Source organism: Melanostigma gelatinosum (assembly GCF_949748355.1).
Source record: "Melanostigma gelatinosum genome assembly, chromosome: 4".
NCBI classification, from domain to species: domain Eukaryota; kingdom Metazoa; phylum Chordata; class Actinopteri; order Perciformes; family Zoarcidae; genus Melanostigma; species Melanostigma gelatinosum.
In genome coordinates, this window is record NC_136637.1 from 1,668,821 (window position 1) to 1,812,999 (window position 144,179).

Here is a 144,179-nt window from a genome sequence, read left to right on the forward strand (position 1 = left end):
CAAAGTATCAACAAGGCCAATGGTTGGTAGTGAGAGCCAGCCTGAGACGAGTCCAATTCTATTTGGGCTTGTTTAAATTCTCCTGCTTTCATTGTGCCCGTGTAACAGAGTGAATGATTCCACTTGCCATCCTGGCCATTGGTTGCTAGTTTCTTTTCCAAAAATGACATGTCGTGGAGATTGCCACCCGCCTATCGACTAGTACGTACAGAACTCTTGAATCATTTATTGTTCATGACACAACTTTGCATCCCACAATAAGTGCGTTTGAGTGGACAGCCACCAGCTCTCTGAGGACACCAGTCATCTCTGTAGCTGTGCGCGCTGATCTTTGTCAATTGGACCGTTTTTGCAGAGTAGGAACTGTTGCACTCAATATCTGTACATCACCGAATGAAAACATCTGCTTCTCACCACAGCAGGCCCTTTGTGAGCGCTTAGAATCATTTTTGGTTATTTTGTCTTATTTGATTTAGCGGCCCAAAGTCACGCAAGCTTTTTGTGGATTTGCCCCTCAGTGTGTGTGACTGATCTGCAAAAGATCCGAAAAATAGTGTTTTCCCACAATGAAAAGATAAAAACATGCAAAAACATTTTAATTTGTAATCCAAATGACACATATACAAGGATTCAGATATTAGCATGTCATTTTTCAGCGATCACAGCCAAAAGAACGACGAGAGAGAAAAACACAATCTGTACATATTTCAGTTTACAGTGAGGAGCCAGGTGGAGAGGACCAGAGGACACTAAGGCAGACCATCAGCAGACAGAAGAAACGTTGCCTTCGTTTGTGTTTCATCCACAGCAGAGTATCGAGAAGTTCGTTGCTACAAAACAAGGACCGATGTCTCTTTGTTAGCAATCGGCTGCATAAGTTACATCGTGATAAAAGCGAAAAACAGAAAACAGAAGGTATCTATCTAAAGTCTAGCATTACTGTACATGTCTTCTCACTAGCCTTGGAACACCAAACTGGCAAAAATATGCATCTCCTTCATACAGCTCTGGGTTTGACCGACGTCTGCTTCCCACGAAGAGAAAGCAACACGACAGCGTGTGAGGCTGCAGGTCTGCAGGGAGCAGACCTGCAGCCTCACATGCTGGAGGTCTGCTCCTCTATACGATGCTGCGTTCTTCAGAGAGCATGAAGGAACCCAAGAACCGTTGACCCATGTATTATGAACTCAATATCGTGACTTTGTGATAACAAGTAACGTAGCCGCCCAAATTTGAAGATGGTATTTTTTTTATCCGGATATATAATCTGAAATTATACATATTCAATGCAGCAGATGTTCTCATAGAATGGAAGTAAAGGTGTTCATGGCCTTAATGCTGCTAGGCCAACAGCTTCCTACTGGTTCTTTTAATGTGTAATGAATTCTGTGGATGTCTGAACTGCAGAAACCGCTTCATGAAGTGAAGAATGAACTGCACATGAGCACATGTTCAAACCAGCTCACATTACATCTTGAGCTGATGTTCGTTTGGGTAAACCTTCCCAACAGGGAAGTACTGCTCGTCTTCAGTCTTTCCAAAAAACGGTGTTGAAAGAAGGGCCGGTCTGGTAAGAGGTCGCGTGGAAGTAAAGTCGATATGTTTGATACAGCATCTATCACAAAAACACCATCCGTGTGAAATGAAAGGTGTACAGAGTGAACACTGGAACAGATTTAGCAACAGAAGACGTGTTTGTACAGTACATCACATGTATACGTAGATATTCGGTTCTTCCTGTTCCACATCTTTTATACAAGGGGAACTTTTCATCTTTGATTTTATCCTCCAGGGACCATGAATATCCATGTAAAGTCATGAGAATGTGGTCGCAAATTGACAAAATAACTTCCTCTATCATGTTGTTCACGACTGTCAGTTTATTGATCTGACCGTCGCTCTGCAAACAAAAGTGCTTCAAATGTTTTTAGATTGAGTTTTTCTTGGGGCCTTGATTCCTTGTTGGTGTTTTTTGCTTTACGTTTCCTTTCATCTGCACAAACACATGAATGGAAATTATATTTCATCACCTCTCTCGCCACTTTGCTTCCCCGTGTTTTGTCGTCCTGGAAATGAGCTAAACTACATTCCATTCTAACTCCCCATTCATGAAAGCACAGCAAGGACATAACCACAATATTTAAACTGTGAAAAAACATTCCCTGCTTGTAAAAAAACCTCCATTCAGAGAGAATGTTATTTCAATGCATCATGGCGTCAAATAACCAGCGCAGGCAGCCATTCTTCACTGCAGTTCAATCTCCGTTCTCGGTTACTAATCAAAAGACAAACTGCATATGTAGATTCTGCTAACTGTGATTGGGAGGCTGGTTGTCATTTTCTGCCTGAATCCGATGGAAAGAGAAAAACGTCAACACCCAGAGCCGTACAAGTAAAGCCATGTTTCGACTGGCAGGACCACACGAGGCGTCTCATAATACACGCTGCCCTTTTATAGCATCCATCCAGTGTGTCTCTGTGGAAATGACACGCACACGCACGCACGCACGCACACGCACGCACGCACGCACGCACACGCACGCACGCGCACACACACACACACACAATCGTGGCGAAGTGCTCCTCCAGTCGCCATCGCAAAAACACCGGGAGCTTTTAAAGCAACGAGTAGAATCAAGACTGAACACAATCAAAAGAATGTACAAAAAGGCACATTTGACCCCAGTGCTCCTGTACTGTGAGATTCAAGTGTAAATGAGCGTCTGTAGCATGGCTGTTGTAGCTCTTAGCCGCCGTGGAGACAACCAGTCCCGTGTTAGCACAGGGGCTAACGCTCAGTGATCAGCCTGCATCGCTAGGCCAGGAGTCCGAATGGTCCCTAGTGTCATCGAACCGTCGTCAAGTGGGCAGCAGGTCTCTTTACAAGCTGAACCGTGGTGAAGCAGAAGTGCCGATCCAATACCCCCGTGCGTTTACCCCCCGTAATCCTCGTTTCCTCAACCCCGCCCGCCCCACCTGAGCCCTGGAGCAGCGAACAGTGGGGCGGGGGAGGGTGGTTGTTGGTTGTGGCGCGCTAGTCATCCCCTCCGCCGTACAGGTCGGCCAGCTTGCGGAAGCGCGGCCCCCAGTCGCCGAGGTAGTCATAGTCCTGGTCGCCGCAGCTCGAGGAGGAGTGCAGGGAGCTGAGGGAGCCGGCGTCAGAGCCGCTGCCCTCGTAGTCGAACACCAGCAGGGAGTCGTAGGGGGGGGCGGTGGGGTCGTTGTCCGCTGCCTTCAGGCCCTGCAGAGAGGAATGGAGGAAGGACAGGAAGGTGAGCAAAGACAAGTTTGGAAAATAAAGCGGAAAATTGATGAGAGAATCTTTACTACGAGATGCTGTTTCTCTTTGCCCGAGGAACTCTACTTTCCGGATGTTGATTTGTATTATTACTATCAGCAGCAGTTATCAAATAACAGAAAATACTGAAGTTAACTGTCATGTTTAATCTTTGTTTTAGAAAATGAATATTGAGTTTTGCACACATCCTCTGATGCCCCAGAGCTCCACTCGGCAGACGTCTTTATGCAGCCCGACTGAAAAAGACGCGGCACACAAACAATATGGCCGCGTCGACAACGATGATGAAGCTGCGCCCCGGGTAGCCCCCACTGCCTCCAGATGCAATGACGGTTATCAGCCCTGCTAGAGGAAGAGTTCAGACGTGTGTGTGAGTCACTCAGAGTCGTGTTAATCCGTCTGAGGGAGGTTTAAAGGTACTCAAAGGCATTCAGATACAGTCCTCTCACTGGGGCTGGACCCATGTATGGGGGCATTACTGCACTCTGATACATCACTATGTCACTGTAGTCAGTTTTCTACACCAACTTTCTCAAACAGACACCTCCACTACACATGTATTAGACAGGTGTGTGGAGGTATAGGAGTGAAACACATACACTCCTACATCTGTCACCTTTCATGTGTACAACTGAGTGTAACATGATGAGATTCGGTGGAATTTGAGGAGGGATATTCCTCTGATGTCGTCATTTCTTCAATTCACTGAGTCAAACCCACAACAACAGACGGAGATATGGGTCCAGTGGGAGGTCTCCATGGGGACGGCTTCCACATGGAGTTAAACTAACTAGTGTGAGTGTGCACACTTATATCACTGATACTCATGTATTCTTACATACCAGGGGAGCAGCTGAGCCCAGACCTCAGTGTATTTGAACTCTGCTTAGTTGTTTGGATACAGCCATTGCCTTCTCTTTTAACCAGCAGTAATCTAGTTCAATGCTACAGCGCGTTAGTTCCTATACTTGGCAGCTCCAAATACTAGGAGTGACTGTTTGAAAGAAACTCTTTTAACTCCACTATCCCTAAACCCTGGCAGGTGATGAGGTAAACACACATCCCCGGCCGGTCTTTGATGCTTCATGCCAAAGAAACGGGATGAGAGAAGCAGAAGATCTGCAGCTGGCAGATTCTGCGCTTTTCTGGACACAGTGTTTGCGTACTGCTGCCGAAACAGACAGTTTGTATTCCACTCAAGTCGTGATTCAACACTTCCTGTGCGCTGAGACCTTTGTGTGCCCGACCGCCAGGACGGAATCACGGTGAACAGATTGAATGTCAGTAGGCGAGGATGGCACAGCACTGACATTTCCCACAAAGATGCGTGTTGCCGTACCTCGTGGATGAAGTCTCCGATGTCTCCTGGGTGGGGGGCGGCAGAGCGGAGGGGGTACTGGTGGTCATGATGGAGAGGCCTCTCATCCATACGTCTGATCCCCACCTTCACGCACTCTGGCTCCAGGGCGTCAGGCTGCTGCAGCTGACTCAGGTCGTAGTCCTAAACACACAAACAACGCATTCACATGTTGCCCAAAATCACTCATTAAACTCAAGATTGGTTTGATTTGATTCATTTAATTGCATAAAAAAAAAGAACATTTCACAAAACAATACAAACAACAGACTATGCAAGAGAGGCTAGACGACTGAAAGTCTCATCACAGGTGTCTAAAACAACTTCACCAACTACAGATTTAAATGAAACAAAGTCCATTTTCTGTGCTGCGTCATTGCCCTGTGTAACACAAACACAAATAAGAAACGTAAAAATTAAACTCGACGATCATAACAGAACAAAACTCAAAGAAAATCACTGAGATTAAACCTTATCATCAATAAATCATTAAATAAATGATTTTTGGCTAATAATCAGAATCAGAAGCGTTTATTGCTTCCTTGTTGACTGGTGCATAACAACAAACAATGAACACCCTTCTTGGTGCGATTCGTTTAAGGGTGTTAACACAGTAAGCGCACTCGGGTACAGAAGCAGACCACCGCATCAAGACCCCTGACAGGAGGCGGTCTCGGCCTGGTTCCAAAGGAACTCTGGAGTGGTTCGTTTGTGGCGGGAACGTGATCCGACCTCTGTCCGACCCAACTGACGGATCAAGTGGGGTCGCAAATGCACGAATGTGCCTCTTCTCGACCAGTCCAGATGTTATTAACGTGTTCCCAGCACGCATGGGAGCGTGGTTGAATCCAGGTCCTCTAGTGGAGGAAGCGATGCACACTGACTCATCAGCACACTTCATGAACGATGAAGGAAACAGTTACCACGTCACCTCTACCGGACACGCTCAGTTTGAGCTCCTTGTTCTACTCGGCCGTCCGAGGGCAGCTCGTCTTGCTTACAGTGTGAAGCAGTATATTACTTTAGACGTTCCCTTGAAGTGCATTGGGATGGTATAGTGTTGCCTGGTTTATTGCCCACATAATAATTGCAGATATGAGCAAAGGGCAGCTAGCAGACAGAGGGTTCTCTGCTCTGAGTATTGTAGGTTCTGCTATCCACATCTGTGTGATGTTGATGTTAGAGGCAACTGGTAACTGTTGAAAATAAATAGATGACCAATTATTGTTGACATTTTACAATGCAGTGTCAGAAAGAACAAACTTGCCATATCATAACCTTTTTAATACTTTTGAAAGATTGATTTAAGCATTAAGGCCTTTCAATACTTGTTAGGGATGGAAACCCTCTGCACATGATTATTCATGCAAAGACCTGAAACATGCTCGACTTCAAACACTTCTACTTAAAAAGAATCACAAAGATCAAGAACATTTGGGCTGCTGTAAAATTCACACTTCAAGCTAAATGAGAAAAACAAGTTGTTGGCTTGAACTTCCCTACCAAACCCGAACAAACCCACCGTTAAATGCCCAATAACGTAGACTCCTCATGCCTGACTCACTACTATCACTAGCTTTATGTTCTAGCTGTAGTAATGAGGATCGATGACACCACAAGCTCCTCTGATGCAACGTCTACCACTTCTCCGTCCTAAGGGAGGACTCGCATGCTATCTTATTAGCATCCACAGAGAGACACAGTCCCTCTCGCACCTTCTCACATACAACTCCAGCGCAGTCAGTGGGCGGAGGGGAGCATGTGTCCCGGCCTCTGATCTCTTCACGTTGAATGGTAGCAGTCTGAGTCATCGCAGCAACCACCCAGAGACCAGTCCGTGCTCTCTGGTCTCTGGGGAAATCCACTAAAGCGGCCTTTTCAGCACAATAACAGCATGCTGTGGAAGACGTTTCACTGAAGAGAGGCTGAGAGCCCTTCAATAATGAAGGCAGGGAGGAAAGTGCTGTGTTCTTCTTTCTGTATTTCTACACTAACACAGGCCAGAGAGGACGTCCTCCCAGTGAGGACATTCTGAAGGACTCTTATTTGAAGAACTATCCCAGGATTCATGCATGTTGGGCCTATTTCCTGCAAACTTTGTCTATTTTACATGAGTATTTCTTCCAGGAGGTCATTAGTAGCCATTTATTTCATTCAATTATTTCATGGTTAAATGTTGAAAGTAACACAGTTGTATATGCAGACTAATGATCCCCCTGCACTGCATTACCATATGACTTTGAAGTAACATTCATAACAATAAAGCAGACATAGTGTTTGCTGTGATGGATCACCAAACTCAACCTCTAATTTCTGCAAGCTGGGTTTTATGTTTTATGGCAATGAAGAAAATAAAAAACAAACTGTTTCCCTTTTACAACTGTAGCACACAACAGTCTGTGTCAGACGCGTTCTCCCCGACCGGGAATAAATACAGTGTTTGGTTCAGGTGATGGGTGCAGGACATGAGAAAGCATGCTTTAAGGTGCTTCAGCTTTCAGACTCTTTAACATACAGAATGGCTCATACCTTTGCAGTTAAGGCAATGTTTACTTTGAAATATGTGTTATCTGTGTCTGAGCAGCATTGACTACCTCTCCCATATATCACAGGTTTAACATTTCAACTCCTCCACATCACGCCACTGAGCATCTTTTTAATCTTTAAATCTCTGCAGCTGCAGCAGCGACCGCATATGTAGTGAGGTTCACTTCACTACGACTGTCATCCAGTATCGTATACTGTATTCATATGTGAATGCCGTCGGGGGCACAGACAGATAACATTATTGGAAGCCAGAATTATTGATTTTGAGGCTAGAATCCTAATTAGCTAACCGAGTGAGCGCTGAGTCTTCTGTGGCCACAGAAGGCCACCCTGTACGCTGCAGGGTGTTGAGCTGTCCCACTTGAACTGTGATGCAATGTTTGGTCATCAATCCAATTTAGAGCTTGGATGATTCAAGTCAGCTTATGTCAGAAATATAGGACCAATTTCTTACAATGTGACTGCTGCTACAATCCACCGGTAGAAACTAGTACAACTACATGAGAACACACTGGCATCTGGAGAACAGAATCAGTCTCCCACTCTCTGTCTGTGGACCACAGGACGACCTCAGACTTACTTCACTGGGTTCTGTTTCTTCTTAAAAGCAGAACCCATTCTTAATGTAGGTGGTGTTCCCTTACACGTTAAAGAAGTATTATTTATAGGTTATAGTTACTCAGTGGCGGCCGTGCATTTTATACCTGGGCCTTCACTCAGCTGAAATACCACCTTATAACCACATTGTGGCGCCACAGCTCATTTTTAAGGCTGTAACTATGTACGTCTTCGTGTACGAGTCGTTTGATTAACGCTCGAGCGTGAGGAAGACAGGAGCTGTGCAATGAGAAAATAAGAAAATGGGAACATTTTTTTATAAATTATAATACATAAAGAAACATTTTTAAATTGTAAAATAGATTTTTTTTTTTTTTAATATATATACCGTAGCTTTGTGATTCTGTTTAGGCCAGCAGAGAAGGCCTTGCAGGCCCTGACGCCCGCCACTGTAGGTACTGTATGGATTAGAAGTGAGGGAACAACTGCTATCAATGAAGGTTTGTGTGCGTGTGCGCCTTGTATCTAATGCTTGAATAAGACAAATAAAGACACAAGCTAACATGGTAATCGAATCAAACTAAACTCTTTAACCAACACTATCCAAGGCCAGTGAAACATGTTAGTGCAACATGCTAGTGCAACGTGTTAGTGCAACACCAACATGTTGCACTAACATGTTAGTGCAACATGTTAGTGCAACATGTTAGTGCAACATGTTAGTGCAACATGTTAGTGCAACATGTTAGTGTAACATGCTAGTGTAGTGGTAATAAAGGAAGAAGGAACGCTGGCTGTTTCTTGCAGTAGTTTGTGTTTAACTCAAACAACACAAACACAAAGTCCAGCTTCAATAGGCGGTCTTTGATTTTTGCCATTAACTTATATTTGGTTAACAATGTCAATACAAATTTGATCATGTTTGGTAAAATCGTTATTGCTCAAAACAAATAATAGGATTTAAGGGAGGCGAGTTCATCCAAACATTATTCAGAATGAAAGAAACAGTGCGATAAGTGAAGTCATCACTACAGTGGGAGGAGTCTGTCTCCATGTATCTATGCAGGTTTGTATGTGCAGAAGTCCTTTGAGTTTCGGCCGATCGACGACACACTTGGCGGGTTTATTTGCTGAGGACCAAAGGAAGAGCAGCGTCGAGTGCGTGAAGTTGTTCGGATGAGTGGTTCTTGAGAAAGCTGAAAGCAGCAACACCGGAGGCCGAGCAAGTCAGCTGAACAAGCACTGCAGTAGAGTGTTCAAAATGTGCTTATTCATCTTCAAGACCCTTTGGGGTTCCAATTGGTTTATAAATTGCAGATTGAGTCTGCTCCTGCAGGAACAATGAGAGGGTTCCTACTTTGTTTAAAGCTTTGCTCGTCGTAATGTGTGAACGCAAACACCACACTGAATCACCAAGCTCCATCACTACCAGCACTGTGTGCCACAGACTGTCACGTTGGGCTTTCATATTTTTGACTCCTCTGGTTGTATAGAAGTCTATGAGAAAAGGTCTACTTCTCTCTTGATTCAGTACCTCAGTAAACATTGTAAACATGACTTTATTCGATTCAATGTATTTTGTATAGCCCAAAATCACAAATTTTCCTCAGAGGGCTTTACATTCTGTACACATGGAACATCCTCGGTCCCAGGACCCTCACATCTAACAGGAAAAACTCCCCCAAAAAACCTTTAACAGGGATAAAAACAGGAAGAGGCCTGTGGGAGGGACACAGAGGAGGATCCTCTCCCAGGATGGGCAGTGCAATAGATGTCATGTGTACAGAATGATTGACAATTCAAGTCTTCTTCAATACAGCATGATGCTCATTTAGTAAATGATGGTCCATCTGGAGTCACACAGACCATAAAGAAGGGGATGCTTTCGGGCGGGGCTACACAGTGATTGACAGGTCTCTACCACGGTCACGTCCAATCTGGGAGTCGTCTGTGTTTTCGTCTTAGAACTTGAACCCTTCTTGCCGCGTGTTTGTGAAAGTTAACTGTAATTGGTGGTTGCCAAAGAATGTCTTATCCACGTTCAGTTGTACTTCGCTCCATCCTCTGTCCCTTCTGGTTACAAAACAACAAGATGGCGACGCCTTGAATCCTAAATTAAAAACTTCAAAACCGCAGTTCACAAAGGATTGGGTGACGTCGCGGTGACTATGTCCACTTGGTCTTTACAGTCTATGTGTACGTCTGAGGGAAATTTCGACGTTGTGATAGCTCTGGAAAAAATCTGGAGTATTTTTTTCCAGGTACCATGAATTCTTGAACAAAATGTTTGTGCCAATCGCTCTTGAGATATTTCACTGGGTTAACTAGAATTACCACCTTGCGGTTGTATGCCTCTAACCAGACCAGTTCATCAGTTCATCCCTTAATCCAAGTGGATATTTGTGCAACATTTGGAAAAATGTAAAGGCATTTCTAAGATATTGCATTCACAAGAAAGGGTCGGATGACCCGAAAGCATAAAGCCTCCTGTCACGGTCATAATACAAACTATGAGCGACTGGGGACGCTAGATGTAAAGTCAGGGGATCGACCAATTGGGATCCACCTTCTGTGGGCCATGATCCGTACAACATTTTATTGCAATGGTTGCAACCAAGAGAAGGTGTGTCCTTGTAGGACTCAGAGTGCAAGGCTGTGGCTATTTCCTGGAAGCAGTACGTACCAGAGCAGATCCAGTACAAACAATCTGTTTGCAGTGAAATAGCGCAGTACATTATAGCATCTGATTCCCCTACCTGTACAGTACTGTAAGTGTGTGTATGGTTGCACATATACAGAGCAACTGCCTTTATTTACAGCCACTACAAGATGCTGCAGCAGAAAGTAAAACATGCTGTCAGTCTCGTCGGCTGGGTAAAGAAGGGTTAACCATTTTTTCCTCCAGAAGTGTGGAGCAGCTTATGTGCCTGGCACCAGCAGAGGAGTTGTGTGGAGGGACACAGGAAATTGTTCTCCAACAGAAAGCAATTAATCCTGTTTAGCTCCTCTTTTGTAGGACACTTAATCTCAGCCGGAGGACGGATGATTGAAAACTGTAGGAAGCAGAGTGTGTCTGTGTGGCAACGTCATGTGTACTTTACTGTATGCTTCCTTTATGAGAATGTGTGTGTTTGAGAGGGACTGTGTGGGAGCCATGAACGCAAGAGCAGATTGGAGGTGATTTCTGGCACAAATGTAAACCTAGAATGAAAACCACCAATCAAAGGAAATGTAGCACCAAATTATAGTCAGAAATATCACAAAACGATAGAGAGAGCAACCCAAGCTGGATTGTGTGATTTGTTTTTATGTTGTAGTACTGTGTGTGTGTGTGTGTGTGTGTGTGTGTGAGTACCTGGTCCTCCTCTCCTCCTCCCTCCTCGTCGTATTTCAGGATGTTGTCTCGCACGTCGTCCTCTGGGTCGATGAGGAGCTGCTTGGCCTGGCGCTCCTTGTCCCTCCTCTTCATCCACATCACAAACAGCAGCACCAGCACTGCGGGACAAGTTATGAGGTAAAGACATTATTTAATGAAAGAACAAAAGCTATCTCTGACAGCTCCACGAGCAACACAAAGGTTGTTTGCCTCTGCCAACCAGTCATGTTGCCGTTTACACCCATGTCTGTCTTGAAATGTCATCACTTCATCAAGTTATCCTCTCAGACATTTGTGGGAAAATGTCGTAATTAGCATATGAATTCTGAATGAATTCTGAAGTTAGAAGTGTTTTGACCACCAAAATCAGTTCAAAATGTGAAGACATTGGCTGAAGGCGTTGCTGAGATATCTTGATCACCAGAATGGGATGATGCGAGGTCACTGTGACCTGTACCTTTGCTACCAGAATCTAATCGCTCCACTCTTGCTGCGAAAGGTTGAAACAGAAGCAACTCTTGGTGAAACGTAACCCGGCGTCACGCTGTGGTGGCAAATCATGGAACTGGCGACCCAGCAACAAGGGAACAGGAGCTGTTAATCAATGTGCAGTCACCTGTTCTCACCCCCAGTGCATCGAACACTGTAGAGCAAAGAGAGCAAGACAGTCCACCCCGGCTGGGTGGGAGCAGACAAACACAGGACTTTCATCCAAGAGACCGCTGTTAACCCCAAGTCAATGTTAACCACGCTCCTTTCCGGAAGAAAAGTGGTTTTGTTGCCTCAACCTAACTTCTTATGAACACAAATGCTTATTTAGAAAAGACACGATGCACGAGAAGAACGGAAACGCCGTCTCTGACACAACAACTGAAGTTAAAGGGAACCTTGAGCGTCATAGTTTGAAGCTTGGGAGCACTGATCGAGCTGTGTTATTTGACCCATTGGGGTGAGAATGTGCAGCACGGCGCTACATCGACCCAATGCCTGGTTCGCTCGTGAATGCAGCATAAGGTATGAAGACAATGCTTTGCGTTAACAGGTGACAAGTCAAAAGGGCCAGGAACCCCCTAGACATAGCAGTTGACTGTGTGATGGCGAACATGTCTCTGCTATCATAATAGTCTCAACATCTGGGAACACAGCTCCCTCATTAAGTCATTAATAATGCTCTCTGCAGCTACACGACTGGTTGCATCTCTCTTTCTCTAGACTGGTTCTGCATTATCAACCAGTTCTGCATTGAGGGACACTTCGAGAACAACGACCCCCGGAGCATGTGGAGAGGTATTACAACCCGGACCGACTACAAGAGCAGCACCACACAGATCAGTCAGGACAGAACTCCCCGACACCCTGAACCGCTTCTTTGCCCACTTTGATAGACAGCACAGCGGAGCAACAGCCGAGAAGACCCAGGCCAAGGAGGAGCAGACACTCTTCCTCCAGCACCACCAGGTGAGGTCCGCTCTGAGGAGGATCCACATCACCAAGGCAGCAGGACCAGACAAAGTGTCGGGCCGCACACTGAAGACCTGTGCCGACCAGCTAGCAGAGGTTTTCACTAACATCTTCAACCTCTCCCTGCAACAAGCTGCAGTCCCCACCTGCCTCAAAGCCACCACCATTGTCCCTGTCCCAAAAAGACCGCAGTCACCTGCCTCAACGACTACCGCCCAGTTGCCCTGACCCCTGACCCCTGTCACCATGAAGTGCTTCGAGAGGATGATACTATCACACATCAAGGACGTCCTCCCAGCAGACCTGGATAGCCACCAGTTTGCATACCGAGCAAACAGGTCTACAGAGGACGCGGTCTCCATCACTCTTCATACGGTCCTGTCTCACCTGGAGCACCCTAACACATACGTCAGGATGCTCTTCATTGACTTCAGCTCTGCCTTCAACACCATCATCCCCCATAAACTGGTACATAAACTCAAAAACCTTGGACTTTCTGCATCATTCTGTTCATGGATTCTGGACTTTCTCTCTAACAGACCACAGAATGTCAGGATAGGGAACCTGACATCAACAACCACCATCCTGAACACTGGTGCACCGCAGGGCTGTGTGCTCAGCCCGGCCCGCTTCACCCTCTTCACTCAGGACTGCTCTGTAGTGTGTGAACCTCCTGTCTGTAGTGTGTCTCGTCATTGTTGGAGATGAGTCCCACCACAGTGGTGTCATCAGCAAACTTCACTATTGTGTTGGAGGAATAGGAGGGGTTCCTCCAACACAATAGTGACGTTTGCTGACGACACCACTGTGGTGGGACTCATCTCCAACAACGACGAGACACACTACAGACAGGAGGTCCAACATCTGGGTGAGTGGTGCTCGGACAACAACCTGGTCCTGAACACCACCAAGACCAAAGAAGTCATAGTGGACTTCAGGAGATCCAGGAAGACCACACCCTCTCCTCTCTACATAAATGGGGAGGAGGTGGAGAGGGTGGACAGCATCAAATTCCTGGGGCTCCACATCACTAAAGACCTCACTTGGTCCCTGAACACATCACACCTGGTGAAGAAAGCCCAGCAGAGGCTCTTCTTTCTGAGGAAGCTCAAACAAGCTGGCCTGCCCCCTGCACTTCTGGTTAACTTCTACAGAAGTGTGATCGAAAGCATCCTGTGTCAGTGCTTTACTGTGTGGTACTCCAGCTGCACAGCAGAGAACCGGAGGGACCTGACCCGGGTGGTTAGAACAGCACAGAGGATTGTGGGAGTTACCCTGCCTGACCTGGACGCTGTGTATGCTGGCCGTCTCCAGAAGAAGGCCAGAAACATCTGCACAGACACCACTCACCCGGGTCACTCTCTGTTTGTTCCACTGCCATCAGGAAGGAGATACAGGACCATCAACACCCGGACTAACAGGCTGAGGAACAGCTTCTTCCCCAGAGCGGTTTCCTCCATCACCCCCCCACCGCCACCCACCACCCCACCCAGCGCTGAAACAAACAGTCAATAACACGACACTGTAACCAAGCACATTGTTCACTATGAAGCCATTGATGCCTGTGCTTTATCTTGTTTTATCTTGCATATATTTATTTCATGTCTTGTTTTTAAATCGTCTTGTCTGAATGTTTTCATACACTTTTTAACTGTTGCTGCTGTACTGATGAGTCACCAACTCAATTTCGTTGTATGTTCGTACGATGACAATAAACATCCTTATCCTTATCCCGGGGATCCGTTCACTCTCATTAATGCAAGTTTTGTATCACAGCTGCAAAGCCTCCGTTATCTCCTCAGCCTCCTGCAGACGGTCAAAGTTCAAGAGCAAACAGCTGAACTCCCCTCGTACGGGACTGAGTATGTGAAGGCAGGAGAGGAACACACAGCTCTTATTTTGTAGACAACTGGTTGGTGTATTAACTTGATGTGAATCTTTCTCCTTTTGATCGTATTAATCCGGGTGGATTTACGACACAGAGGAGCTCAGGGTGTGTGCATGTGTTTGTAGTCTGCTGTACCTGCGAGGGCCAAACTACACCAGGATGCTGAGTGAAACTCGAAGTGAGGACAATTTAAACCCCAGAGAGGCCATTTGAAAAATGGCTTGTCACCATTTGTAACATTTCTCAGTGAAACCGACGGGGACGGCTTTCAACGAGACATCAGACGGCACACATCTAGTCTATTTGAAATAATGACAACGTTGCCTGTGCCCGACTCCAGAGTTGGCCTCATTCCAAGATGCAGCCAACGTGCCACATAGTGAGACGAGGCCCGAGGGCCGGTAGCCCGTCACTTCTGTCGTCTCTTTTCCTTCCTCTTCACAAGCTGTCCATCAACTCAAATGCCCAACATTCATACACAGCTGCTAATGGAGGTGCAATAGCAACTGTCAAATATCTGAATTGAAAGCTCCCCGAGATCGCTCATTAAAGAAACATGCAGCTTTGTAACTTTTATGAAAATGTAAGCCCAATGAAGTCTTTCAAACACTGCCGAGTAGTGGATATGAATCTCTCAAACACAGTGAGGCCAACTAAACATTACACGCCTTAATACTTTGTTACAATTTAAGGTTGTACAACATCTTCAAAACCTGAACAAGAATTTTTTATCTGATCATAATTTGTAACGTCAGTACTAAACATGTTTGTGAAATTCATCTGCCAAACCAGAGGACATGTAACAGACAAATTACCGACTGAATCTTTACTCTCTTCAACACTTCAACTCTCTTCAGTAGTACAACTGCAACTCATTTTAACGCCTTCATTTCAACTGATACTTCAACTTCCTTCCACGCTTACAGTATTAGACACACTTCAACGTCATTCAGCGCTTACAGTATTAGACACACTTCAACTTCATTCAGCGCTTACAGTATTAGACACACTTCAACTTCCTTCAGTGCTTACAGTATTAGACACACTTCAACTTCCTTCAGCACTTACATTATTAGACACACTTCAACTTCCTTCAGCACTTACATTATTAGACACACTTCAACTTCATTCAGCGCTGACAGTATTAGACACACTTCAACTTCATTCAGCGCTTACAGTATTAGACACACTTCAACTTCCTTCAGCGCTTACAGTATAAGACACACTTCAACTTCCTTCAGCGCTTACAGTATTAGACACACTTCCTTCAGTGCTTACAGTATTAGACACACTTCAACTTCATTCAGCGCTTACAGTATTAGACACACTTCAACTTCATTCAGCGCTTACAGTATTACACACTTCAACTTCATTCAGTGCTTACAGTATTAGACACACTTCAACTTCATTCAGCGCTTACAGTATTAGACACACTTCAACTTCCTTCAGCGCTTACAGTATTAGACACACTTCAACTTCCTTCAGCGCTTACAGTATTGGACACACTTCAACTTCCTTCAACGCTTACAGTATTAGACACACTTCAACTTCCTTCAGCGCTTACAGTATTAAACACACTTCAACTTCCTTCAGCGCTTACAGTATTAGACACACTTCAACTTCCTCCAGTGCTTGCAGTATTAGACACACTTCAACTTCCTTCAGCGCTTACAGTATTAGACACACTTCAACTTCCTTCAGTGCTTGCAGTATTAGACACACTTCAACTTCATTCAGCGCTTACAGTATTAGACACACTTCAACTTCCTTCAGCGCTTACAGTATAAGACACACTTCAACTTCCTTCAGCGCTTACAGTATTAGACACACTTCCTTCAGTGCTTACAGTATTAGACACACTTCAACTTCATTCAGCGCTTACAGTATTAGACACACTTCAACTTCATTCAGCGCTTACAGTATTACACACTTCAACTTCATTCAGTGCTTACAGTATTAGACACACTTCAACTTCATTCAGCGCTTACAGTATTAGCCACACTTCAACTTCCTTCAGCGCTTACAGTATTAGACACACTTCAACTTCCTTCAGCGCTTACAGTATTGGACACACTTCAACTTCCTTCAGCGCTTACAGTATTAGACACACTTCAACTTCCTTCAGCGCTTACAGTATTAAACACACTTCAACTTCCTTCAGCGCTTACAGTATTAGACACACTTCAACTTCCTCCAGTGCTTGCAGTATTACACACTTCAACTTCCTTCAGCGCTTACAGTATTAGACACACTTCAACTTCCTTCAGTGCTTGCAGTATTAGACACACTTCAACTTCATTCAGCGCTTACAGTATTAGACACACTTCAACTTCCTTCAGCGCTTACAGTATAAGACACACTTCAACTTCCTTCAGCGCTTACAGTATTAGACACACTTCCTTCAGTGCTTACAGTATTAGACACACTTCAACTTCATTCAGCGCTTACAGTATTAGACACACTTCAACTTCATTCAGCGCTTACAGTATTACACACTTCAACTTCCTTCAGTGCTTACAGTATTAGACACACTTCAACTTCATTCAGCGCTTACAGTATTAGACACACTTCAACTTCCTTCAGCGCTTACAGTATTAGACACACTTCAACTTCCTTCAACGCTTACAGTATTAGACACACTTCAACTTCCTTCAGCGCTTACAGTATTAGACACACTTCAACTTCCTGAATTAAACTGAATTTAATCTTTAAAAAAGCATGCATGAAGCATGGTGAACCCCTCTATGAGTCAGAGCACCATCTTGCTTGGTATTGCTTGTTTAATTATGGGATGGAATACGTGCATGTAGCAGACTGGGGCTTCAGCTCTCTTTGTACGAGTACTTGAACGCTCGTCTTCTCTCTTGTCCGATACAGTAACTCCAAGTGCACTCTTCCTTGATCATAATCTTTTTTATAACTCAGCTGAGCACTCAGTAAGAGCTGTTTGTCCACTCAGCTGTCAGCTTGTAGCATTATAGTGCGGAAGCAGCTCTACAGCCATCTATGCACAGTGTCCAAACACATGCAGTGCCACTTGATAACAAGAAGAACTGCAAGCAGCTTGACATCCACACTTGTGATTCGAGCCTGGGATCTCTGCCATGGCAAACCTATGCTCGACCAAACGAGTGCCACTCACAGACTGATGCTAGCTGCTGGCGGAGCTACAAATGGAACAAAAGCGTTGATTTCCTTGCTGTTGAATGCAAACAACAGATGGAGTAAAACGATACCTTTCCTTCCTATGGCACAAGAGGTGGCCATGGCCGGATTACCGCACTCTGGGGACCCTGGGGCCCCGGGGCATGATTTCACTGTCAGGAGCAAACCGACTGGGTTTGGGTTTTTAATAAACTCAGGCTCAACGATTGTTGACTGAGTGTTGACTTAACTGTGTGTTCAGTTTTGAGTCAAAAGTTATACCCTTATTCCACCAAAATTAGTAAATATATGCAGTTTTTTTAAATGCAGGAAAAGATACTAAAGATAGGCGATGGACTCCTTTCCTATTGGCAGTAGACGAGTATTTCTGTTCTTCTTCCTGGTTCTTCACAAACATAGACAGCAGGGTGAGTAAACGACAACAAAGCAGCATGGAGGCCAGTGGAAATGTTACATGGTTGGTTTTTTTAAATATCTGCTATTTAGTCAGTCTCTAATTTGGAACGATGTTTGAGCACTGCTCGGACGGAGACGGACGGACTTTGTGGCTAAGATGACAAATAAAGCGCGAAAAATGTTTTGATTACTGTCGATCAGAGCTGGAGGCAAATAAAACACCGTGACTACCGGAGAGTCATCTGTCCAGAGAATGAATGTCAATTGTGACCTTTTCCACTGGACACAAACGTCAGATGTTAGTGGGTGTTTGTGAGGTTTTGTATCCAGTGGGAAAGAGGCTTTCGTGGTGTTTCTATTGATTTGTCCACCCTCATTTACATTTACAAAAAGGCTTCAGCCCAGTAAGTTCACACTTTACTCGGAAAAGCATGTTCAGAAGACCGCTGTAAATGATTTACATTGTCTTTCACGTCTGTAAGCAGAACATACTGCAATAAAACACATGTCACTTATGCATGTATGTTTACTACTGTTGAAGTCCAAGGGGTATGTGATGTAATGTGTAACATGTCCTCACTGTACATGTTGTTAGGTCAGCCCAGTGCTACAGAAACAAGGAGTGTGTGTGGGAGGCTCACCCAACAGTATGATGATACAGATGAGGATGGCGATGATGGCTCCGGTGCCCAGTCCAGCGGCGATGATTCGCTCCATGTCCACACAGTCGCCATGGTGATCACACTGGCAGACCTTGACCCTCAGGTAGGACGTGTTGGACATGGGCAGGTTGCCGGAGTCTGTGATCTTGATGGGAACCTTGTAGATCCCACTGGCCAGGGAGCCAATCCTCAGTCTCAGCTGGGCGTACTCGCCTGGGGTGTGATGGAAGGGGAGACACATGGAAAGATTGATAGGCAAGCGTGGTAATCCCTCACTTACGGACTTCATCCATCTTCATCTTTCATGCCCCCCCACCACTCCTTTACACTGGGAGTCACAGGAGCAGCTGGCGGTTCTTTGCATTGCAAAAAGCATTTCAACAGCAGTAACTGATGGACAGAAGAGTTCTGCATATTTTCAATGATACCCAATACCCAACTAAAATAAAAACAGATATAGGAATAGAAACTTCACCCGAAGTTTACAGCAAAACAATTATCAATCCAAAGACACTGGAGTGAAAAGAAGAACATGTCTCTTTCTAAATAGCTACTGCCCCATGATGTAACGCAGGCCCACAGTTACCTTGTAACATGGCTCTAATCTAAGAGCAGAAAGTGGATCATTTATCTGTCTTGCATACAAGGCTCAGGTCTTTGAGCGTGGAGATTCATCCCTCGCCTTTGGAATCCTCAAGGTTCACTTGGTGGCTTTTTCCAGAGCTCAGGACCATATCTCAACACCTTAGTACATACCTAAGTATGTAACTGTGGTCAGGAGGATAGGGGAGGTAAAGTGCAGCAATGGGTACAAGGACTGGAGGATGAGAATCTCTTTCAAAAATAAAATCAGGCTGGATACAACTTAATCAACACGGACCCCCAGGAGCATCCCAGTGGGACTCCCTTACATTCATAGGCTGCCCTGGTATTTTAGCGATATTGGCTATTCGATTAATTATTGCCTCCACGTGGCTCTCTACATGCAGACGGTTTGAAATATTTTACCACAGAAGTTGTATGTAAAAAGACAATCCAAGTCACAAGTCAACTCACAAGTCTTTATAAGCAAATTGCAAGTCATCCTGACTTGCTTAAGCTCATCGTTAAACTGATATGTTTTCTAACACTATGAGCATTCAATCAATAAGACATTGCTGCTGCCTTTCTTTTCTATTGCTATCGTCTTTTCTGAAATAAAACGTGACGATTGGATGTTTTTGCTTTCACGTCTCATGTCCAGTCATTGGATGTCAGGTCTTCAGTAACTCTAGTCTCCTTGCAGCCATGTACAAGTCAAATCAATGGATCGTTTTTGTGACTAAGTCTGACTCAGTCTAAGCCTAAAGTCTCCAGTGCCACTCTGGTTAACATGATTGGATGTGGAGTTACAGTACATAATGAGGTAAATCAAGCCTTTTTGGACTCAGGACACTGAGAAACAAAAGCCATTTCAGTAGCTTGTTAGAAGGCGACATTGTCAGCATAATATAGAGTGACTTCATAAATAATCTTTATTTCTATTCTGGGGTGTATTCTTCCCTTTAAGAGGTGACAGAATGTAAGAGAGTTAATGACTGAATGAAGATGAATAACAAAGCGGACACACTATCCCATGCTCACCATTGACGCGACTCAGCGTCCAGTTGCGGCGTACATCTAATGGACGGTTGGCCAGCTCGAAGGCGAAGGGTCCAGCGTTAGGGGTCAGGTCGGGGTCACTGGCTGTGATGTTGATGGCGTTCGGATCTGGCTTCTCACACATTTCCACCTCAGGGGGGGACACGTGAGGCGCATTGTCATTTATGTCCAACAGGTACATCTGAAGGGTGCCCGTCCCACTGGCAGGAGGGATACCTGAACACACAGAGTTAAGATGTTCAATATTTGATGTTGTTTTTTTACTTTATTATTTTTTTGACAGTAAAAATGCACAAAACATCTCTTCAACCACATACAGTATAGCTAAAAGCTCATTTCTTACTTTGGCGAAAGTCTTACCCGCCCTCCCCTGCCTCTGATGTTCTTACCCTAACCAACCCAACAGTATTGAGTATTACCCAATCAGCGGCCGAGTGGGCCGGCTCATGCATTTACCACAGTAGGATTTAAAAATGTAGCTTCCTGTGCACCAGTGATGCCACCCTGTTGGCTTAACTTCATAAAGATATGGACATTAGTTTTCTTTATTCGCCTTAAAATTGAGTGTACAAGTTAAAACCCGAGGTAAAACGAAAGTTACGAACGTAACTACGGTTCTATGAATCCTGGATGACCGCCAGAGGCAGTGCTTAACACTGAATGTATTCCGTCTCGCGCATGCGCAGGTCGAATATTTATATCAACAAAGTCACGTGTGACCTCGGATGACCACCGTCATCTATAAGTTCCGGTGTCATCCTGAGCTCAGTCCTATGGAATCTTCTCGCGAGTTCACGGGATTCCGAGTGACCAAGAACTCTGGCGGTCATCCAGGATTCATAGAACCGTAGTTACGTTCGTAACTTTCGTTCTATTTCATCCTTACTGACCGCCAGAGGCAGTGCTTAACACTGGATGACTTATACCAAAAGAGTCACGAGGAAGCACAGTAACTACCCCTTATAGCTCCGGCAGAGAAAATTGGCCAAGAACCCTCCCCAGTGGGTGAGGGTCGGCAACGTTAACTCTGTAGTGTTTGGTGAATGTGCTCGGTGATGCCCATGAGGCCGCCGCACATGTATCCCCCACAGGTACACCACTCAGGCTTGCCCTCGGTGTGGAGACACTCTTGGTAGTGACCCTTCACCCCGGATGGCCGAGCGCAGCCGCTCGCCTTGTATGTATCGGCAATGGCCTCCACTATCCAGTGGGACAGGTGCCGTTTTTCCTTTTTTTCTTAAAAAGGAGCACAGCCCTTCTTAGGCTCACCATAACTGACTATGCAGGCGGTGGCTTCCATATAAGCTCTGAGGGCCCACACTGGGCACAGCAGCCTTGACCTCTCCTCTCCCGATGGGGGAGGGGGGGGTCAACTTTGCCAGCTGGATAGGCCGGTTTATATGTGAACGTATCCACCCCCTTGGGAGAAACACTGCCTTAGGCCAGAAAGTGACACCCAAGCCATCTGAGTTCCACCTCAGACATGATTCTTCCACTGATAGGGCATGCAGCTCGCCCCCACATTGAGCTGAATTGACAGCAAGGAGAAAACCGTCTTGCTGATAGCCATCTAGGCTCCGCCTGTGCCAGGGGTTCAAAAGGACAAGCATAAGCTGTCCAGTACCAAGGGTAGGTCCCATGCAGGGGAGACCGGCCCTTATCCAGGAGAGACTGTAGAAACTCAGTACAGCAGGCACGGGGCGCTGTACTGGGACCTTGTTCTGAGCCGCACACTAGTCGGAGAACAGCTTCCACCTGTTTCTTGTACTGCAGGCAGGTAGACCGCGCACTGGCATTCAGAATAGTCCGTCAGACTGGTTCTATGCAGCCACTCAGCATCCGGTCTGGCCCTCCCGTGACCCCTAATTGAAGGCGGCAGGGATTGGAATGCCAAATCCGACCCTCTAGTTGCGACAGGAGATCCCGCCTGTCGGGGAAGAACTCTGACAAGCTTATAGCAAAAGCAGAGGGACTGGTGGAAAGGCATAAAGAAGATCCTCTGGCCACGTGTGAGCCAGGGCATCTTGACCCAGAGGGCTGGTCCTCTCCGTCAGGGAGACCCAGTGGGGGCAGTGGGTCGACACGTCTGGATGCAGCCGCCACTCTCCCGGTGGAGGCTTGTAACGGAACAGGAAAACCACAACCTTGTTCCATTCTCCTGGTGGGTACATTGCCCACAGGCTGGTCAGGCGAGGGGCCTCCCAAGTCAGAAGGCCACGGTGATCCCCGTAGCAACTTCTGCAGATCTGGTGCCCCATCAATAGTTCATGGGAAATCACAGCAGAGGTGCTGTCCCTTCAAACATGGAAGGAAGTGCTCGAGCGCTAGCTCTAGAACCTGGACCTGCGGTCTTTCAGCAGACAACTGCCCCCAGGCTGTCCCGTTCTGTCACCCTGCACCCGCCTTGAGAGGCAGGTAACTGTTGTGACAATCTCCTGGTGGAATGGAACCGAGCCCCGGGGGCTCGGTTCCATTCCAGGGACACTGGACACTTTCCTGGGACACTGTTCGCCAGATATGCACTCCCTCCATGGGGATAGTGAATAGATGAATAGACACTGTTTCGATAATATTATTGCCCTGTATCTGTGCCACTTGGCATCCAAGTGAAGGCTGTTCAGCCATCCGCACTGGGGCGACAGACAGGCCCTCATAGGGCCACCCTAATGAAGGTTATGCTCTGAGAAGGGCTCAGGTAGCTCCTCTCCCTGTTCACCTTGAGGCCTACCGGGCCACGTGAGAGAAGGCGAGCAGTGTCCTGTGGCGCCTGAAGCCGGGACGGCGCCTAGGTCAGCCAGTCGTCTAAGTACGGCAGTATGTTCACGCCCTGCGATTGCAGGGGGAAAGGACAGCAGTAACACACTGTGGACACCCATGGGAAGATGGGAGAGTCCGAATGGAAGCACCCAGGACCTTTCTGAAAGTTGTGGTGATGCACCCTGGGAACAGGCGTCGATAGACGTGAACCACTCTCCCTTGGAAATCCGCTGATGGGAGAAAGAACCCTGACAGCCGGCCTGGAGACATCTCCTGGCACCCCTGCCGGGGGGGACGGGGACGTAAGTAGGGTTGTATAGGTAGCGGTCCGGCCTCTCAGCAGGACGCCGAGGCCTGTTGCGCTACTAGGGTAAGCTGGAGGCTGAGAAACGGCCTTGTGGGCCAAAAATGGGACCCCTAGGTCTGGGGGTGCAGGCATGTCCCTGCAAAGACCAGAGAACTGCTGCCAGGTCTGGCTAGCTCTAACAGTCCGCTGAAGCGCCTGTACAGCAGCTGACTCGAACAGCTCACCAGGCTCCACTGGACAGTATGGAGGGTCCTCCTACATGTCTCAGATAGGGGTGACTGCGCCAGCCAAACCTGGCGGCGAGTCTGAACCAGGGTGGACATCATACATCCACGTTCCCTCGATATGAGCGCAAACGCCTGCAATGAAGCATCACTGAGCAGAAGCGTCGAAGTAGCCCGCTGCAGAGAATCTGCGAGGGAAAGCATGAGGTGGGAGAGGGAGTTGTCGATACGGTGCACAGCGCTGCTGTGTCCTAAGCCCTGGATAGCAGGTCATCTTTGCCCCGACATTGGGTCGAGGGCACCTGGCATCGGGCCTCAGAGTCTCCTCAGGGGAAACTGATGGACGCCATAGTCGTCTAACTGGCTGGCATACGTGCAAGGCCAGATTTGCCACCTCCTGCATGGTCTGATGTAAGGCGGGAGAGAGCCCTGGTGTCTCCACCATGCACGCAACTCCCTCAGATATTCCTCGGAGGGAGGAACAGAAAAGGTGGTGAGGGCGGGAAGGTGCCTGAAGAAGGCACTCACAGGTGGATGTTCCAGCTGCTGTGTATGCCCGGCGTGCAAGCGCCATACAAATGACCAGGGTAGGTTGGTCTGGATTCAGCTGCCCTGACAGGGGGAGGTAGCCCTCCCGCATCAGGTGTTCCACTTCGGCCAGCCTAGCAGACCTTACTGCTCAAGGCGTGATGCCGCAGGTCCTGCCTGGGTTCTCCCTGCTAGGGCAAGAGGTCAGGGCCGTCCTCCGGCTGAAGAGGAGCTATACAGGTCCTACAGCCGGGAGAGTTTAACATGGCCGCGATTCTGGTGGAACCCTTGTCCCACTAGTTTATGCGGAATTCCAAATCAGTCCGAGCGGGAGCGCTCTGCTGAATGTTAAGAGAACAGGCAGGGGGCAGTCAGTGGCGAGTGATCCTTCGGACACTCTTCCCTTAGCCAGCCGCTGCGGATATTGGTGACCCACCAGTTAGCCTGAGCGAGAGCACTCTGCAACTGTGGAAACAGGTCAGGCAAAGTCCTTATAGTGAGAGGGGCGAGGACACTCTCTAAGCCCACTCTCTTCACTAAGACAGTTGCTGCAGATATTAGTGTCCCCCCAGTTAGCTTGAGCGAGAGCACTCTGTTACCGTAAAAAACGGACAAAACAGAACACAGTCCGTACAGTGAGAGGGGAGCGAGGCCACTCTTCACTAAGATAGTTGCTGCCGATATTGGTGTCCCACCAGTTAGCTTGAGCGAGAGCACTCTGCCACTGTGGAAACAGGTCAGGCAAAGTCCTTATAGTGAGAGGGGCGAGGACACTCTTCACTAAACTAATTGCTGCAGATATTGGTGTCCCACCAGTTAGCTTGAGCGAGAGCACTCTGCCACTGTGGAAACAGGCCAGGCAAGTCCTTATAGTGAGAGGGGAGCGAGGACACTCTTCACTAAGCTAGTTGCTGCAGATATTGGTGTCCCACCAGTTAGCTTGAGCGAGAGCACTCTGCTACTGTGAAAAACTGACAAAAAGAACACAGTCCTTACAGTGAGAGGGGAGCGAGGACACTCTTCACTAAGACAGCTGCTGCAGATATTGGTGTCCCACCAGTTAGCTTGAGCGAGAGCACTCTGCCACTGCGGAACAGGTCAGGAAAACAGTCCTCATAGTGAGAGGGGAGCGAGGACACTCTTCACTCGGATAGTTGCTGCAGATATTGGTGCCCCCCCAGTTAGCTTGAGCGAGAGCACTCTGCTACTGTGAAAACGGACAAAAAAAACCACAGTCCTTACAGTGCGAGGACACTCTCCACTTGGACAGGTGCTGTAACTCTTGGTGTGCTACCAGTTAGCCTGAGCGAGGGCACTCTGCTAACTGATATCCGCCACCGATATGTCCATAATGTTTACAACAATCAATGGACACACCGAGTATTAGCTTAGTCTAGTTAGCCGGAGCGAACTCGACAGCCGTAATGCGTAAAAACCATCAATGGGCACAACCTCAATGTTGATTTAGTATAACTAGCATTCACCGAGTTAGCCTGAGCGAGCACATTCCGCTAACTGTGATCGTTGTAATGCTACAAAGTTGATGGCCACAGCCCCAGTACCAGCTTTGTTTAGCTAGTTTCCCACTGAGTTAACCTGAGCGAGGACGCTCTGTTAACTGTGACAGCTCTGTTAACTGTGACAGCCGTAAGGATACAAAGTTGATGGACGCAGTCCCAGTATCAGCTTTTGTTTAGCTAGTTTCCCACTGAGTTAACCTGAGCGAGGACGCTCTGTTAACTGTGACAGCTGTAAGGATACAAAGTTGATGGCTACAGCCCCAGTATCAGCTTTGTTTAGCTAGTTTTCCACTGAGTTAACCTGAGCGAGGACGCTCTGTTAACTGTGACAGCCGTAAGGATACAAAGTTGATGGACGCAGTCCCAGTATCAGCTTTGTTTAGCTAGTTTCCCCCTGAGTTAACCTGAGCGAGGACGCTCTGTTAACTGTGACAGCACTGTTAACTGTGACAGCCGTAAGGATACAAAGTTGATGGACGCAGTCCCAGTATCAGCTTTTGTTTAGCTAGTTTCACACTGAGTTAACCTGAGCGAGGACGCTCTGTTAACTGTGACAGCTGTAAGGATACAAAGTTGATGGCTACAGCCCCAGTATCAGCTTTGTTTAGCTAGTTTTCCACTGAGTTAACCTGAGCGAGGACGCTCTGTTAACTGTGACAGCCGTAAGGATACAAAGTTGATGGACGCAGTCCCAGTATCAGCTTTGTTTAGCTAGTTTCCCACTGAGTTAACCTGAGCGAGGACGCTCTGTTAACTGTGACAGCTCTGTTAACTGTGACAGCCGTAAGGATACAAAGTTGATGGACGCAGTCCCAGTATCAGCTTTTGTTTAGCTAGTTTCACACTGAGTTAACCTGAGCGAGGACGCTCTGTTAACTGTGACAGCTGTAAGGATACAAAGTTGATGGCTACAGCCCCAGTATCAGCTTTGTTTAGCTAGTTTTCCACTGAGTTAACCTGAGCGAGGACGCTCTGTTAACTGTGACAGCCGTAAGGTTTACAAAGTTGATGGACGCAGTCCCAGCTAGCATCCAAGTTAGCCTGAGTGAAGACACTGCTAACTGCGAATTACGTCAGATGTAAAGATTAAATCTCCATGTACACAACGCCAATGCGGACTAGTGTCTCACAAAGTTTGCCTGAGCAGGAACACTCTGCTAACTGTGATAGCCGTAACACTGTGAAGGGCGGGCCGACAGCGTAATTCTACGCTCTCGTTAGCGCGCCACTCGATTACTAGAGCGGAAGCGCTCTGCCAACCGTGGAACAAACAACTGTTATAGAAAACAATGTTAATCGATCTTACCGATTGCTGTCATCACGACTTAGCTGACCCTTATCAGACTGGTGACGACCGATGATAGGGGCGTCCACCAGTCCGGGGCTCGATGTCCGAACGGCGAACACACCGTTCCCTCCGAAGAGGGACAGCTCGTCGCAGCCTTTGGAGGGCGAGAGAACCGCAACTCCGACCGGTAGTCACAAGGCTACAGCGACGAGCTCTAATATGTCTTGATCGTAGACACATCCTTGTTTAAGCTACCATGGTAGCTAACCTGCGACGCGAGAAGAAAAAAGGACTGAGCTCAGGATGACACCGGAACTTATAGATGACGGTGGTCATCCGAGGTCACACGTGACTTTGTTGATATAAATATTCGACCTGCGCATGCGCGAGACGGAATACATTCAGTGTTAAGCACTGCCTCTGGCGGTCAGTAAGGATGAAATAGAACCTCCTCATTACAGCCCTTAATCAAATCTGTCCTAAATATTGTGATAGAACAAAGTGCCTTTACAACCAAATGGGTCATTACAACCAGAAAGGTTTATGCCCTGGGGTTGATGAATTTAATCTAACCTGAGAGAGGCACAATAGTTACTTGACCCGCCAGATGGTTTGTTACACAGAACCTTCTGAGTAGCCGTCATTGGAAACTGTTTGGAAAAGGTCAGGCACTTTCAGAAATACAGGTGATCTATTTGCAACCAGAAGTGAGACGAGAGGATGGTGCTAAGTACAACCAAGCGCTGAAGAAGACATTTCTAGGTGAGCAAAATGTTACAATTGAAGTTAATGAACTGACAAGACACAGTGAATATGCCAGACCAGACAATGAACTCTCTGGTAGCCACCTGTCAATCACAGTAGCCCCGCCCTAAAGCATCCCCTGCTTTATGGTCTGTGTGACTCTAAATGGACCATAAGTTACTAAATGAACATCATGCTGTATTGAAGAAGACTTGAAACTAGAGATTGAGACATAAACTCATGTTTACAATGTTTACTGAGGTAATAAATCAAGAGAGAAGTAGAGTCATTTTCTATAGACTTCTATACAACCAGAGGAGTCGCCCCCTGGTGGACACTAGAGAGAATGCAAGTTTATGAGACTTCCTCATTGGCTTCACTTTTCAGAACAAGAGGGTGTTGCCTTGCGATATCGTGAGAATCCAGCACAATGGCTCATGCAGTGTCTAAAATGAAAAGGGTCCATCCTCTGTGGAGGATGATCTACTCAGTCAATTTAACGGCTATCAGTCCATTAAACGTACCCCTACTCTAGAGGTCTGGTGACCTTCAAAATCATTCTGAATTCTGTATTTTTCCAATAGTCAACAACTCCTTGGAAAGGAGCCAAACCAACAATGAATGCATCTACCAAGAAGTACTGTGTCTGTACAGGGAAGTCAGAAAGCATTGAGAGACACTAACACATTGCTTTGGTTTAGTATCTTCATTGGATTTGTTGACAATAAGAAACGTATATAGAATATCAACAGCCTTATCCTTTAAGTGAATGTTTATGTCATGTCAGAATACACATATTATGAAGCTAAATTCCCAGTGGAATCTGGGAGGCAGCATACAGGGGAATAATGAACGCTGTAGTTCTTGAAAAAGAATGCATGCAAGCTGCCTAACTTGGGGGTGCCTAGCTTGCGCACCCCCAGGGGTGCGCAAGCTGCCTCTAGGGCAGGCATGTCAAACTCAGTTTGGCTCGGGGGCCGGATCCAGACTTTCTGTTCTCAGGTGGGCCGGATCAGTAAAAGAATGTCAACTCCAAATATTTAGCTTTGTTTTTCAGTACTATGCTTTATCATTCAGCCTACATTTGTAGCCCACCCTACATATTATAATCACGGATGACAAGGGATCTTTTCTAAGCACAACACATTTATTCACAAACAATGGAGAAAAAAATGATTTTCATGTTTGGCTGTGAATGTGTTAACAACTGGTTTATTTGACAGTTGAGTGAATGCAGTTTTACACCTGAACCAACTCACCACACTAAACAAACTCAAGTGGGAGCTATGAAAAAAATATTTTTGCCTTATATGTCATACTGCTTTGAAATAAATAAAATACAAAATAAAAGTTATAGCAGTGCATGGGCAATAAGATTACATCAGATCAAACTGTAGGCTCTGAAGATGAGAATATACTGCACAATATTAATTGTCTTTATGAAACCAGATTAATCTTATTTTTTAATTATCTGTATTCATGAGTGCAAACAAATTTCGTGTCATCACAACTTTCTCTCTCTCTCACTGTACTCCTGCAGTCTACTTGCTGCTGCTGGCTCCTGAAACTTGGCATATTTTTGCCTTCACAAGTGCATCGATGTTTGTCATGGAATTTTGTGGCAACACCTGCCTTTCTCCCGACCATTGATGGCGCACCGTCGGTAGCCAGGCTCACGGCACGGGACCAGTCCGCTCCCACCTTGTCCAGCGCTCCAACGAGAGCGCTGAAAATGTCATCTGCTGTTGTGGTGTCATTCATGGGCAACAATTCAAGCAGCTCCTCGGTGATGGTCAAAGTTTCATCAACACCTCTAATGAATATGGCCAGTTGAGCAATATCTGTGACATCGGTGCTCTCATCTATTGCAATTGAAAATGCGATAAATGACTTGATTTTCTCTTTCAGTTGGCTGCTCAAGTCACTTGAGAGAGCTGTCACCCGATCTGCGACAGTGTTCCTCGTTAGACTGATATTGGCAAAGGCAGGTCGCTTTTCAGGGCACACGACTTCTGCAGCCTTCAGCATGCATGTTTTTACAAACTCCCCATCAGAAAACGGCTTGGATGCCTGCACCAGCTCGTTGGCAATAATGTAGCTGGCTCTTACAGCCCCATCAGAGATATCGCGGCTGCGCGTAAAAGTAGACTGCTGTTTCTTCAGACCAGCGACCAATTTGTTTATCTCGTCTTTCCTTATTTGTCCTTTCAAGTGGTCATACTTTTCTTTATGAAGAGTCTCATAGTGGCGCTTAATATTAAACTCTTTGAACACTGCAATAGGCTGATTACATACCAGGCACACCGGTGTTGCATTCACTTCTGTGAATAAGTAATTCTCAGTCCATTTTTCCTGGAAAACTCTGCACTCCGTGTCCACTTTTCTTTTTTTTGACAGTGCCATTTTGGGAAGGGTGTGTTGACAAGTGTGTTAGTGGTGAATGGTGAAGCAAGATTGCCGGTTAGTTTTTACCTGGACACATCAGGGGGCGGTGCCGCATGCTGGACGTGAGCTCCTTTACATTTGCTGCCCTCTAGTGGCCGGGGGGAGCATTTGATTTGTATTTATTATTTTAAAAAATCACAACTTTTGATAGAAATGAGCTAGAGACTCGCTTTTTTTTTGACATTCTCAGAAATTTATGCCGGGCCGGATTAAATCATCCAACGGGCCAGGTCCGGCCCGCGAGCCGTATGTTTGACATGCCTGCTCTAGGGGGTGCGCGAGAGGAAAAATGTAATGGCTGTGCAGTCCTGTCTCCTAAAAATGACGTTCCCCCAAAACTAAAATGCATTCTCAATTACGTTTGACCACGAACGTATTTTCTCCCTGATTACGTTTGTGTTTGACGTATTACAAATACGTTTCTCATCAACATATCTTTGCTGTACTCTCGTCTTTATTATTTTTCTGTGATCTGCCTTGCCTCTACCCCGCCACCCACGAGTTGTTGCCCCGTGGCCTGTTCCGAGGGCTGACAGACCTGGCGATCGGGTGCCTCGTGGCGGGGGCGGCTGGAGACCTCGCGTCCCGGCGCCAACGAGTGAGCGCCCGCCACTCGGAACCATAAAACCAAGTCCCGGATTTCACCCGGGGGACATTCTGGAGGTATTGTGACCGGGTGATGTGCCTCGTTGCTGGGGAGGTGCGTGTGTGTATGAGCGCATTTCTGACAGGCGGCGTGTTGTGGTAGTATTCTGACCGCGTAATAGGGAGAAGGAGAGGCGGTGGTGGAGAGGGAACAAAATGTTAAAGAGATGGTGGAATGTATGATTGGAGAGAGAGAAGCAAACAAGTTGGACGTGATCCCGCGTCCAACAACACTGTGTCGCCGCATCGATGCTTTGTCCGAAGACATCCTGGCTACATTAGTCGGTCGCGTGAAGAAGAGTGAGTTTTACTCTCTGCAAGTAGACGAGTCTACAGATGTGGCCAATCTGGCCAATCTTCTGGTGTACGTCCGGCACCTTTTCGAAGGCACGGTGCAGGAAGAGTTTTTGATCTTGTAAAGAAACGCCACGCGCGAGCAAACTGTTCTCTCATTAGTCCGATTTGTATGCTCTGTTGCTTTTTTTTTTTAAGGTGTGTGTGTGTGGGGGGGGGGGGGATTGGGGGTGTGTGAACCCGGTCGGGATGTAGAAGGGGGTGCATGGCCTAAAAAGTTTGGGAACCGCTGAACTGGAGTATGCTCAGCAATAGTAGGTGACCGGTGCACATATGGTGACCGCTGAAAAACTGCAGACGTGTAACCTCTTGCACAGGCTTGCGTGGGTTTGTCTTTGTGTCCAAGTGTGCATGTGTATTTTTTTTTTATACCAGTGATCTTCTTTGCAAAGCACGTGTGCTCATCAAAGGTCGAAAATGTGCTGAGACAGTGAGTTAGCAGGAAGCTGGGAACACAGTCTCTGGGTGGAGAGTGTGCAGGGTGGAGTGGATGCTGAATGACATTCCTCTTGAACAATTTCCCACTCTGAACAGAGGATCCCCCTTTATTCTGTGGCTATAAAGCACTGTTGTGATCAGGGAAAGAGCAAGACTTTGGGAACGATGTATTAAATAGGCAGAAAAAACATCTCCATTAGAAATCAATGGGAATACTGTGTCCAGAAGACTGTCAGTGTATCCCTACAAGCCTTTCCTAATCATCACATTTGATTACGGGAATACAGAATGGAAATGTAATTAATTAAAGGTGGACAATACAATCTGTTGTCTACAGGAAGGACATGTCATGTCAGACATGTCAGTCAGTAGCCAAACTAAGCCCAAATATGCCATGCTCAACAGGGGTGTGCCTCAAACACAAGACAGTCTATTCCTCCCATGGGAAAAGATGTGTGTGTGTGTGACACGAGCAACATTAAGGTGTTGTGTAATACAAGGTTGATGTGACATGATACTGTTCATTACCGCTAAAATCATAGATTGTATGTATAGATGGACGACGCAGCTCCACTTCCTCCCACCGTACAAAAGGGAAGCCCAAATATCCCGGAGAGAGGCGCTGCCATCTTGTACTTTTGAAGTCATTTGGAGCCAGAGTATCCAGCTGTGATCGGGTCCCTGCCCAGACACCCCGAGCACTGCAGCAGCTCGTTAGCGTTAGTCACCTTGCTGCTACATTAGCTCCATGGAGGCCGTTTGGCTCAAAGACACAACACCTGAACTTAATATCTCTGTGAATACATTCAGGATGAAAGTGATGCATGTTCTATGACACAGCTCATGATTCTTCTTTCACACGACGGTCCTACAGCTCTGGCTAACCTCACTAAGTCAGTGCAAATGTTGCTCAGCTAGCTAGCAACACAGTAGTTGGCTGTATGAACCGTAGGCCAAAACGCCCCAAACGAACTTTGCCGAAAAAATGGCGTGACGCTGTGGCGCGATAGCCTATCAGCGTTGAGTTGCTCCCCCTGTCATCACTGGCTTCCTGCCGTTGTTGAATCAGGAAATAAATCCTGTCGCCGTCTGTGTTCACCCAGAGCTCTACGATACCTCATATCAATAGAGACCGGACCAAACTATGTGTATACATGTGTGTGTGTAAACCATACGGTACAAACAATGAATAGACGCTGCCGTATTTACGTCTACATTATGTTATTGAGTGTTGGTGGAGCTGCTACGATGTTAGCATAGCCTAGCACCGATCCATCAGTGCTCCATTGAGAAGACCAGTAACCTACAAATCGGCATCATTACGTAGTTATTTCCCTTTTTGTCGGTTTATTGCCGTTGAATCACAGCCAAATCAGTTTATTTAGTGTTCCTACAGCTGTAGTAAACAGCGACGTGTAGCTTGCTAGACAGTGAATACAGCTCGATACAATCCACGGAGCTCCTCTGAACAATATTATGAACCAGACATGACGGCGTTTAGTTTCCCGGGATATCTGTGACTTCCACAACACGTACTAAGCAGAAATATAGGTTATTGTTTCCATGGTTGATGGCGGACAGTTGAACAGCTTCCAGGGCAATAAGCCCCGCCCCCTCTCCAGCGTGATTCACGCGAATGAACAGAAATGGTCCCCGGCGAGACCGGCGGCGCCAATGACGCTTCATTATGGTGTGAACACGGCATAATGAAGTGGAAAAATAAAACCAATACCTTCATCAAGTAAAGACATTTTCAAGTCGCAATGTGATCACAAAACACATTCCTCTTGCAGCCAAAATGTAAACATCAGGTATTATTCTGAAAAAGAAGAGAAGATTTGTCTTTGGAGATTTTATAGAAATGCTCCTTTGGTTTGAAAAGCATCTGAGTGGGCGGGCTGGATATGTTTGATTGACAGCCAAGCCTTCAGGGGCAGCGAGACATTACAAACAAACTTGTGCAACAAAAATGTAGCTCACAAGCCAAAAACGGAAAGCTTTTCATTTGAAGTGGCACCGAGTAAGGACCACAGCGTTTAGCATTCAAATGTGCTTCAGCTGACCCCTTAGCGATGTGGCCTGCAAGCTGACATGAAGTGTGCACTCTTCTTTGTGGGATGCTTGTTTGGGCGCTCTTTGAGCGAGACACTATTCAGACCACGACGTGTCCTTGTGAGTAGAGCAGAAAGAGAGATACTCGCTGGAAGGTTCATGTGGATGGTAACTGTAACTCGAAGCATTTTCTTTGAGTTGAGTCTGCAGTCTGGCTGTGCGGAAGAGTCAGCGGCACATAATCAGACAACCAGCTGCATTCTGACTAGTTCATGCACAAACGGAAAATCCAAAAATACATCCACTTCTCCCTTTTGGAGCCTGAATTTATTTTCTTGTCTTTGAGGATTACAGTGCATGTCATCTACAGAGCACATCTGTGGAGAGAGAAGATGCCGTTCTATTCCAGATGGCATGTGGAGGTTTCCCAGCAGCGCTGAGGTTAGGGTTGGGTACCGAAACTCTGTGCCAATATGGAACCGGTTCCTATAGGTCCGGTATCTACCGGACCGAAACGCAACGCAGATTTCGGTGCTTCCTTTCGGTGCCTGAGCCGATTGAAATACTTTTTTTACACTACTCTGATGACTCCGTCCTGGCAGCAGGACTCGGTCCTCCGCTCCTCACTCACAGTATTATTACAACGGGGTACGTAGCGCTGCCGCTCATAAGCACAACACAGGCACGCCAAAGCTTCTTCTTCTCCTTTGAGGTGTAGTGGCGGTTGGCAAACGACGAATTGGCGCATTACCGCCACCAACTGGTAAAATAAAATAAGGCATGAGACGTGTAGTATTTTGCCAGAGAAGAAAAATATGCTCATATTTCTGCAAAATAATTGCTGAAGTTTGAAGCTGTAGTGTGTGTACAGAGTGTGTGTGTTTTGTATTTATTTATATTTATTTAAGTATACTGTAAACTGTTAACAGTTAACATATTGTTCATAGTTAAAGTTTGAAGCTGTAGTTTGAAGCCAAATGTTTTGTATTTATTTATATTGATAGTATACTTTAAACAGTTAATATAGTGTTCAATTTGAAGAAAAAAGTATCGGTTCAGGCACCGTTTAGGCACCGGTATCGTTTTAAAAGTATCGTTTTAGCACCAGTATCGGAAAAAACCCAAACGATACCCAACCCTAGCTGAGGTTCATGGCATGTTTCTAGTAGTGAGCTACTTTAGCAGGTAGTGCAACTTAACTATATTTGATCTTCTCTTGAAGAAACAAAATGCTTAGAAATCATTTTCTTTTCATAATTGTGGTCGAACTATGACACAGTAGGTGACTCATGAAGTGAGACAGCCTCCATGTGTCAAAGGTCAACTTCTCTCTGGGGCTTTCAAATGGAAATGTCTTCTGGTGCATTAGTAGAGAACAGTGATGTAGAATACCAAAGTAAGCTAATCAATAAGGTTATGAATAATTTGAACACTAGCACTAGCTGAGTCAACGTTAAGTGCAGCAAAATGACTGTTTTAGTCAATGGAGTCCGGTCGCTTTGAAGAGAGATGATGGCTTCAGCTACCAGATGAAAGGCTGTGTGATGTAGAGGTTGAGCAGCTGTGGACGGGAGCAGCAGAGAACATGTTTCAGCCACCAAATAAATCTCAATGTGTTGAAATGGACACTATATTTAGAATATCTTTACCGCTTTCCCTTGCCGTCAGACGACCATTTCTGATGTGAAACGCAAGCCGTTACATCACCCTCTTTACACGAGACATCATTGACAAAAACAATAATTTAGCTTATCTTCCGTGCCAATACTTTGCTTGGCTCATCGTGTTTTGACAGTAAAACATGTACTTCAACCAGAATGTCAATTTTAGGATTTGAAAAGATAAGGAACACCTCAGTGGTCCATGACAACACTATTAGGTAGTGGTGGAGCTTCCTACTTTCAATAGAGCAGTGTTCACAAGTGTTGTGTTGTGAAGATTAGCTCATAGCTTCACTAGCTACCGATTCAAGTAACACTGCAGACACTCTGCAGAAGCCGGACGTTACAACCAGCACCACAGCAAGTACTGAAAGAGCACCGAGGCAGTCAACACAGTCCACCTGTGTGTGTGTGTGTGTGACTGCAGGACACCAATGCAGCGCCGGCGTCTCACCGTTATCAGAGGCCATGAAGGTGACATTGTAGAGGTTGTTCTTGACGTAGGGAGACTCTCTGTCAAGGATGGCGATGGTGGAAATGCGTCCGTTAACCAGGTCAATCTCCAGCCAGTTAGCGGGGTCGTACATCTTGGAGTACCTGGGGGGGGGGGGGAAGAGACAGAGAGAGAGAGAGAGAGACAGAGACAGAGAGAGAGAGAGAGACAGAGACAGAGAGAGAGAGAGAGAGAAAGAGAGAGAGAGAAAGAGAAAGAGAGAGAGAGAGAGAGAGAGAGAGAGAGAGAGAGAGAGAGAGAGAGAGAGAGAGAGAAAGAGAGAGAGAGAGAGACAGCGACAGAGAGAGAGAGAGAGAGAGAGAGAGACAGAGACAGAGAGAGAGAGAGAGAAAGAGCGAGAGAGAGAAAGAGAGAGAGAGCGAGAGAGAGAGAAAGAGAGAGAGAGAGAAAGAGAGAGAGAGAAAGAGAGAGAGAGACAGAGAGAGAGAGAGAGAGAGAGCGAGAGAGCATGAGAAACCACCACAGAGGCTTCTTTATCTGCCTCCCTGGCTTCAGGCCAAGCAGCTACTGGGGAGCTGATATATGGAGGCTGCAGCACTCTCACTCATTTATTCTCACTGGAGATGATTCCACCTTTAACAGATTTGAAAATCACATCAAAAATACATTTGTCAGTGGAAATGTGTTGTATATGTTCTGGACTAGAAGCAGAATGAAGCTCGGCAAATCCCTGTGACTTACTGATGAAATGTTTTGTATCTAACAGAATGTCGTTCTGCATCTGCATAGTGGTAACATCTGCATAGTGGTAACATCTGCATAGTGGGAACATCTGCATAGTGGTAACATCTGCATAGTGGGAACATCTGCATAGTGGTAACATCTGCATAGTGGGAACATCTGCATAGTGGTAACATCTGCATCGTTGGAGCAGCAGATAGAGTCACGTGTCAAACGGGGCACACAGTCGAGCAATATTGTGAATAAACAGGAAAATAGCACAGCTTCCCACAAAGGTGAGCAGAGCTGCCAACAAGCCGGCGCAAACCGCCCCGTGAATAGGGAAACATTGTTCATTTGTCATGTTTTAATTGGAGAGATAAAGAGTTGAAAGGCACGGCTGTGAATACATGTCAGAGCAGCACCAACCGCAGAATACAAAGCAACAGAAAGGAAGAACGCTCTCCCTGGCCCTCACTACGGCTTACAACACGCTCGCTTTATGAGTGCGCGCATGTATGTGTGTGTACGTGCCTTTGTATGTTTTTGTGAACACAGAGTGCATCCACCATTGTTGCTAGGCTACAAAGACTTCAGCACTAGATTTAGAAACAAATAGTGGGATGTAAAAGGAAGAAGGGATGGGGACAAAAAGCAGCAGCAGTGGTGCAGGCGCTCTGGTCTGGTTGGTGCTGAGCTGGTGGCTAATAAGTGCTGCAGGAGCCAGAGAGACACACATTCAGACAGTCGAGATGTTTGTAGCAGGAAACATACAGCCGTCTTTACAGCTCTTTATCTCAAAATGGTGCTGCGGCTGAGAACAGTCTGCCGCCCTCGCTAATTGAGAAGGCAGAAAATTCTCCCTGCTCAGCAAATATGAGGGGAAATATCAACACAGCAGAATACTAATCAGGCTGTACCTCTAAAAACAGGCAATCCAACATCACATTCACTTCACGTGGTTATTGGTCAGCTGTGTATTGTCAGTGTTGCAGTGCTCGAGATCAGAATTGACCGCATTTTGACTCGTCTTGGTCTCAGACAAAGACGACTCAGGGTTTTATTTCAAGATAACCGCAGTGCGGGGATATCACTATATTGCCTCCACATTGTCTGATTTATCTGTTAACATCAAACTGAGTGCTCACAGAAAACAAAATTCATACCTATAAAATTCACCTCTGCATTGTCTTTTGACTACTTATCAAGACATTTCTTTCCAGTACACTGATAGATAAACATGTACAGTATATATGGTGATAAAAGAGGTGAATGAAGAGGACTCTTCAGAGGTCTTCAGAGGTTTTGTGGGAATGTGGATCTTTCAGATCAGTTTGAGGAATGCCCGTGGTTCACATCTTCCAACATCATATTATACAGTTTGGGTTTTGCACTGGTCTGGTCTTCGTCTTGACTTGGTCTCAACCCCTCAAAGTCTTGGTCTTGTCTCGGTCTCGATACACTCTGGTCTTGGTTATGACGTGGTCTCGGTTTAGGTGGTCTTGACTACACCACTGTCTATCGCCTTCACAGCTCTAACTCACGCCGCATCCTACAGATCAGCGCTCTCTCAGCCCTGAAGTGACTCGATGTAAAAAAGGTCAGTGATGGATGGTTTTTCATTCTGCCTTTGAGTATGGCTGTTCGGAACAGCTATAAATACTACTACAACAGTATAAGACAACTGGTTATTTCCTAGAATAACCCGACCAACCCCAATTTATCATTTATCCAATCAACCAACCAACTAACCAACCAACCAACCGTCCCACCCACCAACCAACCATTCAACTAACCTACCAACCAAGTAACCCACCAACAAACTAACCCTCACACCCACCAATCATTCAACTAACCTACCAACCAACTAACCCACCAACAAACCAACCCTCCCACCCACCAACCATTCAACTAACCCACCAACCAACTAACCCACCAACAAACCAACCCTCCCACCCACCAACCATTCAACTAACCTACCCACCAACAAACCAACCCTCCCACCTACCAACCCTCCCACCCACCAACCATTCAACTAACCTACCAACCAACTAGCCCACCAACAAACCAACCCTCCCACCCACCAACCATTCAACTAACCCACCAACCAACCAACCCTCCCACCCACCAACCATTCAACCAACTAACCCACCAACAAACCAACCCACCAACAAACCAAAACCATTCAACTAACCCACCAACCAACCAACCCTCCCACCAACCATTCACCTAACCTACCAACCAACTAACCCACCAACAAACCAACCCTCCCACCCACCAACCATTCAACTAACCCACCAACCAACCAACCCTCCCACCCACCAACCATTCAACTAACCTACAAACCAACCAACTAACCCACCAACAAACCAACCCTCCCACCCACCAACCATTCAACTAACCCACCAACAAACCAACCCTCCCACCCACCAACCATTCAACTAACCTACCCACCAACAAACCAACCCTCCCACCAACCAACCCTCCCACCCACCAACCATTCAACTAACCTACCAACCAACTAGCCCACCAACAAACCAACCCTCCCACCCACCAACCATTCAACTAACCCACCAACCAACCAACCCTCCCACCCACCAACCATTCAACCAACCCACCAACCAACTAACCCACCAACAAACCAACCCACCAACAAACCAAAACTATTCAACTAACCCACCAACCAACCAACCCTCCCACCAACCATTCACCTAACCTACCAACCAACTAACCCACCAACAAACCAACCCTCCCACCCACCAACCATTCAACTAACCCACCAACCAACCAACCCTCCCACCCACCAACCATTCAACTAACCTACAAACCAACCAACTAACCTACCAACAAACCAACCCTCCCACCCACTAACCAATCAACCAAACAATCAACCAACCATTTTCAATATCTTAGGTAAATACGTTCCGACCAAGCAGTGTTACATTTGGAAAACATCTCTAGCTTAGTTTAACATAGTTATGTTCAAGTTCAACAAACCATACTTGGAAGAGGTATTTGTCACATTTTTATCATTTGTTTACTTAATAGTAAATAGCAATTTAAGCCCTACAGGGGTCATTAAGGTGTCTTTGTCACTGATGATATTCTAGGCAAAACAAATGATGTTCTCAAATAGTTTTTATCCAAAGAGCACTTGAAATGATGATGAGTAAAGTGGATGTGACAGCAGAGCATTTAGAGACAATATACTTATAACTCAGTAAACAGTTAGCTCAGAAACTTTAACCTCCAATTTACCAAATTACTTTTGTGATTCCATCCATTCATCCATAAAAGACCTTTTTTTCGTGACATACTAACAAATGTTAGCACTGAGTCAAGATATTGAAGAGGCTTGTTGGTCGCTCCACTAATTGTTCCTGTTGTCGTGTTAGCGAATGTTCCCAAACGAGGAAGTCAAGAACAGGCTATGACACCTCCAACAGTCACAGAGAATGGCTTTATGCTAATTCTACCTTTCATCTAATCACAGCGTTCCAGCTACATGAAGACGTGCACTGTATGAATAGATTAAACCAGTGATTCTCAACTGGTGGGTCGCGACCCAAAAGTGGGTCGCGGACCCGTTTTCAGTGGGTCGCGGGCCTTTGCCTGACAAAAAAAAAAGAAGAAAAAAAAAAAAAAAAAAGAAATTCAGATTTTATTTTGAAGGCCATTTTTTTTATGCAGCGGAATTATTCCAGCATTTACGGGACTTGTTCAGCGGTGCAGGAAAAACACGACCAATGCGTTGTGAATCACATCACGTGAATATATATGAGTATTCTGACAATTTTCCTGACTCAGTGAGATGTACACACACCGTGACACACGGGGAGAGACGAGGATACAGAGACAGAGCAGGACTGTTGAGGTGTGGGTTGTGAAAGTCAAATCATAGGACGATCTCCAAAAGAGAGAAATGTCCAGAGAGACCAGAGTCATTAGACTCTGACTGGATAGACTCATAGAGGTGAATTCTTCAAACACTAATTTCTCTTTTTGGAAGATGAGAAAAATATAATATTGTGGCTTTTTCACTTCACCCTGAATGAACTGAATTTAAAGCTGCAGGACAATTCAGTGAAAATAAGTTTTCTAAATTGAATTTCGTTGCGTAATTTATTTTTTAATCCAGTCGTTATTTTACTTGAAATGAGAAGAACATGTATTCATGTATTTATAATCCATCCAGTTAAATTTGAAAAATGAGAATAATATTTGCTAAAATATAATTGATGTGTACTTTCTTTATTTGATTTGACAGTTGTTTACTACACAGAGACGTTACTACTACTAGACTTCTTGAATATAGATATACCCAAATTATATATATACATACACATACATATATATATATACATATACATTAGTGGTGTCACGGATCACGGATCGATTCGTGATCCGTTCGGATCAGCCCTCAGGGTTCGGATCACTCGTGAACCACGGATCAATAGTCTTATTTTAAATTTATTTTTTACAGTGTAATCATCATAGTGTGTAATGAAGTTCTACTGCTGCTGTTCCTTTTCAAGTAACAAGTCCCCGAATATCAATGCAGAGTGTCAGTGAACAGATATGAAGCAGGAGTGTGTTCAGTGAACGGAGCAGCTTAGAAGCATTTAACGGTGACATCATGGCGAGCGGAGGAACGTCAGAAGCCGCGGCGTCATTTAAGTCGCAAGTTTGGGAACATTTTGTCTTCCCTGTAACGTATAATGACGGATGAGGGTGGTGGACAAAGCGTTACGGTATGTAGGCGTTATTTAAAGAGAGACACACGACAACGGCAAAACATCGGCATGTCCACACATATGAAGAGACACCATCCCGTCTGTCAGCGACGGGGACACTCCGGTGTAGAAAACAAAGGATTTCTAAATCTGGTTAAAATGCTTGAGCCACGCTACGAAATCCACTCACGCACCCACTTCAGTGTGAAGCTGTTCCAGACCTCTATGAGAAGGAAAAGACTGTAGAGACCGCTTTCACCACGGCGGAGTGATTCTTAGTCCGGCGCTGTAGACACGCCCCCTCTGTGAGAGTCACACAGACACACACACCTGGGGCAGGTGCTGTAGACACGCCCCCTCTGTGAGCGTCACACAGACACACACCTGGGGCAGGCGCTGTAGACACGCCCCCTCTGTGAGAGTCACACAGACACACACCTGGGGCAGGTGCTGACAGAAGCATCAGAGTGAAGCTAGACAGGCCCAATAATATTCCAGTCACCACAGAAAGGTCGACCCTCTCCCCAGACAATGGAGATATTCTCATCTTTTTGAAAATAATGTCACAGTAATGCTGCGTTCACACCGGTTGCATTGATTTTTTGACGCACTGCACAATCGCGTCCAACGCGCCGCCGGTCGTGTTCACACCAAACGCCGCAAAATCTCATAGCGCCGGAGAGGGGGCGTGGTTTATCGTCCTGGAAGCCGTTCACCTGGCCGCCATTTCTTTCCGCTGTCAACCGTGAAAGGAATAAGGACGTGTTTGTACGTGTTTTGTACGTGTTGTGGAAGTCCCTCAAACATCGGAATGCCAAACGCCGTCATGTCTGGTTCATAATATTGTTCAGAGGAGCTCCGTGGATTGTATCGAGCTGTATTCACTGTCTAGCAAGCCACCGGTCGCTGTTTACTACAGCTGTAGGAACACAAAATAAACTGATTTGGCTGTGATTCAACGGCAATAAACCGACAAAAAGGGACTCCGAAATAACTACATAATGATGCCGATTTGTACTTGTCTTCTCCGACAAAAAGGGACTCCGAAATAACTACGTAATGATGCCGATTTGTAGGTTACTGGTCTTCTCAATGGAGCTCTGATGGATCGGTGCTAGGCTATGCTAACATCGTAGCAGCTCCACCAGCACTCAATAACGTCACGTAGACGTAAATACGGCAGCGTCTATTCATTGTTTGTACCGTATGGTTTACACACATACACACATGCATACACATACTTTGGTCCGGTCTCTGTTGATATGAGGTATCGTAGAGCTCTGGGTGAACACAGACGGCTACAGGATTTATTTCCTGATTCAACAACGGCAGGAAGCCAGTGATGACGGGGGGAGCAACTCAACGCTGATAGGCTATCGCGCCACAGCGTCACGCGATTATTTCGCTGAAGTTGAAAAATTTCAACTCGCGCGTTGGCGATTTTGCGGCGTCCAACGCGTCCACCGCGTCCACCGCACTGCAATAACGCGTCCAACGCGCCATCGCAAAATCGCGGCGCGCCAGTCTCATCGCGTCTGTGCATAGACTTTGTATGTAATCTCGACGCGCGTCAAAAAATTAACGCGACCGGTGTGAACGCAGCATAATGGTAAACATTATTGTGTATTTGAATGACCTGACAGGAAGTAAACACAGACCCAAGTTGTTGCTGAGCAGTTCAGTTCAGTGTAAACAGTGGAAGCTAGCTCACTGGCTGTTTCTTTCTTTCAGTATTGATGAAAGGACGAGGATATCAACATACCTCATGTTGCACTTAAACTTAACAGAATTCTTGAATGTATTGTTTTTATTTATTTATTTCATTTAGTTTCAAATTGGACATCTTCAATATTTTTGTTTTCATGTAAGACTATAGCCCAAAGTGCTTTGCTTTAAGTGTTCTTGAAGTTCTTTAATAAATAAATGTAAAGCAATATTATATTTGTCTCCTCCCCTTTTCTTTGTTGATCCGAAAAATGATCCGAACCGAACCGTGAGATTGTAATCCGTTACACCCCTAATATACATATATATATATATATATATATATATATATATATACGTATGTATATATACGTATATATATACATATATATATATACGTATATACGTATATACATATACATATATACATATATACATATATACATATACATATATACATATATACATATACATATATATACATATATACATATACATATATACGTATATATGTATATATGACCTACATACATATACATACATACATATATATATGTGTGTATATATATATATATATATGTGTATATATATATACATATATGTAAATATATATATGTATATATATATATGTATATATATATGTATTTTTATATCTATATGTATATATATATGTGTATCATATACATATACATACATATATACATATATATATATACACATATATATACATATAGACACATACATACATATATACATACATATATACATACATACATATGTATATATATATATATATGTATATATATACATACATATGTATGTATATATATATGTATATATATACATATATATACACATATATATACATATATATACACATACATACATATATACATATATACATACATATATATGTATATATGTATGTATATATGTATATATGTATGTATGTGTATATATGTATATATATACATATATATACACATATATATTTATATATATACACACACACACACATACATACACATACATATATACATATATATATATCTATAAATAATTTGGGTGGTGGGTCTCGGCTTGTCATTAAGGGGTGATGGTGGGTCCCGCAGCCAGACCAGTTGAGAACCACTGGATTAAACAATATTGTAACAGAGTCCTAGGTTGCATTAAACGCATAGTAATAAGCTAATTTCATTTCAGTCGTACCTTTACAGTGACTTCAGAATGAATTCTAATAAATGCAAGGCTAAATTAGAAAATGAAAAGGCATACAGATATTCAAAGGTTCTTCTTATCAGAACACAGTGAAAGATATATTCAACACTATTCAAACCTGCTCAACCTTTAGTTCAATCATTTGAATTATACACGTGTTTCATAACATACTAAGAGGAAAGCCTCTACAGTCTCGGCTTCCAGCTGGTGTGTTCTTACCGGACAGTTTGTCTCAAGAAACGGTCGGGGTCCTGGGCAGTGAAGGTGGTGAGCAGTGACCCCGCAGGCAGACTCTCCTCCAGTTTGATGGACTTGGGATTGGGGCTGAACTCTGGACTCTCGTTGACATCCAGGATCCGAACGGAGACAGTCGCCGTGGACTGCCGAGGCAGGTGGATTCCACGGGCCAGTGGAACCTCGTTCTCTGCCTCCACCGTCAGCATGAAGGAACGGGTCAGCTCAAAATCGATGGGCTGGACAGAAGAAGGGTGGGATAGGATGATAGTGATGCAATACACTGGAGGTCCAACACAATCTAAATGGGTCACCTTAGGAAGGAGTCATGCTGAATGTGTTTAGGAGTCTAAAATCCTTTACAAATGATAAAAATATAGTTTGCGCTTCCATATGGTAAGATAGAGCTACGATGAGTAGGACGTATAAAATGAAGAAAAAGACAAACATGAGCGGGATAAAACTAGATTTGTTCCAATACCATCAGATACCAATCCCGAAGGAACCCCTGAGCTGGAGTATCGGCCGGTACCGAGTACCGATCCCATCATTTCTTACAAAGACATATTCAAACATATTTTGAATGTGTTTTGGTTAGATGCCTGAAATAACGTTTGCAGGTGTAGGGATTATACAAAGAAGGCTCATCCACTTTAGAAACAGGAGGTCTTAAAAGTCTTCCTTTGAGGAAATATTTTGCAGCCAAATCTAATTTTTTTACAGTATATTCAACCTTTGTTTCTTTATAATGCATTTAATAATTGACTAGTTTCTTTCTTGTACAAAGGTAATAAATCCATGAAGTCCATGAATATGAGATATGAGTTGACAGTTTATTTACAATCCCTCCTCTCTATAGTGGAGGTTGGTTTATGGCTTTTCGCCGGTTACATCTACAGTCTGTGGGCATCTCCACAACACACATCAGTATCGGTAACTTGTTTTGCCACAGATTGCTTCACATCATTTTCTGCAGTAAACCTAAATCCAATGGAAAAATCTCACTGGCTTCCAGTCGAGGGAGCCAGTGAGATGCCAACATCCGAGGTGATATTTGTGCATTTCTGTGTGTGTGTGTGTGTGTGTGTGTGTGGTCAAGGAGAGCAGATCCCACCTTGACCACAGTGAGCAGGCCTTCGTTGGTGGTGTGGTCGGTGGGGATGGAGAAGCGTCCGGTGGGGTCTCCGGCGATGATGCGGTACACGGCGCTCCAGGCTGAAGTGTGGGGCTGGTCTTTATCCGTCACAGTCAGGTTCGCCACGATCACATTCACCCTGTTCTCATGGACCTCCCCGAAGAACTGCAAAGCGGACAAGAAGGCAGACACCAATGTGTCACATTGACAGGAACCAGGAATACATTCGATTTATTCCACCTTTACTGTGTGAGAACCTCTTCATGATGCTTGTTGTGATCTTGTTTTTCTACGGATGTCTCTTGTTTGCACCACTCTGCTGCTGGAATAAGATTATCTTTTCTTATCAACAAACAAGTCCACAAACAAGTTCCCCAGAATAAAGACCATGTTTCCCACAAACACTGCTTCTTCCTGTCCAACATAAACATGTTGGTCGCTTCATCGGCTTTTCACTCTTTCTCCGTCTGTCTCAGCCAATCAAAGCATCAGTGCCGTTTAGGAGAACAGCACCTCGCGCCCCCCTTTGGCTGTTTCGGAGCCATGACACTCCCTCTGTGTGTGTGTGTGTGTGCCTGTGTGTGTGCGCGCGTGTGTGTGTGTGTGTGTGCCTGTGTGTGTGCGCGTGCATGTGTGCCTGTGTGTGTGTGCGTGCCTGTGTGTGTGTGTATGCGTGTGTGTGCGTGCCTGTGTGTGTGTGTATGCCTGTGTGCCTGTATGTGTGTATGCGTGTGTGCGTGCGGGCGTGCGTGTGTGTGCATGTGTGTGTGTGTGTGTGTATGCGTGTGCGTGTGTGTGTGTATGCGTGTGCGTGTGTGTATGCGTGCGTGTGCGTGTGTGTATGCGTGTGTGCGTGTGTGTGTGTGCATGTGTGTGTGCGTGTGTGTGTGTGTGCATGTGTGTGTGTGTGCGTGTGCGTGTGTGTGTGTGCGTGTGTGTATGCGTGTGTGTGTGCGTGTGTGTATGCGTGTGTGTGTGTGTGTGTGCGTGTGTGTGCGTGCGGACCTACTGTGTCGGTGGTGAATTCAGGCGGGTTGTCGTTGACGTCGGTGATCCTGACCACAGTGGTGGCCGTGTTGGACAGGCCGTAGGTCGGGTTCCCCTCCATGTCCGTCGCCTGGATGATCAGCGTGTACTGGGTGACTTTCTGGAAACAGAGAACAAAGGGAGTCAGCAGCTGACCCAATACTTCAAACTAGTTTGAATATTGGAGCATAAATCGATGTAATTAAAGAGGTTTGACAGAAGTCGAATGTCTTTGAGTCAAAGCCCCATCACAGCTGATGACTGAGCCACCAGCAGGTCTGCTTAACTACAGTGTTCACAGAGTTAATCACTGTTACAGCTAACAGATATTTTCAAGACTTTACTTTTATTAAAAGAGATTTCATTTGGCCATCCATGGGCTAAGGGTTTGAAATCTCTGCTTAATATGAAGGATTTGTCATGCATGTTCCAGAACAGGTTACTCTGTGACTCTCTGCATGAGGACCAAACTGCTCCTCATGCACAGAAACATGGTCCGCTGACACGTGGTGTCAACTACAGTCACAGAGGTAGAGTCTCTGAAAGAACCACTGAACTACAGTCACAGAGGCAGAGTCTCTGAAAGAACCACTGAACTACAGTCACAGAGGTAGAGTCTCTGAAAGAACCACTGAACTACAGTCACAGAGGCAGAGTCTCTGAAAGAATCACTGAACTACAGTCACAGAGGCAGAGTCTGAAAGAATCACTGAACTACAGTCACAGAGGCAGAGTCTCTGAAAGAATCACTGAACTACAGTCACAGAGGCAGAGTCTGAAAGAATCACTGAACTACAGTCACAGAGGCAGAGTCTCTGAAAGAACCACTGAACTACAGTCACAGAGGCAGAGTCTCTGAAAGAACCACTGAACTACAGTCACAGAGGTAGAGTCTCTGAAAGAACCACTGAACTACAGTCACAGAGGCAGAGTCTGAAAGAATCACTGAACTACAGTCACAGAGGTAGAGTCTCTGAAAGAACCACTGAACTACAGTCACAGAGGCAGAGTCTGAAAGAATCACTGAACTACAGTCACAGAGGTAGAGTCTCTGAAAGAATCACTGAACTACAGTCACAGAGGTAGAGTCTCTTAAAGAACCACTGAACTACAGTCACAGAGGTAGAGTCCCTGAAAGAACCACTGAACTACAGTCACAGAGGCAGAGTCTCTGAAAGAACCACTGAACTACAGTCACAGAGGCAGACTCTGAAAGAATCACTGAACTACAGTCACAGAGGTAGAGTCTCTGAAAGAATCACTGAACTACAGTCACAGAGGTAGAGTCTCTGAAAGAACCACTGAACTACAGTCACAGAGGTAGAGTCCCTGAAAGAACCACTGAACTACAGTCACAGAGGCAGAGTCTCTGAAAGAATCACTGAACTACAGTCACAGAGGTAGAGTCTCTGAAAGAACCACTGAACTACAGTCACAGAGGCAGAGTCTCTGAAAGAACCACTGAACTACAGTCACAGAGGTAGAGTCTCTGAAAGAATCACTGAACTACAGTCACAGAGGTAGAGTCTCTGAAAGAACCACTGAACTACAGTCACAGAGGCAGAGTCTGAAAGAATCACTGAACTACAGTCACAGAGGTAGAGTCTCTGAAAGAATCACTGAACTACAGTCACAGAGGCAGAGTCTGGAAGAATCACTGAACTACAGTCACAGAGGTAGAGTCTCTGAAAGAATCACTGAACTACAGTCACAGAGGTAGATTCTCTGAAAGAACCACTGAACTACAGTCACAGAGGCAGAGTCTCTGAAAGAACCACTGAACTACAGTCACAGAGGTAGAGTCTCTGAAAGAACCACTGAACTACAGTCACAGAGGCAGAGTCTCTGAAAGAATCACTGAACTACAGTCACAGAGGCAGAGTCTGAAAGAATCACTGAACTACAGTCACAGAGGCAGAGTCTCTGAAAGAACCACTGAACTACAGTCACAGAGGCAGAGTCTGAAAGAATCACTGAACTACAGTCACAGAGGTAGAGTCTCTGAAAGAACCACTGAACTACAGTCACAGAGGCAGAGTCTGAAAGAATCACTGAACTACAGTCACAGAGGTAGAGTCTCTGAAAGAATCACTGAACTACAGTCACAGAGGTAGAGTCTGAAAGAATCACTGAACTACAGTCACAGAGGCAGAGTCTCTGAAAGAATCACTGAACTACAGTCACAGAGGCAGAGTCTCTGAAAGAACCACTGAACTACAGTCACAGAGGTAGAGTCTCTGAAAGAACCACTGAACTACAGTCACAGAGGCAGAGTCTGAAAGAATCACTGAACTACAGTCACAGAGGTAGAGTCTCTGAAAGAACCACTGAACTACAGTCACAGAGGCAGAGTCTGAAAGAATCACTGAACTACAGTCACAGAGGTAGAGTCTCTGAAAGAATCACTGAACTACAGTCACAGAGGTAGAGTCTCTGAAAGAACCACTGAACTACAGTCACAGAGGTAGAGTCCCTGAAAGAACCACTGAACTACAGTCACAGAGGCAGAGTCTCTGAAAGAACCACTGAACTACAGTCACAGAGGCAGAGTCTGAAAGAATCACTGAACTACAGTCACAGAGGTAGAGTCTCTGAAAGAATCACTGAACTACAGTCACAGAGGTAGAGTCTCTGAAAGAACCACTGAACTACAGTCACAGAGGTAGAGTCCCTGAAAGAACCAGTGAACTACAGTCACAGAGGCAGAGTCTCTGAAAGAACCACTGAACTACAGTCACAGAGGCAGAGTCTGAAAGAATCACTGAACTACAGTCACAGAGGTAGAGTCTCTGAAAGAATCACTGAACTACAGTCACAGAGGTAGAGTCTATGAAAGAACCACTGAACTACAGTCACAGAGGTAGAGTCTCTGAAAGAATCACTGAACTACAGTCACAGAGGTAGAGTCTCTGAAAGAATCACTGAACTACAGTCACAGAGGCAGAGTCTCTGAAAGAACCACTGAACTACAGTCACAGAGGCAGTCTCTGAAAGAACCACTGAACTACAGTCACAGAGGTAGAGTCTCTGAAAGAACCACTGAACTACAGTCACAGAGGTAGAGTCTCTGAAAGAATCACTGAACTACAGTCACAGAGGTAGAGTCTCTGAAAGAACCACTGAACTACAGTCACAGAGGTAGTCTCTGAAAGAACCACTGAACTACAGTCACAGAGGTAGAGTCTCTGAAAGAACCACTGAACTACAGTCACAGAGGCAGAGTCTCTGAAAGAATCACTGAACTACAGTCACAGAGGCAGAGTCTGAAAGAATCACTGAACTACAGTCACAGAGGCAGAGTCTCTGAAAGAACCACTGAACTACAGTCACAGAGGCAGAGTCTCTGAAAGAATCACTGAACTACAGTCACAGAGGTAGAGTCTCTGAAAGAACCACTGAACTACAGTCACAGAGGTAGAGTCTCTGAAAGAATCACTGAACTACAGTCACAGAGGTAGAGTCTCTGAAAGAACCACTGAACTACAGTCACAGAGGCAGAGTCTCTGAAAGAATCACTGAACTACAGTCACAGAGGCAGAGTCTGAAAGAATCACTGAACTACAGTCACAGAGGCAGAGTCTCTGAAAGAACCACTGAACTACAGTCACAGAGGCAGAGTCTCTGAAAGAACCACTGAACTACAGTCACAGAGGTAGAGTCTCTGAAAGAACCACTGAACTACAGTCACAGAGGTAGAGTCTCTGAAAGAACCACTGAACTACAGTCACAGAGGTAGAGTCTCTGAAAGAATCACTGAACTACAGTCACAGAGGTAGAGTCTCTGAAAGAACCACTGAACTACAGTCACAGAGGTAGAGTCTCTGAAAGAATCACTGAACTACAGTCACAGAGGTAGAGTCTCTGAAAGAACCACTGAACTACAGTCACAGAGGCAGAGTCTCTGAAAGAACCACTGAACTACAGTCACAGAGGTAGAGTCTCTGAAAGAACCACTGAACTACAGTCACAGAGGCAGAGTCTCTGAAAGAACCACTGAACTACAGTCACAGAGGTAGAGTCTCTGAAAGAATCACTGAACTACAGTCACAGAGGTAGAGTCTCTGAAAGAACCACTGAACTACAGTCACAGAGGCAGAGTCTCTGAAAGAATCACTGAACTACAGTCACAGAGGTAGAGTCTCTGAAAGAACCACTGAACTACAGTCACAGAGGCAGAGTCTCTGAAAGAACCACTGAACTACAGTCACAGAGGCAGAGTCTGAAAGAATCACTGAACTACAGTCACAGAGGCAGAGTCTCTGACAGAATCACTGTAGTGAGAGCTCTATGCGGAGGGGAGGAGACACAGGATGGTGTTTGGGCTGGGCATGGTGTGTGCACAACACCAGAATAAAGACATCACTCAAAAATAAATACATTTAGTGTTATATAATAATCTTCTCTACATGTAAGAAGACTTTAACACGGGGTAAATTTAATGCTTCCTTTTCTAAAATGGAAGGTTTTTAATTATTTATAAAACCTTACTTACAGAAGGCACTGATACAAAAAGATGGAGGAATTATTCTGTGAGGATTAGTGGAGCCATGTTTAATGATATAGAGACACCATTGTCGTATTTCTAATCATGTGTCAGAATGTTTCACATGTATTAGATTTAAATAGACTTACACAAACAACTTTCAAAAAGTAAGAGGCAGACTCCATGGATTTTCAAGCCGATGAACAAAATCCTTCAAAACAACTGTTGCTGGCATGCAAACAGCACGACGGGACATTCTGTAGCATCTACTGATGCAAGAACAGAAGCCACAAGCTGTCGATCCACTGCAGGAGACACTGCAGGCTGGGCACACACTCACAGGCTGAGAGGCAGCTGCTCCATGTGGGTTTACACATGAGCCTTACAAGATGTGCACCCAAACACACACACACACACACACACACCTCCCGATCGAGGCCCGCTGCCACGGTGATGATGTCACCCGTCTTGTTGTTAATGGTGAACATGTTGGAGGAGGGGCTCTGGGGATTCTGGGAGAGGATCTTGTAGCGCAGCATCCCATTAAAGGTTTTAGGATCGTCCTTATCCACTGATGTCACCGTCATCACAAAGGATCCTGCAAGCGAAACACAGCGAGTCAGCACAGATATGTCAGTGACGAGGGATTCAATCCACAAGCAGCATGTGTGTGTGAGATTACCAGGCTTAGATCCCTCCGGTACAGAGCCGTTGAAGATGGTGTGTGTAAACTCTGGTCTGTTGTCGTTCTGGTCGATGACGTTGATGACGATGTCGATGGGGTTCTCCACCTGATTCCCATTTAGGTCCACCGCGTGGGCTCGCAACTGTACACACACACACACACACACGCACACAGCTTTAAACAGTTTGGTCAAGCGGTATCACTAGTGCAGAGAAGAGATTCCTTTCAGTGAGATGGATTATGTGATTTCAGTGGTAGACCCGGAGACCCCCTTTACCCCTCGCATTAAAATGCATTCTGGGTAATCAGTTTGCAATCATGTGCTTGACCACATGACAGTACAGGTGGACGGATTGTGTTCAGGGACGCATTGGACAACGAGTGTAAATGTACTTTGTGTTTTCAATCCACATTCACAACTTGCCGTGCGCAGCCGTCAGCATGTTAGCGATCGATGCTAACAGCGAGACAGCAAAAAGAAAGCTTGTAAAAATGGATGTTCAAGACACTCGAGGATGGAGTTGAGACCAAGTGTGCTTTCAATTTGGTCTGTTAAAAGTGAAGAAAGCCAAAGATGGCAATGCATATCGCAAACCGACCCACTTATGGAGCAATGTCTGAGCAGATGGGGGAGAACGGCTGCAACGCACACCAGACGGGGACGTGACGTCCGGTCGCTTGAGCTGGTGTCTCAATGTGGACACTGCAGACACATATTACTATCAGGCATAAATACATTTAGGTTAGATCATATCTTGGTACAAGGAAGCTAAGAGGGTTTAGGGATGTCAGATCTCAGCAGCTGACCTTCCCGAGGCTCCACCGCCCGCTCACTACGGTGCGTCTCTGACTCCATATGACACCAAAAGTTCTAAATCCTTTCTTGGCTTCACTTCCATGGCATGAAGTTATAAACCAAAGTATTGAGACCTGCTGGTGTCAGGGGATCACCAATGCAAGATCATTCAGTAGGATTCATCCCCTGTGGGCTTTGAACATTTTCACAAGATGTGATGGTCATCCAACAAATGGATGGTGGATTGTGGGTAAAAAGTATTTATTTAGCTGCTGTTTAGGATGCAGGAGCCCTTCAGAGCGTGTGCGTCATCCTCAAGAGCTCCCGACTCTTTTTCAAGCTGCCCTCGCATGAGCGCTACAAAACAGAATATAAGCAATCTTCAGCTTTTAAATTCATCTGAGACTGGAGGATTCTAATGATGAAGGAACAATCGGTACAGAGCGTTGAACACATGTCTCACAACATTCCAGCGTTTTATACAACTTCAATGAACATAATGTCACTTTGGAAAGCGAGACTCTTTTTTTGTTATGAATCGTCTTTGGTATTTAAACCAGCAGGCTTGTGTAATGTGTTTCTTTAGCATAAGGCGGTCAAAGATGCTGAATGTCTCTATTGATCAGCCTTGCAGCCGTCGATAAGTCGTTCCTTCACAGCGTACGTGGCATCAGTATGAGGCTCTCCAACAGCCAAGGTCTCCCTCATGAATAACCATCCCAGCTCCCTGCTCTGCCTCTGACAACGACATCCAATCACATGAATATTCATCACGCAGCTTCATGCAAATCACCCGCTGCGACTCCAGAGTGCCACTCCCCCGCGTGAGTCGTGTGTGTGTGTGTGTGTGTGTGTGTGTGTGTGTGCATCCCTACAGATCAGAAGGTGAGACTCTGCTCTCAGAGGTCTCTGTGACTGTACATACAGTGAGCAAACACCAGTCTATCAAAAATAAGTTCCTCTTCATGTCTGTGAATGAGGGAGAACATAACCAGCAGAGAGTGACAGCAAGGAGGAAGACAAACACTTTGGGGGGATGACATGTGACTGAGGGGGAGGGGCAGGCTGAGCAGGTGAAACAGGAACTACACTGCCTTACGCTCGCTGCTGCATCGCATTCTGTCTGATTTCAATCCAGTTTCAAAGTCCTAGTTGAACCAACCAAGGATCAACTTTTTTAACATTTTAAGGAAAAGTTTGATTTGCGTTTATTTGCATCACTCACGCTTGATACGCCTGAGAGGAGGAGGGGCTTACCTCCGGCTAGATACCAACATTTCATCAACCATGGCCTAAATATCCACTATTGCTGCTTTGTACATGTTGTGGACCCCAAATAAACAGATTCTGCTGTGATTTAATTGCAAGTAATCGATCAAAAGGAAGCCAAAATAACTACAGAACTACATGATCTGTATTCATGCTTTGTCAGGTCTGTACCCAAGACAACAAGCAAACGACTGTTAGCATCTTCTGAATGGAGTTTGGATTTATCGGTACGAGGCTATGCTGCAGCTGCTTCATCAATAAATAAGGCATAAATATGGCAGCAACATTATTGTTCATACCATAGTCTATGGTTCATACGCATACATCCATACACATATATGGGGAACTATCGTAGAGCTCTAGAGCATTTCTTTTCCAGCAATTTCTGATTCAACAATGTCAGGAGGTCAGCGACGATAGGAGGAGAATCTCAAGCTGAAACATTTCAACCAATATGTGTCTTTGCATTGTAATCACGCACAAAAATGTTTGTTTCGCATTTGGTGTCCACAGTGGTGGGCCGTCAGGGCCTCAAGGCCTTCTCTGCTGGCCTAGACACAATCACAAAGTTATCTATTTTATCATTTAATGACTGTTCATAAATGCACTACATGTATTATAATTTATAAAAATATTGTTCCCATTATCTTATGTTCTCATTGCACAGCTCCTGTCTTCCTCAGTTGCTCTGCTTCCAGTGCAGCTTGTTTTAAGTCGAGCTTTTATCCAATCAGATCTCACCTCTGTGTCTCTAGGTAGAACAGAGCCAGAGGCCTGCAGACTCACAAGTGAATCCATGTGCACTTTAAGTGAATGGGGACGATATTGTTGATTGTCATATTGTTCAACCAATCAGATCTTTAGTTTGGCATGTTGGGCGTATTCTTTGACGTGTCAGAGCTGCTAGCTGGCCTACAAGTACATCAGCATTACGTGCAGCTCAGTTTCCAGGTGCAGCTCTGCAGTGAGGTGCAGCGTGTGCTGTGATTGGTCAGTGGGCGAGCACGTGACTATCGTGAAATGAAACTTAAAGTAGCCAGCAGAGCTTAGTCGGAGCAGTGAGAGTTCAAATTGAAAGATATGGAAGAAATGATAACATTTTTAGCATGTTGCTTGATGTAGATCATTATTATTTTACCTGCTTTGTTCTTTTAACACTCAATGGCTGAAGGAGGAGAAACGGATTAGTGAGTTGGGATTTAACCGGATTAAACTCTTCGTCAACAAAGAAAGGAGGATGGAGTTTGTCTTTAAGTCAACTGTGTTTGTTTCTTTATATCTAATATCTGAATGGCCCTCCAGTGTGCAGCAGAATGTTGTTGCGCTGTTGTTTTCCCGTTAAGCTAGTTAGCGTAGCCTCCCAGAACACTTGCTGTAACTCAGCTGTTTTTTGTTTTGTTTTGTTTGTTCCGGGGTCAGAGGTCACACAGCCCGTTGTCTCCTACGTGAGCGCAGAAAACATTATATTTCCCACAATTTAAGCTGCGGCGTCATCATCATGAGGACATGTTTCAGCTGCAGGACAGCAGTGAAGGCCCGGGTATGAAATGCACGGCCTGCCACTGCTGGACACACGTTAGAAAAACTGAAGAAAAGACATGTTGAAGTTGTCAGTAAGTAAAGATGAACCCAGACTGAAACGGTGACCTGTGACGGTGTGAAGAGTCTTACATGGAAGTTGGAGATGTGCTCTCGGTCCAGAGGCTTGGTGACGGACAGCTGGCCCGAGATTGGGTTGATGATGAAGATGCTGGTCGGAGGCTGGTCGGCCCCGGGGCCCGTCACGCTGTACCGCAGCATCCGGTTGTTATCCCGGTCTGAGCGGATCTGAAGGACAGACGGGCGAGGAACAGCATTTAAAATGAGTTTCCAGCTGGAACAATGAATAAGTAGGAGAGTAAGTTTTAAAATCAATATTTCACTTCTTCGTTTCATCTGCTGCATCGACTGTTGTCAGAGTATTTTGGGGGATACTTCCTCCCAGTAAGCACGGCTGCCTGTTTAAAAGGTAAGAATACAATAATATACAAGGTAAACTAATCTTTCAGAGGTTGACCTGGATGTGTCTCGTACGTCGCACAGGCAACATCCCGCTGAGGCTCGAGGCTGCTGCAACATGATTACAGAAAATGTGATTTGAGCTGAAGTCAAAAATAAACTGCGAGGTCTGGTGCAGCATTAATATTCCACACGCTGTCCATGTGTTCGCAGCCGAGACCAGAGAGGCAGCGCCGGGGAGACAGGGCTCGACACAAACACAAGCAGAAAGACAGAGGACGGATATGGACGTGGCACCTTTTACCTGGAACATGTGATGCACTTGGAAGAGAGAGCAGTGTTATCTGAAGGATGGTCTATGTGCTCCTCATAGTATCCCTGTACTCGTGTTAGGGCTGGGCGATATGGCCTAAAAAAAAAATCTCCGATTTTTTTACAAAAAATCCGATTCACGATTTAAATCGATTTTTTTCCCCCAAAATTTTTTGCAGATGACAGAAGCTGTTGAAAACAATTTTTTCTTTTATTTTGTGATGATTTTCCCAAGTAGGTTGATAAAAATAAAGTGCAAACAAAACCTGAACATTGTAGAAAGGTGCCTGTAGTATACAAAAAGTATTTGGTCACTCTTTTGTTTGCCTGAATCATTTAAATATAAAATTAAATTAAACATAACATTAAATGGCATTAAATAGTAGCCTTCCATTGTAAACAACTGTGCAAATGTAACTTTTTACAGTAAGCTTTTCTAACTGAATACACTGATACAAACACAGCATGAAATAAAATGTATATGACCCTTTAACATTCACATTTTCAAAAGTGCAACATCTGATCTAACATCAACATAACATATTTTGCACAGTAAATAAGTGCATGTAAACAAAATCAAGTGCATTCACAACATAACCAACAGTATTAAACAGTAGTGCATGTTTTTTCTAAATATTTTTTGCCAGGAAGACAAGCCTGTCTACTACCTCTGGCTTCAGGCATGCACGGTGGCATGTAACAATGCCCTCCCACACACTGAAAAGCCTCTCAGAGGGGGCACTTGTAGCTGGCACAGAGAGGTATTTCTTTGCTAAAGTACTTAGCCTTGGAAAGTTAAGTTGGTGACGCTTCCACCAGTCAAGTGGATCGGTGTCTGGGTCAACCTGCTGGACCACAGGTCAGTTGTTGCGGAGTAGAATGACATCCCCTCCAGCTCCGCAGAGATCCTTTGGCGTGTACTATTGTACAGCCGAGGCAAGGCAACGTCAGAAAAATGTTTACGGCTTGGTAGCACGTACCTGGGGTCCAAAGCTTTGAGACGGTGAATAAACCCCGGCTTTTCCACGGTGTATATGGGCACCATATCTTTTGCGATATACATCGCGACTGCATCCGTGATGGCTTTCCACCGGGCACTCTTCTTCTCATGCGGAGTACAGTTGGTGAATGTCTCCAAAATGCTGGGTTGTGAAGCTGCTGGCCGCCATTGTTTTAGTTTGTAAACAATGCGCGCGCACTCTACTACGGGAAAAAGGGGTGGGGGCGATTTTCTCGATTTTCAATAAAACACATCGCCTTAAAGCACACATTCGAATTAATCGATTAAATCGATTTATCGCCCAGCCCTAACTCGTGTTAACAGAAGCCCTTCACATTCACAACTGATCTCACGCACATCCAGGAGGAGGAGGATGTGTTGGCTAACCGACATTGTTCTCAGAAAGACTTTACTGGTTGAGATCCAGTACTAGTGACGTGACTTGGTGGGGCTGGGACTGATATAGTGCCAGCTCTCATTTCCAAGGCAGCAGCCATGTCATAGTCAGAACAACCTGTACGACTTATTTCAGTCAAGTAAGGAATTAATAATGTCATCCTAAAGGACCGATGGCTTCAAAAGAGTTGGAACAATAAGTTAAAATGAATTAACAGTTGCTTTTCTGAGAACACGGTAATCTGATACTGCAGCCGCCTCAATGAGCTCTTTGAGTCAGTGTGGGCCTGATGTTCGATATCAGCGCCTTCATATTTGGGAGCAAAATAATCAAAGCTGCAGAAAGCTAGTTCTTAGATCATTTTGTTACATATACTGCTCGCCGAGATCCCATTCTCAAGTTACACATGAGTGACTACACCCTCCAGGAGATTAGGTGTCCGGTCGTGTGTGCATCTCTGTGTCTGTCCACATCTAAGCTGGAGTACTGATGGACCATCAGCCTGATATTGTCCTCGCTCATTTATAACAAGAGGTCCTTTATCACACAGATATTCACACCGTTGGAAATCATATTCTATTGACGGTTTCATACCGTAACGGGCTGCTGACTCCTCTCTACTATGAAGTTGACCGGAGGGGCAAATGATCAACAACCGCTTGAGTTGGACTTTTGTTTCAGCTTCGGATTAGGAATTGTGCGAGTGAAGAGCACTCTGTTAAGATCACGTTGTGGATGGGGGTCAGCTGTGGTTTGTATTTATTCAATCAAATATCACAGCAGTGGTTGTTGCAGACACACCTGGTGGAGATGTGCTGACTAGTTGTATCTATAATGTAGCAGTCACACTCCATGGGTAGGAGGAGAAGGACAACTCAACAACATGTCTGTGGGTGGAGGCCTGAGACTGGCTTTGCTTGTGTAGGTCACGACTCGCTGGGTTATTTGTACATCTCTTAAGAACTTCATGCCTGGAGTTTGACATCGTATGTGGAGTCCCCAAGGGGTCCGTTCTTGGTCTACTGCTTCAGTTCATGAATGTTTCATCATCATCCAAAAACACAGTGTTTGTTGCATAACTCTGCAGTCCTGTGCAATGGAAGCCCGAGTCACATTAAATCACTAGTTTGCACTCGAGTGCATGGACGACATACATTATGGATTGTACCACAATGTAAGGCTTAGCTACAGATATGCTTCTATTGCTCTTCAAAGTACCTGTAAAGTACCAGACGGTGTCGTTGCTCATGGGATCTTACGTCCAAGGCCGTGCCGGCAACTTCAAAGTGAATTTGAATGTTTCTAAAGTAAGAGGCTTCTTGTCAGCTGGATGAAAAGTAGTTGATGCTTTTATCTGCAGTTGCTTCTTGCAACGTGCTCCTCACTGTTCAACCCAGAGGCCGCGTGTTCTCTGGGGCTGAACAAGAGAGAACACATGTCATCATGTTGCACCACTTCTCAGATGTCCGCGTCGGCTTGCAGTTGATTCAGGAATTCACACTGAAATTTGACTTTTGTCTCAAACAGTCGTGCATGGCCTTTTGCTCCCAGGACATCTCTGACAGGCTTTGTCAGACCTCTGAGGTCATCCGGCGTGGGCCTTTTGGGTGTTGAGAGGCTTAAATGCAAAGTTGGAGAAGCTGCTTTTTGGTTTCTGTGCTCCCATCTGACGGAATATCCTGTCAGACTGCATCAGCTCCGCCTCGCTGCTAACATTTAAAAGCAGAGCGAGGACGTCCCCCTCGTCTTCTGTGCATGTGATGAGCTGTATCTTGCTGTGGCCGTCTGTTTTAATTACAGTTAGGGGTGTACGTGTGCGTGCCTTTAATGCTCTCATTGTAATGAACATTACATACTCATTTCCCTGCTTTGGGGCTCGTCAGCAGAAAGTCCTCACAGCTACAGTAAGACGGCCTTGCTTTCATGCGTATGTGTATGTGTGTGTGTCTTACTCTGACGAGGTCCTCGGGGAACTGTCCTCGTGAGTTCTCTGGGACGTTGATGGGCGGAATGACCCAGTCCCTCTTCACCCGCCTCAGAGTGCCATCGCCCCGGACAACCACGCTGCGCCATGGAAACAAGATCTCTGGTACCCGCTGAGTCAGTGTTGCATCACCGGGCTTCACCTGCAGAGACAGTAAACAAGCGTTGTGTGCTGGGCTACACACACACACACACAGAGCTGAGCTGCAGAGCCAGCCTGCTGGGAGGGCTTGGTGACTCAGGGTATTTCCGACCTCATTCCACTGGCTTGGATTAATGCTCCTATTATAGTCTGTCTGATAAATGACCACCACCTGTCTGTGTGTGTGTGTGTGTGTGTGTACTATGCAGCCACGGATTTCTGCATGACTGGTCAGTGAGCAGAGTCCACAGAGGACGATAAGGAAAAGGAAGAGCTTCTCACTTACTCGGCCCTCCGGCTTTGGGTATCTTCAGCACGTTGTGTATGATTCAATTCAATATAATTCATTAATTCAATGAATCTAATACTATGCATCATAAACTGATTGGACACATAGAATGCATTGTAAATACATCTGAGTCATTACATAAGAGGTAAATGACTAACAACACAAAAAGAAGACTCTTTTCCAATCAGCGGAGCACAGACAGCGAGTAAAGAGGAATGAATGATTTCTGTGGTTGAAATATTTTTATTGTAGCTTTATTTTGTTAAAGTCAGGGTTGGTCATCTTCAAAAATACTTTTTGTTTGCTACATTTGTCTTTACATCACGACAGCAATCAATAAATAACAATAAAAAGTGAGTGGGGGAGGGGCTCTGGAGGGAGGCCTGAAGGGACGGCTGTCACTGTTGCTTTCTTGCTAGATTTGGTTACTTTTTGTTCTGCTGCTGCTGCTTTTGAAAAGAGTTGACAACACTATGCTGGGGTTTAGGTTGGATCATTCAGTCATGTCATACTCACCACTCACAGTCAACAACATGCATCACTTCCTGCAAGACCGTTCACATTTAAAGCCACCGCGACAGGGAAGGTTTATCTGTGAGCTGCTGGACATCTTTTAATATTATCAAATAGTATGTGGCAAATATTGGGTTTCAACGAAAGTAGCTTAACAGTAAACGCAAATTGCAAAGTAGAAGACTTGGAAGAATTTACTGAATGAATGAAATCAAAAGGAGTTTGTATAAACAGTGAATTAAAACAGAAGCAGATCAGAAAGCAGAGGTCTTCAACAGGGGGTCCGCCAAATGTTTGGTTGATTAGACAATTTTTATTTTATTTTTTTTCCCAAGCATGAATGTGTCCATTATTTTAATAGTCCAGTATTGTATGAAAGATAACAGGTATGTTTATGCATGGCAGTGGCACTAATAGGCTATCACTCATTTTAGTTTTCACATTCATGTTTAAAATGAAAACATCAGTTTGAATAGCTTGTATGATGATTATCATGCTATTAACAGACAATGTTGATGTTGGCATTGGTATCAGCTGACAAGGTGTGTTTATGAATGTCAGTAGCACGGCCTCCCTACTCACTGTACCTTGCATGAAAGCATGAATACATGAACCTGTGTATTATTTGAATAGCTTAGTATTGAATGCACAATAAAGAGGTATGTTTATACATGGCACTAGGCCCAGTTTAATATAAAACAATTTTATACAATATATATAGTCGGGGGTGGCCACGTAGACGGTAACTGCTCAACACTTCATGTATCTAAGGTGTTATTATACGGTGAGCAAGTCTGATCCGTCAGGCGGAGACGGATTTCACTGACGTTTGGGGTTTGGTGGGCTGTAAATATGACACCTGTCTGTCTCACTCTCCAGTCTCATTTGATAACAGCCCTGGTGGAGCCTCTCAGTTGAAGGACACAGCGCTGACACGGCTCCTCTGGCAAATGACTGGCTGTTAACCGCCATGGCTGCTCCTCACGACTTCTCCTCATGAAGGATTGCCGACAGCTTCTTTCACTCTGCGGGATTCTCCTCGCCGACGACGCCGAGCGACGCCGAGATCAGCTAAAACATACGGCAGCCGGCTGTTTCTGGGCCGCGTTTTGAGGAACAGCCAATCAAGGCCAGCGTCTCGTCTAAATACATACAGAGGGCCTTATTATCGCCGTCGAACATGAAACAAACCAGCAGATGGCTGTTTGACTCACTTTGTCTCTGCAATCAGCGCTTGGCCAACCTCAGACGCCTGCTGGGGTGGAAAAGCCGATTTTATATCTGCACATAGTTCATGCACTATTACTGAAGCCTCGGGGGGAAAAACAGCCCGTCACGCTCAGACTGTTTAATGATTCTGGTTGTCAGAAATTACAACACTCCCTCTTAGAAAGACTTCACACATGACATCCTCCTCGGACTCAGATCCAGGTATGTGTTAACGCTGTCAGGTTCTGTATGTGTTAATGAACTCACGATTATTCAAATATCTAATGACTCAAAGACAGATCTGTGTGCACTGTATATTCACTATAGACAGTAGATATGTGTGCACTGTATATTCACTATAGACAGTAGATATGTGTGCACTGTATATTCACTATAGACAGTAGATATGTGTGCACTCTATATTCACTATAGACAGTAGATCTGTGTGCACTCTATATTCACTATAGACAGTAGATCTGTGTGCACTCTATATTCACTATAGACAGTAGATCTGTGTGCACTGTATATTCACTATAGACAGTAGATATGTGTGCACTCTATATTCACTATAGACAGTAGATCTGTGTGCACTGTATATTCACTATAGACAGTAGATATGTGTGCACTGTATATTCACTATAGACAGTAGATATGTGTGCACTCTATATTCACTATAGACAGTAGATATGTGTGCACTCTATATTCACTATAGACAGTAGATGTGTGTGCACTGTATATTCACTATAGACAGTATATATGTGTGTACTGTATATTCACTATAGACAGTAGATATGTGTGTACTGTATATTCACTATAGACAGTAGATATGTGTGCACTGTATATTCACTATAGACAGTAGATATGTGTGCACTGTACATTCACTATAGACAGTAGATATGTGTGTACTGTATATTCACTATAGACAGTAGATATGTGTGCACTGTATATTCACTATAGACAGTAGATATGTGTGTACTGTATATTCACTATAGACAGTGGATATGTGTGCACTCTATATTCACTATAGACAGTAGATATGTGTGTACTGTATATTCACTATAGACAGTAGATATGTGTGCACTGTATATTCACTATAGACAGTAGATGTGTGTACTGTATATTCACTATAGACAGTAGATATGTGTGTACTGTATATTCACTATAGACAGTAGATATGTGTGCACTGTATATTCACTATAGACAGTAGATATGTGTGTACTGTATATTCACTATAGACAGTAGATATGTGTGCACTGTATATTCACTATAGACAGTAGATATGTGTGTACTGTATATTCACTATAGACAGTAGATATGTGTGTACTGTATATTCACTATAGACAGTAGATATGTGTGCACTGTATATTCACTATAGACAGTAGATATGTGTGTACTGTATATTCACTATAGACAGTAGATATGTGTGCACTGTATATTCACTATAGACAGTAGATATGTGTGTACTGTATATTCACTATAGACAGTAGATATGTGTGCACTGTATATTCACTATAGACAGTAGATATGTGTGCACTGTATATTCACTATAGACAGTAGATATGTGTGCACTGTATATTCACTATAGACAGTATATATGTGTGTACTGTATATTCACTATAGACAGTAGATGTGTGTACTGTATATTCACTATAGACAGTAGATATGTGTGTACTGTATATTCACTATAGACAGTAGATGTGTGTACTGTATATTCACTATAGACAGTAGATATGTGTGCACTGTATATTCACTATAGACAGTAGATATGTGTGCACTGTATATTAACTATAGACAGTAGATATGTGTGCACTGTATATTCACTATAGACAGTAGATCTGTGTGTACTGTATATTCACTATAGACAGTAGATATGTGTGCACTGTATATTCACTATAGACAGTAGATATGTGTGTACTGTATATTCACTATAGACAGTAGATATGTGTGTACTGTATATTCACTATAGACAGTAGATATGTGTGTACTGTATATTCACTATAGACAGTAGATATGTGTGCACTGTATATTCACTATAGACAGTAGATATGTGTGTACTGTATATTCACTATAGACAGTAGATATGTGTGCACTGTATATTCACTATAGACAGTAGATATGTGTGCACTGTATATTCACTATAGACAGTATATATGTGTGCACTGTATATTCACTATAGACAGTAGATGTGTGTACTGTATATTCACTATAGACAGTAGATATGTGTGCACTGTATATTCACTATAGACAGTAGATATGTGTGCACTGTATATTAACTATAGACAGTAGATATGTGTGCACTGTATATTCACTATAGACAGTAGATCTGTGTGTACTGTATATTCACTATAGACAGTAGATATGTGTGTGCACTGTATATTCACTATAGACAGTAGATCTGTGTGCACTGTATATTCACTATAGACAGTAGATATGTGTGTACTGTATATTCACTATAGACAGTAGATATGTGTGTGCACTGTATATTCACTATAGACAGTAGATCTGTGTGCACTGTATATTCACTATAGACAGTAGATATGTGTGCACTGTATATTCACTATAGACAGTAGATCTGTGTGTACTGTATATTCACTATAGACAGTAGATATGTGTGTGCACTGTATATTCACTATAGACAGTAGATCTGTGTGCACTGTATATTCACTATAGACAGTAGATATGTGTGCACTGTATATTCACTATAGACAGTAGATATGTGTGCACTGTATATTCACTATAGACAGTAGATATGTGTGCACTGTATATTCACTATAGACAGTAGATATGTGTGTACTGTATACTCACTATAGACAGTAGATCTGTGTGCACTGTATATTCACTATAGACAGTAGATATGTGTGTACTGTATATTCACTATAGACAGTAGATCTGTGTGCACTGTATATTCACTATAGACAGTAGATATGTGTGCACTGTATATTCACTATAGACAGTAGATATGTGTGCACTGTATATTCACTATAGACAGTAGATCTGTGTGCACTGTATATTCGCTATAGACAGTAGATGTGTGTGCACTGTATATTCGCCATAGACAGTAGATATGTGTGTACTGTATATTCGCTATAGACAGTAGATATGTGTGCACTGTATATTCACTATAGACAGTAGATATGTGTGCACTCTATATTCACTATAGACAGTAGATATGTGTGCACTGTATATTCACTATAGACAGTAGATATGTGTGCACTGTATATTCACTATAGACAGTAGATATGTGTGCACTGTATATTCACTATAGACAGTATATCTGTGTGCACTGTATATTCACTATATACAGTAGATATGTGTGCACTGTATATTCACTATAGACAGTAGATATGTGCACTGTATATTCACTATAGACAGTAGATGTGTGTACTGTATATTCACTATAGACAGTAGATATGTGTGCACTCTATATTCACTATAGACAGTAGATATATGTGTGCACTGTGTATTCACTATAGACAGTAGATATGTGTGCACTGTATATTCACTGGAGACAGTAGATCTGTGTGCACTCTATATTCACTATAGACAGTAGATCTGTGTGCACTCTATATTCACTATAGACAGTAGATATGTGCACTGTATATTCACTATAGACAGTAGATGTGTGTACTGTATATTCACTATAGACAGTAGATATGTGTGCACTGTATATTCACTATAGACAGTAGATATGTGTGCACTGTATATTCACTATAGACAGTAGATATGTGTGCACTGTATATTCATTATAGACAGTAGATATGTGTGCACTGTATATTCACTATAGACAGTAGATATGTGTGTACTGTATATTCACTATAGACAGTAGATATGTGTGCACTGTATATTCACTATAGACAGTATATATGTGTGTACTGTATATTCACTATAGACAGTAGATATGTGTGCACTGTATATTCACTATAGACAGTAGATATGTGTGCACTGTATATTCACTGTAGACAGTAGATATGTGTGCACTGTATATTCACTATAGACAGTAGATATGTGTGCACTGTATATTCGCTATAGACAGTAGATATGTGTGCACTGTATATTCGCTATAGACAGTAGATATGTGTGTACTGTATATTCGCTATAGACAGTAGATATGTGTGCACTGTATATTCGCTATAGACAGTAGATATGTGTGCACTGTATATTCGCTATAGACAGTAGATATGTGTGTACTGTATATTCACTATAGACAGTAGATGTGTGTACTGTATATTCACTATAGACAGTAGATCTGTGTGCACTGTATATTCACTATAGACAGTAGATATGTGTGCACTGTATATTCACTATAGACAGTAGATATATGTGCACTGTATATTCACTGTAGACAGTAGATATGTGTGTACTGTATATTCACTATAGACAGTAGATATGTGTGCACTGTATATTCACTATAGACAGTAGATATGTGTGCACTGTATATTCGCTATAGACAGTAGATATGTGTGCACTGTATATTCACTATAGACAGTAGATATGTGTGCACTGTATATTCGCTATAGACAGTAGATATGTGTGCACTGTATATTCACTATAGACAGTAGATATGTGCACTGTATATTCACTATAGACAGTAGATATGTGTGCACTGTATATTCACTATAGACAGTAGATATGTGTGCACTGTATATTCGCTATAGACAGTAGATATGTGTGTACTGTATATTCGCTATAGACAGTAGATATGTGCACTCTATATTCACTATAGACAGTAGATATGTGTGCACTGTATATTCACTATAGACAGTAGATATGTGTGTACTGTATATTCACTGTAGACAGTATATATGTGTGCACTGTATATTCACTGTAGACATTAGATATGTGTGCACTCTATATTCACGATAGACAGTAGATGTGTGTACTGTATATTCACTATAGACAGTAGATATGTGTGTGCACTGTATATTCACTATAGACAGTAGATATGTGTGCACTGTATATTCACTGTAGACAGTAGATATGTGTGCACTGTATATTCACTATAGACAGTAGATATGTGTGCACTGTATATTCACTATAGACAGTAGATATGTGTGCACTGTATATTCACTATAGACAGTAGATATGTGTGCACTGTATATTCACTATAGACAGTAGATCTGTGTGCACTCTATATTCACTATAGACAGTAGATGTGTGTACTGTATATTCACTATATACAGTAGATCTGTGTGCACTGTATATTCACTATAGACAGTAGATATGTGTGCACTGTATATTCACTATAGACAGTAGATATGTGTGTACTGTATATTCACTATAGACAGTAGATATGTGTGCACTGTATATTCACTGTAGACAGTAGATATGTGTGCACTATATATTCACTATAGACAGTAGATATGTGTGCACTGTATATTCACTGTAGACAGTAGATATGTGTGCACTGTATATTCACTATACAGTAGATATGTGTGTACTGTATATTCACTATAGACAGTAGATATGTGTGCACTGTATATTCACTATAGACAGTAGATGTGTGTGCACTGTATATTCACTATAGACAGTAGATATGTGTGCACTGTATATTCACTGTAGACAGTAGATATGTGTGTACTGTATATTCACTATAGACAGTAGATATGTGTGCACTGTATATTCACTGTAGACAGTAGATGTGTGTGCACTGTATATTCACTATAGACAGTAGATATGTGTGCACTGTATAGTCACTATAGACAGTAGATATGTGTGCACTGTATATTCACTATAGACAGTAGATATGTGTGCACTGTATATTCACTATAGACAGTAGATATGTGTGCACTGTATATTCACTATAGACAGTAGATATGTGTGCACTGTATATTCACTATAGACAGTAGATATGTGTGCACTGTATATTCACTGTAGACAGTAGATATGTGTGCACTATAGACAGTGATACATTTTAAATGCACTCTCATATTCCACTATTATTCCAGATATGACAATATTCCCAATTTGAAAGTGTTCATGTAAAGATCATATTCCATTCAGATTTTCTGAATTCGGCCTTATTCTTCATGGATCATTTTACAATTACAACATGTGTGATACGTCATTATTCAGGCTTTAGGACTATTCTATGGACATGTATACAGAGCATTCGGAATGTGCGTCTTCAAGGGTTTTTACGGCACTTTGTGACACACAGCCTCTTTCCTGTTTACGACCAGCTCTGTGCGTTGAACACAAACCAACTAGCCAATAGTTTATAAAGCTGGAGTAGTGATGCATGTCCAAAACAAAAGACGGAAAAACACACCTACTTTTAAACATTATGAAGGATTTGGATATCAACAGGTTTTTAGATATGCGCAAATATCACAATGCCGACCTTTTCAAGAAGGTGTTTGAAGGAATGAAAGAGGGAGGCTGTGTTCACACGGTCCAACAAGTCCTCCACCGCTGGAACACTTTGAAAAACAGATTCTCCCGCAAAGAAGCAAATGGAAAATGCCGTTCCACTTTTCCATTTGTTGTCATGATAAACGGAACGTCAAACACAGAAGAGAATGACGTCGACGTGGGATTCACTGGCCCCGGTGATGGGATGTAGCATGGGCTCATTATACATTAGAAAATGCATGGCTGCATGTAAAAGGGAATATTAGTGGAACATTAATTTGCATTAGCCATGTAAACAGATTATTAGGAGTATTGTCATTTTCGGAATACGGGTAAAAAAAACGGATTATTTGGTGCATGTAAACAAAGTCATTGAGCATAGTACATTGGAATTAACGAAACATGAGTAAAATAAGCCGTAATGACCAAATTAAGACTGGAACCAGAGATTATTATCATTATTTATTAATCTATCAATCATATTTTACAATGGAAAATTAATAATTGAATCTATAAAATATCAAAAAAGTGACAAATGTCCATCAGAAGTTTTCTGAGCAGACTCTTAAATGATGTGCACTCTGTCCAATACCTTGTGAAATCTACAAGTGGCTCTGTACTGCTGCTGTTGTTTTACCTGTTCAGGTCCTGCGCTGTTGCCATGTGGACCAACGCGGAGGTGCACTCTGGTCTTCCAGACCTGTTTGGACTGCGGGTCTCGGGCGTAGACCACCGCCACAGATTTTCCACTTCCCACAAGGCTGAGGCGATGAAGGGTGTAGATCGCACCGTCCTCACTCACCCTGAAATCAGACGAGTCGCCAATCTGGAACCACACCTTCCCTCTACCGCAGTCCACGAAGCTCACTGAGAGAGAGAGAGCGAGAGTGAGAACGAGAGCGCGAGAGAGAACGAGAGACATCAGAAAGTAGAAAACCCACCCATCTCCTGCGTGACGTGCTGTGTGCTTTTCCATCCCTGCTGAATCTATTGTCAGCAGAACCTATTGTCATTTATCTTACTAAAATATGTTGTCAAGATTTAATTAATCCGACATGTGAAGCCACATTTCATGAACATTAATAGTAATGGGTGCAAAGAACATTTACATTTTTCAGATGTGCCATAAAAATGTTGGTTTGAATCATTCAACCAGTCGTGGAAAATGTAGATTTATTCCAGGTGTTGGATTCAACCTCTTCCACACCAAACTGGGAAAACCATTTGTTTCCTTATTTAACAGCTTCATTGTTCCTGATGGATCCCATCACCGGAGCTGGACAGAGGTTTGTTTGTTTTTCTTTGTTTTTAATTGAACCTTGAAACAACATCCTGGCACCATCCTCCACAACTCCTGACTCAATAGTCGCCCAGCGGTGCAGCCTAGGGAAGTTGAGAAAGGTTCAACTTTTCAACTACGAAAATGTCTCTCGACATGTGGGAGCAACAACCTGGAGACGACCAATCGTGATCGCTTTGATTCCTTCAGGAAACAGAAGCACACTTGTGTTCATGTAGCGGACAGAAGAGACTAAAAGCTGATTCCCAATTATCTCCATTCATGTCTTTAAAGTGCTTTAACTGAAATTAAATAAGAAAAATTCTGGAAGTGAACTACTTGATCTGCGGTATAATGGTAAATAGTTAATGGACTGTACTTGTATAGCGCCATTCTAGTCTACCAACAACTCAAAGTGCTTTAACACTACATGTCATTCACCCATTCATACACTGATGCACAGGTTTAGTGTCTTGCTAAGGACACATTGACATGACTGGAGGAGCCGGGGATCGAACCGCCGGTCTTCTGATTGAGGGACGAGCCAAAGCAAATAGTTGCTCAATCACAGCTATGACATGCTCAATGCCCAACATGCCCGGGAGCTTCAGGATCATGAGAAAAGGACTTTAATTCTGCATGTGTGAATACTGTAAAAGCCATCGTTGCAAAGCCCACAAAAATCGTATTATACCAAATATGTCAGACAGAACTTTGGGGAAAAAGTGAACTAAATGATGCTCAAGACATCTACAATATTGTTATTGAGCCATCATGGAACACATCATGCAGAATAGCATGTGTGAAGCTGTCAAGCGGTGCAGAAAGTTTTTTTCTAAAGCTGCTTAAGGGGAAATTTAAGTGATAAAAAAGTGGACGCTGAAGAAAAAAGGGGGAAGAGGGAAGGAGGGGGGGGGAGTGCAGACTTATCCAACACACATTCTCAGAGCTCTCCGGGTTCTCTGCCCATTTCATTCCATCACTAATGAATCTGTAGATTACTTTTATCAATTAATCAAGTCATCTATAATATCCCAGAGCCCAAGGGGATAAATTAGGTTGAGCTTTCAACATTTTAAAAGCAACTCAAGTTATAAATTATTCAAAGTGAAAGATGCAGCTCAGATCTTCTGGCTGAGGAGGATGGGAGACTAGAAAAAATGACTTATTGGGGTAATTCTGACTGATGATTGGCGATGTTAGAGGGGTGTTCATTATTTACATAATTATTCTCATTTCCTTTGAAAAACATATTAAAATGATTATGGTGCGACTTTTGCAGGGATGTGTACCAAACAAATATGAAGTGTAGGCCAGGACATCTCTGCAGCACCACAATATTTCATTTAAATTGCTATTTTGACACACATTCAGCCTTTAAGAAATATTGTGCCTCCTGCGATTTGTAAATTGTAGAAGGCCGTATTGTGATTTAGATGGAATTTGATTAAAGTGCAGCCCGAGTGTCTAAGGTAACAGAACAATCACATGCTACTGTGTGTGGACACTGCGTTTTTTAAAGACGTAGGCTACCTGACTGAAGTAAGAGCTGTAGGCTCGTAAATAGACACTTGATGCCTATTTTTCGGAGTATTTGCTGCAAATACTAAAAGTCCCAGTTCCAAACTGTTGCGATGCTCTGCGTTAAGTACTGGTTTTATATGCATTAAAGTTGAACTGTAAGAACACGGTCCACTCACAATCGTTCCTTCTCCACCACAAGTGATCCGCACAGGGAAGAGTTTCGTATTGACACGTCATCAAGGAAGTTATGGCATTAACTTCGACTTAATACGTTTCCCTCCTCAATTGCGACAATAACAGCCTGAATGTTCTGCACATTCCTGGCTAACTACCAGGACCACTGGTGTCCCCGTCAGGCTGTGAAGTACCCATGCATGGTCCATGAAGCATGGAGGCCTGGACAGTGTCTTCAGGCACACATTTAGCTGGGTAAGTGAAAACCTTGACCTACAGGTGGCACTAGAGGAACAATCGGGGGAATCACAAAAGTCAGTCGGACTCATGGTCAACAGACATCAGACTGACAGAGATGTTGCCATCAGAGCTAAACTGCTAGCATGGCTAAGAAACAAAGTTATGATACAGATTAGTTGCCATCTAATTAGTTTCTGATGTCTTTGCACTGGCTTCCTGTCCAACAAAGAATTGACTTTAAAATCCTGCTGTTGGTTTACAAAGCACTGAATGGTTTGGGACCAAAATACATCTCTGATCTGCTGCTACCTTATGAACCATCCCGACCCCTCAGGTCGTCTGGGACCGGTCTACTTTCTGTTCCCAGAGTCAGAACTAAACATGGAGAAGCAGCGTTCAGTTTTTCTGCTCCACATATCTGGAACAAAGTCCCAGAAAGCTGCAGGTCTGCTGAGACCCTCAGCTCCTTTAAATCAAGATTGAAGACTTTTCTGTTTGCTGCTGCCTTTAATTGAACCACATTCAATTCATATATTAATCAATTTCCTGCATTTCTGCATTTTACGACTGCATTTTATTTATTGCACTGTTTTTTAATGTTTTAATGAATGTTCTTAATTGTTTTTAAATCTCCTTTTCTTTTGCCTTGTGTTTTGATGCTTTTAATGGTTTTATGTGAAGCACTTTGAATTACCTTGTTGTTGAAATGTGCTATACAAATAAACTTGCCTTGCCTTGCATCGAAGTTTTGCAAATCCAGATTATTTTGACGACCAGGAACCAGATCCAGAATGAAGCCGGCAAAACTAAGCTAACCCGAGACATTAAAAGACACTGAATCCTCTCTGGCCTTCTGTCTCTAACGGTTTAGTTTTCACACCTTATTCACAGTGGATTTTTAGCCATGTTGCTGTAGTTGATTTGAAATGTGCTTGATGGCTGGATGGAAATAGCGCTTATGAGACGGAGAAAACAGAGACAGGAAGAGAGATGGACGGAGAGAGGGAGACTAGGAGAAGGTGACGGTGGAAAGCTGACCACAGGCGTTGTGGTGAGCAGCAATAAGAATCGGTCCTTTTGCTTTGTGGTCTCAAGTTCGGTGTTTTGCTGCCACCATTTTGGTTTCTGGAGAATGGTTGATAGACATTATTGTATTCATCACTGATGTTATATTTTAGTTGCTAATTTCTTCTGTTGTATTAACACAGTTTCATTCACATTGTTTTACTACTATTACTGTTATAGCTTCATGACACTTTTATCATGTTATTATCTTGAGCGCATTGGTCTCACATTGTGAAGTTGTTGAATAGCTTTTGTCTTTTCTGCTGTTTTACTCAACAGGTGAATTACACATGATACATTAATGTATGTTGAGCTCGTGATCACACGAGTCCTCGATGTCCATTTGATTTTTGATCCTAATCGGCAGACCTGATGAAACAAATGCAACATGCTACAGCCAGTCACATGAATATTAAGACATCTGAAGTTGCTACAGGTGAGTATTCTTCACTTCTCATTCTTTTGTCTGTTTAAAGAGACACTCCACTGATTTTACATGAGGATCAAGTTTGCTTGTCATGAGGAGTACTACTCAGGCGGTACAATCGCGGGGCAAAGGAACTGAAAGATGTGGGTGTTTACCAGGCAGGAACGGTCTAATGAAAAGACTCCAGTAAGTTGCATTATGGGAAATATAGGATCCAGTGTTTTTTGGAGATTCAGCTACACTAGGGACTATAAAACAGGATATCTCTGCCTCTGCTTCTTTGATTCAAACCATTCTTTCAAACACATTTCTCCTTCAAGTTCCCCAGCTTTATGGAAGTGCAATACTTTGAGGTATTGACATTCCTCTAGTGCCTGGTCCTATTTACCCCTTGACAAACATTGCAGAAAGCTTTCTCAAATAACTGATGGCTGGATTTTCGTGAAATTTGTTTAGGATTATTGCGGTCACCAGGAGACGACTCTATAACCCCCCCCCCCCCCTTTAGCACCACCGTTAGGTCATCATGAGAGAAACTCCCAATTGGCTGTATATTATCAAATGTACAAAGCGCATTCATGTTTCCCAAGGGATGACCCTTTTCCGTTTTAGACACTCCAGAGTATTTCCTATGATCCACATTGTTGACTCTATACACTAAATGTAATGAGGATGTAATATGCTTATCACAAGCTAATGTTCCCAAGTGATTTCAATAAGTCCACCCCCTCTCCTGTAATGCTACGCTCAGGACAAAGTTCATGTTTGAACCCCTCTAACTGGATAAGTTGCAATATTGTTTGTCCCATCAAAGATGTGAATATAGTGTGTGAAGAATATTTCAGCATCTGGGGAGCTTCTATGGCTTCAGTCTTGATATGAAAGATCACACATGAGACTTAACCAACAGTTATCTTCCTCATGGAGATGATAATAGTGCCTGGTGGGAGACCATCAAGACCAAATAGTTGAATTCAATGCGATGCACTTAGTTCTGATGGATAAGATACAGTTTGAGAGATTTTTACTGCAGAACTCTCTCAGTGATTCTCAAACTTTTCTTTCCTTAAACAAAGTGACTGTCAAGGCGTGCACATGGTGAACAACTCAACTAGAAAATGATTTTAGCTTTTTCAGCTCGTTTGATTTGATTTATCATCACAAACCGCCCGGAGCTTGAAATCTCTTTAATAAGTCACAAGAAAACTGAATAAAACAGACAGGATGTGAATTCATTAAGACTTTTTTAATCGGGTACATTATCTCGGAGAGCTCAGGGCTCCGGCTGAGAGGAGCAGAGCGTCTAATGATCCAGATGTTGCTGCGTGTTGTGCATAGACTTTGACCAGAATATTTCGGAGGATGAAACTTCAACGTGTCATTTCTTTGCGTTAATGATTGAAGGGACAAAATCTTCACATAGTTTGATACCTTTTGATTGTGTTTGTGTATTCTATTCTATCGATGGACATGCTCACGTCTTGAACAGAAGAAATTCAGTTTAATTCTTAAAAGCCTTTAAAGCATCGTGGTCACTACAGTGGACAGCTATTCAAAGACCTTTTAAAGCATTGTGTCTGTCCATCCGTCCCATTCTCGTGATTACGATATCACACAAACACTCTGAGGGAATTTCTTTAAATGTGGCACAAACATCTACAAAACACGTTTTTGGCCACAACTCAAGAGTTAATTTGCTAATTTTGACAATTTCACATGAATGTCTAAGAGGATAAAATGACAAAGTGAGTACATTTTGGACAGACATGGAAGTAAACTGCAACATTGCTGGTTGGAGGAGGCATACAACCCGAGGCAGTGATTGTAGTCTTGTACATGTATGGGGTTGGATGGTATAATATCAGCAACCACACTGGCCAGCCTTTGTCACAGCAAGACACATTTCTCAAAACCAAGATGGGCGAAAACCTGACATCTGGCTATATTTAATTCAAACTGTTACTGTGACTTTAGAAGATAGATGATATGTTTCTGTTATTTTTGTATTAAATTAAATTGAAGAAATAAACATTTTAACAGGGGGAGGTAGGGAGTGGCTGAGGGAGGGAGAGGAGGGAAGAGAAGAAAGAGAGCGACTCAGGAGCGAGGTTCAATGCTTCTGTATTACATTGAACAGTATTAGAACTGTAGATCTCCTCAATTACAAACTTAATTCATGTTAAAAAACTCCCCTGACAGGATCCTGACTGAGGTTTCCATAATTCATACATGAAAGGCTTTTAAGGACCAACAATATCAGAAATGTATCAATATGACGAAAGTAGCCCCACTTCTGAGACACTGGTCCCAATAACTGCGAGTGCAAGAAGAACCAGCTCGCTCCAACAACCACGTCACCTCACCCCCCTCCCACGCAGCTGTAATATCCTCCACTCTCTCTGATGGGCTCTACCAGCTCTGTGTAAAGGCTCATGCATTGTCCATGACCATGTTCAAAAACACTCGTGCTGCTACACGGTGTTAGAGCTGTCTGGGTCGCAATATGTGGAGGGAACTGGGGCAGAACTAAGCATGGGGCTTTCACATGTTGCTGAGCAGCGGCGGGTGGTCCCCGGCTTAACCGCTCACATTCTGCCAGCGCAGCACAACAACGTGCACCGAGATAACCACGACAAACTCGACAGCGTCCACAGATCAGGGGGCCGTACTCTGAAGCCTCTGTGTTGTAAGAGCAGATAACAAAGTTTGACTTTGTTCTTTCCTATTAGCTGAACAAATTGAGCTTCTATTGCACAGAAACATTTCACGATTTATAGTTTTCTGCCAACCGGCGGCATGGCTCTAGGAATGGCAATGTCTGTCTCTTGATCTTTCTGTTTGTCAGCTCACCACTTTGTACCAATCTGAACTACTATTGGACAGAATGTCATGAAGCATGGTCCCCAGGGGATTCATCTTAATTGCTTTGGTCAGCCAACAGATTGTTCTTCTGGCTTCAGCATTTGGTTAAAGTTCTCATATATCCGGTGAAGTATCTCAACATGTACTAGATTGCTTGGCACAGCATTTTGTACAGACATTCATGGTTCCCAGAGGACTAAGGCTACCGGCTACTTTAGTGGTCCTCTAGCAGGTTTCTGTAACACAGTTGTCAAGGCAAAATTCCCCCATTTTGAATGTTATCAGTCCATCACATGGTCGTGATTAGTTGTAAATACCTCCATTTTAATGTCTGAGACGGGATTAACTGCACCTACAAGCATGTTGTGAATTGAAATGGTCGTAGTTTAAGGCTTAGTGCACACGTACACAGGTCTTTTTCTAAACAGGGTATTTCCTCCCTTGTTCTTAAAAAAAAAATCCACACAAGAACTGTTTTAAAATAAATCTCCGTCCAGATGAAAATGCAAAAACAAATGTAACTCTGTCAAGGCCATCGGGCAGGTCGGGTTTTTACACACAAACACAATGCCGACGTTGGCAACGTGGTCTGTGTCGTGTTGGATACTGAAGTAGTGATTCACATTCTGGCGCCTCTGCTCCTCAATATAGCGGAAGAGTGACTCTACATTAATTTGCCACGTCTGGCTTTCGTGTATATACATAATAAGAAAAGTACATTAAATTACATACGTTAAACTGCGTATGCTAAGTTATGCATGTAATAAGTTACATACATTAAATTACACACGTAAAGTTATGTACATTATAAATTACGTCCGTTAAATTACACACGTAACGTTATGTATATTATAAGTTACGTACGTTAAGTTACATACGTTAAATTACACACGTAAAGTTATGTACATTATAAGTTACGTACGTTAAATTACACACGTAAAGTTATGTACATTATAAGTTACGTCCGTTAAATTACACACGTAAAGTTATGTACATTATAAGTTACGTACGTTAAGTTACATACGTTAAATTACACACGTAAAGTTATGTACATTATAAGTTACGTACGTTAAATTACACACGTAAAGTTATGTACATTATAAGTTACGTACGTTCAGTTACATACGTTAAATTACACATGTAAAGTTATGTACATTATAAGTTACGTACGTTAAATTACACACGTAAAGTTATGTACATTATAAGTTACGTACGTTAAATTACACACGTAAAGTTATGTACATTATAAGTTACGTACGTTAAATTACACACGTAAAGTTATGTACATTATAAGTTACGTACGTTAAATTACACACGTAAAGTTACGTACATTATAAGTTACGTACGTTAAACTACTTACGTCCCGACTTCATCCTTTGCTGCCGTCAAATTTCAACAGCCACTAGACTTGAGCTCGCCTTCTTGTACATATCGGTGATCAACCATGGCAAACGAATGTGAATACGTGTGAATCCACTCCGTCCACGGTTACCTTTCACAATAAAAGCCCTACACATAATATTTGCAATTAGAGTATTTTGCATTTTGCTGACATTTATTTGTCACGCCCCTGTAGTGGCACTTAGTTTTGTTTACATGTTTCATTGCATATTTTCAGTGTCTGCATCTTGGGTCCACGTTATTCTGATCACCTGAACATTCTTACATCTGCAGAGATAGATTTATAAATGCTGTGTTTTATAGAGGCCTGTGGCTAACAGATGTCTGTTTCAACTAAAAGCCTAGTTATTACTGTAGTCGTGGTAAATAAAGGAGAGGTTACAGTATCTGCCAACATATACAACGATAACGATATATCTGTGATAACCCAATTACGGCCGATAAACTGGCACATGTACGCATTGGTAGGAATTCATAGTCGTGTTTGTATTCAGAATGGTGAGTGGGTAATGGTTAGTAATTTATGAAGCCATAATCAAATTTGAAATGGTTCAAAACTGTTTTACATCTTGAGACAAAGTACTGGCAAAGGAGGGCTGTGAGATGAATGAATATAATCAAATGAAGGGGGCCGAGTCTGAAAGAGCTACTCGATAATGGCGGAGGTGCATTTCACAAGAACCCCAATCCTGAATGTGCCAAATGAGTGCAGCTTGATCAATGCACTACCGGGATCAGATCAATAACCTCGGCGGCGGGTGGGGCGGCTCATGAAAGTTCAGCTCACACACTGCACTACAAGCCTTACCCCCCCCCCCCCGAAAGGGAAGATGGAGATAGAGAAGAGGACGGAGCAATCGATGAAAACAACTAATACGAGCGTTTAAGATTTAGCTTTGTTAACAAAACTACAACTAAATGTTTGCCAACAACCTTCTTTTTCCATGACTATTTAACATGCAATATTGTTGGCGAAAATAATATCAAAATGAATGCAGCGGTTCCATTTCCTGTTTAGTGCGTATTTCAGAAGCATCAGCACACCATGAGCATTAGTCAGGAGGCTACTTACTTCCCAATGATAATAACAGGGTGATATTTTCGACCAAAATGTCCACTAAAACTATTCTAAAATAGTTACTGTTGTCTCTGACTGAACTAGACTAAAAGGACAGGATGAGTTGACTAATACGATAGAAAATAACATTTGTAAATTTAACTATAGAATTGCCAGGCCTCAAACGTGATAAGGCAAGGCAAGTTTATTTGTATAGCACATTTCAACAACAAGGTAATTCAAAGTGCTTTACATAAAACCATTAAAAGCATCAAAACATAAGGCAAAAGAAAAGAGAAATTTAAAAACAATTAAAGAAACAGTGTAAGAAAGATAAGAGCAGTATTTTCCTCAGATTGTTAAGCAGTGAGAATCCCATTGAGAACCAAAGGGCCATCAAAACTCTCCACTGACGGCAGACTAATGAAACCGCTTGAAGGGCCAGCAGCGCCTCAGGGCTGGTGAGGACCGGGCCAGTTCAGGGTTTACTGCTCCCACAGCACGCTGGAAGGATTTCACTGGTCAGACATGTGATAGGAAAACACAACTGATCGAAAAGCCCCGACAAACTCAAGTCACTAATGTAATGAAGCAACACATTTGATTTCCAGTTCATTATTATTTCGGACAATGATCGTTTTTGGTCATACAACAGTTTTCCTGCTCTCGACATGCGCTAAATGCTAACAAGTTGAGTTTGCTTTTCCACGACGGTTTCCAAGGTCCTGTCTCACAAAGCAAAGTTCAACTTACTCAGGCTTTCTTTGAGGTATCTGGATAATCACAACATTCTGTAACATCCAGGTGATCCTTACCTGGTTTCATGAAGCTGGTGACCAACTGGCTGTCTTAACTCTGTGTTCCCCAATCCAGCTAGGAGCTGTGTATAGGTCTTTACATCCAAAGTCAAATCAGTGATGTTGAACATATTCACATAAACTGGCTGCAAACTGTAACCTCAAATCAAAGTAACATGTTGGAGCAAAGGCTGTTTTATGGAGTGATTTTCTTTACTGGCGGAGCTTCACGACAAATGCTGATGCTAACATTTGCTAATTGGCGCTTTAAGTTCAGCTGAGGCTGATGGGAATGTCATTAGTTCTGCGGATATTTGGTCACAAACAAGTATTGGGCAAATTTAAGTTTTGACCTGATGATGGTGCTTGGTGAAAAGTCAGAGGATCACCAAATGACAGTTCATCCTGAGGAGAAGTCTGGACCAATATGGACCAACCAAGAGATATTACAAACACGTCCTGTCCTAAATATCAAGTCCCCAAAAAACAAATACCCAACGAACAAATAGTTAAACATCAGGGCCAGCCTTACTGTTTACTTTCTCAGGAAGCTATTATCAGATTAAACGTAGTGACGTCGTTGGACTGTCCAACAACTGTAGTCCAACACACAATCCTGCTGGCCGGTGTGGAGGCGTGTCGATGAACACACACACAAAAAGGCACGTGTGGACGCACACACACACACACACACACACACACACACACCCACACAAAGGGTCGAGCAAAGATTAAAAGACAAGAAAGAGAACTAAACGGGATTAAAGCCTCACTACTGAATCCTCCAAAACTATTTTCTTTCTGCTAAATACTCATAAACACTGACGAACTTTAAGGCTCCCGGCAGTCTTAATGCATTCGTACGTGTGTGCGTGTGTGTCTCGTAGTGACAGCTGGGTGTTGCTAGATAAACTCCTGGCTCGGAGCGCAGCCACAGGCCAACTCCCTTCTTCCCTCCGACAACCAAACCCAAGCAGACAGAATATAGAGAAGATAATACTTCATGAATATGAATTTAATTAGGAGGCTCCTGCCAGGACCAGCAAACAGAAACGCTCATTGTCCTTCAATATTGCCACTGCAGCTTATCATCTTACAGTAGGTAGTATAGTTGTTTCACAGGGATGGATGGTAGCGATGGGAAGTTCCCATGAAGGCTTAAAATACTATACATTGAGAATTTAACACTAAATCCGTTATATTTGGATTCATTTACCTGAAACGACTTCCATTTGTTTGCCTTTTCAAACACGAGTCGGATTTATCTGAGCTTTCAGAAAAATGACTATTTTTAATAATAATTACTAACTATTACACGTTAATGGGGATGCTATTTACGAGTCAGAGACTGTCATTATGGTAACTCCCACATGATACAAAACACTTATCAATAAATTAACTTATCACTGGCAGGACTGATGTCAATGCACCGGGATGTGTTGGACTAGAACAGCAAAGCTGCTAGAAAAGCAAAAACTGAAGGAAAAAATAAAGTGTCTCGCACCTCGACTGAATGTTAAGCACGAGGACAGACAGTACTGGAAACTGGTCTCAAGTGTTGATTCCAGCAGAAATGTGCTATGTTCACGAATAGCAACCTCACAGATGTGAGAATATGTTGTTTGAAACCAGTTCACTGAATATCTGTGATGAGAAGACACACCTTGAAAAAAGAACAGACATTACACCTTTAAAAGCGAGACATTACGTTGAAGACATTACGTTGGAGACATTACGTTGGAGACATTACGTTGAAGACATTACGTTGGAGACATTACGTTGGAGACATTACTTTGGAGACATTACGTTGGAGACATTACGTTGAAGACATTACGTTGGAGACATTACATTGGAGACATTACGTTGGAGACATTACGTTGGAGACATTACGTTGGAGACATTACGTTGAAGACATTACGTTGGAGACATTACGTTGGAGACATTACGTTGGAGACATTACGTTGGAGACATTACGTTGGAGACATTACGTTGGAGACATTACGTTGGAGACATTACGTTGAAGACATTACGTTGGAGACATTACGTTGGAGACATTACGTTGGAGACATTACGTTGGAGACATTACGTTGGAGACATTACCTTGAAGACATTACGTTGAAGACATTACGTTGGGCTCTGGGAGATTGCAATTGACATTTTTTTCTCCACAATTTTGTGCCTTCTTATAGATCAGGGGTGCCCACACTTTTTCGGCTTGCGAGCTACTTTTAAAATGACCAAGTCAAAATGATCTACCTACATTAAAAATGCTGAATATCTATTTATATATATCTATATATATATATCTATATATATATATATAGATATATATATAGATATATATATATATATATATATATGTTAGGGGTGTAACGGTTCACAAAATCCACGGTTGGGTTGGGTACGATACAGTGGAGCCACGGTTCGGTACGTTTCGGTACAGTAGAAAACTATAAATGCCAGAGAAATGTACTTTATTTTAAAATATATTTATTCATTACAACTAACATCATGAAGTTATTCTTTGACTTTGAACAATGATGGAACTAAACCTGAGTGACCCATCTTCTGGGGTGTCTTCTTAGCAACACATGTGTCAGAGAGAAATTCTTTTTTTTTTTTTAATTCAAACGTATTGTTCGGTTCGTCATGCGTACCGAACCGTGAGCCTCGTACCGAACGGTTCAATACGAATATGCGTATTGTTACACCCCTAATACTGAGTATACTTTATATTTACAATATATGTTGGCGTACCTTGCATAACTGCATGAACCCTTATGGCACAATACAATTCTGTACATTTTTGGTCGTTACCTTACTCTGATGACTTGCACTGAATGGGATTGGCCAGAGTTGCATAGTCCGGACAGTAGCTGCTGGTATCCGCCTCAAGCAGACTTCATATGATCATCAGTCATGGTGGAACGGTGTTTGGACTTAATGTTCTTCATGTGGGAAAAGGCTGACTCACATAAATGAGAGCCGAATAATGCAGTCTAAGGTATCACATGTCCTCATGTTTGGGGACTTTTCCTCTGTGAGGACACTGTCCATGAGCCCTGGACTTCAGCTGAATGTCAGCTTGCAGTGTCAGGATCTCATCCTCCAGACGAGTTCAGGTGAAACAGCGTTGACATTTTTGATGCGAGTGAATCAACCTCAATATCTTCCTGAAATGTGCAGCACATAAGTGTAGCAACTAGCGGCTTTCCACTCGGCGCAATCTCAAGACCGAAGGCTAACTAATTAGCTCGCCGGAGTTTTGCAGTAGCTCGCGCGGTTGACTGCGCATACGTGGTGACCCGTGTCAGACCAGATCCACCCGTTCACAACCAACGCCCTCGACATGTCCCGTTCTCAGGGAGAGTACCTCACATCTCCGTGTTGTCTACTCCTCGTGCTCCCAGTCGCTAAAGGCCTTAAGACCTCAGTTTGCGTCCCATCATAGACGACCTCGAAATATCTTTTCAACCGTGATTCGTTTCTCCTCAATCGTAGTCAGTCTCCAGACCCAAACAATAACTGGAGCTGCTTTGTCATAACCACGAACTCTCCCTTAACCTCCACCACACTGTCAGTACACAGATATCGGATATCGGTAGACAGATTTTAAGAATATTCAGTGTGCATATGCATCCAATATCCAGAGGTAGTCCGGCCACACGCAGAGTCTTTTATCTCTGTTACGTTGCACATCACATTGTATCATATCATAGTGTTCTGTGCGCTCGTGTTTCTCGCTGCATCACGTTGTGCTCCATCAGCACCAATGAACACAATCCCACCAAATCGCTGACTTGCTCGGAGATATACATCTGCTTTATGAATGTGATAAGACGGTGGATTTAACATTCCCCCCCGAGCTGGCAGCCAGAGGACACAGTGCAGTGGTTTAAGGAGAAGCCTCATCTTAACCGGAGCTCCCGTCTGCTCTTCCCTCCAGTGTTGGACAGACGATCGATATCTGTAGCTCACCACTGCGACTAACTGCTGATTGTCTTGGGGGACTCTCGCAGCTGGATGAGATTTACTTCATTATGCTGCTTTATCTAATTGTAGCAGTGCCAGTACGGAACCACAAACCAGCCTCTGGAGAAATCAGACTGGCCGCTGGACCTGTGGACACAAAGTATGTCAGCCATTCATTCTTAATAGAGCGATTCCACAAACTCTCTTTCTAACAGCACAACAGAGCCGGCCAGTCACTCTGACGGGGAATAAAATATGTAATATACTGTCTGACTGCATATTTTCAAATATTTGTATGATGTTTTTGGCCATCAGAGTGTTTCCATCTCAATCAAAGGTGATTGAGTTTCGGGCCCCGAGCACCATAGCAGCATCGTGCTGTGTGAATGTGACGGAGTGGAAGCGGAACCTAGCGGCTTTCCACTGGGCGCAATCTCAAGACCGAGCCGTTTACATCCACTCATTATCAATCATAAGAATGTTTCTTATGTTTGTCAAGGCTCTGATCAATCGCTGCATTGACCTGCCTCTAATCACACCACACACACACACACACACACGCCGGGTGGCTTAGAGGAGCATGCGCCGCCATGTTGAGGCTGATCCACCCGCTCACTCCTTGCTGATAAGCTGGAGTGTGGAGGAGGAAGGAACACAGAGGAGCTGCTGGGGACGGCGACCCATTGCATGCCGCAATGGGTTCAGACATTTCATCGTCCGGGTATCATCGTCCATTAACTAACATTCACTTTGAAAGATAAATGGCCTAATGTCTCCTAGTGCTTACTAGGAGACATCTCAACAATACATCTGAGTAAAACAAACCGCAAATGACTCCTTGTGGCCCGAACTATCGCCAAGAAAACGATCCTCATGAACTGGAAATCAAGGAATAACACACACATCGCACACTGGAGAAACTTAATGATAGAATATATTTCAATGGAAAATCGAACCTCATCCATCAAATACAATATAACACCATTCCACCTGGTCATCCCTCACTATGTTTCTGCAAACGTGACACCACCCATTCTATTAATATTGAAATATGTATAGTATATATACCGGTGTATATATATATATATTTTTTGTATTTTTTACGATTGTTGATTTCTGTTTTGTTTTTCTTGCCGGACAACCAATTGAAACCCACGTACAGGCATACATGAACATCCATATGCACACATACTTACCTGTTTTTCATTTTTTCATATTTTGTTTTTGGTTTGTTGTGTTTTTAAAAAAAGAATTTCTTTTTATTATTATTATTATTTTTATATTTTTTTCCTCCATCTCAAAAGGCTCAAGGACATTCTCACACACACACACACACACACACACGCACACATACACACACACTGACTATATGATATTTGCTGGCTTTTATCCCACTGTTCTTGTCATCCTCTTGTTGTTATGTCTATGTATTGTCTTAATATTGTCTTGTGTCTTTCAATAAAAAATGTATTAAAAAACAAATAAAAAAATAAAAAATATATCCATCATAACCTGTCAGAGTCCACGGTGACGTCGAACGTGCGACCAGCAGTCTGAAACCCAAAGACCTGCAGTAGAATGGAACAGCAACGCTTCTGGACATGGAGCTTCTTTAAACAAACACATGAACAGCATCTCCTCCTCACATGTGACATGCAGTGGAAACAGTGAACCCTTTCTGCCAAGAAAGTCTGGCTTTGTGACAACGCCACATACAGCAGCCAGTGCTCCTCAGTGTGTCGAGCCCCGTCAGAGAGAGACACACACACACACACACACACACAGGGGAATGTGGGATCTCAAAGCCAATGAGACAGTGAAGAGCTCCACTTTTAGATCCGTGCCTGAGCAAGCATGAGACAACTACCAATTATCACCTACTGCACCTGCCAACACACACCCACCCACCCACCCACCCACACCCACACACACACACACACACACACACACACACACACACACACACACACACACACACACACTTCCTGCCCAGTCTAGTGGGCTCTCCTTTTCAGCGGGGCTCGCTGGGTGTTAATGAACCCATCTCTTCCGTGTTAATGAAGCCATTCATATGTCTGCTCCCTCCTTCTGCTCCCCCACAAGCACCTCCTGCATGAAGATCTGTCGACTAAAAATGAGTTTTTAACATGAAATAACCCATTTTATCCAGTTTAGGCATTTAAAGCTCAAGGCACACACATCCTCTCCTCCACTGCGGTTTCCTCTGGTGCACAGCAGATACGCCGGAGGGAAAACGCTCGTGGGAAACCTTTGAGGCAGACACCCAGAGACGTTTAAGCGGTCCGGTATCAGACGGTACGTCGGCCCGTGTGTTCGTGCACAGAGTCCGACCCCGGAGGAGTAAATGACACGAGTCTGGTTTCTGGAGGAAATGGATTGCTGTGCCGGAGGGGGCCGAGGCCTCAGGAGTCATCCGGTGATACAGCGTTACCTGAGCCAGAGCTCTGAGGCCAGTTTAAGATGGGTGATAGGAACTGAAGTCCATTTCATGATCATCGCTCTCATTTACCTCAGGGCCAATAGATTAAGCACTAACAATGGACTGAGTAACATTTACTTAACATATCCAGTCATTAAAGCTGCATCGTGTGATTTCTTCTTCACATGGGGCAGCGGAACAGAATGGAAGAACAACACTGGAATGTTGTGACCTGAGAGGATCAGCCCAGTGGCCGGAGGAACACGTGGGCATTGTAGGACACGTTGGACGTTGATGGACGGTGCGTTCGGTCAGAGCAGGAGACGCAAAGAGCTCCCGTTACTGGAAGCTACGAGGTAAAGTAACGAGGACAACAAGTCCAGTAGAGGTGGGCAGGTGTTTGGGAGAGCCCGGTTCATGTCCCGTGTGATACTAAAGTAAATGTTGACTTTCGGTAACGGAAGGAAGTCCACCAAAGGCAGTCGTCATCTTTTGGCTCTCGTTACGTTACGTTATTACCTCATTATTTTACTACAAACCATGAAGCTTTTCTAACCTTCACCAAGTAGAACCACGTGACATTTGGTCTGCTGGCGTGATAAGAAATATGAAACCGTGAACACAGCCTGCGGTCACGTACAATACCAAAATTCTTTCTGCCGACGGGGTAGAACTGTTAATGGGAGTCTGTTAGCGCAACATCAGCATTTGTTTCACAGTTGGGGCGACGTGGATAGCAGGGCCGTCCTTCAATCAGAGGGTCGGTGGTTCGATCTCCGGCTCACATGTCGATGTGTCCTTGAGCAAGACACTTCACCCCAAAATGTCTCCCATAGTTGAGCCTACGGTGTAGAAATGTGATAGACTGAATTGTAAGTCGCTTCGGATAAAAGCGTCTGCTGAATGACTGTAATGTAATCCGATTTCAAAAGGCGACCATGTTGTAAGATTCTTCAAGATATTTAAAAAAAACCTTATTGTCACTTTCTACGGTATCTGCTTGGTTACTACAGCAGGGCTGTGAGAGGAGAGACCATGGCAGGGGTCAGGGTTCAGACTAAGGGAGGATCGTGGTACACGCAGCATTAACTTTGGACATAAACTGTACGCTGTGAAATGTCCACTTCTGTCAACCACTGAGGGAAATGTCCATAGCTGCTAAGTGCTCCACTGTTCCCCAGCTGCTCTCTGCTTCATCACAGAGTTCATGCTGATGAGAGCAGAGTTTACAGGCATCAAAATAATAAGATCAAAGACTTCCTGCAGATTCTACCCGTCTGTAGCTACAGACATGAAGAGCCTCTCTGTTATGAATAGATATCAACATACGCACTGACAGTGTTGCTTGTTGATTGGAGACGTTAGATGTCATTGGCTGTTGTACTTTGACATGGATTGAAGGGGTGGGTTACAAATGAGTCAACCAGACATGCGAGCATGTCCTCTTACACAGAAACTCTTTTGACCGTTTGTATTCAGCCCTAGTAAAGATGGATTCGGCATTTTACTGCAGGCAGGCAGGCACGGACTATATCAACATGTCACCATTCTCCTGGACAAAAGAATCCCCCTTGCTCACATCTACTGCCACACATCAGTCACTGCACAAGTCTTTGGGCCAGCATGATCGTTTGCTTTCTGCTGGTAGCTCCTCATCGCCACATCAGCACTCATATCCACATGAGCGTCATCATTTGTACATGATCCACTTATCGTACAGTTTAAGGACATCACCTTGAGAGTTATGACGCCTTATCGTATAGAAATATGGACACGAGCTTGAACATGTTTAGGTTATCCACTTATCGTACATTATATGAAGATGATCACGGTCATCGGGACTTTGATATTGACCATTGCGTTTACACAATCACATAAAAAGAGCACTGTAGCCAACATGAGGCCAGAATAAAGAGCCGGCTTCTCCCAACCATGAGAGGAACTGCTCATTGTGCAGACATTGCACATTTCTATTAAAGGAGCCAGAGATATGTATTGTTTGGGCTGTGTGATTGCAATATATACATTTTTCATTTAGTGAGGATACTTTGACATTTTCTTCACATTCCAATTCCAACGTCTGAATATACTTGAGGATTAAGAGTTCATCGTCTCTGAAAGGGCGTACTTGCATTATTTTGCCACAATATCATCATATCAGTGGCATAAAATGCTGTTAAACCGACAATAATGCTGTTTACCGTAATCATTTCTGGGAAAACATATCGTCAAACATAATCAGATATTGTGACGGGCCTGAGAGCTTTGATGAAGTGCAGCAAGTAGACCTTTCTTCCTTTAGTTTAAGGGGACAAAACTCTGCATGGATGTGTCGTGAACACACTCATCAATCCTCCCAATCTGTCCTGCACTTTAGGGAATCTGAAGAAAATACATCTCCACAAGTATTCAATGTGGCTGGTATATACTACGTCAGGGGTCTCTAACTGGCGGACCGCGGTCCGGATTCGGACCCAGACGCAGTTGCATCCGGACCCAGGACCTAAAATCGATATTTCGGAATCATACATATTAGGCAGCGAGTTTTTACTTTTAAGTGGCGCATCTTATAAAGAAGACCCCTATACTACGTGATGGAAAATATTCAGCCCAAAAAATATGCTATAAATATAGCCTCAGACAAAACAAGCCAAGCTCATCTTTAACATCACTTAAACATGCACTGAACTGCTACAGAAACAATATTTACGTATATGCTGTAGTTGTGCTCCAACAGCAGGTTATGAGTCACACTGTATGACACAGACCCGCCCACCACAGACACGCGCGACGCCGACACGCCCGCAACAGACATGCCCGCCAACGCACCAGCCACAGACACGCCCGCCAACGCACCAGCTACAGACACGCCCGCCACAGACACGCCCGCCAACGCACCAGCTACAGACACGCCCGCCACAGACACGCCCGCTAATGCACCCGCCACACACGCCCGCTAACGTGCCCGCTACAGACACGCCCGCTAACGCACCCGCTACAGACACGCCCGCCACAGACACACACGCCACAGACACGCCCGCCAACGCACCAGCCACAGACACGCCCGCCACAGACACGCCCGCTAACACACCCGCTACAGACATGCACGCCACAGACACGCCCGCCAACGCACCCGCCACAGACACGCCCGCTAACGCACCCACTACAGTAGTGGTGTATAGTAACGAAGTAGAAACACTTCGTTACTGTACTTAAGTAGTTTTTTTGGGTATCTGTACTTTACTTTACTACATATATTTCTGTTTACTTTTACTTTTACTTCACTACATTTTGCAAAGAAAACTGATACTTTTACTCCGATACATTTCCCCTGAAACCTTCGTTACTCGCTACAAAATCAAATCTATCTTGAGAAAAAAATGAATCATGAGACCAGCGTCGGGGACTGTGGTGGAACACAGACTGCAAGCAGGTTTGGTGAATCAGTGGTCCTAGCAGCAAGTTAAATCATTGGTTAATCACATTGATGCGCAATTGCAAACAAATGCTCTCAAAGCCGCGGCGTTTTGATTCCCAGTGATGCCCAGGATGCTACATGCTATAAGCTAGCGGGCGACTACATGAGTATAATTCCACTCTACGATGACTGATTTCATAATGGAAGCAGAAATGGAAGCACCTGCTACTCCCGCAACAAACGACGGTGGTGACGAAGACCAACACCCGTGGATCGCAAGCGAGTTAGTGAGCCGAGGAAGTGTTGACAGTTGTGCAGCACTAGTTGGCTAACGTTAGCTATAGCTAGCCACCACACCATAGGATTGATGGGAGCCGAGAGAGCGCAGCGTTAGCATTAGCGTTAGCATTAGGGAAATCCTTCGCAGCTGTGTGCAAACTGTGTGTGACGCTGAACACACCTCAATCTGCCTCAGCGGCCTGTGAAAGGCTATTTAGCATCGCAGGACTAGTCTTCAGCCCAAGAACAGCGAGACTGAATTCTCGTAATTTTGAAAACCAACTTTTTTTGAAGATGAACAGGACATGTTTCAGTTTCAAGTAATCACTGTGTTGCTGCTTTAGTATTGATCATGTTTTGATATTTGAGTCATGTTGTGGATGATCAGATGGAGTTATGATGGTAGCAGTCGCCCAATTGCAGATTCAGCTTGAGCAAAACCTTTGTCTATTGTGTTCAAATCAGGCCCATAGGAGTTTACAAGGCAGGCGTCCTTTCTCTAAACACTGACCTGATGCATCAAGTGGATATGTTTTGCTGAACATAATATTATGCATTTGCCCTCTACATCCTCTAGTCTAATGAGCATACTTATAAACGCACTGTTACAACTCCTTCATAGTGTCAGATTGCTTTTCGAGAATTATGATGATAAGTTCATAGTAGATGCAAAAGTATACTTATGTACAATATATTATGTTGAACATTGTTGCTCCTGAATGGATCACAGCCAACCCAATTATGTTCAACACAGCTCCATGTCCTTGGTCATGGTGCCACAGCACTTAAAAGAATAAACTTCATCATTCTCAAAATTCTGACCCTTTGCTTTTTTATTAACAGCATTTACTTGTACTTTTACTTTCAATGAACAGGTTATGATCATTTAATGTTCAGGTTGTGATGTACATTTAATATCAGAAAATGACTTTTGATACTTAAGTACTTTTGTACTTAAGTACAATAAATATCAGATACTTGAAGACTTTTACGCAAGTAGTATTCTAATAGGTGACTTTTTACTGGAGTAGTTTTCCAGTAAGGTATCTTTACTTTTACTCAAGTATGGCTTTTGAGTACTTTATACACCACTGCACTACAGACACGCCCGCTACAGACGCGGCCGCCACAGACACATGCGCCACAGACACGTGCGCCACAGACACGTGCGCTACAGACGCGGCCACCACAGACACGTGCGCTACAGACGCACCCGCCACAGACACGCACGCTAGCGTACCCGACACACACGCGCGAGCGCACCAGACACACACAGCTGTTTACAGCCGTACACCACACAGTTGGATTATGGATGTAATGAATGTTGGCTGCCAGGCCGACCCCCCCAGAGATGGGACCACGCCTCGCTGCTCTGGACACCGGGACAAAACATTTGGGTATTTGATGCTTGAAGCCTCCATCAGCGAGAGTCACGTGTCAAAGCATCACATCAAATCAAGGCGAGGTGTTTGCTTTGTCTTTTCGCGTGGATTAGATATCCCTCGTGTTATTTTTGGGCAGGTTAGAAGCAGTGGATGTGACACAGCATAACTATGACAGTGACAAACCCCCCGGGTGGCAGCTGGTATTGAATTACCAACATGTAGGGCAGATGCCATGTCGAGCAAAATGATGGCGGTGAGAAGAAGGTTTTAACCTGAAGTGTGGAAGAGAAGCCGGTCCCACTTGTGTTCTAGTTGGGTACATTAGGATGTGTGAGTGAAGACGAGGGGGAAGTGTCCACATCGGTCTCAAACTGTGAGCCCACGTCAGAACAAATGGGCCCACTCGTTTCATCCACATTGATTTACATTCTGTAATTCATTGGATGCCTTTTTTCCGCTGAACATTTCATGACATCATCATAATTGGCACGTCGTGTTTCAGGCTTGAACGTGAAAGGAGACCCGGTCCATTCAGCTGCTGGACGCACAGAAGCTAAACTCTTCCGACAACACCAGAACAGCAAACTCGACAAAGAAGCAGTGAGGACAAGGAGCTCTGCCTGGTGTCCCTGCTTGCTATAGCACCGGTTTTCAATTGCATCACAGATGAAGTGCAGTGGTGCCACTCAGCCTCAGAAACAGTCGTCTGCTGTCTGCTGTGGCTCCGGAGGAGCTGTGTCAAGTCTGGGGAAATAATAAAGCTATTTCCCCCCAATAGAGACCCTGGGAACATGTTTCCTTGTTTAAGTCTGATTTCAAGACACCGACACTAACAGATGATGGCAGCTTGCATACAGACGTACTGCAGTGGTGTTCTAAACTGCTCAAAGTGTAACTGCACGTCTCTCCATCAGGCTCAGCGAAGGGTTAAAGCAGGAGAACTGGAGGGACCATAATGAGGGAAAAGCCACATGATTATGTGGTGTGAATCAACAGTCAGCCACATACTGACACTGACACACACACACACACACACCTCCTAGCTGGGAGTGTGTTTTGGTGGAGAGCGTATGGAAGCTGTCGTCCCAGATGAAATAACCCCGCCCACCAACGACCCAGCATGCACTTAGGATTCTGGAGAAATGATGGTTTGACTGGAGGTCACTGGAGGATTTCAGCAGACCGATGATGTTCTTGTGTCTGGAACAGTGAAGTGTGTAGATGTGTTTGACCACCAGAGAGCACAGACAGGTTTATAGTCACGCAGTAAAATGTTCCTCTCACAACATTTCCGTATGTTTATTCATGTTAAAAGAAATGCACAATATAAACGGATTATATATCTTATTCAGACCTTTTACATTGTTAAATGTCCTTATCCCTTTGGGCTGTCAGTAGAACTTCAATGTGGCTTCAAGAGCGTAATGATATATTATATTTAGTAGAGCTGCGAGATATGAGGAAAATACACGATAACTTTGTTCAATATTGCAATATTATTACCTGCGAGTGCTAGAATTAGGGCTGCCTATAAGTCGACTAATCAGACGTTCGGTCTTTAGTCGATGAGTCATCTTTTCATGCTGAGTGATGTATGAACCTATGAGCACATCTGTGGTAAACACAAGATTTAAAGTGGAGTGTGATTCTATCTGTTGACTAAAGCAACTACTGGATTCGCCGACTACGATTTCTTTGGTTGAGGACAGCCTTTCAGCAAAAACACCGCAAATTGCTTGTTGAATTAAAAAATGAAAAGAAATGATTTCCAACATGCTTTTAATAAAGAACACTGGACTGAAGTTAAAAGGCATCAATACAAAGTGTTTTGAGACGTGTTAGTGAGCAACTTGATACCTTGATGGCGATAAAAAAACACATTGTGCAGAGCTACTATTTAGCAATGTTTCAACATGAATACTTTCACAGTTATTGAAATTTTGTAGACTTAAAAGATGAGTGTGAAAGCTCCAGAACAACGATATGACATTTTACAAATTGGAGTGAACTAGTAGTGTCACGGATCACGGATCGATCCGTGATCCGTTCGGATCAGCCCTCACGGTTCGGATCACTCGTGAACCGCGGATCAATAGTCTTAATAATAATAATAATAACTTTAATTTATATAGCGCCTTTCAGGGGACCCAAGGCCGCTTTACAAGAGTAACAGTTTAGACAAAAACAGTTTAGACAAACAGTCAGAAAAACAGAACAAGTAAACTAGGGGCCGAAAGCCTTGGCGAACAGATGGGACTTGAGGGCCCTTTTGAAGGCGTCCAGAGTGGAGATGTTGCGGATCACCGCAGGGAGAGAGTTCCAGAGGGTGGGGGCTGCCACACTGAAAGCTCTGTCCCCGAAGGTTCGCAGTTTGGTGCGGGCGGTGGCAAGCAGGCCAGAGTCTGAAGACCGCAGGTTCCGGAGGGGCATGTGGGCGGAGGAGGTCCGATAGGTACTGGGGGGCATGGGCATGGAGGGACTTGTAGGTGAGGAGGAGGATCTTGTATGAGATGCGGGACTTGACCGGGAGCCAGTGGAGGTTGATGAGGGTGGGGGTGATGTGCTGCCAGGGCTTTGTGTGCGTGAGAACCCTGGCGGCAGAGTTTTGTATCCGAACCGTGATCTGAACTGAACCGTGAGGTTTGTGATCCGTGACACCCCTAGAGTGAAGATATTACTTCCTGTATTCATACCTCTGATTGATGCCAGCATTACTCCAACGCACCTGTGAACATTACATAATCATATCCAGTGTATAACATCTGTATGTATTTGTGTGTGTGCTGACGTGTTTTAATTTAGGACAATGACTAGGATGATGGCAGCAGAGCCCTAACAGAACGTGACAGGCCCTGCTGACAATATTACACGCACACACACACACACACACACACACACACACACACACACACGCACACACACACCTGTTCTCCTGGGTTTACAAGGGAGCGCACACATGCATTAGGGAGGGTGAGCGGTACTATGAGGCCGCGGGCCAGACGGCCGCCATCAGTGACGGCACAGAGACAGATAGACCTGTAAACACACGGAGGTCCCGTCACAGAGGACTGATGGAGTCAGTCTCCGTCTGATCCCCTCTCCAACACCACACAAAGTCATCCCCTCACTGATGCTGACGTGGAAGCCGACACCTTTTATCATGAGTCCACCAGGGGGCGACTCCTCTGGTTGTATAGAAGTCTATGAGAAAATTACTCTACTTCTCTCTTGATTTATTACCTCAGTAAACATTGTAAACATGAGTTTATGTCTCAATCTCTAGTTTCAAGTCTTCTTCAATACAGCATGATGTTCATTTAGTACATTATGCTCCATTTAGAGTCACACAGACCATAAAGCAGGGGATGCTTTAGGGCGGGGCTTACTGTGAGTGGCAGGCGTGTACTGCATCTATACTTCACTCCTCCCCATTCCAAAGCTAAAAACCCTTGAAGAAAACTGTTGTGTGTGTGTAAATATGTATTGATGGAACTTTCCACCCCACAATCAGCAGCTTCACCATTGTCTCTGAACAGATGTGTCTGTGTAGGCGAGTCTACACACACACAGCGCTGTCTGCTGCCGGTTCTGGCTGTAACAGCAATATCACTACAAATATTGCATCAGATATTTTTTTTTATCTTTATTTTGCGGTGCACTTTGAGCTGTTTGCTCGTTCTAATTTTATATGTTAGCCAAGAAATGGTTGGAAATTCCTCAAAATAATTGACAATGGCAACTGCCCAGCCTTGCCTTTTCCCCACTGGACACAAAGCTACCAACACCCACTAACATCTGGCTTTTGTCCTCAGTGGTAAACATTACAATCAGCATTCATCCCCGGGACAAATCCCTCCGCAGTAGTCGTAGTATTTATCGGCTCCAGCTCCGATTTGCAGTGATAGAAACATGACAGATGAGTGGACACACTCAATGACGGCACAACTTCTGGCATCATTGTCATCAACTCATTGTCATCTCATCTCTCAAAGCAGCGCCTGGACATCATAAATGATTGCCACTGAGTTTAAAGAGAGGTTAAATAAGGAACGGGTAATATTTTCACAGGCCTCCGTGCTGCTTTCTATTGTTTACAAACCCTGTTTTGTGACACTTTTGCGACATTGAATGCAACACACCCAAAAAACAAACAGAAAGAAACACGCATCTACCGGCACTGAGAGAGGATTCTATTGCCTATTTTTACTTGGATTTCTGGTGTTTAAAGAACATGCAAGAAGGCAGTCATTATGGTGTAAAAGGGGCATAACAGTGCACAGCTAGGCTGTATCATGAGGACAAAACACATACAAAGAATGGTTGCAGATAGATTGGGATTGGCTGTTAGTACTTCTGGCAGGATGAAAAATATATGTATGAATCCTGCATTGTGTGAAGTTCACTGTCTGCCTAAAGAATGATCTGAGTCTCTTTTGTTGTGGTCTAAGATCTTTAACCACCAGCGCAGTCAGGCAGAGCTGTTTTGAATGCCATAACTGCCGTGGGGCATCACCCTAAATTTCAGGTGTCGGGATGCGACGTAGCAGAACTGTAAACACCAGTGGGTCGTGATGGAGAGTGTTGGCGGAGTCAGCGAAGCGCTGAGGAGTGTGTTTTCCTCAGTGTCAGCGTATTCTACGCAGAAGGCTTTACGAGGAACGGCCTCCATGTCCCCTTGCTAAAAGACTAGACTTAAGGATGGGACACACAAGCAGCCATTTACACCGGCAGAGCATTTTGCAGTTTATTGTGCTTGTCTTTGTAGGTTACTTTTTCTTCACAGAAAATAATGGAAGCTCCTCCAACGCTGTTTGAGAACTACAGTCAATCATAGGGCTGGGCGGTTTCACGGTATATCAGGGTATTGTTTTCCGCCTTAATGCAGTGGCGGGCCGTGCATTTTATACCTGGGCCTTCACTGCTGTCATGCAGCTGAATTACCACCTTATAGCCACATTATGGTGCCACAGCTTCTATTCGTTTTTAAGGCTGTAACTATGTACGTCTTCGTATTAAACCGTTTGGTACGAGTCGTTTGAATAATGCTCGAGCATTTAGAAAATACAAAAGCCTAAATTCAGGAAAATATAATGTTCTCAGCTGGTCTGGCTGTGGGATCCACAGTCATTCTTTAATGACAAGCCCCGACTTGAACATTGAACGTACTGCTCTGCAGAGTCGTTCCTCCTCTCAGCACCCTCTATCATGGTGCAGCTCAACTCAGTCAGAATGCATTTTGATTGGCTGAGCTGCATCACGTGATGTGATGCACTACCCATAAGCCTCTGCTGGCTGTTAAGTTTCGTTTTACGATAGTCACGTGCTCATCACGTGCAATCACAGCACACTCTGCACCTCGCGACAGAGCCTGTACATGGACACTGAGCGGCCCGCCACTGGCTTCATGCATTAATTAATTAACGCCGTAAACTAACACAAGAACGGCCGGTCAACCGGCGGTGAACAGCTGTTTGTGTGGCGTGTCTTCCGTCACTTCCTGTTTCCTTCACCTCCGATTTGCGTGCTTTACCCAGCATGCAGTTTGGCGGAGAAATTTTATAAATGTACAATTATTCGTGCTACAAATTGTTTATCTGTCACAAACTGTTGTGTCGTGGTGTTTTGCCCTGTTAAAGAGCATTAGTTGTGGGTTGTTAATTGTTGTTATAATAATTGGTGTTATAAAGTTATAAAGTAAACCATGAGTAGGGCTCCCTCTAAATACAGGTAAGACAACTAGCTCCGTCCGTAGCACTCCTAGCGGCGAACAGTATATTTTGCTGCCTGTTGAAGAGCAACAGAAGTTGTTTCGGCTGTGCACCGGTATGACGGGATATGAAAAATTCATATCTTACGGGAAATTGAAACCGGTATACCGCCCAGCCCTACAACAAAGTGTGTTATCATAAGTATGCAGACGACACACAAATCTACATACTATATCACCAGGGGACTATAATCCCATAATGGTGGGGCTGGGTAACTGCATTGAACAAATCAACAACTGGATGTGCCAGAATGTTCTTCAAAGATTAAACAGAAGTAATTGTTTTTGGTACCAAGGACAAACGATTGAAAGTCACCGCTCAGCTTCAATCACTGATGTTAAAACCCACAAACAATCCAGAAATCTAGGTGTAGTTATGGATTCAGACCTCAACCTGAACAGCCATATCAAGACAATTACAAAAAATCAGCCTACTATCACCTGAAGAATATATCAAGGATTAGAGGACTTATGTCTCAAGAGGTAAAACTTGTCCATGCATTCATCTTCAGCAGACTGGACTACTGTAACGGTGTGTTTACAGGTCTCTGTAACAAGTCCATCAGAAAGCTGCAGCTGATTCAGAACGCTGCAGCTCGAGTCCTCACTAAGACCAGGAGGGTGGACCACATCACTCCAGTTCTGATGTCTTTGCACTGGCTTCCTGTCCAACAAAGAATTGACTTTAAAATCCTGCTGTTGGTTTACAAAGCACTGAATGTTTTGGGGCCAAAATACATCTCTGATCTGCTGCTACCTTATGAACCATCCCGACCCCTCAGGTCGTCTGGGACCGGTCTACTTTCTGTTCCCAGAGTCAGAACTAAACATGGAGCAGCAGCGTTCAGTTTTTCTGCTCCACATATCTGGAATAAAGTCCCAGAAAGCTGCAGGTCTGCTGAGACCCTCAGCTCATTTACATCAAGATTGAAGACTTTTCTGTTTGCTGCTGCCTTTAATTGAACCACATTCAATTAATATATTAATCAATTTCCTGCATTTTACTTTACTACTGTATTTATTTCTTACAGTGCTTTCGATTGTTTCAATGAATGTTCATTGTTTTTAAATCTCCTTTTCTTTTGCCTTATGTTTTGATGCTTTTAATGGTTTTATGTGAAGCACTTTGAATTACCTTGTTGTTGAAATGTGCTATACAAATATAACAAACAAAAAAAATGTTGTGGATATCTACGAATATTAGGTATTGTGTAGGTATTGCTACGAATGCTGGATGAGACCAACCTGCGTGGTAACGTAGAAATTTACCTTTTCCCAATATATATAGGGAGAGATTCACCTGGAGACCCACTGCCAGTTTTATTGCATATTACATCATTGGACTATAATTATTGATGCATTAATGCATCTGTCGCTTTAATGTTGCAGCTGGTAAGGGTGGGGCTCATCTTAATTTATGGATATATATTTTACGTACTGCTGTGTTGCCTTTGCATGTTCCCCTGGGGACCAATAAAGCATTATTATCTAGATATTTTTAGTCAGCACCAAAGTGATGGACCGAGCAACATTGTCATCCAAGAGCAACAACGCTAGTGTGGCTAAAAACTGATGACCAGTAACCCTATGTGGCAACGGATTCTGCATATGCTGTACTGCAGTTTATTAATTCAGAAAACACGCCAGTCAAGTCGTCAGTCTATTTAGTGTTCTGAAGCTCTACTTAAATCCTTTTATTCCTCTCATCGTGTGTTTAAGCTGTCGGGAAATCCATCTTTTCCGCAAACAGCAGATGAACAGCATCCCCCCTTCATACGAACAGTGAAGGAACACACACAACCCTGAGCTCCACCACTCATACGTGCACACACAAGCACACAGTCACTCACTCTCACACACACACACACACACACACTCACACACACAAGCACACAGTCACTCACTCACTCCCACACACACTCATTAGTCAGATGTGAGGTCAGGCATGCAGCCATCATTCATTTAACAGAAAATGGCTGGGAGACTGAGATGGAGAGGGGAGATGGGAGGGGAGCGGCCAAAAGACAAATGGGAGGACAGGATTTCGTGGAACATGAACAACCACAACTGGAAGAGCAGCCGTGGGAGTACACACACACGGCGCACACATTCCAGCCGTATCTGCGGAGCTGAGAGTGGCACTGCCTGGCTTTTGTCAGTTCAACATACAGACGTTATAATGAGAGCCAGACCCGGAATTTCTCACACACACACACACACACACACACACACACACACACACACACACACACACACACACACACACACACACACACACACACACACACACACACACACACACACACACACACACACACACACACACAGTACATAAACACAAGTTTAGGAGAAAGTGGGTCTCTCTGTCTACACTGTGTGGTTAGTCTGTGGTCCATCGCTGTCTCTAGCTGGCTTTTCACTGTTTTAATGTAAGTTTTGATGAATAGAATGAAATTCAGAGTGAAAAATAAAATGATGTTTCCTCAACATGCATTTATCATTGAGGACATCTTATTAAGTTGTTGCATGGTATTTGTTGAGAAGATTATGCCACAGATGTGGTCAGGTGTCACAGGAAAAAAGCAATGGACTAGTGTTGCGTAGCACTGTGTCAGCACCATCAGGCTTATGGGTCTAGCAGTATGTGAGATTAGCCGTGGACAGACAGACGCACACACACACGACCGAACGCATTATCTTCCCAGGCGCAATTAGCTTAACGGCTACATGGTAACAGTGCCAACACTGCTTCACGCACGCACGCACTCCTGCAGTTCCACCACACACACACACACACACCTGCCTCTCTGAGCTTGACTGACGTCTCATTCACACAGCCAGAGGAACCAGAGAGAAGAGCAGTCACTCATTCAGACCTGGACTCTGTCATTTCATCGTGTTATGGCAGACGTGTCCTCGTAAATCTTCACGTTCTAGCTGTGATATCACCATCCCCCCATCACACGCAAATGAACTAAGAAACAGCAGAAGTGATGAGCGTAAAAACAAGATCAAATGTGGCCGTGTTCCTTCCTCATGGATTGGGATGTGGGTAATTCCTGGTTGCTAGGTTGTGTTTACAACCTCTGCATTGCAGCGGTCCGGCTCACAGACCACAGGGAAGAGACACTCACTGGGGAGAATAGAATCATTTACAAGCTTCTGTGATGTTTTTTTTATATCGATTTTTGATAACATTTTCATCTGGATGATGATGATGATGGGGGTGACAGAGCCATGAATAGACCCCTGATAGGCCGTGACAGAAGGTTCCCTCCTCCCTCCTCTCTGACCAATGGTGTTGAAATAAACGGCCGCTGCTGATTGGTGCAGGCAGAAGCCTCCCGCCTCCCCGTCAGCGGGTCCCTTTACTTCGTTCATGGTGTGTTCACACCAAATGCGGCGCGAATTATTCGCACGACTAGATTACATACAAATTCTGTACACAGACGCGATGAGACTGGAGTGATGCAAAATTGCGATGGTGTTTGAAAAAGAATCGCGTGACACTGCGGCGCGATAGCCTATCAGCGTTGAGTTGCTCCCCCTGTCATCACTGGCTTCCTGCCGTTGTTGAATCAGGAAATAAATCCTGTAGCCGTCTGTGTTCACCCAGAGCTCTACGATACCTCATATCAACAGAGACCGGACCAAAGTATGTGTATGCATGTGTGTATGTGTGTAAACCATACGGTACAAACAATGAATAGACGCTGCCGTATTTACGTCTACTTGACGTTATTGAGTGCTGGTGGAGCTGCTACGATGTTAGCATAGCCTAGCACCGATCCATCAGAGCTCCATTGAGAAGACCAGTAACCTACAAATCTGCATCATTACGTAGTTATTTCCCTTTTTGTCGGTTTATTGCCGTTGAATCACAGCCAAATCAGTTTATTTAGTGTTCCTACAGCTGTAGTAAACAGCGACCGGTGGCTTGCTAGACACAGTGAATACAGCTCGATACAATCCACGGAGCTCCTCTGAACAATATTATGAACCAGACATGACGGCGTTTAGTTTCCCAGGATATCTGTGACTTCCACAACACGCACTAAGCAGAAATAGAGGGGCTTTTTTTCCATGGGTAATGGCAGAAATAAATGGCGCACAGTTGAACGGCTTCCAGGGCGATAAGCCACGCCCCCTCTCCGGCACGTCTGCCGCAAATGACACGATTCACGCGAATGACCACAAAACGGTTCCCGGTTAGTACGCAGTGCAAATGATGCGGTGTCAAGCACTAGTCACTTTAACGGCTCTTTGATCCAGAGGCGTTCCCAATGCGTGCAGCAGCAGAAGGAGCTTTGTTCCTGGAGCACCTGATGCGGAACAACATCACATGCTCAACTCGATGGAAAGGTCAGTTGGAACTTCAAAAAGATATTGGGATGTGGATCAAAATGTAACATGAAGTCAAACCATTTCACTCATGGCTCCATTATGTAACATTGTTTATTACCAATGGATGTTCAATTAATCAACTCTACTGTACTTTGCAATGCAGTGAATGTCCAAAAGCTCGCTTAAGCTTTTATTCATTTATGAGCTTCATGAGTACAAAATGGGAGAAAAACGGTCTCGCTGCAGCTTTTGAGGCCAAACATTGACCAAATTTACATTTAACATATATACAATGAATGTTTTGCTATTCTTAGAGCACTACTGGGGAAAGGACTACAGCACCCGCTGAGGGTTCAGTGGGAGTTCCGTACAGTGGTTCCTTTTCATTCATTTTTCACAGACAGCAGTGCGGCTGTCAAAGACAGACACGATCCTCCTGCTGGGGCTGAGGCAACGTTTTGCCCACTGGCAACTATTTTCATCATAAAGAAATGAATACTTCATTCACTGAACAAACACCTTCCAAGAGGCAGCAGGTCACAGTAAGCTAAAAGACTGAAAAGCACCTCTTATGCTGTGAAACTAGATACTAATGTCACTACACTTCTTCATCCTGGTAATCAGCTCGTTTGGTCAATGCCGACGAATGTGCGTTAGCATGTTGGATGTGTTTCCGTTTACAAACACTACCTCCACCATTTATAGAAGACTGTATCATCTGCATAGAAAAAATAGAAAGAACGTCACTTCTATCAAATCGAAACAATATTACCACTCCAACACAAAGGGCCGAACACGGATGCTTGTGACAGCCCTTGGCCTGTGTTCTTTGACCAGATAGTCTCAGGGTCATAAAGATCAATAAGCTCATCTCACTGGGTGTCCGGTTGTGCAAGTGTGATACTTCTTTGAATAAAGTTGACTGTTTGTCTTCAGGGTGGTGCTCTGATCCTCAACGAATCCACATCAGTTCCAACTTCCCCCCGGCTGGCAGTGAGGGCGGCGATGTGACGGCATGTCTCATGAAGAGATTTACACTCTTCCTTCTGTGGCTGCCAGCATCATTCAGGCAGCTAGCGTCAATGTCACAAAGCAATGAGATGGACTATTTTACAACACTGCATGAACAGCATCAATGTGATGAAGCGCCTGTCTATCAGATATTATGCATATGTTGGGAACTAAGGGAGCGTGTTTGGGTTATCAGCATTTAAGAAACTGAATTCTTGACATCAATAGAATTATTAATGTATGTAACAATTATTAATGATTATTAATAACAACGGGGCACCACCCTGCGAACAGGGACCAATAACCAAACGATAAAACTAAGTCTCATAATTAGTAGTCACTCATAATGTCAATAGTCTGCGTATGACTACACATTCAGTGACAGTGAAGGTTTTAAGTTCGAGCACAGGCTACTACATACAGTCTTATCAAATACATATGCACAAGTAATCACAGACGACTGCTCCTTAAAGTATAACAGAGTTTATTAAATCAAAATAATAAATGATCAAATCAATTAATATTGCAACCAACAAACGTTATCATACCATTTTATATGCCTAAACTAAAGAATGAATAAAATGGATGAGGGTGTATGTCTGTGTGTGTGTGTGTGTGTGTGTGTGTGTGTGTGTGTGTGTGGGTGAAAAGGAAGGAGAGTCTTACAGCTACCGCTAAAGACTACAAAGATGGCGGCGTCGAGTGACGCGGGCCAAAAGGGGAGGGGCCTTAAGGTACTACAGCTAAACTACCACCAGATGGCGGAGTCGAGTGACTCGGGCAAAATGGCGGTGAGACTGCTATACGTAATCACGTGTGCCTGGGCAGCACGTGATGTGAGGCGATCATTTCAACGGGGTTTCCCCAGGGGCAGAGATAGAAAGAGAGCAAAGGTGGGGGTCATGAATCAAACTTCTGCGTGCGGTCCGCGTTGTAGTGAGAATGGGGATCGCTGGCCGTATCGTACACAACGTGCCGTTGTCGGTAGAACTGCCAGCAGTTATGTACGATAGCCGAGATTTCACACTTCACTCACCGAGCTGATTTAATGAGGAGAGAATACCACACGAAGTGTAATAAAACAAATGAAAAGAAATCAAATAAATCCCAAGCAAACAGTCATAGCAGTTCATACACAATGCAGCGGAGCTTCTCTGCTCCGTAATGATTGCGCAATACCTCCGTATCACGTGACAGTAACCTAAACACACAAAAACACGGGAATATCAACGTATAAATGAATGGCCTGAATTAAACTTAAGTTAATTTAAGATAAGCTACGCCCAGATGCCAAGAATCTTACTTGTCGATGCTTCGTTGCAACGTTGAAGTGTTCGTGGCAAAGTGGTCCTTTTTCCTCGGCAGCAAGGGGGGGGGGGGCAGCTTGCGGGTCGGCGCGGCTTTGCAGCGGGCGCTGTGTGTTGCACGGCGTTTGCTGGTGCGGCTTCGGTCCGTTGGCGTGAGCTCGCTCTGGAGCGAAACGCAGACGTGATCTATCCTCGCTGCAGGGAGGGTGATCTAACTTCGGCTGACGGCGTGGTCCGTGCGTCTTACCGGGAATCGTCGTGAAGGAGGGAGGCTTGGTCGTCTTTCCTTCGCCGGAATGTGTGCACAAAAAGAAAAAGAAGCAAAAAGCGGCGAACGGATCGCTGAAGCGGATTTGTTATCGCGGGCGGAGTGGGCCTTTACTCGGCGTGGAACACGGCTGTTTCGTCCAGCGAAATGGCTTGTGACCTGACAGGGTTTGAGGAGGGGAGAAGGGCCGTTGCTTCCTCGTGGCCAGCGTCGCACTGGCGGGGAAGCTGGATCGTCTGTGGCCTGGACGGGGGGGTCCGGGCGAAGAGAGCGTTTGCGTGCTCCCTAACTCAACCGAGGTCGAAGGGAAAAAGCATTGAGGTGTGATCTGCAGGCGGTTTTGTAGACCAGTGGTTGAACCACAGGGGTCCTGGGGTCTCTTGGCCTTCGGCCAATGAGATTGCAGCGGTGCATTCAGGTGACTTCAGGAACCATAGTTTTTTTTGGGGGGGGGGGGCGGGGGAATTCACACCCTAGTGTGACATTCCTTTGCTCTCATCAAACTACAAATCAGGATGAAACCTTTGCTTGACACAGTGAAGGCCTGATTCTCTTTGTTCACAGCACATGTTGAAGCCATTTGGTCAGACCCCAACACATATCTGGTTATATTACCTATAAATCAACAGCATTTCCAGAAAATGAATGATGGCTTTTATCCCTCCTACCCACCACCGAACTGGTCATCAAGATATTTTTGATCTGAAAGAGCTGCTGATATAGAACGGACATCCATCCAAAATCAAATGAATCATTTACCACCTCGGAGTGGTACAAATTCAGTATTTCCTGCTACAAAATTCAACATTACATCAGGTGCAGAAGGGGAACATAACAGCAACGAACATCCCACTGCTAAGACATTAATAAGCCCCTGTGAGGAAAAACAATGCAAGAGCAGCAGTCAATTGACGGGGGGGGGGGGGAGAATAAAGAAGAGTGGGACTGATTCAAATAGAGGGGGGGGGGGGGATTCTGTATATCGGCCGCCCTTTCCAGAATCCGGCGGTTAGACAGTGATATCTGAGGCTAGAATAAAGTAGGGCAATTCCCTGCATGACAAGAGAAGAGTACGGAACGGGAAAAGAAAGGGAGGGAAAAACAGAAAAGAGAGGGGGATTTAGAGAGGATGTGGGGGAGATGAATGCTCTCCGTGTCTGCTGGCTCGTTGATGGGATGGGGTTTTCCACGGCCGTGTCTGTGGTAGCGCTGACCTGCAGCCGCATCGCTGCTCACACTAACCGCATGAATAGGAAGGATGGATGGGAAAACGGGAAGGTCAGAGCAGTCAGCCCTGCTGCGCTCCACAGGAAGTACAGGATGGCCGCTGACCTCGGTCTGACTCACTCACACACACACACACACACACACACACACACGTTTTTGCTCCTTCCCACAGACAGACCTGACTCACCGCTGCTTTCAGACAGTTTCCAGTGAAGTGTTGAACTGTATTCCGATGACAATGTGAGCTTTAACTGTTCCTCTTACCTGTAGTGCTGTTGATCAGTCGAGATCGTTTTGGTGTGAGATGTTTAGTTTTGGAGATTTGGCCTTAATATTTGAATTTGAACACTAATGATGAGTTTTCAGTGCCTTACCATAGAAATATAAGGATATTTATAGCTTCAAAACAAGTTTTTTTTTTTTTCAGCCAAACTTCCACTTTTAAATGTCTTCACACTACCAGCTTAAGACAAACTTGCTAAGATTGAGCCCTTCATATCTACAGTGCTTCTACAGTAGCTCACTAACAGACGCCGCTGTATCCGGACCTGGACCTATAACCGCATAGATAATAGAGAATTATTACATTTTAACGGAGCGCTTCTATTGTAACCGGCACAGCTGTTCTAGCCTTCACGGCCAAGAAACACATGTGTTGTTCATCGTATCCCGTGATGCTGCTCAGCCAATCAAATAAGTGTATTCTGAAAACGTCGTAACTCCAGTGAGATTCACACACACACACACACACACACACACACCTAACAGTCAGGGAATTTTATCGATTAGATGATTTAACGGACAGATTTGTTTCCTCCACAAAGAAGCAACACTTCTTTATTTACTACAATAAGAATAAAACAGAGTATTTGACTAAAGACAGCCAATTAGTCGACTTATGAACTGTGAGGAGGCAACCCTGTTCCATACCCAATAATAATAATTCCATGTTATTCGTGTGCATCACGGGGCAGCAGTAGCTGGAGAGGTGCCTGTTCGCCTCCTGGGTATTGCCGAGGTGCCCTTGAGCAAGGCACCAGGGCGCCCTGGGCGCCGTATAGCAGCAGCCCAATGCTCCTAATACTAGGTTAGACTACAGACTACGTTTCACTGCGACTATAGAAGTAGATTTATATTCACATTGACATCATGCAGGTTGGATCGGGCCCGACTCAGGGAGAGCTCGACGGATCCGATAGGAGACATAAAACCTGATGGTATCCAGTTCAACACGTTGTTCAAAGACTACTGAGAAAGATGAAGAGAGGACTTTGGATGGACTCTTCATCAACAAAGCCTGAAGACAGTTTTAAAAACAACAGACTGTAACATATAACCTTCAATGCTACCTCCTGTTTCCTCTACACCACAGGTGTCAAACTCAAGGCCGAATCCAAAGCCGAATCCGGCCGCCACGTCATTTTATGTGGCCCGCGAATCCGCCAGCAAAAAAAAAAAAAATATATATATATATATATATATATATTTTTTTTTTTTTTTTTTTGGAAAAATAATTAAAAGTAATTAAAAGAAAATAAAAGTATCCCCATGGTCGAAATGATGAGATAGAAAGTTGAAATGATGAGATAGCATGTTGTCTGTGTACCGGCATTAAAACTATCATAACAGGTGGACAGGAGAGGCAACAGCCCGAAAAGAGGTTTTCCAACGATTGAAAAAGATCGACAAATAATCCCAAAATGTCCACGAAGAGAGAAATTGATGCAGAGGGAAGAAAATGTAATGAAAGATGGGAAAGTGAATACATGTTTGTGCTTCAAGGAGAACAACGGGTCTGTCTTCTGTGTTATGAGGCGTGTCGGTGATGAAGGATACAATTCACGTCGGCATATTGACACCAAACACGGAGCTAAATGTAGCCTCCAAGAAAAACACTGCCTGTTGAAGAGCAACAGAAGTTGTTTCGGCTGTGCATCATAACCGGTATGACGGTATATAAAAAATTCATATCGTACGGGAAATTGAAACCTGTATACCGGTTGAACCGGTATACCGCCCAGCCCTAGTTTCACCAGACCACTCCGTAGCTAAATCACAGTGATGTGTCACTGAAACATCTAAAGTGTAGTAATCAGGTCAACCTCCAGTCTAATCCATCTCCTCCCTCAGTGCTCTTCAGGCTGCATCATGGTTCACACATCAGCAGGACTCTTAAACAACCCCCACCCAACAGCAGGGGATTACTACTGTGTGTGTGTGTGTGTGTGTACTGACCGTTGAAGACGGGCTGTCCCTTTGCCAGCTCCTGGTCCACTTCGATGACGTATTCCTGCTGAGTGAAGCACCTCGTGCACGGCAGCGACCCCAGCTCTCTTGACAGCGGGCGCTCGGCCTCTCCTCCCAGAGCAACCAGCTGGAGACAGAATAAAGAGAATGTTCTCATATTTGAATGCATTTAAGTTGGTGTCGCGACATCTTGATTCTGATATTTTTGTTGACTTTTAATGATTCTGTCTGAAGTTTGACTCTTCCTCCTGTCGGCCGTGAGGAGGTTTTTTTTCATCAACCTCATTCAAAACTGAAATGTAAAGACACTAATACAACAAATCTTCCTTCTGTAGGTCCAGCAGAGGGCTGAACATCACTGTGGGTGAACAGAATCAGGACAGAAACTATTAGCACCGACTGCATTAGGCGGCCACATGTTTTTTTGGCATTTGTTGTGCAAACTTTGCAGCAGTGAAGCAGAAGAAGAAGTGTTGCGCGTCAAAGGGAACATAAAAATGGGAGGAGGTGGGATGTAGCACGTCTGGCTTTCATCTCGTCCCCTCTGAGCAGAAGGAATGGGGAGAGACACGCTCTGGTCGGATGCTGTGCTTCTGCATGATGCTGCACAGGCTGCGGTGGGGACGTTCAGGGGAAACGGGACATTCCACTGCTGAGCTTGGAAGTAGTATTAGAAAACAAGCTCACCACCAGAGCCACTCAGTAGCTACTGAGGAGTAATTAAACAATCAACTGATACAATAATAACGTGATCATTAAAGTATGAAATAGCTACTTTTTGTTATTTTATATCATTACGATGCAGTACTTAGTTTGACTACTTTCTGGTATTTCATAGGCATAGATCATTGCTCAGATTTTTGAGGATGTAATTACGTAAATTCTGGCATATAAGCTGCTACTTTTTTCACACGCTTTGAGACTGCGGCTTTTACAACGATGCGGCTAATTGATGGATTTTCATAGGCCAACTAGCTTTGCGCCGCCAACACATTTAACCCCGTCCAGTGTCGAGCCTCGGGTTTTCACCTGCACGAAGAAGCCTTCCAGTTCGTTCCTCGGAGATAAACTGTGAAGTCTTGGCGATCCTGTGTCGAGCCCCGGGTTTCACACAGTCGATCCAGCCTGCCTGCCCGCCACGGACTAGCCACGTTCCGGCTCGGCTCAGAGCGGAGCGCGAGGACGCGCCTCTGTGTTTGACGTGACTGTTTCCCTGACGGCTTCGTCTGCCGCTCAGAGGATTCAGCCACTTTCCAGCTTGGACCTGTGCGGAGCGCGTGGAGACGCCTCCTAGTTGACTTTTACTATTTCCTGTTTTTTTCCCCCGTCTGAGAGAAATAAATCATCTTGGTTTGAAATAGAACTCTGCTGTCCTGAGTCTGCATTTGGGTCCTTGAACACACCACATCATAACAATCTCATGTTTCAACGGGGAGACCTGCGGCTTATAGACAAGTGCGGCTTATTTATGTACAATTTCTTTTTCCTGTTAAAAATTAGCCGGTGCGGCCTATATATAGGTGCGCTCTATATCCCGGAAATGACGGTAGCAGATCAGCTGAAAACAAACATTCCTGCTTCAGCCTTGTTTCTGTCTGAGACAGAACATCAAAGCACATAGTGCATCCCTTCTACACCTTTATAATTAATGATGGAGGCGCTCTGGTTTATGGCCTGTATTGCGTCGGCCGGTGGTTTTGACTTCTGAACCAAAGATGTGTTTCATGTCAACAAACGTGTGATCAGCGTTTCAGCGTTTCCACCGCTCACACTTTGGTTGTTTTAAAAAAGTTATTCTCAATGACGTTTAGGCGAGAGAACTACTTAGTTAGGTTAGTCAGTGTTTCCACACGAGGCATGAACAGTGGTCTCCTGGGTGAAAGTCCCAAGCGACGAGGATCTCCTGCTCTCCTTAGAGAATCCAGAGCGATCTCCACCATAAGCTGCTGATGTCACGACACGTACCGCTGGATGGACCACACAGTATTTCCACTCACAGTAAGTGTGAGACAAGGCCTTTCCTCCGTGTATCATGTGTGGACACAACGATAACAGAGTTTCAACATCCGGCTCCCACCAACACGCTCTGGGAAGAGAATAAACGTGTTATCATGTGCCTGATAACCGGACATGTGAATGATGTCATGAACCCTCACCTGGTAGCTGACAGGGCAGAACACGGTGTAATGTAGACCCTGAGAGAAGAGTTTGTACACTGAACATCGCTTGAGAATACGTTGATAACACGTACACCAACGTACACCAACAAATCATCTCACAGGCTGCCCACTGAGCCCAGAGGATGGAGTTCAACCATGTGTACGCTCATGGCACCGACACACACAATGACCTCGTGTACTATAATTAGGACTGTCTCTGAGGACCATCTGACTTCTCTATTCCTGTTTCTGCTGCATTGTGTTCTATGAGAGAGGAAGTCATCATCTTACATATGCGGTAAAATAAATATTGTGTTTGCAATAAAATAAAATCCCTTTCAGCTTCACCTGAAAACTCTTCAGACTTTAATGTAAACCACAGTTATGATTTATATTGAATTAAATATTAAATTGTGTTAAATAATCCGAAAAACTGCTCAGAGGTCAAATTAGAATATTCCATCCATTTCATATAATTGAAATTCCAATGATCACATTCATCTCCTCAAGTAAACTAATTATGATCATTTATAATAAAAATCATTTGGTTAGCAATACTGACATATTCCAGTGAGAAGCGGCAGCTGAAGCAGTGAACACGTGAACATAGAGAACATCTTGCGTCCTAAACCATGGAGAGCACACGGTGACACAGAACAGCACCACGGCTGACACAGAGTCACACGCTGAAACTCAACGTAAACACACCTGGAGGTGATGGGCGACGCGTCGGTCACAGTCTGACCAGTGTTCAGCTAACAGACATATGTATGCAGACAGAGAGCTGTCTGACCCTAAAACAGGCCTTTCTGCCTTCAACGGTTTGTGTGAAACTGTCCAAAAGCTTCCAGAACATTGCACCACATAACATCCAGAGACATCGCTAACGTGCTGGTGCTGGTCATAGCCTGAATGTAAGAAGTGGACGTAGTCACCATGGTGTCACCCATTGGTTAAGGGGACTACCGCATTGAGCATTGAGTTCGGCATTTTGACGCCATCTTGGTTTTTTGCAACCACAAGTGACTTGCCAGCATTAGCGCCCGCTCTCCCTAATCAAAATTAGGGACCTCACTAACTAATTATAATGCTGAATAAAACATTTCTAGGCAACTAAATTGTCACAATTACCTTTCATGAACTGAAAACACACTGTGAAAGAGTTCAAGACAAAAATTAGCGACCTGTCAATCAGCGTGTAGCCCCGCCCTAAAGCATCCCCTGCTTTATGGTCTGTGTGACTCTAAATGGAGCATAATGTACTAAATGAACATCATGCTGTATTGAAGAAGACTTGAAACTAGAGATTGAGACATAAACTCATGTTTACAATGTTTACTGAGGGAATAAATCAAGAGAGAAGTAGAGTCATTTTCTATAGACTTCTATACAACCAGAGGAGTCGCCCCCTGGTGGACACTAGAGAGAATGCTTCACTCGGTAGAACCAAAGGTTGCCGCCTGATATCGACCCTTGAGATGTCTGCCTTCTCTCCAATATAATGGGACTACATGACTCTGCTTTAGGTTTGAAAAACTTGAACAGCAATGTCTCTTTCCAGAAATGTGGACCAACCTGGTCCTGGACCAACTGAAGATAATCCACAGTGAGCAGTTTGATGTCGGAACTATTTGTATATTTGTTGTGCTTTGAGCACCACAAGCCAAGTGACATACAGTCCCATCATGTTTGAGAGAGGTCAGATATCTACGGCCGATATCTCCAACACTTAACTCGCACCAAAACAATCTAGATTGATAAGGAAAAAAACCGTCATCTTGATTTCGGGGTGACTGTCCTTTTAAAGAGGCGTTATTCAAATGTTTCCAGAAAACACAGCCAGCAAACAAAAAGGAGCGTGTAAATGCCCCTCGAGTAGGATCCAATGTCGACTGAAAAAGAGGAGAAATCAATAGAGCAGTGCTGAGCAGTGCTGTGTCAGGTGGGTCAAAGGTCAGGTCCTAAACAAATCCCATCACCAGTGCCCTGCTATACCTCCAAAACCCGCAAGGTCAGCAGTCTCAGGCTTACCTTACATCCCTTAAAGGCTTCCAAACATTTGTCTCTGTAGCTTTTTATAATGGCTTTGATCATATGTTTTATGCATGTACCTGAAGGCACCTTTACCGTATGTGGTTGTGGCTTGAGTACATATCAGGTCATAATATGGTTAGTGATTTAGTTCCACATATCTCTGTGTCTCACCGTTCACTCGGATAGCCTTAATTCAGTTAACAGCACTGGGCAGAGCATCTGTAGAGATAACTATCCCACATTTCCCAAATCCTTTAGTTAAATCAAGGGAAGACAATGGCAGTTGATAAGGTTTGATGTTTACCATCCTCTCTTCTGATCACGACCCGGTCGGTTGACTTTCCCCAAAGAGGGGTGAGGCGAACTTCTTTCATCTGACTTGATGATTATATTGATGAGTTATTTTGATCACAGAAAAGTGCCATTCATTTGTCTCACTGGAACAAATTCTAGCAAACCTTTTCCTTCTGTGCAATGAATGCTGGAATAGAAAAGCCATATAATGAAACATGAGGTCTGGGTAAGCAGCTAGACCGGATGTCCAGGCGTGTTTAACTCACTGCCTGAATAGTGAATATCCTTCTTATATGGTTGGAAAGAAAATCTGCAGAACTCTTGGCCCCCCTATTACTATTCTGGCTTCATGCTGAACCCGCAAGGAAACACGATGTGAGACGTGAAAAATGGTGTTGTGGTGCAAGACGTCATCTCAAATCACACCATGTCCACTTTCACAGACATGTTCACATCAGCACGACGCACACAGGCCAGAGGGCCGATACAGGAGCAGAGTTATAGAAACCAAGGAGTGGAATCATTGCAGGGCACAGACGCGGCACGCGCTACGACTAGACAGGACGCCCAATAGAAGAGCAGACACGACTCAGAAACGTCTTGCTCCATCACCGTGTGCCCGGTTAACGTCAGAAGAGGACACGTTCAAAATTGCATTTTTTTAAATGGACATTGGCATGTGCTCACCGAGCCGCTCCGCATCGGGGCTTGATTCAGTTCGGCTACACTCGACTACAGCCCGACCAAGAGTCAAGCACCTGCTTCCAGCAGAAAAGCACCGTGCATTGTGCCACGGATGAGACGGGATGACATGCAGTCACCGGCGGGGGAGCGCCAACGCGCGATATATATATATATAAATATATAGATATATATATATATATAAATATATAACGATCGTTGCGGACAACGTCTTAAAAATAACGAACTAAGCATGAAGCGAAGGCAGCCGCATTGTGGCCGTTGTGTCCCGTTGTGTCCCGCTGTGACTCGGTGTAAAATGATTGTTTTTTTACCTGCAGAGCCGCCATCAGCATCCAAATCCCCAAAAGATGCATTTTTTGTGTTGTGGTATAATTCCCCCTTTCCGGAACCGACAGAGTCCGCTGGACGTCAGGTGATTAGTTCCCGGTAAACCCCGGCGGCATGAGGCAGCCTTCCTCCCTCCACCAGCTCTCCACCGTGTCTGGCTGCTCTACCCGGCGCAGCGGCGCTCCAGCCTGCCCGGGTCGTCTTTCACCACCTGCCGCCTCAGTGCCGCCCTCTAGCGGGGATCGGGAGCACTGAGCCCGCCTACCTCTCCGCTGATGGGTTATTATCAGGCACTGGCTCCTGATATCCTCAAAGCTTCAGCCACAACGGGATTAATATGAACATAAAGTGATAACATAAGCCCGGTGCGCCGACAAAGTGTCTCAAGGTCTGTATTGTCATGCAGCAGCAGTTATGAGGAGCAGATCTCAGGCTCCTTCCAACGATGCTCATTCAACATTAAGAAAATCACGTAAGTGAAAAATAAGTGAACAGAAGAAATAAAATAGTGCAATGTTAAAATACAGAGATGGAATATAACACAGAATATAAAACAAGATGATAATAATACACTCAATGTGATCAGGGATACGTGTGTATAATGAGGGGTAATAAGTCATCATATATACACTTTGGCGTGCCGGTCTCTGATGCATGGCCGTCCTGCTGCACTGCTGCTGGTCCTCCGTGGCCGGCTCTGTGGATGATGCGCTGTGCGGTTCTCACCTCTTTAGAACATCACAGTTGAGGTCGTGCAACTGCCAACCAGGTGGTGATGCAGCCGCATTATACTCTCATATATCCCTATTAAACTGATTTTGAGCAGCAGCTTCCCATGGGAGCTGATTATTAAAAATACAAAACAATAGTTCTGCTGCAGTTACTTTCAGACCTGCCTTATCTAAAAGTTCAGGATATTTTGTGAGTTTTATTCAACATCCTAAAAGAGTGGGCTCAGGTTCATAAAGGGAAAGGCAGTGCATGTGTCCAGGGTTGAGCAGCCAAGCCGCTGCTATATGTGCTCCAGTAGTGAAAGCGTTAGGGGAGGGGTGATGATAACGACGGCTCCGGTGCGTCATCGAGCCATGATTTCACGTCTGCCCAGAAAATCCTGAACCCTCCGGGTGAAGGGTTTCCTCCGGGGAAAAAAACAATTACTGCCTCCATTCAGTCTGCTGAACGAGGCTGTTTGTTGTAGAAAGGGCAAACGGCTACAGTTCTTTATATCGGTGCTGCAGAGAACAACTGCATGTGTTTTAAAAGTAGTCAGTGTCTCCAGAGGGAGCTGTGTGAAGTCTGCTACATGTCCTCAAGTGATGTCACTTGAGTCAGCGTAGGTGTAGTTAGACGTAGGTGTAGTTAGAAAGAAGTGAGCTCACTAGACATCTATAGCTGATCATCTCTGCTTCAGGCTAATGCTGCGTTCACACCGGTCGCGTTGATTTTTTGACGCGCGTCGAGATTACATACAAAGTCTATGCACAGACGCGATGAGACTGGCGCGCCGTGATTTTGCGATGGCGCGATTTTGCGATGGTGGGGAGATTTGAAATTTTTCAACTTCTGCGTAATAATCGCGTGACGCTGTGGCGCGATAGCCTATCAGCGTTGAGTTGCTCCCCCTGTCATCACTGGCTTTCTGCCGTTGTTGAATCAGGAAATAAATCCTGTAGCCGTCTGTGTTCACCCAGAGCTCTGATACCTCATATCAACAGAGACCGGACCAAACTATGTGTATACATGTGTGTGTGTAAACCATACGGTACAAACAATGAATAGACGCTGCCGTATTTACGTCTACATGACGTTATTGAGTGCTGGTGGAGCTGCTACGATGTTAGCATAGCCTAGCACCGATCCATCAGAGCTCCATTGAGAAGACAAGTAGCCTACAAATCGGCATCATTACGTAGTTATTTCGGAGTCCCTTTTTGTCGGAGAAGACAAGTACAAATCGGCATCATTATGTAGTTATTTCGGAGTCCCTTTTTGTCGGTTTATTGCCGTTGAATCACAGCCAAATCAGTTTATTTTGTGTTCCTACAGCTGTAGTAAACAGCGACCGGTGGCTTGCTAGACAGTGAATACAGCTCGATACAATCCACGGAGCTCCTCTGAACAATATTATGAACCAGACATGACGGCGTTTGGCATTCCGATGTTTGAGGGACTTCCACAACACGTACAAAGCAGCAATTGTCCTTATTCCTTTCACGGACAGCGGAAAGAAATGGCTGCCAGGTGAACGGCTTCCAGTCGAAAAACCACGGCCCCTCTCCGGCGCTACGCGATTTTGCGGCGTTTGGTGTGAACACGACCGGCGGCGCGTTGGACGCAATTTTGCAGTGCGTCAAAAAATCAACGCGACCGGTGTGAATGCAGCATAAAAGCTACAGGCTACATTAGCCATTACTAGCATAACGCACCCCAACCTTGTTGGTAGTTGAGTTGCATTGTGGGTAATGTAGGTGCAGGGTTTTGACAAGGAATCTCTGGATCTGTTGCATGGATTTTTATCCTTTTATTAAACTTTCCATCACGAGTCTGAAAATGTTATCGGAGTGTATCGCTAAATCATTGAGTAGCTTGCTAGCAGTCTTTACATATATATCAGTGGTGGGCCGTCAGGGCCTGCAAGGCCTTCTCTGCTGGTCTAAACAGAATCACAAAGTTATAGCTATTTTATAATGTAATAATTTTTCTTAAATACACTACATGTATTATAATATTTTCCCCATTATCTTATGTTCTCATTGCACAGCTACTGTCTTCCTCAGTTGCTCTGCTTCCAGTGCAGCTTGTTTTAAGTAGAGCTCTTATCCAATCAGATCTCACCTCTGTGTCTCTAGGTAGAACAGAGCCAGAGGCCTGCAGACTCTCAAGTGAATCCATGTGCACTTTAAGTGAATGGGGACGATATTGTTGATTGTCATAGTGTTCAACCAATCAGATCTTTAGTTTGACATGTTGGGCGTATTCTTTGACGTGCCAGAGCTGCTAGCTGGTCTACAAGTAAGTGATTGGTCAGTGGGCTAGCCTGACGTGTTGGGCAGTGACAATCCTAAAATCTGCTGCCTCTGTGGAGCGGACATTTTCAGCCTCAAACGCATTAAAACGTATTCAAGAAATACAACTGGGAGACTCGACTGTTTTCACTGGCGTCCATGAATGGAGAAGGACTTCTTACTGGAACTAAAACACACGGCTGTACTGAACAACCGTGAGATTAAACTCTTTATGAACAAAGAAAGGAGGATGCACTTCGTCTTTAAAAAGTGAACAGCAGCTCTGGTAAGTTAAATGCACTGGGGACATATTTAGCAGGTGCCAGTGTTGGCAACTTGGCCACTTTCTCGCTAAATCTGGCGACTTTCCAAACCCTCATGGAGACTTTTTGTCAAAAGCTACTAGTGATACATCTAGCGACTTGTTCTGGTGTTGTTGGAGACTTTTCTGGTGTTTTGACGTTAAAGCTCGTACGTTGTGCACTGTCATGAACGAGCAGCGGGAGCTGCCGTGAGCCCCTCCTCCACCGCCCACAGAAGCCTCGCGCTACAGTCAGAGCAGAGAGGAGACGCACTCTCTGCAGATAGTGTCTCTACAGGTGTTGGCTTCATTTTGACACGAAACTAATAATAACCGTAGCTGTGTTTCAGCTGCAGGACAGCAGTGAAGGCCCAGGTATAACATGCACGGCCCGCCACTGGCATTTTATAAACCCTTTTATAGACAACCTCATTACCACCAATCATATGCGTGCACATGTTGGCAACAGAAGCCATCCCGATGAGTTAGCAAGCTTTTAATCCGAGCCTGCTGCCATTCTAGATAACTGTATCACGAGATCACTCTCTGCTGCATGGCGGTGGTTCGTCTCACCTCGGCCCCGACTGCCTGAGGCCAGCTCTGATTTACAGCAAGCACAACAGGTAAACAACCACTGTACTAACTATACAAATACTCTCCATCGTTCAGGAACAAACATGGAGACGAAGGCGTAGCTTATGTTGCAACATGGGGGGGACATGTGAAGCCGGGGGTCCAGGGAGGGTCTTCGTTTCCTGCAATATGGTGACATTTTCCGTACCCACATTTTTTAAATTGATGTCAAGGAGAGCATAATATTCAGGCAGCAAGTGACAACTCAAAGTTTCCAAATATAATGGATGATAACGCAGTAAGGCTCTCAGTCATTCTGTGTTGCTTTCAAATATTCATTGTCCTGATGGACTCTTCTCATTGAACTCTGCTGAGGCAGCGCACATGTAGGAATGATTTACTCCTCTCTGTGTCTGTCGTTTGGTGAAGTATCCTCCTCTTTGAATGGGCCACCGATTCACATCAATAACACGTGATTTCATTTAAATTGCTCCTGGTGTTTTGAACAGAACTCACATATCCGTGTTCTCTGAGACGTAGAGAGTAAAGTCTAAAGTCAAGCTGCTTTAAAGGGTCAAAGCATCAGAAACAGGTGAAGCTGCAGCTGCTCTACTGGACTGTGTTGAGTGCACATGTCAGAGACTGCTTAAGGTTCGGGTCTGGTAAAGACTTCTTCACAGTCAATGTTCAGCTCAATCTGGGCCCATTGAATGCATTTACAATAAGAGGCTTTCTTTCCTCAAAATAACAAAGTTTGTCTTCTCAAGATAACCAATAATTAACTTGTGATCTTGAGATAACGTCGTGTCCGTGTCTCAGTTTACTCTCAGACACTTATTGTCATATTCATGCTGTAAAATGTTGCATTTTACAGCATGAGATCAAATAAGTCTGCTATATTACCAGTTTATTATATAAATCCTTTAGTAGTAAAAGCCCTCCTTAAGTATAGCACCTTATTCATAGAGAATAAAATGAAAGGATTCATGAATTGGTTACAATGCACAAAGTAGCAACATTAACTTTGATGTAAACTGTCCCCATCATGTCGCTAAAGGCTTTCTTGCAAACTGAAGTTGTGTCAGCTGGTGATGGACCTCTCAGGTCACAGTGGTCATCGTGACGCGTCTTCTTGTGGACAGTGTTCTCTTTTCTCTCGCATTCATTCAGAGACAGCCTGAAAACTGCACTGTTCATTTACAACTGCACTGTTCATTTACAACTGCACTGTTCATTTACAACTGCACTGTTCATTTACAACTGCACTGTTCATTTACAACTGCACTGTTCATTTCTTCTCTGCTCCGATCGCCAACAGCTGTTCCTCTTACAACATATCCATCAAACTGTGTCAACACCCTACAAATATAGGATAAGCAATAACAACTGCATATGTATTGAGGAATCTGATTAGATGATTTATCGCAGAGGTAAAGACGTTAATAGGTGTTTTTGCATATTTCATAGACTGTAATAATAATAATAATGCATTTTATTTGTAACGCACTTTTCATTTTAAAAAAATCTCAGAGTGCCACAGAGCCAGTACATAGTAAAAACATAGTAAAGGTCTCTTAAAGAGACAGGGTCTGTGTTGCCCTTAGGTGGTCAGGGATCTGTTCCATAGGCGTGGAGCTGCCGAGCCAAAGGCCCGGTCGCTCATGGTGCGGAGCTTGGTGCTGGGGACCCGGAGGAGCGAGCTGTTTGATGATCTGAGGGTGCGGGTGGAGATTTGGGGAGTGATGAGATCTTGTAGGTAGGGAGGTGCATGTCCATTTATGCATTTATGTGCGAGTAGTAGGACTTTGTAATCAATCCGGAATGAGACAGGGAGCCAGTGTAGGGAGTGCAGAATGGGTGTTATGTGCTCATACTTCCAGACTCTCATCAGGATCCTGGCAGCGCTGTTTTGGATGTATTGCAGCTTCTGGATGTTCTTGCCAGTGATCCCAGTGAACAGTGCGTTGCAGTCGTCCAGTCTTGAGGATATAAAGGCGTGGACGAGCTTCTCTGCATCTGACAGGGTTAAAGTGGGGCGGAGTTTGGAGATGTTTTTGAGATGATAAAACGAGGTTTTGCACAGGTGTTGTATATGGTCATTAAAGGACAGGTGTGGGTCAAACCTAACTCCCAGATTAGTGACTGTGGAGGCGAGGGGGATGACCTGACCGTCGAAGGTGAGATGAGTTATGGAGGATGACTGAACCTGGTGTGGAGTGCCAACAAGGAGGGCTTCGGTTTTGCTGCTGTTTAACTGGAGAAAGTTGTTGCTCATCCACGCCTTTATCTCCCCAAGACAGGAGGTGAGACGTGACATGGCTGCAGAGGGGCTTGGGGCAGTTTTGATGTAGAGCTGTGTATCATCAGCATAACAGTGGAAAGACATCCTATGTCTGCTGATGACACGACCGAGAAGAAGAAGACCGACTGTACAGAAGAAGTCCTCACCACACTGAAAAAAAATACTTTTTGGCCCTGTAATTATTACCTCGATTATTTTTGTAAATTTTACAAGAAATTATCATTCCAGTGCTTTTATTTTAAAATATCACCTTTTATTTAATGTGTTACTTGGTATTTGTTTGTAATTATGTATCCTCATTTTTACAAGTACATTGTAATCATTCACACTCAGTAATATCTACTAAACTACTGTATTGAATGCACGACCTGACACAACAAAGTAAATTGTACTTGGGTAATACAAGTGAAACCTGGCAACATATAACGCGTACTCAGGGAGTGACGTCAGAGGAGATTTAGCGATTTTTTCTTCAGCGAAACAACGGAACAGCATAACCTGAACAAGGACGGCAGCGTTTCACCTGAGGAGAGGAACTTCATGGACGGGAGCCATTGGGGTAGGTTATATGTTGAATTAATACTCTACGTTGCTGTTGAGCCTTCGGTCAAGTCTGTGTTTGAGTTGTCAACACTGAAGACTAGCGAACTGGTCAGTTTAGCGTGCTAGCTAGTTAGGCTATCATGCTCGCTAACTTGGGAGAGCACGATCATATTCTGACATATTTTTACAGGAACTTATATTTCTGTCATCAGTTTTAAACTTGTCTCTTATGTCTCTATCCAATGCAGTGTCCTTGATGATGAAGGCTGTGGGCATGAAACAAGGTTCCAGTACTGTGTTGAGTTCGTGCCACATATCAACATGACCAGGCCCGCTGTGTATCTCAGTATTAACGTCATGGTGACTTGTTTATGTGGGGATAAAACATGCTATCGATATGAAGATTTAAGCCAAATTCAGATTTAATGTTGTGTGTTCATGTTTTAACATAATTTCTCTATATATTTCACAGGATATTAAAGGACGTTCACTCTCAGCAAGTTGACATCAACAGTTGACGCAAGGTAAAATCAACTAAGTTAGTACTGTTATAGTTTAACTTGACATATACATTTGAAGTCGTAGTTTGTGTTGCTGCTCAATAGTACATTATACTGGCAGGACTACTGCATTCATTGCTTTAGCAAGGTACCTTATCTTGATCATGTTTTTATTGTCTTTTGTTTCAGATCAATGAGGAGTTCAGAAGAATAACCACAGTTCATCTGGAGCGAACCTTTTTGTCCAAATTGGACAATTGTACCACCAACTTTCTGGAGATACTTGGGACAAAGGGCGGAGTTGCAGGAACCAAAGACCCATGCTGGATTCACCCAGCCTGGTAAAGTTTAGATATCATATATTAATATTATATAAAATTATGTTGGGCTCATATACACTGAGAATAGATACATAATGACGCATTTGAACACATTCAATATTTTTGTTAGTTTCCCCCACTATTGTCCTTTTTTGAGAACGCATCAGACTCGAAGACATAAAAATGAACATGAGTAAATTTGAATTTCAAAGATGTCATTGAAGAGGACGATGCTCAACATGTCATGAAGATCCTTGTCATCCATGGAAATGCAACACAGAAAGGCTTCACTCCTGACAATGTGTTCGTCGTCATCGAGGGAAAAGAGGTTCTTGATGACTGTCAAAGTGTTGTCAAGCAATACCCATCGTTTCTAATTAAAAGTGTTTGTTAAATGACTAAGCGTTTTGTGTCCTTAAATTTGTTATTGGCAGCACTGATTTAGAAATGTTTTGTCTGGCAATGCCAACCAGATTATATATGTTGGTATTGATGTGCGTCAGTCAGCAGTGACCTCTTTCACAGTTCACAAGTAAAGCTGCTGCCGTTTAAAAGAAGATGTTTCATGTTTTGTAGAAGCCTTATGTTCAGACAATTTTATTAAATAACAGTAGCCCAGTTTAGAAAATGCAACAGTCATATTTGAATAGTTGTGTGGAGAAGTAGTAGATAAAATATATATTGTGTAAATATTACTTCATATTTCTCAACAGAAAAAGTAAAGAAAAGCTCGTTAAATATACATGAAACACCTAATTGATTTCTACTGGGGTTTGTAATTAGATCCAAAGGTAGCCTGAGTAAAGATTACTATAAAAGGCTAAGTACATTTTATGTCAAAGGGAGAAATTTGCAAGTAAAAGTTACTTGCATATTTTGGATAAAAACAATTCTTACTAGTAAGTAAACTTAACTTGAGAATCCCTGAGTAAAAATTACTCAGAATTTCGGAGTGCAAATTGTTACCTAGCTTTTTTCAAGTAAATGTTACTTCTTTTTTTTCAGTGCATGATGTCAACCATTGCTTTGTGGACTACAGATTTGAAGCCTCGAGTTCAACATTTTCTCCTTCGCCATTTTGGCCTTTTGCAACTAGAAGTGAAAGTGTTTACGATGTTTACTGAGGTAATAAATCAAGAGAGAAGTAGAGTCATTTTCTCAGACACAGAACTTCCACAATGGCTTCATTTTTCAGACCTGAAGGTTGCCACCTGGCCTATTCCCCTTAAAGAGGTACGGCCAGTGGGAAAACAACAACACCCGACTGGCCAATGGTGTAGCTTCAACGCTCAGTCAGTGACTCCATAGGGCTAGCCTCGCCTTGCTGCGGTCCAGCCCAAACCAGTTGAATGCTGAATTTTAGAGGTGCCATCATATTTTTGGATCAGCACGTGTCCAGCCCTGTTTTCATTGCTCCATCGTTATTTAATGAAATTCAATTTTATTAGAGTCGTCATATACATATACATATACATGAAATGTAACTTCAGCATTTAACCCATCCCTAGCTTGTTGGGAGCAGTGGGCTGCTGAGAAGCGCCCGGGGAGCAGTTAGGGGTTCAGTGTCTTGCTCAGGGACACTTCGGCACAGGACACGTAGCAGCCGAACTGCCGGCCTTGCGGTTGCCGGACGACCCTCTCCACCCAGTGAGCCACGGCCGCCCCAATAAGCTCACCAATCACAACTATATGCATATAATGTAGTGATGACGAGATGAAGCTTCATGAAGCATCGAAGCTTTCCATCCAATTGGTTCACTCATGGGCTGAAGCTTCATGGTGCTTCGTTTGCTCTACTGTACTTATTGTTTAAGTGGACAATAAATGTAAAACAGGCAGAGTGATTATGACACCATGGCTTTGGTGTGTGAAGCTTTGAATTGAATAAATGAATGAGTGATGTTTGTGATGCTTGTATATATTGCAAACAAAGGCGCAATAAAGTCCCAAGTCCACGAAATGTGAGGGGGGGTCCATTGCATTTCGCTGCACCTTATATTTCAAATCGCACACCAAACCTGCGAACCATTTCCTGAATCAGTCATGTGGTACGGCTGGCTCGCGAGGCTTCGAACGTCACTACATACGTGGCCACATACGTCTTCACATACGTGGCCACATACGTGGCCACATACGTGGCCACATACGTCTTCACATACGTGGCCACATACGTCTTCACATACGTGGCCACATACGTGGCCACATACGTCGCCACATACGTCGCCACATACGTCGCCACATACGTCGCCACATACGTCGCCACATACGTCGCCACATACTGCTTTCACTGAAAGCTGAGCATTCGTCAGAGGAATTGTCTCCCACGGATGAGAGTTGCTAGCGGAGCTGGCTGTGGATGAGAGTTTAACGGTGCAGCAATACCCCCAGACCCCGATTAGAAGCTATTCAGTGTCAGATCAAGTTGAAGTGCTCTGGCCACTTACACAAGAAGCAGACCATACAGTACATTAAGATAAGCTTTCTATGGCGAGGCTCCTTGGTCAGCCGGGATGCTAACTGCTCCAGTCCAAAGCATTATACCTCCCATCGAAGCAAAGTGTTGCCTCGATAAAAATAACCCCCCATGCATTGGTTGTGGCTGAGCTCTGACTCTTTGTCTAACACACAGTGCTCAGCTGCTCCTTGAGCGCACACAGACTAGACGGTCAGAATACTTTCCAGGCTCCTCCCGGCTGATAAATGCACCTTGCCTGGAGGCAAGATCAATCATCAGCCTTCTCATCTCTTGAGGCTGGTTAACCATTTAGCACAGTAACCCCAACAGGCTCTCCGATAAACTAGGGCAACTTGTAAAGAGATTTCAGTGGAATCACAGATCTCCCTGTGACCGTGTGCAAAGGCATCGGGGAACTCTCGTGGTGAACGGGTGTTACACAGAAGTGAAACAACCATTGGAGAGAGATGGTGTGGTTGTGGCCAGAGGCCAACCTATAAAAGTCCATTTCTGCCAGGAAAATAATATAAAATGTGAGGAATGACAAAGTGGCAAAAAATTAATTATCAAGAAAATCAAACATTTCTACCTATGTTTTGTTCAGTCAACATTTGGGTGTAAACATTACAATTTTGATGATATTATGTTTTTTATGATGAAATGATCAGAAAGCTCTTTGCACATGTAACAAAAAGCACAAAGCACAACAATCTGGAGCCAGCCTGTAGTCAACCACTTCATTATCAGTCTGCTCTCATTCCTTCCAAGTGTGTGTTGCAAAAAACCTGTGCTGGAAATAGATATTTTATTTTCGTGAAGTATTTGTTTCGAGCGTCTGTGTGAGAGTGATATCCGGTTTATCCAAAGATGAGGATTGTAACCAATTAGATGTAGAGATACAATGGCGACTGGGTCCGCCCACTTACTGTCACAAAGAAAAACTACTCGCCAGCGAGCAGGTTAAAGTTTCGCGAGCTACGTTTGCCTGCGCGAGATGGAATTTTGCTCGCGGAGTGACGTAAAAGCGCTCGCCAAAGTAAAATACGCGCACGGCTGTTTCATTTTCGCGTGCGCATGGATCTCATTTGCGCTCTCGGATTTTGACAGTGATTTACCTTCATAAAACAACTACACACTGATTTTATATAAGAGGAAACAACTTGTTACGCCCGGTCTAGGGGAACCTGGACGGAGCATAATATAAAGTCTCCCCCCCCCTCTCTTTCTCTGCCACTCCCAAGAACGACCATTTATGCTGTAATACAGTCCATCATGTTTATTATTCACACCATTGGTAGTTATAGACGTCAGGGTGAGCCTGGCCCAAAACAATAAACAAAACAATCTTTATTAATCAACTACCTGACCTACTCCCAGACTGAACAAAACAAACGACAGGCAGCTTACCTAGCTCCCTACCCAACACAGAAGACAACACAAGAGCGGCTCACCCCGACCACCACATGGACTGTTGTAGAATGTGATCAGCGATCCCTGTTGCTGTGCAGCACGGTCCGGTTGGGAGCCGGGGAGAAGAGAGAGCCGGCAGCCTCCACAGGTGCCTTCTTATGTCCCGCCTCATCAGTCCCCAGTCCAATCATCTGTCATTTACAGGATACAAAGAAACGGTCACAATACACAGCACCACCCTCAGGCAGGGAGGCACACTGCATATATGATCCGATATCATGACTCAAAGTCATAACACAACTACACACTGATTTCAAGGATTTAAGGACTCAAGGATCATTTATTGCCATTATGCAACACAAGGATGCACAACTAAATGGTGTTGTAGCCCATTAGTAACACAACAAACAACAAAACACAAACAGTCGTACATTCCTGTCGTGCATGTATTACATTTGCATCGGAAGGAATGTAAACAGCAGCAACAAAAATATTCTCTCGGCAGATAATATAGCCGACATATTCACATTATAAATCCATAAGAGTCCACCTCCTCTCGTAGCACCAGAGTCCAGCTCTCTGTCCTGCTGTCCGCCCTTCAAGTGCAGCTTGATCCGGGATGAACGATGGAGTCAGGTCTCTGTGAAGATGTGGGCTCAACAATCACCGACCTCCCGCTGCTTTCATCCATCTTATTTTTCTGCGACCGGGCATCAGACAGCCAGGACCAGGTTGGGTGGTGGAGTGGCCTCAGGTCCTAGCTGGGTTAGCTTGGCTTCCATCTCAGCTCTCCTCACTTGGGCAGTTTGGTAGCATTTGGTCCGGCAGGTCTGGCTGGTTGGTCGGCAGTAGGATCAACACAGTTTTTCCTCAAGATATCCCACCATCACTTGTTTTGGGTTGGTAGAAAACACTGGCCAAGGCATCGCTCCAAAATCTTGCTCAAGTGCATTATGATCTGAATCCTTGAGGGCCAAAACACAAGATTTACATCATGGTCATGGAACCATTCAGTGACTGAGTCTAAGCTCATGAAGGGCTTTGTCTATTCTTGTCTTCACCATTAAACCAAGCATTACATTTTGTGTTTGGCAATTTTTTTCAAACCCGTCATTTTTGGCAATTTCACCTTATTAATTGGTTATGCAGATTCACTTGATTCTTATGACTTATGCTTCACTCACATATTAGTGAGAAGTACTTAAAATGTTGGTCCAGACAGAAGTATTTACCCTTGCAGAATAATATAATATTGTGATTTGTATGAGACTGTGGGGGGGGGGGGGGGGGGGCAGTGACAATATATGCTGAATCTGAAAATGCAAAATCAACAGATTCTTTGTTCAGGCAGCTGTTATCATAATGGGTGATCAGAAAACAATGATTTTGATGCTTCATTAGCATCTGCATGTAGAGTGTTTGGCTGAGAACTGGTTCATGCTTCTTTCCATAATTCCTCTCATAAAAGTGGAACAACATTATGTGATGGAACTCTGTCCAGCCTCAAGCATCCTTCATGGCATGTGTCATTGCCATGCACACACGCACGCACACACACACACACACACACACACACACACACACACACACACACACACACACTACATCAGGGTGTACAAACCCAGCCCATCAGTTGAGATTGTGGTCTAATTCAAGTTGGCAGATAGGAGTCGGGATGAGAGCAACGAGTAATCAAGGAGACAGACGAGAGCGAGAAGAGGAGGTAAGTGCAGAGAGAATAAGAGAGAGAGAGAAGGCAAACTATAAAACATGAAAGCCGAGGGAGGAAGATATTCAACTCGACAGTATCTGAGTCCCCTTTGAGAAGCGGAAGAGAGAGATTGGAACAGAATTAGAAGCTCTTCATTTGCCAAAAAACTAAAACCCATGCTGCAGATTGAGTGGGCTGTGACACAGGTTCACTTACTGTCAGAGCACATACTGATGTACTGGTTCAAGCAGGACCACACATACTGGGAGCCATGTCAGGCTGTCAGTTATGTTATTGACAGGTATTCACAGTATATAAATCAGACGCATTGTGAAACTAATGAGAGCTACATGATAGGCTCATATGTTCTTTCTCACTCATGAAACCATTGCATTTACATAAAACAAGATGAAAGGGTGATGACATGTCCCAAGCTTTTTTGTTTGTATCTGTTGAAGAAAGACATCATATAAGCATGCTGCAAAAAACACAGTTGGTTTCATAACAGATAGATAACAAATAAGGAAACCTGGGCGTCGATAAGCACTTCCCGTACACACACCAAATGTTCTGTCACAGTGGGCGTTACATTTATTGCTACATTGCAGCCCCGCCAGTGTGGATCATGGGACGGCGTTATCGGCGGTAACCGCTGTATGAGAGCTGTACAGTGCAGTGGCAATTTGCTAGCCAGTGGGCGACACACACACACAGCATCCATTCACACGATGGGTTTTGAAGGAAGTACTCTGTTGTATCTGTATGGTATCGGTAACACTTTAAGAGTACTGGTACTGGCCTGTACTGCTCTCGTGCTGCGGTGCCGTGATGTGGTAGACTCAGTGGTCTAGCAGTCTAACATCTCACGTCAGGGCTCCTCTCGCTGCAGGGGGAGCCATGTTTTGACAGTTTTTGTCACCTCTTGGTAAATCCTGGGCACTGCACCGCTCCATCCATCATGTGTCGGCAGGAGCGATTCAGGATCACACAGTATACTCTACGCGGTAAACGGTCGCTTGCTTGTGAGACGCCATGTTGTGATTTTGGCCTGATCATGTGACAGGTCTGGAGGTCACTGGCCTTAGCTTAGAAGGAAATAGGCAGCGAGATCGAGCGCTACAGGAGCGGAGAAGGAGGTTCTTTCACACTGTTGGGAACGTAAAGGAGCGTGTTTGGGTTATCAGCATCTAAGAAACTGAATTCTTGACATCAATAGAATTATTAATGTAAGTAACAATTATTAATGATTATTAATAACAACGGGGCACCACCCTGTGAACAGGGACCAATAACCAAACGATAAAACTAAGTCTCATAATTAGTGGTCACTCCTAATGTCAATAGTCTGAGTATGACTACACATTCAGAGTGACAGTGAAGGTTTTTAAGTTCGTACACAGGCTACTACATCCAGTTATTATTACACACATATGCACAAGTAATCACAGACGACTGCTCTTTAAAGTATAACAGAGTTTATTAAATCAAAATAATAAATCATCAAGTCAATTAATATTGCAACCAACAAACACTATCATACAATTATATGTCTACTACCTAGTCAAATGAATAAAATGGGGTAAGGAGATATATAGGTGTGGGTGTATGTATGCAAGTATGTGTGTGTGTGTGTGTGTATGACTATGTGTGTGAAACGAGGGGCTGTAACCTATTCAATCAGTGATGAAAAAGGGAGGGGCCACCTAGAACTACAACCTAGAACTACAAACCAAGATGGCGGACTTTCGTGACCTAGACAAAATGGCTGGGAGGTGGCTGTGTGTGTGACCACGTGTGACGGCGTCGTTCTGAACTGACGGCGCTTATACAAGGATAGCCACGATTCTACACCTCACTCACAGAGCCAATTTAAGGAAGATAAAGTAAAACAAAACTAAATGAAATAATCCTAAACAAAACCGGCCTTTATCACAAGCTCTGCTCAGATGTCCTTCTCTCCCACAGCTGTAACATTTAAAATCGTTAGTCTTTGCAAAGATGACGTAGTCAAAGTCGTCCACAGTGATCTTGAAGCTGAGGTTGACCACTCTGCTCCTGTTGTTGGGGATCATGAGGACATGTCTCCTGTGAGACACCACGTGCTGCAACAGCGGAGACTGAAATCCAGAGGACACCCTCCTAACCGGAGACACCACCTTCCCACAACAGTTACAGCAGGCAATACACAATATAACGGGACTCCGTGGTCCGCGATGGTTGCGCAATAACACGGTATAACACGACAGTGACTTAACACAACAAGATACGGGAATAACAACACATAAATGAACAACCTAGAGTGAACTAAGGCTAAATTAAGCTAAGCTAAGCCCAGACACCGTGACTCTTACTTTGAGAAGCTTCGTGAAAGGGGTCAGTTTCCGTGGAGGAATCTTTCGTTCCTCTAGGGATGAGGGCTGTGTTTGGCGGGGCTTTTCAGCTGGCGCGGACTCGGTCTCCTCGCTGCAGAGAGGGACCTGTGTTTCAACTTCGGCTGAGGCACGTTGTTCGTTCCTCTTCGGTAATCTTCGGCGAGGAAAGAGGGTTAGTCGTCCTTCTGCCGGTGGTGTGCACACAAAGATCGCAGAGAACGGATCACGGATCACGGAAGTTATTCGTTCTCGCGGGATAGTGTCCTTAAACTCAGAATAAACACAGTCTGTTTCGACCAGCGAATGGCACGTGCGACCTGAGTTGAGGGTTGATGAGGCCGGCGGTCCTCGTGAATCTTCTTGTAGCCCGGACGAGGTCCGGAGGGAAGAGGCTGTGGGTCTTCTTGTCCCAGGACGAAGTCTGGAGGGAAGAGAACGAATCTCGCTGTGAGAGCGCTTATAAGGCAGGTCGGCATGAACAGTGGGGGGCCCTTTCTTGGCCAATGAAGGGTCAGCATCAGGTTTTGGCCGGAGCTGGGGGTGTGGTCATCCTAGGTGGAGTTTCTGGCAGATCTCAGGTCAGGCGTTTGTTGAGAGGAAGGAAAAACATGGCTGCTCCTGTTTGGAAAACGCATGTGAGGGACTCAGCCAGCCAGGAGGTGTCGCCAGATCCCAACAACACACACAGGGATTCGTGGCAATTTAAAGGACATTTTAAATCCGTTTAAAACTTCTTTCTTTCGTGTTTGTATGATATATTGATATTTTTGCACAGCCCTATAATAAATACTTTAAGACACAACACGCCCAACTCATGATCGTGACCTTGAAGACCGCATGCGGGATCCTGAATGTCGATGATAATAAAAAAGACTGAACTCCAATTTTTATTTTTGCAAGGGCAAGGCGCCCTTCTTTAACTGTATTCTGGCAATTACCAGGAAAACCATGAACTGTGAACAAAAGTGTTCTTTTCATAATCATGATGAATCATTGGTGACGTGGCACTTATAATAGCCAGGACCACAGTGTGAGTGAACTAAAGGTGGTGAGGATAGAGAGGATGAAGATGCCATGGAGAGCTGGTAATAGGGACAGCATCCTTGTCCAATGGGAGGTGTATTGAACAAACCCTCATTCCCAATTCAAATAAAGTCATTATAATTATGTAGTTTACCCTTTTTCCATATAGAGTATTGCTCATCATGTGATGTGCTTGGAAAGGTGGTGGCTCCTCCCGTTGGGATGGATTCGTTGCCTGGATTGGTCAGCTATAATTAACCCCTTCTGTGTATATTGATTGTGAAATTACCAGAATACACACCGAAGAATGGCGTCTTCTCCAAAACATCCGTGTTGAAGTGCTGTCCTTGTCTCTGCTTTTTAATCATAATACATACATGAAATGATACGTGCCTAATCCTTCAAAGAACCCTCGATATAATGTCACCACCACACCATGCAGCCTACAAATATATACATCCAATTACTGGCATTGCATGGAAGCAGCCCAGCGTAAAGTGTGTTTGCAGCTGAAGGGATGACGGGAGAGACATGTTAGTGTTAGTGGAGAAGAGAGTGGGCGAAAAACAAACATCGAAGTAGAGCGATGGAGAGAACATAGACGTGTCGAGATGAAGAGAAAGAGACGCCTGAGGGGAAATGGAATGATGGGGAAGAAAAAAGGCTTCAAGAGAGTGAAGGCTGAAGAAATGGAAAGGACAGAGGGGAGATGGGGGAGTAGATGTTTGAGATAAAGAGAAAACAAAACAAGGGCAGAGATGGACGGAGAGACAATATGAAACAGCAGCGGTTAGACGATGGAGGAGGGAGAGCCGGGTCATGGGAGGGAGAGGAGCGAGACAGTGAAGAGGAAGAGAGAGATGAGAGGAGCGAGTGAAGTGGAGGAATTGTGTTGTTACCCTTCTGGAATTATGGTGATTGAAGTCTTTACATTTCTGTTTCCCCTCTGCCGTTTGCCAGAACGCATGTGCATGCAGCATGTGACGTGTTGGGCATCGACTGGGCTGGTAAGCTGCATCACCGCCCAATGTTCAAATCAAAATCTCTATTAATGTGAGCGGACACCATATCTTTAAAACCACAGCAGACGGCATTCATAATTACTAAACTTCCTGTACCTTGGTGAGCGTCATGTAATGATTTACAGCTGTGGATCTCATATAACTTACATGATAAAGATGGTTGATCATGGCATAATTGAATTCATTATAAAGATTGTTACAATATATAGTTTTGTGATATTCGATATTTGTATTCTTTTCATCACATTCTATGTGCAGAGCCAAACCTACAATGAACGCATGTGCTTACATTTATTGTGTGTGCATGAAAGCCTGCCATCTCTTCCTCCTCTGACCAAGAAGACATGAGTGAGCCTCACTGTTTCACTGGGTGACATGTTCCTTCAATATGAACACACACACACACACACCGTCCTGCTGCCACCAATACTCACTGAAGCACCAACTGTGGAATAATCCGCTGCTGAAAATAGTCCTCCTGTCTGAGTGACGTTTGATAATAAAATTTAAATAAAAGATGTTTTTGACAGTCTGGAAACTTTTTTTTCTTTTTAAATATTTAGAGACAAACTAACTGGTTTTGGTCATTTGACAGGATTTGTTGACGATGACACCAGCATAGAATGCGTTGTTTATGGTTGATGCCCATCTTTATATCCCTGACGAGTTGGGGAAGACCTTTGCGTTTTTGCAATATTATGACGTGTCGAAAGAAAAAAACAAAAACACGATCGATTTAGAAATTGCACTGTTATACTGTCAACTTTATATGGCAATGCCATATAGACACTAGATTCCTGAAATTAATATTGGGAAGGGTGAGGATGATCTTGGATTTCAGAACAGGCAAGACAATTTGAATTCATCATTATGAGAATCTACATGGATGTGTTCATTTGCTTAGTTTCTGTGTTTCTGTGTAAAGTCTCTTTTGGTGAATCCCACCAGGAAGTAGTCGATTGCTCATATTTACAAACAGATATGAATGAATCCGAATGAGGTCTGCAAACTACATGTAGCCTACAGATTGGACCTAACAGGAAGTAGTGTTTCTGTGACTTCCTCTTTATTCTGTCCAACTTAACGCCCCCTGCTGCTACCGCCTGCTCTCGTCCACGTTCAAGGCGAGTCACAGCTCATCTCAAACGAGCCTGATGTTGTTAAGGTCCCTGATTTCCTGAAGACTGCGATTCTCTATTTTTTGAGCTGTTGTCATCCATCGCACTGATTGGCTTTGCTGTTTCAGAGCCATGAGGCCAGTGATGTGACTGGCTGAGAGGGGAAATATGAATTACTATATTCACACCGCTGGTATGCACTTTGTGCTGCTGCACATACATGTATGACAATAGCAGGTGAGGCACGCCGAGGCACGTGAGGTACGTCGAGGCTGCTTTGCACTTCGCGTTGCTTGATGAAATACTGCCCTAAGTCTGGATCGACTCGACTGAATGATAAGGCTGGCAGCATTGTCAAGAATAAATAAGGCTTCATCGATCCAAAATCAATGCTCTGAATGTTATATGATTCAAATAAAAGTCCAGCAATTTCCCTGAGGATGAATAAAGTTGTCCTTGTGAAGCTGGTAGTGACAGTTGCTCTACAGAGGAAGTAAAAGCAACTGAACCAATCGATACGTTGCCCTTTGGATGGTCATTGTCACACACAAGCCTATCTCCAGACTTCCTTCACTGGCTACACACCATTTGATAAACAGTTCAGTTCGAGACTGATTTATTTTGTGAGTTGATGAAATGTTTGTTGATTCAGAGCAGAGACGGCACTCGTCGTGTTAGAGCCTTCAGTGTTTCTCACTGATCACCAACAGACTATAGGCCAGTCACAGTCTCATTAGAAATAAAAAGTTTCTTTATTTAGTGAACAAACAAATTAACAGATGCACTTTTTATAATGTTCCGTTTGAGGACCCTGTGGACTTTTCTTTAAACATACAGAACTTATGTTCACCAAAACACACTGTGTGTGCGCTTGAGGTCTCATTTCCTCCCTCATTTGCAGTGCACCGTAGTCTGACGAGAAGAAGTGGTCTCTGTCCGGGTCATACAGAACCATCGTTAGGTGAGAGAGAGCGAGAGAGAGAGAAAAAAGTGAAAAAACATTGCCATGGCAATAAAATTGACACAATTCAACAAAACAAACCAAAACAAAAAAACAATCAAAACAGATTCTCTTCATAATATTTTCGAGGAACATTGAATATCAGTCCATGTTGTTATTCATGTTCAGACTCTTTAGACCAGTGGTTCTTAACCTTATTGGAGGTACTGAACCCTGCGAGCTTCATCAGTGCATTCACCGAACCCTTCGTCATTGGAAAAATAAAATATGATTTCTTCAAAACATAGGTATATATTTTATTAGTGCACAAAATGAACCATGCATCAGTTGCACACAAAATCACTGTGTGCAAAGAACAAAACCAAAAAAACATGAATTTCACACAAAAACATAACTCAATGAATGATTTGTGATCAGGTACGTAACTTCGTACGATGCTGTGAGGATCGGTTTGTCGACAAACAAAACGTGAATATTTACTGCAAATCAATGTGACTTTTTCTGTTGCCTTTCAGATACAAGTTCAGAAATGTGCGGCTTCACCTTGGCAAGTGCCACTCTCATATCATTTTCGTTGTTCCGAAGAGTTGCTGTTGAAGCTGGCTCTGCTGAAGTTCAATGATTTCGTCGAGGCATTCATCGTTGACATCTGCTGTCGCAACACTAAACGTGAACGGCTGTCTCACCCATGCTGGATATGACTGTGTGGTGGGGAAGTATCCGTCGAGGGACTTTGCGAGCTCATCTAAGTGCATGGCAATCGCTTGCTTCAGCTCCCCAGGGACAGAAATGTCTCCAATTCCAGACACGTCTTCGATCTTACTTACGCAGTCGTCCAGCAGGGGAAAGTTTGCGAAGTTGTCATTCTCTGTTCGTCGTTTCCATAAAGGTAGCTTTTTTTTAAACGCATTCAGGTTTTCTTCCGCTTCGATGATGTTGACTCCACCGCCCTGCATCTGTCGATTGAGATGCTTGAGAGAGCACAATGTTGGTGCTCTCGCAAAAACAGGGCTAATTCCACACGCATGGCAAAAACCCGATTCAGCACCTTTCCCCGGGATAACCACCGAACGTTAGAATGCTACAGAAGTACCTCGAATTCAGAGCCCATTTCCTGACAGAGCCCCTAGAAGATGCGGTGCTTCATAGCACTATTTCACACGTAGTTCACACATTCAACTACGTTTTTTTGTACTTCTGCCAGTTTAAATATATCTTTATTTTTTATTTTTTTTTAAGTTCCATTTACAGAGTTTTACTGTTTATCAAAACAAACTTAATTCTTTTTTGAACAACACGTTACTTTCATTTAAAACTGTTAACCAAATAAAGTCCAACAAACATAAAACTTGTCTTTGATTGTCTTTAGACTGAGATCTGACTCTCACTGAGCGCCATCTTTGTTCAGTTCTTTGTTCACTTGGTGAACTATCTTCTTCAGTCTGAAGCCTTCCTGATTTGTGAGTCCTCCTCTGTCCTTGCTCATCATGTGAGACCTGGCAGAGCTGGAGAGCTTCTCTTTGTCAGAGAGGTAGTCCTCCACTCTGGCTTTTCTCACATTCTTACTCCTCTTCAGAAACTCCTTTATCTCCTCCACGCTGTAGCCTCCAGAGCCCCTAGAGCTGCCAGCACCGTGTTTAGAGGGCTCACTGTTTACAGCAGAGTTCTCCTCCTGACTGGACTCAGAGTCCTCCCAACCGGACTCAGGGTCCTCTTCCAGCCTGGACTCACACTCGGCTGCTCCTACACTTTCTGTAGTTGCCACTTTCTTTGCCTACGAGCTTCCTCTGTCTCCTCTCTGTTTCCTCTTCAGCTGAGGGGCTTTGAACTGCTCCTCGTCTGCTTCCATGGCCACCTCCCTACCTGCCTCCACCTGTCCTCCAGTACTCTCCCTCACCTGCTGAACCTCACTTGCCCCGTCCTTCCTCACCTCTTGTTCCCCACCTGTCCTCTCTTCTCTCACCTCCTGTACCCCACCGTCTCCTCCACTCTCGCCTCCTGGGTCACACCCGTCTCCTCCACCCTCGCCTCCTGTGCTCCACTTGTTCCCTCTTGTCCGTCCTGCTTGTCCCCTCTGTCCTCCTCAGTACCTCTCTGGTTCTGGTCTTTGTTTGAGCCGTGTTCCCCAGGACAAGCTCTGCTCAGATGTCCTTCTCTCCCACAGCTGTAACATTTAAAATCGTTAGTCTTTGCAAAGATGACGTAGTCAAAGTCGTCCACAGTGATCTTGAAGCTGAGGTTGACCACTCTGCTCCTGTTGTTGGGGATCATGAGGACATGTCTCCTGTGAGACACCACGTGCTGCAACAGCGGAGACTGAAATCCAGAGGACACCCTCCTAACCGGAGACACCACCTTCCCATGTTTGGACAGCTCTTTGATGATGGCATCATTCCTTATGAATGGCGGCACGTTGGACACAGTGACTTTCACCTCCGGTGAGGCGAGAGGACACGTGGGCAGGAAGTGTTCACCCATGGAGATCCCGGTCATCAACACCACTTCCGCAGTTTTTATGCTGTCCAGAAAGATGACCACAGCGCTGTTCATCCGCGCTGCGGACTTCACGTGGCTGTGGCCGACAAGCTCACCCACTGCCAGGCTGATCTCCTCCACCCAACACCGGAACAGCGGCGGGATCTTCACGCCGTGTTCTCTGGTTAGCTCCGTCAGGCGCATGCTAGCGTTTAGCACGCCGACAGCACCTGCTGCCCGGCTGCAATTTGCTCAAAAAAAGACCCCAAAAAACAGCTAAAAGTACACAAAAAAACCCGTGAACCCTGCACACCCCACTACACTATCATACCCAACATTACACTGTCATACCCAACACTACACTATCATACCCAACATTACACTATCATACCCAACACTACACTATCATACCCAACATTACACTATCATACCCAACATTACACAGTGAAGAAAAAGATCGAAAAATCGTTATTTTAACGCTCTCAATCACGCTCTGCCAACTACGCGCTCCTTCCACTCAGAGAGAGAGAGAGAGAGATGTTGGCAATCGGGGTAGAGAAGAAAATAGACATAAAGTTGTAAAGTAACAGTAAATGAACAGTTTCGGTTTCAACTTGACCTTGAATGAACACAGTAAAGTTGCCTTTATAAAGAGTCAGGTGGAAAAAACTCAAAAAACTTGAAAAAAAGATCCGAGAGGACGGCAGAGACCGAAGGCGAAGTTTTTTTCTGACTGAACTCTGCAGCGTTTGTTCCAAAGCTGGGACTTGCACAGTGAAAATACACAGCATGCTTATACTTCTCACCAAGTTTTAGCTAAGCTCCGTTTATATGTTGTTAAGAATGAAGATCGAGTTAACAGACTGAGATCGAGGCGTTTAGCTCAATTCAAGCAATAAGATTTATTTGTGACAGAAGTATTATGTCCAGCAGTTAAACGTGCACGGACTCTAGCAAAAGCAAAGAGTGCCAAAAGTGAAACCAAAGAGCGCTTATAGAGTAAGCAGGCGTGTCCATCTGGTTCTCCTTGTGGAGCCATTGGTCAAAATCAAAGCAGAGGCGGATTTGTTTCTAGCATTCAAATGGCCTGATGGAGCACTGGACAGCTTCATCCACACTGGCTCACGTCCGAAACCTGCCTTCTCTGGAACGTCAGTGTGTGTGAAATGTTGATCTACAGCATATTGTTAACACTTAAGGTGAAGAAAATGAAAGGAGTACAGTTCTAAACTATTTCGAAGTCTCTGTGTGAATAGATAAAAAGAGCTCTTTTCCTACTCTAAAATGGCAGTTTCTGCCCTAATCTGGTGGTTTAAGCAAGCGTTACTTTCAGGGCCACTGTATCTGTTCCTATCGTACGAACGGGTGACGGAATGCCCCATTCGGCGTTTTTGACCTACTTACAGTGACCTCACAACTCCACAATATAAGCTTTACAAGTATAGCGCATATTATTTAACAGTGAATGAATATATTTTATTTACAAATCCCCCTTTTCACACCTGCTAGGTGTGAACTTCTATGTTTTGGAACTACTCATTCAATGGCTGTAACTCGAGGTTTACAACACCCGCCTCACCCGCAAAGCACTCGGCATTGCGGGTGACCCCACCCACCCCTCCAACAGCCTCTTCAGCCTCCTGCCTTCAGGGAGAAGGTTCCGCAGTCTCCGTTCGAGCTCTACCCGGCTGAGGAACAGCTTCTTCCACCAGGCGGTCAGGATGCTGAACTCTCTCCCTCCCTCTCTCCTCTCGCTCCCCCTCTCTCCCCCCCTGCCATCTCTCCCCTGACCTCTCTACCCTCCCCCTCACCCACCTTTCCCCACTGCCTCAAATGGAACATACCAGGACATCTACTCCCCCTCACACCCCTTCCCTCATCCAGCACCAGTCACTTTTTATCAGCACCAGTCACTTTTTATCAGCACCAGTCACTTTTTATTCTCTGCTGCTACTTGTTTAATCCTTTATCTAGGCCCTTATGTTCTTAACTTTATTCTATTTTATTCTATTATATGTTATATGTTCATGTCTATATTACACTGTGGGACTGCGAGAAACGGCATTTCGAATTTTCTGTATGCATAACACATGTGGAAACTTTGACAATAAAGTGAACTTTGAACTTTGAACTTGAACTTTAGGTCCCTATCATCTGAATCGTCTGGATCAGAAGTTGGTGGGGTGCTATGTCTAGTTCGGGTGTGTGTCTGATTCGGGGATGGAGAGGGAAGAGGGGCAGTTGAATTAGATGGGTGCTGGTGTGTCTGATACTTGGTTTCTAATCCCCAGATCAGTAAGGCAACTAGTATGCCCATACCCACCCCCATTATAGTTTTCTTCCCACATCCCACCCCTTTCCAGGTGAAGCGCTGCCGACCTCGGTCGGCGGGGTTTGCATGAGGGTCCCCTAGACAGCGTCTAAGTTCCCGATGCATTTTCCAAATTAGTGCGAATTTCTCCCAGTGTTCTGGTTGGTACCGGTGCTGGGACACAATGTGTCAGGTGGTGCCAAGGGGCGCCTGATTTGCCCTTGACCTGGACCGAGTGTGAAGTAACCTCCTTCACCTCGTATGGCCCAGTCCACCTGGGGTCAGTCCACTTGCGCTTGTGAACCTTGACCCTGACCCAATCACCTACTTGTATCTGCTTTCCAGCTGCCGCTGCTTCAGGTACTGCTCGAGTCCTCTCGATCTGTTTGAAGAGAGCTTCAGTAAGAGAAGTTAGGGCACTCATATAGTCAGACATTTCAATCTGCTGTACATCCAGAGGTGGCATATGACCTCCATCTCTGGGTGGACCTGGCATCGGCCGGCCAGTCATGATCTCGTGTGGGGAGAGATGTGTTTCTCCCCCTTTTCTGGACCTCATGGCCATAAGGGCCAGGGGCAGGGCCTCAACCCATGTTAATTTGGAGCCCGCGCAAACTTTGGCAATTTTGGCCTTAAGGGTCTGATTCGCTCGTTCCACCAGGCCCTGAGATTGCGGGTGATAGACTGACCCGAATCGGTGTGTGATTCCCAGAAATTGCTCTACCTGTGCGAGCATGGTGTTGCTAAAGTGTGATCCGTTATCAGAGCGGATGCATCTCGGCACTCCGTAACGGGGAATCAGTTCTGTCTGCAGCCACTTTACAACTGTCTGCGCGTCTTCTCTCTTGGTGGGAATTGCTTCCACCCATCTTGAAAATCTGTCTACCATTACCAAGATGTACCTCTTTCCCTGCACGCTGTTCTCTGGTCCCATATCTGTATAATCTATGCTGATGTCTTGGAAACAGGCAGAGGGCACGGGATAAGATCCCATCGGTGTCTTGAATGGTTTTCTTGGGTTGTATTTTCCACAAATTTGACATTCATCGCAGAAGAGGAAAGATATCGCTTCCATGTGCGGATGCCACCATAGTTGTTTTAAATTGTCCAATGTCCGTTTCTTTCCCTCGTGTGTAGGTCCGTGGGCCCCTGGTAGGAGTGCTGCACACAGTTCTGCTGAGGCAACCACTCTGCCGTCGTGGGCTCTCCACAGACCTTCTTTGTCTTTTGAGGCTCCTTTCCGTGTCCATTCGGACCATCCATAAGGTCCTGCTTTCTTTTGATGATCTTTGATGTGTTCGATGGTAAGCTCAGGTGGGCCGGATGTTGGCTTCAGTGGATGGCCCATGACAATATGAGAAGTTTTTTTTTTTTTTTCAATTGCTTTTGCCACTGCTGCAACATATCTTGCGCACGTGGATTGACCATTTTCCACAGTGTCAAGTTTTGATGAATGATACATCAGTACCTGTCTTTCACCCCCCTTTTTCTGGAAGAGTACAGCATTGAGTAGGCTGTCTCTTTCAGAAACATCAAGGTGGAACGGTAGGGAGTAGTCTGGGGACATGATTGCAGTGGATGTGGTCCAGGGGAGTTTTGTATGGGAAAAGCTAAGTGATTTTTTGGTTTGAGAATGTTGAACCAATATTGGATGGCAGGGGTCTGGGGGCGAGTTTGAAGACAGCGTAGCCAGAAAACTTCTTCGACTGTGGGGGACACTGTCTCTGTAACGGGAGCAAGGGAGAGAATGCGTACTGGCATGGACAACGTACTAGTTGGTGGGTTGGACGAGACATGGACACCGTCTTGGTTCATCCAGATGATCAGATTGAGGCGAGTCATCAGATCGCGTCCTGTGTTCTTTGAGTTGTTTCTTGAGTAGGGCCTTCTGCAAGGTCTTAATTTCTGTGTCACTACCCGCCTCAGTTTGAATGTGCTTGGAGAGGTAATGTCGGAGCTGGGCGTTCCACATGTCTTGTGTCATTGCTTCTAGGCCAACCACTGCGTCCATGCACTGGCGAGGTCCATCAGGGAGGCCTCGTTTAATCATTGCACGCCATAGTGCCACTGTGGTAACGCTTCCATCATGTGGCTCTCTGAAGGCCTGGCGCCACACCCGTTCTGCTCTGGCCAGATACAGGGGTGGAGACTCTCCCGGGGTCCAGATGAATGCTGCCACTGCGCCTTGGTTCACTGGAGTGGGGAACTTAGTTCTGAGCTGCTGCCACAACGCTGTACGATGTTGATCAAAGGGGTCGGCATCTGGTGCCGCACCAGCGCCTGCCATGTGTAGTAGGGCAGTACACTGGGATGGGTCCAGACAGCGGGAGAGAAGTGCTCTCAGGTCGCCCACTGCCAGCTGGCGGCCAGCAGTCAAAGATTCCATGAGCTCAATCCATGGATTGGCTCCTGCATGGAGGGATGGAAGCTGTTGTATCATGCTGGTCAGATCTGCAAACCCAAAAGGCACAAATTGAACACGCTGTGGTTGGGCTAGAGTGGGGGCTGCTCTCAGGGGATATGCACCACGAACACTCTGCTCTGTTTCTTCTCGTTGGTGCTGGCCCTGAGACCGAAGTTGCATGGCATGTTGGGAGAGTGGAACTCCAGTCCCTGTCTTGAAGGGGAAAACTTCTCCTTGTAGAGTGCCTGACACCGCATACATTGGCACTGCCACCGGTCTGTCACAGTGGCTGGTGTGGGCTAGAACTGAGTTCAGAGTCTGTTGTAGCACTTCCGCCTCTGTTAGCAGGACAGAGAGCTTCTCCAATGTGGTTGGTCCGCTTGGGTTCCTTTGTGATGGCTGTCTTCCAGCTTCAGGATCATGGTACAGGTTGCTTGTCACATAGGTCTCTTCTGAGTGCATGGGGAAAAGTGTTGTGGCAGCGAGGTTGTCGTCAAGTCGCTGAATGCAGCCCTGATCGAATTGTCTCTGTTGCTGGGCCTCTGTTTCATTCTCTTCGGGCTGCTGGCCTCTCTCTGTTGTCGCAGGATCTTTTTTGTCTATGGGGACTCCTGTTATAGCTCTTTCCAATGTTCTCACCCTCTCCATCATGTTTCTCATCGCTCGCTCTGTTGAGGTGGAGCTTGTGTCGATGGTGCACCCTTCATCCAGGGACATCTGGAATGCTCCTGAGAGCAGTCCTCCCTTTACTGTTCTCACCGGTGCTTGTATGAATGGATTATTATGGGAGTATGGGGGAGGAACCGGAGGAAGTGCTGGATACAGGCTCGTTGAGGGTGGGGGAGGAACCGGAGGAAGTGCTGGATACAGGCTAGTTGAGGGTGGGGGAGGAACCGGGGGAAGTGCTGGATACAGGCTAGTTGAGGGTGGGGGAGGAACCAGGGCCAGAGATGTTTGGCTCATTTCCTGTGCAGCCTTTTCCAGACCTACCGGGGCTTGAGTGGTAGGGGTGACGTCCAGGGGGTTGATGTTGAGTGACAGACGGGACCAGGTTTTTTCTTTTCCGGTTGGCATGTCCACCTGCATCCGATCTGTCATGGCCATCCCTAGTGCCATCGTTGCCACTCGCTGTTCCTCTTCTCTGTCTTTGCGGGCTTGCTTCAGTGGGTTAGCGAACCCCCATCGCTTGGTTTGATTTGTCATTTGATTTCTGTCTGCAGTCTGTGCTTGAGCCACTCGTTTTGTCAAATCGTTGGTGAAGAGCCGAAGGTTGTTGACTGATGGAGGTAGTGGACTGGCCGCCTTCCACCATCCCTCCTCTTGCCATCGTTTCATGCATTTATCCCAATGTGTCTTGTCTCTTTTCCATGCAGTCCTGCCTCCAGTCTCTGTTACTGTTTTTTCCAGTTTTGCACGCAGTACTTCTGAGTAGCCACCAGATGGAGCCACAGCTCCAGCCATGTCTTCTTGTGTTCTTCGTCTTCTTTCTCTTTTCAAATCAAGTTTTTTTTATTTTTTTTTTAAAATCAATTCCAATCTTCTTTTTTCTTTTTCTTTTTTGTTTTCAAAATTCTTTTTTTTTTTTTTTTTTTCAAATTTCAAATTTCAAATTTAAATTTTTTCAATATAAAATGTTTGGATGCAGTACTCCCGAATGTCCACCAGATGGAGCCAAAGCTCCTGTCGAATGTTCTTCTTGCAGTTCCTGAAGTACCCACAGAGGGAGCCAAAACTCCTGTCAAATGTTCTTCTTGCAGTTTCTGAAGTACCAACAGAGGGAGCCAAAGCTTCTCCCAAATTTTCTTCTGCAGTTCCTGTAGTGCCACCAGAGGGAGCCAAAGCTTCTCCCAAATTTTCTTGTGCCCTCTGACCTTGGCCTAAATCCTACACTCCCTGCACCTGGTTTCTTATCTGAAATTTTCACTCCCTTTTTTTCCCAGTGTCTCTCTGACTGAATGAATGCCTGCTCTGTCTTCGCTTCTAAATTTGTTGACGGTCCCTATGGAACACAATTTCCAATAAATCTGTAATCTTTGTAACTATACCAGTAAAACTGACACGTATATTAACCCTCAGCTTTCCTCTTCTATCCTCGTGTTCGTGTGCCTGTGTTGAATGCAAAGTTTGTGTCTCATGAGTGTGCTCTGCTCCACTGACCGTCAATCACTGGCAAACACACACGAGCCTCTGCACACTTTAACTACAAATCTCACTAAATTGAAACCATACACTGCCGTCACTGAAATACGCACAAATCACATATGGATTTGTTCTTATAGCGTTTTCACGAGCCCGGTCCCCGAAGGAAATGGATACCTCCCTGAGGCATTACTCAACATTCAATCGACCATACACTGCCGTGATTCCACAAATAATCGCACACAGACCTCGTCAGGGAAGATCTATTGACCTTATTGTTTACAGTGTACGCCTTGTGCCAATACGGTCCCGAAGGAAATGGCGAATTCTTGTGCATTCTCTGAATTCTGACCTGTGTCTCCCTGAGACATTACCCAGCACTCAATCGACCACACACAGCCGTGATCCCACAAATAATCGCACACAGACCTCGTCAGGAAAGGTCTATTGACCTTTTTGTTTACAGTGTACGCCTTGTGTGAACACGGTTCCGAAGAAAGTGGCGATATCTTGTGCTACAATTGAATCGATGTCTCCCTGAGCACATCTATGCTGCATGCAAAACCATACACTGCCACTTCTGCAATACTGGTACACAAACCATCAATTCGACCTCCTATTTAACCTCATCAATTTATTTTTTCTCAATTAAAATTCTCTGGATGGATCTTTGTTTTACAGTGTACAACATGCATGAACGTGGTCCCTTTAGGAAATGGCGCTGTGCAGTCTCCAGACACACTACTTTCACATCAGCGTATTTCAACAACACTTTCTATATACTTGATCCAAATCTCAGTTTGCAACTTCGCATAAATCAACAGTGTGGCCCGGAATTCAGTCTTTCAGACCGTCATTGGTCAGCGAACCGAAGCTTTCGCCACGGCTGTGTAACCTCTGAACAGTCAATCAAAGCTTACGCGGTGAACACAATGGCAGCTTATACAATGTTAACAACCATCAATTTCTGTTAGATCCACTCACACACATGTACATGCTATAGTAAAAAACCCCACTGCTGTCATAACAATTCTGTCACAATGCTCGGCAATTTATCTTTAAAAATGTAGTCAAGGCAATTCATACTCACACCCGGTACTCCTGATCAATTCAATTTGGTTTTTTCCTACATACAATACTGCAGATTTCATTTAAATAGGCTCTGCTTACCTTTTGATTCAGCGCGCTGTTTGATCAGTTTCTCAGAGTTGAGCAGAATGGCCCTGTAGGCCTGAGGCCTCCTGCAGCCTCGAGGGGAAACGCCCTGATTTTTTCTGTCTGTTACTCGATGAAAAAATAGTCTTGGATCGTTATAACCTAACTCTGCTACCATGTTAAGAATGAAGATCGAGTTAACAGACTGAGATCGAGGCGTTTAGCTCAATTCAAGCAATACGATTTATTTGTGACAGAAGTATTATGTCCAGCAGTTAAACGTGCACGGACTCTAGCAAAAGCAAAGAGTGCCAAAAGTGAAACCAAAGAGCGCTTATAGAGTAAGCAGGCGTGTCCATCTGGTTCTCCTTGTGGAGCCATTGGTCAAAATCAAAGCAGAGGCGGATTTGTTTCTAGCATTCAAATGGCCTGATGGAGCACTGGACAGCTTCATCCACACTGGCTCACGTCCGAAACCTGCCTTCTCTGGAACGTCAGTGTGTGTGAAATGTTGATCTACAGCAGCGGTTCCCAAACTTTTTAGGCCACGCACCCCCTTCTACATCCCGACCGGGTTCACGCACCCCCAACCCCCCCCCCCCCCCACACACACACACCTTAAAAAAAAAAAAGCAACAGAGCCGCATAAAAATCGGACGAATGAGAGAACAGTTTGCTCGCGCGTGGCGTTTGTTTACAAGATAAAAAACACAAAAACTCTTCCTGCACCGTGCCTTCGAAAAGGTAACGGACGTAACGTTACGAAGGTAACGGACGATTGGCCAGATTGGCCACATCTGTAGGCTCGTCTACTTGCAGAGAGTAAAACTCACTCTTCTTCACGCGACCGACCAATGTAGCCAGGATGTCTTCGGACAAAGCATCGATGCGCGCGACAGTGTTGTTGGACACCGGGATCACGTCCAACTTTTTCGCTTCTCTCTCTCCAATCATACATTCCACCATCTCTTTAACATTCGTCTACTTGCAGAGAGTAAAACTCACTCTTCTTCTCTTTAACATTTTTCCCTCTCCACCACCGCCTCTCCTCCCTATTACGCGGCCAGAATACCACCACAACACGCCGCCTGTCTTCGGCAGAAATGCGCTCATACACGCACGGGAACAACACGAGTTGTAATATAAACCTCCATAACACCCCGCCACTCTCGGCTCATACCTCCCCAGCAACGAGGCACATCACCCGGTCACAATACCTCCAGAATGTCCCCCGGGTGAAATCCGGGACTTGGTTTTATGGTTCCGAGTGGCGGGCGCTCACTCGTTGGCGCTGGGACGCGAGGTCTCCAGCCGTCCCCGCCGTGAGGCACCCGATCGTCAGGTCTGTCAGCCCTCGGAACAGGCCGCGGGTCAATAACTCGTGGGTGGCGGGGTAGAGGCGAGGCAGATCACAGAAAAATAATAAAGACTAGAGTATGGCAAAGATATGTTGATGAGAAGCGTATTTGTACGTCAAACACAAACGTAATCAGGGAGAAAATACGTTCGTGGTAAAACGTAATTGAGAATGCATTTTAGTTTTGGGGGAACGTAATTTTTAGGAGACAGGACTGCACCGCCATTACATTTTTCCTCTCGCGCACCCCTAGAGGCAGCTCGCGCACCCCACTTTGGGAATCCCTGATCTACAGCATATTGTTAACACTTAAGGTGAAGAAAATGAAAGGAGTGCAGTTCTAAACTATTTCGAAGTCTCTGTGTGAATAGATAAAAATAGCTCTTTTCCTACTCTAAGATGGCAGTTTCTGCCCTAATCTGGTGGTTTAAGCAAGCGTTACTTTCAGGGCCACTGTATCTGTTCCTATCGTACGAACGGGTGACGGAATGCCCCATTCGGCGTTTTTGACCTACTTACAGTGACCTCACAACTCCGCAATATAAGCTTTACAAGTATAGCGCATATTATTTAACAGTGAATGAATATATTTTATTTACAATGTCCACTCTTAGCTGAGACCCATTACAGTAACCCGACCCACCAGACCACATCTGAGCATAACATCAGTACCTTCTTCAGTGATCTGCTCTGAAATGGAATTTACAATGGCTTCTGCTCTCAAAGCTTCAATAATGACAAAAGACATG

The 144,179-nt window shown here is 44.4% G+C and overlaps 1 protein-coding gene across 1 annotated transcript; it reads right to left on the bottom strand.

The window, feature by feature from the left end:
- Positions 1-688: 688 nt before the first annotated feature.
- LOC306776223 (cadherin-2-like) lies at positions 689-112,086 on the bottom strand. The gene is made up of 16 exons (XM_079266842.1): positions 111,958-112,086; positions 106,443-106,581; positions 68,601-68,830; positions 59,429-59,602; positions 55,441-55,596; positions 51,702-51,846; positions 51,445-51,617; positions 46,520-46,657; positions 45,490-45,675; positions 44,361-44,614; positions 35,767-35,909; positions 20,332-20,565; positions 18,688-18,921; positions 11,116-11,255; positions 4,638-4,799; positions 689-3,241 (listed from the first exon to the last, which is right to left on the bottom strand). Exons 1-16 carry the CDS (start codon positions 111,997-111,999, stop codon positions 3,035-3,037), a joined length of 2,757 nt encoding a protein of 918 aa, XP_079122968.1. The 5' UTR covers positions 112,000-112,086; the 3' UTR covers positions 689-3,034.
- Positions 112,087-144,179: the final 32,093 nt, after the last annotated feature.

Bases quoted from the DNA above. Each gene is read 5' to 3' on its own strand.
- LOC306776223 (XM_079266842.1), bottom strand. From the start codon at position 111,999: ATGCATCTTTTGGGGATTTGGATGCTGATGGCGGCTCTGCAG. The intron at 68,831-106,442 runs GTCAGTACACAC...TCTCTCTCTCAG, and splicing joins GGGACAGCCCGTCTTCAACG to TGAGCTTCGTGGACTGCGGT. The intron at 44,615-45,489 runs GTGGGATCTGCT...TCTTCTGTCCAG, and splicing joins GCCTGCTCACTGTGGTCAAG to CCCATCGATTTTGAGCTGAC.